The following is a 144179-nucleotide window of genomic DNA, read 5'->3' as shown; positions in this document are numbered from 1 at the left end:
AGAAGTTGAACTTAAACATGTAGCGAACAAAAATGACATAAACAACTTAAAATGTAATTTTTCTGACTTAGCTAAAAAAAGTATAAAACTTCAATGCAGACATTGTCAATAGAAACCTAATTAAAAATACAGGTAGGATGCTGTGTAATACACAAGCAAAAAACTTTTCTGATGAAGGTAGCGTGCATCCTGTAGATTTCATGCAGCACTGTAAAGATAACTTTGTGCCGAAAATGACCAATTGCATGGAAATTAAGTTTGTTAGAAAGTTTGTAGAAGGTGAAGCATTGTCAAGGGGAAACCAAAATTTTTGGTACTGGCAAGCCATTTGAAGATTTTGAAAAGAAATTTTTAGAGAAATTTTGATCAGAAACAGCATGAATGTATCAAAAGTGAATTTATGATTGGACCAAGGTACCGGGAGGGGAGAGACAGTATGGAAAAAATTGCAAGAAACAGATAAACAAATTGGCACATGTTAGTAAGCCTTTTGACAAACTCAAAATGATTAATTCTTTAAAATGTAGATTACTAGCTGACGTTCAGTAGGACCTAGCTTATGGATCAGATGATAAACTTGAACAGTTTTCAAAGTATGTTGACAATTTGGATTGCACTTTGGAAAGAATAGGAAAACAAAACCATAGTTACCACAATTTTGCACACAAAAATGGAAATGAAAGTTGGAGAAATAATAATTATCACAAAACAGAACACAAAGACTGTCATCGCCACAACTCATTTCCACTAAAGATTCACAATAGTCATAGTGAAAACAATCAGCATCAGCAGAATGGTTATCACACCACAGATTGGGAAAGAAATGATAAAAATTTCAAACATAGAAACAGACATTGGCAAGATCAGTACAATTCTAGAAGAAATTTAAAAAATAAAATAGAATAATAAAAAACAACCTAAGTAGGGCTTCATTAACTGATTGATCATCAACCAGCCTAAACTGCTAAGGACAAAGACTTTTATACTGTAGGCATAATTTAAGCTGTGATTTTTCGAAATTCCAGCCCTAAGGGTGTGAAATAGGGGAAAAATGTTGTTATTTAGGCAAATTTGAAGATAGACTTACGAAAATTGGTACTTGCTTTCTTGGTCAGAAATAGAGAAATATATGTTTCAGCAGCTTTGGAAATTTAACCCTATGGGAGGTATAAGAGTGGGTAAAAGTCATTTTTGAAAATATATCATTATTAAAGAACTACTACAGTATTTTTAAAGCTGCATCTATGAACACTAGTACCGGTACTTGATTTCTAGGTTACAAATAAAAAATACATGTCGCTGTTTTTGGAAATTCAACCCCTTTGGGGATGAAATGGAAGATGAAAGTTTTATGCAAATATTTCATTGTGCAAGCATTTTAAGCTAAATCTATGAACATTTGTATTTGGCTTCTCTGTTAGAAATAAAACATATGCATGTCATTGTTTTTGGAAATTCAACACCTAAGGAGGTGAAATAGGAGGTGAAACTTTCATGAAGATATTTCGTTGCAAAATAATTTTTGAAGCCACATATTTGGTTCTAGATGAAAAAAAATACGTGTTTCGCTGTGTTTGGACGTTCAACCTCTAAGGGGCTGAAATAGGGTCAGACTGACACAATGATTCATCATTGCCCAGACCAAACTACTAAGAACAGAAACTTGCAATCCTAGGGGATGAAAGGCTTTTTTCAAGTATGTTCCTATTAAGGGAATTTTTGAAGCTAAAACTATGAAAACTGGCATTCGGTTCCTAAGCCAGAAAATAAAAAATATGTCTTTCAGCATTTTTGAAAATTCAACCACTAAGGGGCTAAAATAATGGGTGAAAGTTTCTTTGAAAATAAATATTTACTAAAGTACTACTAAAGGATTTTAAGGCTACATCTATGCAATTTGTATTTGACTACTCAGTTAGAAATAAAAAAGATTACTGGGGATGAAAATTTTTGAGAAAATATTTTGCTACATTAAAAGAATTTTCAGGCTTAATTTATGACAATTGATGTTTCACTTCTTTGTTAGATATAAAGAAATATTTGTTAGTGAATGAAAGTTGTTATGGGCATATCTCCACAAGAACGCAAAAGGCATGATTAACAAAAACTTTGGATTCCAGCTAGCAGAATCACTTTTAGGTCAAAAGTAAATTTGGAAAAAACCGTGCTTATATGGCATCAATCAGCATGAAAGGCTTAGAAGATGTTGCATTTTGTGAAGCTGGTGCAATAGTAAATGGACCAACTAACCTAATTGTCCACAGCAAACAAAGTAATCTGATGTAACGAATAATTATTTTAGGGAAGTGTGTGATCCACTATGCACCATTACAGTAGAGAAGAATGAGTGCCTTTCACCGAAACAAAAAGACACAACTGACAATACTCATGATAACATTGAACATGAAGTGGAAATGAATTTATTATGAATATAATAGAGGGAAATATTCCACGTGGGAAAAATATATCTAAAAAGAAAGATGATGAAACTTACCAAACAAAAGCGCTGGCAGGTCGATAGACACACAAACAAACACAAACATACACACAAAATTCTAGCTTTCGCAACCAATGGTTGCCTCGTCAGGAAAGAGGGAAGGAGAAGGAAAGACAAAAGGATATGGGTTTTAAGGGAGAGGGTAAGGAGTCATTCCAATCCCGGGAGCGGAAAGACTTACCTTAGGGGGAAAAAAGGACAGGTATACACTCGCACACACACACATATCCATCCACACATGCACAGACACAAGCAGACATTTGTAAGGCCTTTACAAATGTCTGCTTGTGTCTGTGCATGTGTGGATGGATATGTGTGTGTGTGCGAGTGTATACCTGTCCTTTTTTCCCCCTAAGGTAAGTCTTTCCGCTCCCGGGATTGGAATGACTCCTTACCCTCTCCCTTAAAACCCATATCCTTTTGTCTTTCCTTCTCCTTCCCTCTTTCCTGACGAGGCAACCATTGGTTGCGAAAGCTAGAATTTTGTGTGTATGTTTGTGTTTGTTTGTGTGTCTATCGACCTGCCAGCGCTTTTGTTTGGTAAGTTTCATCATCTTTCTTTTTAGATATAAATGAATTTATTAGATTTTTATGAAAGGGCAGGAAACAATAATTCATCAAAACAGGTAACTCAAATACATAATGATTTTTGGATCAGTCAATTTATAGAGGAAACACAAGAAATCTTCAAACATTCTCATACAACTTTTTATACACAGGAACAAGAGGAGATTTCCAGAGAAAACATGAAGAAACAGGCAGAGGAATGAAAAATGAGACATGACAATAAATTAAAAGTAACGTAGTTTAAGACTGGGTATTGAATAAATGTGAAATCACATGAAAGATCTAAAATGGCAACAGCAGAACTAAAGAAACTCTTTGACATATAAATTGGTCCATTTGAAATTCTTGAAAATCCACATACCGTACTAATGCAAACCATTTTGATTTATTTGAAATATTGTAGAATATTACCTTATTGAAACTATACCAACAGAAAAAGTAGATTGTAACCCTCAGTACACTTGTTTGTACATCATGTGCTTGGTGAGCACAAGAGCCTTAGCTGTTTGTTGTATTGTTTTCTGTACTACAGCTTCTTCTGCTATCTTTGAACCTATCAATGATTTCTTCTACTGTCAGTGCTATCTTTTCTTTCTGAAAACACCAATCGTGAAGTAACACATATTTACCTGGTAAATGTTTAGATATAAAATGCTGTGTATTGATTTAACACTACATAATTTAGCTACTGCGATACATAGTTCTGATCTATGCTTTAGTTGCAACGTGCACCACATTCATGAATTTTTCTTTTGCCAAATTAAGTGTTGGACATTTCTCTATTAGGGTGAAAAAATATCTCTTCTCAGATTGAAATGCTTAGAGTTCATCTTGAAATTGATGATGATGAAATGAACATGTTAATGATAATCCTTATGAACATATATTTATTTTCACAGTGCAGTATCACCATTAAATGTCTCAGATATTGTTGCATGAGCAATCTTACTGGCTAGTGCCATCAAACAAAAAGTCTCAGAAGTGTTCTCTAAGAAAATTCTCTTTTTCTGTCTTTACAGACTAGTTTTCCTAGTTTGTCGCAAAAGAAACTTTTACAGCCTCAGAATTATCGTCTGAGCAAATATTCTCGTTTATGTAAATACTCTTAAGAAGTCTTGGAACTGAGCTCTGAGCAAGTCTCTTTTATGTGTCTGAACGCAAAATAGGTCACTGTAGACTATACACTGTAAACCATGTACTTCTATATACATTACCCATTTGAAGGGATTTTCATTATTTAGATTACAGTTACTATCGCATTTCTAAAAGCATTTATTTTTAGCTATGTTTATATTTCTTTTCTCATGTGTATTGGCAACTAATGGTGAATGTACATTTTGAACATGTGACAGTCATGTGACTAGATATTAAGTTTGACTTCACTCCTACACTCTTGGCGGTCTATTAATGAAAAGCCATTTCTTTAACATTTATCCTGCTATAGTGTTTTATTATTATGATTGCAGTGATTTATCTTATTAAACTAATGAAAAACCAGTTAGTGTAAAACATGTTCCAACAACACACATTTGCTTTTATTCATAAGTAATGAAAACTACATTATTTGTCTCATTATGCACAACATAACATGCTTTCGCTTTAATAATGTTCAAAATGACACACATTCATTTAATGTAATCAGTAAGATATTTACTTCACTGGAAAACCACAGTAAAAGTCAGATATTGTTGTGTAACAATGAAAACTAGCAATTATTGACAAAATTATTTGATTGGATAGATACTCACCAAGTGGTAGCAGAACACACACAAAAAGATGGTTGCAATTGGTAAGCTTTTAGAGCCAGTGGCTCTTCCTTCAGCCAGAAGGGAAGGAAGAAGGGTGAAGGAAGAGGACTGGAGAGGTCTAGGAAAAGGGGTAGATTTCAGAAAAGTCACTCAGAACTGTGGGTCAGGGGAGACTCACTGTATGGGATGAGAAGGAAAGACATTGTTGAAGACTGCATCGCATGAGATTTGAAAACCTGAGAGCTTAAAGGTGGAAGACAGCGTAATATGCAGACAGAGATTACTGCTTCAACATCATGCATGAGTTAATAAGAATGAAAAGCTAAGTGCATTGCATGTAACAGAGGTGAAGGGGACAGAGAGTGCACTATATTCCCAGACGTTGCTCTGTCTAGGGTATTATAATATTAGCAGATCCTGAACGAAATTTTACTCTGCGTTGGAGTGTGCACTTGTAAACTTCTCAGCAGATTGCTGACAGAGACCCAAACTCAGGACTAAGTTCAGGTCTCAATCTGATACAGTTTTAATCTGCCAGGAAGCTTTGTATTAGCAGTTGTATGTAATAATGTAAATAGAATTTGTAGGATGATTTGAAGACAAACACTGCAGTGCTAAGTTAAATAGGTTACTTGGTCAGCACATAGTAGTATTAAGCCCAAGTCATACAATGGTGATGAGTGACTTCACTATGTTGAGCAAAAAACATAATGAGAAGATTTATTTCTTCAAGTCATTTAATTGCAATACTTAAGAAAAATGAAAGGACCTTTTCTTTAAGATGGTGAATGTTGGCAGAAATATAAAAGAACCATGACATAGATTACTCAGCTAAGTAACATCTCATGATGTGAATGCTTTATTGCAAGATATATTGTATTTAGCAGTTAAGATAGATTAATGATCACTGAAGATGTCATTCAAAACTTCTGGAGTCAGTAAATAAAAGTCTTGGCTCAATGAGAAGATGCTACAGAACCAAACCCTGTATGAAGGAAGTCAAAAAGTAAAGGGAATTTTGAGAAGAGGAATATTTATTCTAATGATAGGAATCTGAAACATTCATGATTTTTGTACCTAACCTCCCTGCACTTCAACAAACTTTGTCCAACATTTCACAAGTTTTTTTGTTTCCGGTGGGAAAAAGTTTTTTAGTTGCACCTGTAACAAATTTTGCACTGCATCAATGACTTCTGCATCAGTTGCCAATCTTCTTCCACTGAGCACTTCCTTCAATGGTCCAAACTTATCGAAATCACTTGGAGCCAGGTCTGGACTGTATGATAGGTGTCCCAGCAACTCAAATCCCAACTCTTTTATTGCTTCAGCCATCCATTGGGCAGAATGTGGTTGAGCATTATCTCACATCAGAATGACAGCTTTTTGCAGTTTTTTGTAACATTTGGATCTGATAGCACAGTTCACAGTTTCTCCTCTTGGGGTGAAATGAATGACTGCCAGACCTTCTATGTCCCAGCATAGTGTTAGCATAATCTTATAAGCTCATAGCTGATGTATAAATTTCTTAATTAGTGGTGATGACTGGTGTTCCCAGACCATGCTTCCAGCCTTACTTTCTAGTTCATGATGATGTACCCAAGTTTTTTCTACAGTAACAATTTGCTGTAAAAAAACATATTCTTCGCAATGATAATGGGCCAGATGTTTATGAGAGATGTCCATCCTTTGCATTGTATGCTGCACTGACAACTCTTTCAGTACCCACCTCACACACACTCCCAAAAATTTAGCCTGTCATGTAAGATGGAATACACTGAACCATGCCTGATCTGTAAAGTACTGGTGATTTTGTTCACTGTGATTTACCTGTTTTCATCACTATACACTCAACTACTTTCAAATTGTCCTCAGTTGTTGACATCAGTGGCCTGTCTGATCTTTCCTCATAACATAGAGAAGTTCTTCCCTGTTTGAGATACGCTATCCATTCTTAGATCTAGCTTCATGATAAGCACTTGCCACCATACTGTGCCTGCATCTGATGAATAATTTCTTCAACTCTAACATACACTCCTGGAAATGGGAAAAAGAACACATTGACACCGGTGTGTCAGACCCACCATACTTGCTCCGGACACTGCGAGAGGGCTGTACAAGCAATGATCACACGCACAGCACAGCGGACACACCAGGAACCGCGGTGTTGGCCGTCGAATGGCGCTAGCTGCGCAGCATTTGTGCACCACCGCCGTCAGTGTCAGCCAGTTTGCCGTGGCATACGGAGCTCCATCGCAGTCTTTAACACTGGTAGCATGCCGCGACAGCGTGGACGTGAACCGTATGTGCAGTTGACGGACATTGAGCGAGGGCGTATAGTGGGCATGCGGGAGGCCGGGTGGACGAACCGCCGAATTGCTCAACACGTGGGGCGTGAGGTCTCCACAGTACATCGATGTTGTCGCCAGTGGTCGGCGGAAGGTGCACGTGCCCGTCTACCTGGGACCGGATCGCAGCGATGCACGGATGCACGCCAAGACCGTAGGATCCTACGCAGTGCCGTAGGGGACCGCACCGCCACTTCCCAGCAAATTAGGGACACTGTTGCTCCTGGGGTATCGGCGAGGACCATTCGCAACCATCTCCATGAAGCTGGGCTACGGTCCCGCACACCGTTAGGCCGTCTTCCGCTCACGCCCCAACATTGTGCAGCCCGCCTCCAGTGGTGTCGCGGCAGGCGTGAATGGAGGGACGAATGGAGACGCGTCGTCTTCAGCGATGAGAGTCGCTTCTGCCTTGGTGCCAATGATGGTCGTATGCGTGTTTGGCGCCGTGCAGGTGAGCGCCACAATCAGGACTGCATACGACCGAGGCACACAGGGCCAACACCCGGCATCATGGTGTGGGGAGCAATCTCCTACACTGGCCGTACACCACTGGTGATCGTCGAGGGGACACTGAATAGTGCACGGTACATCCAAACTGTCATCGAACTCATCGTTCTACCATTCGCAGACCGGCTAGGGAACTTGCTGTTCCAACAGGACAATGCACGTCCGCATGTATCCCGTGCCACCCAACGTGCTCTAGAAGGTGTAGGTCAACTACCCTGGCCAGCAAGATCTCCGGATCTGTCCCCCATTGAGCATGTTTGGGACTGGATGAAGCGTCGTCTCACGCGGTCTGCACGTCCAGCACAAACGCTGGTCCTACTGAGGCGCCAGGTGGAAATGGCATGGCAAGCCGCTCCACAGGACTACATCCAGCATCTCTACGATCGTCTCCATGGGAGAATAGCAGCCTGCATTGCTGCGAAAGGTGGATATACACTGTACTAGTGCCGACATTGTGCATGCTCTGTTGCCTGTGTCTATGTGCCTGTGGTTCTGTCAGTGTGATCATGTGATGTATCTGACCCCAGGAATGTGTCAATAAAGTTTCCCCTTCCTGGGACAATGAATTCACGGCGTTCTTATTTCAATTTCCAGGAGTGTATTTTGCAAACAAAAAGCAAACCACTGCCAACATTCTCCTTTTCTCCTTGGACAGAACTGTCATGTTCCATGGTCAGCTGCAGTACAACAACTAACATGGGAATAAGAGAGACCAATTGTATAGAATTGTTGCAGATGACAATACTTCAGCCCTAAATTTTAGCAGTGTTACCAAGCCCTACAGTGAGAAATTACAAAAGTACCTTTGCTTTTTGGTTTCCCCTCATGTATATTCATTCATTTTATGCTACCAAAAGTAGTTGTGGAAAATGATTTATATATACAGTGCTCTGCAAAGCCATGTAAATATTAGAAAAGCAAGCTAGTGTTGTATGATTACAATTTCCTAGTCTCTCTCTCGATTTTGAACTTTGTCCAGTATTGAGTCTTGATTTTCTTTTATGTTCAGCTATCCTATCCATGTCCCACATAGTAACTTGACCTGACATTTTGTATGTTGGTTAACCTTTCACTCTACAAATGGTCAGAGTTGGTCTAACCTGTCCATAATGTAATAAAGTAAGAATACTAGGTGGTCAGGTCTGAATCATAACTGGTATGAGAACATGATTTTTAACTAAGTCTATTGTAAGTCAATAATCTTTACATCTAAAGCTGGGATAACCATCTTATAAATATGTTAATTAGGAATAATATATTAAAGGCCCTTGGATTCAGCAGAGAAGGAAATGGTATAGACCATAAAATTTTAAATCATTGGACTATGATGATGTAAGCTCAGTTTCTAGGAAACAAGACTATTGTGGCTGTGAATAAGTAACATGACATAGATAGAGATGAACACTACAAAGGTAATGGTGACACAGTCTGAGCTAGTATTATGCTGAAGCATGTTGTTGTGAACTGCAAAACAAACTAAAAAAAACTGCCCATTCATGTTTGCAATGGAGAATGGTATTCACCAGTTAAGTACTCAGCAATAGGTCATCTGTTGCTGGTGTGGTAGAAGCTTTATGACAGTGTTATCTGGTGTAATGTTTGATGTGTATTCTCACGGTATGGAAAACTTACACCAAAGGATGCACTGGTACGATGTGCGGGAGTTGGCAACTTGGAGCATGCCTAACTACTGCTGAGCTTAGGGCCTATCCAGATTGTTGCTATGAACTCTCAGCATGCCAGCATTGTTAAACAGCAATGCATGGTTTGTAAACTAAAAGGACTTGACAACAGACACACCAAAGATGTGAATGTTATTGGCATTAAGTAAAATAATGACTTTACTTCAAGAATTAGTTCGTCACAAACTTTAGTAACTGAATGCTGCATAAACAAAGGTAATATTTCAAAAAAGTGAAACATAAAAGAAATTTTTCCCCCTCCAAATAAAACTAAATGCATTTCATATTATTATTGGGTATAGCATTAGGTCTACAATTTTACTTCCACCATTTTTCTCAAAGTTCTACATTTTATTGTGAAAAACCTACAAAAAAAATTATGATTCAAAGTACTGGCCATCACCAGCCACCGCCTTCTTCCATCTTTTGGGCAGTATATGAGTCACAAAGAGGAAAAATTAGGCATATTTTGAGTATTTTTTTTATTTTTTTGTGGTATTCAAAAAATTTAAAAACCTTTCTCACACCGGCCTGATTTAGCTTCACTGATCAGGATAGTAAAAACATACACATGTTACGGGAATTTTCATTCACAAAGCAGGCTTATCACATTCACACAGTTCAATACTGTTCTATCCTGATTAAATTGAGCTTAGCTTAAATTCCATAAGGCAATGAAGCAATTTTGAAGTCTCGGTGCGACGAAAATTGTCAGTCGATCTCCTGAAAACATCTGTAATAATTATTAACTTTCGGTGATCACATGGGGAAGACCAGAGATCTGCTGGTAAGACCATGTTAGTCTATTTATTTGAAGTAATTGGATGTCTTAAGCACACAAAACGGCATGTTCGTCCAGTGTAAATCAGACGTTCCCCACTGATCCCGTGCAACACAGCGTAGTACTGTCAATAATAATCAGTTAAATAATATGCGAACACACTTACTTTAGTTTAGTTCATGAATTAAATTCCTTCTCATACAGAATCTCATCAAGATGGCAACTAGCTCAACAATACATACATATACATTCTCCTTCTTTCACGGCTAATCGGCAAGCATTGCCTCCTTCTTTTCATAAGAGAAAACAGATAGCAGAGAAGCTATTCCGTGGAGTAAATCAATGCTCCAAGGAATAATAGGGCTTGAAACTACTTTGCATTGATAATCATTGTATATTAAAGTTTAGGAATCGGTAAGATAAGAAGAGATATTTTGAGATATGTACTGAGTTATATAATTTATAAATTTTCTGAAAATATCGTGGAGAGACCGCTGCAAGAGACATTACAAGGAGACTCATGAAAGGTCCATGAAATAATCCAATTTTGCATTTGTTCACATGACCGGAAGTGGTGGTCAGCTAGCCCATGTTCCATTGATCAAAAAAGGTGGTAGTCAGAGGGATCAATGCCTGGAGATTGTAGTGGATGGAGTAGTGCCTACCATTTCAACCTTTCGAGTATTTTTGAGGTGTTTCACAATATGGAGTCCAGCTTTGTCATGCTGCAAAATCACCTTTTCACATCTATATTGTATTGTGGCCATTTGTCTTTCAGTGCTCAGCTCAAAAGTATAAGTTGCTTTCAATAACAATCTCCTGTTCTCCTGTGTTTCCCCCTCCCTTCCCCCCCCCCCCCCCCCCCTCCCCCTCCATCAGTTCCAGTAGCTTCGAAAACCTCTCTTGCATCATTATGCTAGTCTTTAAAGTCAAAATCACCATTCTTCAAGTGCTGGAGCCATTCTTTGCACATTCTTTCGCTAACAGGTGCCTTGCCGTCTTATCTAGTATTTTATGAGCATCAGCAACAGATTTCTCCATGTTAAAGTAGAAAATTAAAACTTCCCACAAATGATGGGAACTGGGCTTTTAAGTTGACATATTCAATCAAAACTAATTTTATGTTGCAAACCCATATTGACTTATATTTTGATGGTATTAGTTTACAAAAGCCTAAACTTATTACATGACATGTACAACATACCACTTGCACTACCACTTGTTGTACTGCCACCTATTGCAAAATGGTGGTAGCAAAGTTGTAGATCTAATATAAATAAAAAACTAACAAACAATGGAAAATCCAGGGTGGAATGTAACAATATTAGAGAAGGAAAGCTGCTACTCACCATATAGCAGAGATTCTGAGTCATGGTAGGCCCAACAAAAAGATTCACACAATTATAACTTTCGGCCATTAAGGCCTTTGTCAGCAATAGACACACATACACACACATGCACACACACAATCACTCAAACGCAACTCACACACACATTTGCAGTCTCACACAACTGAAACCACACAGCGAGCAGCAGCACCAGTGCATGATGGGAGTGGTAACTGGCTGGGGGTAACAGTGAAGTGCTGCAGTTTAGATGGTGAGGAGGTGGGGAGGGAGAGGAGAGAAATAAGGAGAGAAATAAGAAAAAGTTAAGAATGGGTGTGGCAGTGAAATGATGGCTGTGTAGTGCAGGAATGGGAACAGGGAGGGGTCTGGATGGGTGAGGACAGTGACTAATGAAGATTGAGGCCAGGAGGGTTATGGGAATGTAGGATGTATTGAAGGGAAAGTTCCCACCTGCACAATTCAGAAAAGCTGGTGTTGGTGGGAAGGATCCATATGGTACAGGCTGCGATGCAGCCATTGAGATGAGGGATATCATGTGCGGCAGAGTTTTCAGCAGCAGGGTAGTCCACTTGCTTTTGGCCACAGTTTATCGGTGGCCATTCATGTGGACAGACAGCTTGTTGGTTCTCATGCCTACATAGAATGCAGCACAGTGGCTGCAGCTTAGCTTGTAAATCACATGACTGGTTTCACAGGTAGCCCTGCCTTTGATGGGATAGGTGCTGTTAGTGACTGGACTGGAGTAGGTGGTGGTAGGAGAATGTATGGGACAGGTCTTGCACCTACGTCTATTACAGGGGTATGAGCCATGAGGTAAGGGGTTGGGAGCAGGGGTTGTGTAAGGATGGACAAGTATATAGTGTAGGTTCGGTGGACAGCAGAATACCACTGTAGGAGAGGTGGGAAGGATACTGGACAGGACATTTCTCATTTGAGGGCGCAACAAGAGGTAATCTAAACCCTGGCGGAGAATGTAATTCAGTTGCTCCAGTCTTGGATGGAATTGAGTTATGAGGGGAATGCTCCTCTATGGCCAAACTGTGGGACTTTGGGAGGTGGCGGGAGACTGGAAAGATAAGGCATGGGAGATTTGTTTCTGTACAAGGTTGGGAGGATAATTATGGTCAGCGAAGGCTTCAGTGAGACCCTCGGTATATTTTGAGAGGGACTGCTTGTCACTGCAGATGTGATGACTATGAGTGGCTAGGCTGATGGAAGGGACTTCTTGGTATGGACTGGGTGGCAGCTGTCAAAGTGGAGGTACTGCTGGTAGTTAGTAGGTTTGATATGGACAGAGGTACTGATGTAGCCATCTCTGAGGTGGAGGTCAACATCTAGGAAGGCGGCTTGTTGGGTTGAGTAGAACCAGGTGAAGTAAATGGGGGAGAAGTTGTTGAGATTCTGGAGGAATGTTAATATGGTGTCCTCACTCCCAATCCAGATAGCAAAGATGTCACCAGTGAATCTGAACCAGGTGAGGGGCTTAGGATTCTGGGTTTTTAGGAAGGATCCCTCAAGATGGCCCATGAATAGGTTGGCATAGGATGGTGCCATATCGGTGCCCATAACTGTACCCCGGATTTGTTTGTAGGTAATGCCTTCAAAGGAGAAGTAATTGTGGGTGCGGATGTAGTTTGTCATGGCAACTAGGAAGGAGGTTGTTGGTTTAGAATCCATAGGGCATCTGGAAGGGTAGTGTTCAATAGGAGTAAGGCCATGGGCATTAGGAATGTTAGTGTACAGGGAGATGGCATCAATAGTGATGAGCAAGGCACCTTGTGGTAAAGGGACAGTAACTGCGGAGAGTCGGTGGAGGAAATGGTTGGTATATTTTATATAGGAGGATGGGTTCCAGATAATAGGTTGAAGGTGTTGGTCTAAGAGAGCAGAGATTCTCTCAGTGGGGCACAGTAACCGGCCACAATGGGGTGTCCTAGGTGATTGGGTTTATGGACTTTATGAAGCATGTAGAAGGTGGGAGGGGTAGAGGTAAGTAGAGAGATAGACTCTGGGGAGACGTTCCGGGATGGGCCTAAGGATTTGAGTAGTGACTGGAGATCCTGCTGGATTACTGGAATGGTGTCACTGTGGCAAGGTTTGTAGGTGGAACTATTGTAGTGCCTCAAGAATTTTGGAGAAAATTCTAGAGACACTCATATTTTCACCATCTCGAACACATGTTATTTTAGTGATAAAGGTGGTAAAGAAGAGCTATGTCTACTGTCCCACAATTATGTGTGTACAGGATAGACATGTATCGGATGGGCAATCGACACAAGCAGGTAGTCAACGAGCCCACCTGAGAAAATACGTGTACCGTCCATGGAGTAAATGCATTGTACTCTGTGAAATTAAAAAACATTGTTGGTATAAGGATTTGAAAGTTGTTGAAAGTAGAGACTTTAATTCATTCTCTCGTTTACTGCCATAAAGTCAGGACTGTTGTCTTGTTAATCTTGGAGATATTTATAAATTGTATGTACTGAAAGGTGATTGTAATAGAGACTGTCGGTCTGGGAGGTGTCGATCTTACAAGAAATGTTTAGTGTATGAAATCTACTATGTGTTATGAAAATACAGTGTTCAAAGTAATCTCAAGTGTATTCAGTTATTTTAAAGCACAAAAAATTCCTCCAGAGTAGCATCCACTCTTTGGAGAAGAAGCTGAGCAGTATATCGCTGCCTGTTATCCTGAGAGAAGATCGGCGAAGCAGCTCCAAGTAAGTTTAGCAGCCAAAGCAGAAGTGTGAATCTTGCACATTAGTACCACATTGCCACCCTTAATCACCAGAAACTGTCAGAACATGGCGACCATGATAGGACACGAAAAGGAGGAATTTTTTTTAAGATTGAGATAAGAAAAAGTTGAGAGTTGCGATAGCAACCCATAATAACAAAAGAAAGAAATGGTCAGAAGATCCAATCAAGAAGATTTGGGTGTGGGGAGAAAAATCCTCACGCATGCAGTAACCAGCCAAAGCCGATGCAGTAACCAGCCGACGCCATCGTTGCTGGTTGCCACTTGGGTGGCTGACTTCGAGTCAGCTGATGCTGAAGCCGATGCCACAACCAACGTGTGCAGCTGGCGATGCCCATTTAGTTCACCAGTGCCATTCTTACACCTCACTGATGCAGCTTAAAATTTTATACCGGGTGAGCTCAAAATAATAACTATTTGAATGTGAACTAATGTGGTTATTATTTAAAGAGGTGATTTTTTTTTTAATGCTAACAAGAGCTAGGCGCAAGATGAGTAAGAATCGAGAGCAACAATTAGCAGAACCGGTCACAGCTATCAGGGTGACTAGGGAAATGCCAGACTGGTCTGAATTAGTAAATTTTATTAAAGCACAAAATGCTTCTTTGAAAGATGAACTGAGTGCAAATTTAAGCCTTAAGTTAGATTCAGTGAATACCAAATTAAATAGTAAAGTAGATGCTCAGAATGAAAGTTTAAGTCTGCTAAGGACGGAATTTGATATTCTTAATAATAAAGTCGAGAATCTGAATGTAGATTTAAAGAGTGAACTATCGAGTTCTTTAAATACTCATGTTAATCAATTATTTACTGAATTTAACCAAAGACAGGAGGAGCAATTACAGAACTTGACCAAGAAACTAGAATTTGACATTGAAGATAAGTGTTGTAGTGTAGATTCGGAGTTTAATGAAAAATTAGGATCAATTCAAAATGTGTGTAATGTTACATTTGACGCAGTGAAACAAAGGTTACATACTTTAAATGATTCCATTGAAGAACAAGACAAACTGTTCCCTATTGTCCAACCACAAATTGCAGGTGCCAACACTCACGTAGATGCTGTAGGAGAGAGATTTTAAGGTAAAGCTAGCAACCTCAGACACTATAAATATAAACGGTCTGAAGGAACAAGTAGTGGAATTAATCGACCGGAAAGTGGCCGAGAGGGTAAACACAGATAATGTTCCACCATGTTTAGTGTTGGAACTTGGTGATGATAACAAGGTTGTAGATGATTCATGGAAAGAATTCAAACTTGTCCAGAATGGATTAGAACACAAAATAATTTTTCCTAATGTGGTGTTGCATAGTAAAGGGGTGATTGTTTCATTGTGCTCTGAATAACCGGACATCACCCATTGGTATTTTTTGTGATCTCTCAATGGCCTTTGATTGTTTAAATCATGGAATTCTTTTAGATAAGCTAAATCATTATGGATTGAGGGGGGCAGTGCACAAATGGTTTAATTCATACTTAACTGGACGAATGCAGAAAGTTGAAATAAGTGGTTCATGTAATGTTAAAGCAACAGCTGATTCCTCAAACTGGGGGCTAATCAAGTACAGGGTCCCACAGGGTTCGGTCTTAGGTCCTTTACTGATCTTGACATACATTAATGACTTACTATTCCACATTGATGAAGATGCAACGTTAGTTCTTTTTGCTGATGATACAAGTATAGTAATAACATCCAAAAACCAAGAACTAAGTGATGTAATTGTAAATGATGTTTTTCACAAAATTATTAAGTGGTTCTCAGCAAACGGACTCTCTTTAAATTTTGATAAAACACAGTATATACGTTCCGTACAGTAAATGGCACAACTCCAGTAATAAATATAGACTTTGAACAGAAGTCTGTAGCTAAGGTAGAATTTTCAAAATTTTTAGGTGTGTCCATTGATGAGAGGTTAAACTGGAAGCAACACATTGATGGTCTGCTGAAACGTCTGAGTTCAGCTACGTACGCTATTAGGGTTACTGCAAATTTTGGTGATAAGAATCTCAGTAAATTAGCTTACTATGCCTACTTTCATGCACTGCTTTCGTATGGCATCATATTCTGGGGTAATTCATCGTTGAGTAGAAAAGTATTCACTGCTCAAAAACGTGTAATCAGAATAATTGCTTAAGCCCACCCTCAGTCATCCTGCAGACATCTATTTAAGGATCTAGGGATCCTCACAGTAACCTCACAGTATATATATTCACTTATGAAATTTGTTGTTAATAATCCAACCCAGTTCAAAAGTAATAGCAGTGTGCATAGCTATAACACCAGGAGAAAGGATGATCTTCACTATGCAGGGTTAAATCCGACTTTGGCACAGAAAGGGGTAAATTATGCTGCCACAAAAGTCTTTGGTCACCTACCAAACAGCATCAAAAGCCTGACAGATAGTCAACCAACATTTAAAAATAAATTAAAAGAATTTCTAGATGACAGCTCCTTCTACTCATTGGCTGAATTTTTAGTTATAAATTAAGGGAGGGGAAAAAAAACAATGTAAACATTAGTGTCATGCAATATTTTGTGTAATGTAATATCTTGTACAGACATCTTTTATTAACCTGACACGTTCCACATCATTACGAAGTGTCGTATTCATGATCTATGGAACAAGTATTAATCTAATCTAATCTAGACCTTGACATAAAATTTAATGAAAATTACTGGTATGCACTTGCTCAAGTGAGGTTAATATCAGATCCATGGGATCTAGGTGGAGTCACATCTGTTCCCCAGGGACATTAACAATCTGTGTTAATGGGCGGAGTGATGAGCGTCAGATACTGAGTTGGGTTCGGTGATACTTCCTTACTCGTTTTCCCACACTGGATTCTCTTCAAGTCTTATACTATCTTGTATTCTGTTCTCATCCTATTACACTGTCATAGACTTTGGTGCTTATCTTAACAGGGTGAACTATCAAGCATTGCAGCAAATCACTGATATCAAGGTCATACTCCTTCTTGTGGAGGTAGCCGTAAGTGGTCTTGTCATTATACACAGTCTTACTTGATTTACGGGTGATATAATTCCCTGCTGTATATTCACCATGATGAATGGGTTGTTATATCATGTCAAGACTGAGGCATTAGGTAAAGTATTATAATATATGAATTAGCAGCATGTTCCGCTCTCACCGCGATGAACTGGGTTGTTGTATCGAGTCAAGACTGAAGCATTAGGTAATATATATCATAATATATGAATTGGCAGCATGCTCCACTCTAGTCTTGTAAAAGTGATGTGGATGATACGATATGGGGTGTGATGATGTAATACATAATATGATATGATATTTCTATTTATGATGATGACACATAATATGATATATAATATATAATTTCTATTTATAATGATATGACACATAATATGATATAATACATGATTTCTAATTGTGATGATGTGATACATAATATGATATGATATATAATTTCTATTTGTGATGGTATATACATAATATGATATGATGTATGGTTTCTATTGATAATGATATGATACATAATATGATATGATACATATATGATATGATACATAATTCCTATTTACGATGATATAATACATAGTTTTCTACTTATTATGGAATAATTTATACCTTTTGCAAAATGTGAAATGAATGGGGAGAGTTTGTATAGATTTTGAAAGGGGGTGGGTAGTGTAGGTACACCAGGTTAACACTACACACACACACACCAAACCTTTCACACAAGCCTCACAGACAAGTGTGACTGACTCTTCCCCATTTGCCATTCCATAGTAGTTGCTAAGATCTTTCTCAAGGGACTTCAGAGGTGAAGGTGAGAATGTCTGTTTTGCAGGAGATGTTTAACGTCATACCTCCTCCGGCTTCTCACTCGACTACCAGTGAAGTGGGGATCCTGGGGAAGGGAGGTGGGAAGGGTTTCCTGTCTTTGGGACTATCTTCTTTCTCTTCTTTGATCTTAGCAACCATTTCTATTTTTTTCTTTCTTACTTCTCTTTTGAGTACCAGCCTATCTTTCCCTCTGTCCATATGCATACACTTCTATCGCTGAAGTCCTTCTCAATTTCCGTGGTTTTCTATAACGTTTAACCTATTTTATATAAGCTGACCAAAGAATCAGGCTACACAACTGCACATACGCATACTTACAGTGAAATACAAATACGCAAACATGGGAATACAGTTTAAGGTAATGTAAGAACCATCATGTGTTGGAGGCGGAAAATTGTGCACATAGCGACAGGTACGTGCACATGGTCATGTGAGTTGACAGTTCCACATTATATAATGATATGTATGGAGGAGTATTCATGGTCATGTACAGGGATATTGATATAGGTAAGAGCTGAGAGTATTTATCATTATGATGGCAGTATTACATCATGGTAGATGTACATTGGTTACAGAGTATAAGCAGAAACATCTTGTGATTCGTTACACTATAGTGTATACTTAAATGGACGGAAATGGTGTCAGTTTAATGACTATTCTGATGTCCCAAATATGGTGTCTATTGGAAAGTTAGGACTGGGAGAGAAATGGAGGACTCAAAAGGGGTTAAAGGAGGTATTGTGAAGCAAGTGTGATGGATAAAGCAGGATATTAATTTTTCCAGGTAGTTTTGAAACATAGTGTACATAAATTCGGGCAATGGACAAGGAAGCTACTCATGAAGGATAAGGACGGCGCACCCAGAGTTGATTAGATGGATAAGGGCATGTAGGCAGACCCAACGAAGACTGACCTATACTGTACGGGCAGGGGCACCAAGAAATTGATTGACCTGTACCATAGTGTATTAGGAATTTGTTTAAAGGGGCATACTTACCAAAACGGAAGGATGTAGTGCATTAGTAGTGTCCAACATTGGGTAAGGTATAGGTACTGTGCCTAAAGGAAGAGGGCAGTATCATGACAAATGTCACACAATTTTTAGAGATTATTCTGGTAAGTTTGAATTCTTGTTCCCACTCGCAGTGTTATGTTTGTGTGAAGATACCTGTGTTGAGAAGAACACCTTTATTTACCCAGGGTTCCTCCAGACTATAATAAATAGTGAATAAATCCATACTCAGAGAAAGTAGTACGTCAAATAAGAGCAAATAGTAACATACACCTGGGTAATGAACACTCAGAGTTTACGATTGGAAAGGCAACAGAGAGATCCTCGTCCATACATACTGTAAATTAATCCAAAGGTACATGGTGATGATGTATTAAGTAATGAAGTGGTAAAAGGAAAACTGTTATAACCATGAAGTAATGTTATATAAATACGATAATATTGAACATAATGAACACGTATAAAATATTGTGTGTTCAAGCTAAGGAGGGGGATATGTCGTGCCTCGAGAATTTCGGAGAAAATTCTAGAGACACTTGTATTTTCACCGTCTCGAACACACCTTATTTTAGAGATAAGGATGGTAAAGTAGAACTATGTCTACTGTCCCACAATTATGTGTGTACAGGACAGACGTGTATCGGATGGGCGATCGGCGTGAGCAGGTAGTCAACGAGCCCGCCTGAGAAGTTACATGTACTGCCTATGGAGTAAATGCATTGTACTCTGTGAAATAAAACACATATTTGTGTAAACATTTGAAGGTTGATGAAAGAAGAGACTTTTATTCATTCTCTCATTTACTGCTGCAAAGTCGGGACTGTTGTCTTGTTAAGCTTGGAGAGATTTATAAATTGTATGTATTGAAAGATGATTGTAATAGAGTTTGTCGATCTGGAAGGTGTCGATCTTATGAGAAATGTTTATTGTATGAAAATTGCTACATGTTATGAAAATAAAGTGTTCAAAGTAATCTCAAGTGTACCAAGTTATTTTAAAGTATAGAAAATTCCTCCAGAGTAGCGTCTATTCGTCAGAGAAGAAGCTCAGCAGAATATCGCCGCCTGTTATCCTGAGAGAAGATTGGCAAAGCAGCTCCAAGTAAGTTTGACAGCTAAAGGGGGAGTGTGAGTCTTGCACATTAGTGCCACACTTCCACCCTTAATCACCAGAAACCACCAGAATACCTGACAGCTGACGGAGTCCTTCTGCTAGGTAATCCTTGCAGTTCAAAACAATCGTGGTGGAGCCTATGTCTGCAGGTAGGATTGTAAGGTCAGGATCAGTTTTTAGCTGGTGAACTGCGGTTCTTTCTGCAGATGTAAAGTTAGTTGGCATGTTAAGGGATTTGGGGAATGATGGTGAGGCAAGATTCAAGGTTAATGAATTCTGGAAAGTTAACAGAGGGTGGTTTGGAGGCAGTCCGGGTGGATTACAGTTGGATAGAGGAGTGAACTGAGTTAGGCAAGGTTCATTATTGGTCTTTGGTTGAGTCTGATTGGTCAGATTGGAGGCAAAAAAGTGTTTCCACTGTAGGGACCAGGAGAAGGAGAGAAGGTCTGTAACTAGTCCTGCATGATTGAATTTCAGAGTAGGGTAAAAAAAGAGGTTTTGGAAAGGACTGGTATTTCTGTGGGACTAAGGCTTCTGGAGGAAGGACAAATAAGAGTGGGATATATAGCAGGATGTGGGATGTTATGATGTATGTTTGTCTGTCCCAGATCTCCTCCAAAACACCCCTGGATCAATTTCAGTCGAAGTTCATGAGTATCAGCTTTGTGGGAGTCAGAACCTCCTATCTCCCCCCCCCCCCCCCCCCCCCCACACAGAAGTGAAGATATGTCCAAAATCCGGTTTTTCAGCTCCTACCATATAGGCTGCCACACATGACAGGCAAGTTGTATTGGAGTAGTATTGGCCTGCTTTATTGACCTGCTTTCCTGGGCTACATGTGTGAACGGTCACAGTTCAGGGAAGGATGAGATTGACAGGGGAGGGTACAAGGAGAAAGATGGTGGATGAGGAGATGGAGATGGAGAGAGAGAGAGGGAGGGGGGTTGATGGACAGAGTGACTGTGAAGGACGAGATGGACAGGAAAATGGGGTGGAGGAAATGGCCAAAGAAACGACTGACATGGGGACGAATAGAGGGAAGGGGGAAGGGAAGTACAGAGAGATATGGATAGAGAGAGGGGGTGGAGGACATGGACCAAGAGAAGGAGGAGGAGGAGATGGGTAGATAGAGGTGGAAGCAAAGGGAAAGGAGAAGATGTGTGCAGCATGTCACGAGCAAGAGTTAGTTTGGTTTGGTTTGTTTTGGGGAAGGAGACCAGACAGCGAGGTCATCAGTCTCATCAGATTAGGGAAGAACGGGGAAGGAAGTCGGCCGTGCCCTTCGAAAGGAACCATCCCAGCGTTTGCCTGGAGCGATTTAGGGAAATCACGGAAAACCTAAATCAGGATGGCCGGACGCGGGATTGAACCATCGTCCTCCCGAATGCGAGTCCAGTGTTTAACCACTGCGCCACCTCGCTCGGTCCAAGAGTTAGTTTTCCAGCCCCTAACGTGTAGGCTGCCCTGCACAAGATGTGTGTTGTGGGAGTAGTATCAGCCCACTTTATCAACCTGTTTTGCTGGGGCTACATGTGCATTAGCACAGCTGGGGGAAGGTTGTGATGGATAGGGGCAGGGATGGACAAAGAGAGGGGGCAGGCATGGGTGGTTAGGGAGAGAGGGGGAGGATGATGTGGACAGGGAGAGGAGAGAGGAGGAGATGGACAGTGAGAGGGGAAGGATAAGATAGACAGAGAGAGAGGGAAGGAGACGGACAGAGAGCTGGGGAGGAGACTTACATAGAGAAAATAGGGATAATAAATGGACAGAGAGGGGAGGAGAAGGCAGAGAGAAGGGGGGGGGGGAGGACATGAGCATGGAGGGGGGAGGAGCGCAGGGACAGAGAGGGAGGAAGAGGATTAGATGCAAGAGGCAGGTGGAAAGTGTAGAGTGGTAGTGAGGTGCTGGAAAAGGAAGAGAGGGAGGAGATGATGAGCAGAGAGAGGGGGAGGAAGATGTGGGCAGAGGGAGGGAGAAGAAGATGTGGTTGGCAGTGGAGGTGGGTAAGGAGATGGACAGAGAGGGGAAGGAGGAGAAGATGAAGGGACAGAGGTTGTGGGGAGAAGGAGATGTACAGATACAAGTGGGAGGTGTGGTGGACAGAGAAACAGGTAAAGAAGTGGCCACAGAGATTGAGGAGGAGGAAATATGTGCTTCATGTATTTACTGAACATGTATGCAGCAAAGCTAAAAGAATAGATTAGTGTATTACTGTTTTATTCTAATAAATTAACAAAGTTATTTTACAAAAATTCCTCGTATATAAAGCACAACATGAATGGTCACAGGTTTGTTTGAGTCATGCGAGAGCTTTAGTGAGATGCTTAAGAACCTGACCTAGAAGGTGCTTGAAGATAAACATCAAATATCCAAGAAAAGCAAACTTGTAAAGATTTATAAACCAGTTTTAAGTGACAAGTCAAGGAATATATTACAACCTCCTACTTACTGTTTTGGAAGGGACCACTAGGACAAGACTGCAGTAGTTATAGCATCCACAGAGGCATTTAAGCACTCATTCTTTCCACACACAAATGGAATAGAAAGAAGCCCTAGTAAGTGGGAAGTGTCCTCTGCCTGGCATTTCATAGTTGTTTGCAGAGTACATATGCAGATGCAGTGTAGATGAAGACAGACATAGCTACATTTTTTCATTATTACTATTATTATTTCATCTCCCCCACCTAAGATGGGTTGTCAGCAGATACGGTCTGCTACTCTTCAACTACATGAGAATGGAAATTTTAAAAACATAATATAAAAGCTCAGCATGGTGGGTAACAAAAATAAATACTTTGTACACTAAAAATAAATATCATCAGTTGCATAAGTTAAAATATAAAAGGTTGATTTGGTAATTAATTAAAATATAGACGCAGATAAAAGGACATGAATATATAAAAACAGGTACACAGTTGCATAAGGTACAATGGAAATGCTGATGTGTAGAGTGATTAAAATAGATACACAAATGAGTAAAGAGGTGAGTGGATGCAGACTGCCAGGAATAAGGATATCATGGGAATGTAACATTTAAAGGCAGTGCTTAGGGGGGGTTAGTGTGGGTGGATGTTTGGAGGAGGGACTGGGAAAGAGTGGAGAGGGATGTGGTTCCGAACCAAGACTTAGGAAATGGTTGGAGAGGATTGGAGGGGAAGGGAGGCCCAACAAGAGGTGAATGGTTGGGAGCTCCTAGATCTGGTAGGATGAGCATATATCAGGGAAGATTTCATCACTGGGTAAGGGAAGGTGATTAAAGTTTCGCTGTGAGAGGGTGTGAAGGTGTAATTCTGGGGGAATGTGGTGGTAGATGTGTGGCAGACTAGCAGGGTCAGTGATAAGGCACAAAATTAGGGAGTGGATAATGTCATGGAAGAGTAGGCTGAGGACTTTTATAAGTTGGCAGAGGATGCAAGTGGAGGAGGGTAAATGAATCCAAAAGGCTAAGTGGAGAGCATGGCATTCAAGGATCTGTAGGACTTGATAGAAGGAAATAGGAGCAGAAGTCCATGCCATTCTTGCATAGCAGAGGATGGGTCAGATTAAGAATTTATAGGTGAGGAGGATTGTGGCAGGTAGCAGTCCCAATGCTTGGCTAGTTAGTAGTTTTAGTAATTTTAGAGTCAAAGACTTCTGGCATAAGAAGTACCCCTCATTCGGCCAATGGCATTGTCAAAGAGGGCAGAGGAGGCAACAGAGATTCAGGGCCCTCTCTTCCCCTTGGGATGGGAAACTGTCCCTAAAGGCAGAAGAATCAGTAACGCTCAACAGCATGAAGATGCAGAAGATAATGGAAATGACCACACTGAAAACACAGATTGCGTATCAACAGTACAAGTGGCCTGTAACTGAAAAAAGTGTCATGATGATATCTCCATTGACAACAGATTCCAGTCTAGTTCCCCTTTCAGATCTCCGGAAGGGGACTGCCAATGGGGAGGTGACCATGACAAAAACATTGAGTAATCAGCAGAAGGATAGCATCCTACAAGTCGGGGTGTGGAATGGCAGAGGTTTGAACATGGTAGGGAAGCTACAAAATCTGAAAAAGGAAATGCTAAGGCTAAATTTAGGTATATTGGGTGTCAACGAGGTGAAATAGAAAGAAGACAAGAATTTCTGGTCTGATGCCTATAGGGTAGTATCAACAGCAGCAGAAAATGGTATAATGGGAGTAGGATCCATTATGAAGGTAAGCCAGAAAGTGTGATACTGTGCACAGTTCAGTCACAGGGTTGTTCTCATTAGAATCAACAGCAAACCAGTACTGACAACAATTGTTCAGGTATACATGCAGCCATTGCAAGCTGAAGATGAAGAGATAGAGAAAGTAGACGAGGATATTGAATGGATAATTCAGTATGTAAATGGAGATGAAAATCTAATAGTCATGGGTGATTGGAATCTGGTTGTAGTGGAAGAAGTAGAAGGAAGGATTGTGAAAGAATATGGGCTTGGCACTAGGAATGAGATAAAAGAAAGACTAATTAAGTTCTGCAATAAACTTCAGCTAGTAATAGTGAATATTCCGTTCAAGAATCACAAGAGGTATGCCTGGAAAAGGCTGGGAGATATGTGAACATTTCAGTTAGATTCTGCCACGAAGTTTCAGATTACATCATGATCAGGCAGAGATTCCAAAAGTAGATATTGGATTGTAAGGCATACCCACGAACAGTTATAGACTCAGATCACAATTTAGTAGTGATGAAGAGTAGGTTGAAGTTTAAGAGACAAATCAGGAAAAATCAACACACAATGAAGTGGGATACAGAGGTACTAAGGGATGAAGAAATACATTTGAAGTTCTCTGAGGCTATAGATAATGTGATAAAAAATAGCTCAGTGGCCAGTTCAGTTGAAGAGGAATGGGCATCTCTAAAAAGTGCAATCACAGAAGTTGGAAAGAGAAACATAGGCACAAAGAAGGTAATAGCAAAGAAACCCTGGGTAACAAAAGAAATAGTTCAGGTGATGAGAATGAAATACAAAAATGTTCAGGGAAATTCAGGAATACAGAAACAGAAGTCACTTAGGAATGAAGTAAATAGGAAGAGCAGCGAAGCTAAGGTGAAATGGCTGCATGAAAAATGTGAAGAAATCAAAAATGAAATGGTTGTCGAAAAGACTGATTCAGCATATGGAAAAGTCAAAATAACCTTCAGTGAAATTAAAAGCAAGGGATGTAACATTAAGAGTGGAATGTAATTCCATTGTTAAATGTGGAAGACAGCAAATAGGTGGAAAGAGTCTACTGAAGGCCTCTATGAGGGCAAAACTTGTCAGATCACATGATAGAAGAAGAAACAGGAGTCAATATAGAAGAGATAGGGGATCTGGTATCAGAATCAGAATTTAAAAGAGCTTTGAAAGACTTCAGACCAAATAAGGCAGAAAGGATGGATAACATTCTGTCAGAATTTCTAAAATCATTGGGGGAAGTCGCAACAAAATGACTATTCACATTGGTGTATAGAATGTGTAAGTCTGGTGATATACTGTCTGACTTTCAGACAACCATCATCCACAAAATTCCAAACATTGCAAGAGTTGACAAGTCTGAGAAATATCATACAATTAGCTTAACAACTCAAAATATCCACGGGTGTACTGCTGGTCTCCAGTGTCCAATGGGCACAATATTTCGGCGATCATACATGTCGCCATCATCAGGTGAACTGACGGACTGAGCTCCCGTGAACGTGTCGGCGCGGAGATCCGTACGCTATGGCTGCTCAGAGGGAACTGGGTTCGGTCGCTGCTGCTCTCATCTATTACTTTCCCCTCTTTGGGGAAGTGTGAGGGGGAGTTTGTAGCCTTTCGGCTTTTACTCCCCTGTGTACTTGTGTGTGTGATTATTTCTGTACTTTTTGGTGTCCGTGAAATGTGATGATTGTTCTGTGTGAGTCTGGTACTTGCCTGAGGTTTGGCAAGATAATTGTAGTAGTTTTGGGTAGGAGCAGGATTTGGGAATGGATATTGGGATTTTTCTCTTCGACTTAGTCGTCGAAGATCGTCATGGGGCAATTGTGTTTATCGCAGGACATGTCATACCGACCTAGGGAGTGGATGAGGGCGTTTCCCGACCTGAAAGTACCTTCATAGAAGGTCCTTGCCAGGTCTTGAAAACGCTCTCTCAGGAGTGGGATTTCAGCAGTGGCATGCAAATCGTCAATCGGGAATCCAAGAGGTAAACGCAGTGGCCTCCTGAGGGCGCGGTTCTGCAGCCTCTGGAGTTTGTCCAGGTGCTGCTTCGCCGCGTATCCTCAGACAGGACATGCGTATTCCATGACTGGCCGGATCAGGGCCTAGTATACGTTCACTCCTACTGAGCAGGAAAGGGAGCTGGATGAGTTGAGGATTGGGTACAGGATGGACATTCTGGCGCAGACCTTCCTATGGACCTCGTCTATGTGGGGTTTCCACGTAAGGCGACAGTCCAAGGTTACGCCAAGATACTTGGTGGTTCTGCGCCAGGGGAGTTGAGTTCCATTTAGGTGAAGGTGGAGGGGGGGGCGTTGAGGAGGTTCGCGCCTTCCGAGCCTACGGGTAATCAGCATAGCCTGCGTCTTTTCGGAATTGATGGTGATTCGCCAGCGACGGGCCCAAGTTTCTATGTCATCTAAAACCCTTTGTAGCCTATGGATGACCAGGTCCTTGCTCGCGTTTCTTGTGTAGAAGGCTGTATCGTCAGCGTACTGAGCGGTGTGCACCAGGGGGGCCGTTGGTGTGTCCGCAGTGTACAGACTGTACAAAATGGGGCCCAGGACCGATCCCTGTGGCACCCCAGCACAAATACGCCTCTTGGTGGAGGTGGCTGTTTCTACTTTGACAGAGAAAGTTCTGTTCGAGAGATAGCTTTTGATCTGATTAACTATGCTCCCGGGGAACCCTTGTGTGTACAACTTGTAGAGTAGCCCTCTATGCCATACTGAGTCAAAGGCTTTGGCTATGTCTAGTAGCACTGTCCCACAGTAGCCTCTGTGGTTGAAGCCCTCTGTGGCTGCTTCAACCACTCTCATGATCTGTTGTGGGGCAGAGTGGTTCTGCCGGAATCCGAATTGGAAACCCAGCAGAATTTGCTCTCTGGTAATATGTTCTTGTATGGGTCTTAGCAGGAGGCACTCATAGATCTTGCTGAGAGTTGGCAAGAGGCTAATCAGCCTGTAGTGCTGCAGGAATAGAGGGTCTTTCCCTGGTTTGTGTATTGCGACCACTTCCGCGTGTTTCCAGCAAGCTGGGAACTCACGGGTACGAGTAATCTCGTTGAAGACGTTCGCAAGGTGTTCGATCGCCGTGGGTGGAAGGTTTTTGACCAACTGGTTGGTGACACTGTCATGTCCTGGCACCTTTTTGGAGGGGAGGCACCTAATTACTTTTGCCACGTCTTCAGGGGCCAAAACTGTGGGTTCGTCTTCTGGGTCCTCCTCAGCATTGAAGAAGACAGCCGGTTGACGATGGACCACGCTTTCATGCTCATCATCCTGGGGTTCAGCCGCTTGGAACTGCTTCTCGAAAGTGTCGGCGAGGGCGTTGGCCTTTTCAGCATGGCTGTAGGCCAGACCCCGCTCGCCGTGCAGTGGCGGCATCCTAGCACGTCTTTTTGTGAATTGTCTGCGACCGAACGCAGTTCCCTCTGAGCAGCCATAGCGTACGGATCTCCCGGCCAACACGTTCACGGGAGCTCAGTGCGTCAGTTCACCTGATGATGGCGACATGTATGATCGCCGAAATATTGTGCCCATTGGACACTGTAGACTGGCGGTACACCCGTGGATATTTTGATTATCAAATACGCTGGGAGAAACTAAAGAATCAAATCATACACCTTTATGGGGAGGAGATGTACCGCAGCATGAAGAAATTTGAAAAGTTGCGCCACCGTATATGTCGTTTGCTAAGCACTCTTGCCTTTCTAAAGAGATGTCGTTCCGAGAATGTTGTTCCAAATTTTGCTAAGGTTATGCATCACATCTATTCTGCAGCAGCTAAGAGAATCAAGAAATGAGCCAGCCTCTCATTGGTACGTGAGAGACTGCAATTCACCAGCCGGAGCCTTGAGTTTATCTCACAAGAATTACTCAAACTACATTCGCAACTGGCTAGTAATTTTACTTCTTTTTCCTGGGATTGGATTGATGGTGTCACCTGGGTTGCAGCTGATTCTGCCCATAAGAAGGCAATGGGATGTCAAACAGCTAAGTTCTCACGTCTCCTTGACAAACCATCTCTGCAGGTTCCGTGCAAGACTGTCATCAATTTGAGTGGCATGGTGTTGAGTGATGATGCGGTCTCGGTTTTGCAGAAAGGTCTCAACTTTGCTCCCACCCCCAAGTTCACTCCAGTCGCAGAAATTGTTAGTGCTGTTGAACAGGTTGCAGCTCGACATCCGCCTGAATCAGCTGAGGAAATACGTCGTGAAACTTGTCGTACATTGACGAAATCAAAGCCGATGAAGTCAAATATCACCAGTAAAGAGAGGGCGGCCATTCGTGATCTGAGGGAGCGCTCTGAAATTGTTGTCTTACTAGCTGACAAAGGCAATGCTACAGTTGTTGTCTCCCATAAGGACTACACTGATAAGATGCAGAGCCTGCTAAATGACAATTCCTACCGGAAGATCAGCGTTGACCCTTCAAAGAATAAGACGAGGTCACTTCGCAAGGACGCAGATTTACCGGAGGGTGATGCTAAGAAATTGTTACCCCAAGGTCCAGTACCGCCTAGACTATATGGACTCCCGAAGGTTCACAAAGAGGGGGTACCATTACGCCCCATTGTCAGCAACATCAGGGCACCTACATATTTGTTGGCCAAATACCTGATGGGAATATTAAGTCCTTATGTGGGTAAATGCCCTCATCACATCCATAATTCTGTGGACTTTGTTGAACGCCTTGATAGCTTCAGGTTGGATGAGTCAGATATCATGGTGAGTTTTGACGTCGTTTCCTTGTTTACGAGGATACCCCTGCGAGAGTCACTAGAAATGACTAGTCAGAAGTTTGACGAGAAGACCAGTGAACTTTTTAGGCATATCTTGACTTCCACGTATTTTCTTTTTAATGGAGAATACTGTGAACAAACGGAGGGAGTCGCCATGGGTAGCCCACTCTCATCGGTGGTAGCGAATTTGTACATGGAGAACTTCAAGGAGGAAGCACTGTCGTCATCCGAATGGAAACCTACTTGCTTTTTCTGTTACGTGGATGACACATTCGTCATCTGGCCACATGGTATGGATAAACTCCTTGACTTCCTTATACATCTAAACTCCATAAACCCCAACATCAAATTCACTATGGAGACTGAAACGGAGGGTAAATTACCTTTCCTTGACGTCTTGGTCAAGAAAAGGGCTGACGGCACCCTAGGTCATGGGGTGTATCGGAAGACAACGCACACTGATCTGTATTTGCACGCAGACAGCTGCCACCACCCTTCACAGAGGAATGGGGTACTTAAAACTCTTGTACATAGGGCGCGCACTATCTCTGCCGCAGAGAGTCTACCCCAGTAATTGGAACATCTGAGAATTGTATTTCGAAAGAATGGGTACTCAGAGTGGCAGATTCAACGTGCTCTCCGCCCAACCACTACAGCACAACCTGTGGAGATGGATGAAATCACGAGGGAGGAGGTAGGCACTGCATTTATTCCATATACAGGTGCACTCTCGGGGAAAATCGCCCACATTTTGAAGAAACACCGGGTCGGAACTGTGTTTTGTCCTCCGAATAAAACTCGTGCACTGGTGGGGAGCATCAAAGATGACCTCGGTTTGAGGAAGGCCAGCGTGTACCAGATTCCGTGTCAATGTGGCAAGTCGTATATTGGTCAGACGATGCGTACCGTCGAGGATTGATGCCGTGAACACCAGAGGCACATTCGACTGATGTATTCGAGCAAGTCGGTGGTGCGGACAGTGGAGGGAGTGCGCCGTGGGCGGAGGGTATTTAAATCGGCCGCCGCCGCGACCGAATCCAGTTCCCTCTGAGCAGCCATAGCGTACGGACCTTTGCGCCGACACGTTCACGGGAGCTCAGTCTGTCAGTTCACCTGATGTTGGCGACATGTATGATCGCTGAAATATTGTGCCCGTTGGACACTGTAGACCGGCAGTACACTCATGGATATTTTGATTATCAAATACGCCGGGAGAAACTCAAGAATCACAGCTTAACAACTCTTGCATCCAAGTTGCTGACAAGAATAATATACTGAAGAATGGAAAATAAAACTGAAGGCATGTTACATGACCATCATGACTTCATGAAAAATAAAGGTACTAGAGAGACAATTCTGACATTGCAGCTGATAATGGAAGCCAGACTAAAGAAAAATGGAGATATGTTAATAGGATTTGTCAACTTGGAAAAAGTGTTCGGCAATGCTGAACGGGGCAAGCTGTTAAAAATTCTCAGAAAAATAGAAAACTATATGGAAAGACAGGTAATATACAATATGTACCAGAGCCAAGAGGCATTAATAAGAATGGAAGACCAAGAATGATGTGCTTTGATTAAAAAGGGTGTAAGACAGGGATGTAGTTTTTCATCCCTACTGTTTGGTCTATACATCAAAGAAGCAACATTGGAAACAAAAGAAAGGTTCAGGATTGGAATCAAAATTCAAAGTGAAAGGATATCAATGATAATATTCATTAATGACACTGCTGTCTTCAGTGAAAATGAAGAAGTATCTGCTGAATGGAATGAACAGTCTAATGAGTACAGAATATGGACTGAGAGTATTTATTTTATTTATTTATTTATTATTTGGAATGTGTATTCCATGGATCCAGACATGCAAGTGATTCGCATGGATGTGGAATGTGTCAATACAGTTGTACAAATACAATTAATGCTACAGAATAGTAATATAATACAACGATATAGATATTAATAAGTAACACCTGTTCTCATTTACAAGCTGTCATTTAACTTGTATAGCAATTCACATTATAACATTATAACTATAACATTAACACTACAACATTAACATAATATTGTATCATCCATCTAATATCCAAAGTAAACTGATTTTTAAAATGTTGATGTCCTCAAAACGAGTAATGATTCTTAAAGCAAACATTGCTGGTGAAAGCATTTTTAGAGTAAGGGACACATGCTGTTCCCAGTTGAGCCTACTGTCAAAGTGAACCCCTAGGAATTTAGTGGAGTGCACCTGTTCTAGTTCCTGGTTGTCATGAGAAATTACTATATTTTCTGGAGTTTTATTTTTTGCGTGGAACTGTATAAAATTATATTTAAAAACAAAGATGATGTGACTTACCATACGAAAGCGCTGGCAGGTTGATAGAAACACAAACAGACGCATACATACACACAAAATTCAAGCTTTCGCGACAAACTGTTGCCTCATCAGGAAAGAGGGAAGGAGAGGGAAAGACGAAAGGAAGTGGGTTTTAAGGGAGAGGGTAAGGAGTCATTCCAATCCCGGGAGCGGGAAGACTTACCTTAGGGAGAAAAACGGACGGGTATACACTCACACACACATATATGTCTGCTTGTGTCTGTATATGTGTGGATGGATATGTGTGTGTGTGTGTGTGTGTGCGAGTGTATACCCGTCCTTTTTTCCCCCTAAGGTAAGTCTTTCCGCTCCCGGGATTGGAATGACTCCTTACCCTCTCCCTTAAAACCCACTTCCTTTCATCTTTCCCTCTCCTTCCCTCTTTCCTGATGAGGCAACAGTTTGTTGTGAAAGCTTGAATTTTGTGTGTATGTATGCGTCTGTTTGTGTTTCTATCGACCTGCCAGCGCTTTCGTATGGTAAGTCACATCATCTTTGTTTTTAAATATATTTTTCCCATGTGGAATGTTTCCCTCTATTATACTGTATAAAATTAGTTTTTTTTAATATTAACTGAAAGAGAATTAATTGAAAACCAAGCTGTAACTTCTCTGAGTATATCATTAACTTCAGTCTCCATATCAACAGTTGACTTATCATGTGCTACAATGCTTGTATCATCAGCAAACATTGTGAATTCACAATTTTTACTAATGGACCAGGGTAAATCAAGGAAAGATCACAGAAGACACTAACTGGTGACTTCTTACTATCAATAGAATCCAAGATATCATGTGTGAGTGAGTATATGGCACGCTCTGTGGAAACCCCTTTTTGAAAACCAAACTGTCTATGGTTAATAATATTAAGTTTATCAAGATGTGCCACAATCGTGTTATACACTGCCTTTTCAAGAACCTTTGAAAATGTTGTTAGGAGAGAGACAGGACAATAATTTTTGCCAGCTGTAGCATCGCCAGACTTGAAAAGAGGTCTCACAATGGCCTATTTCATTCTCTCTGGAACAACTCCCTCATAAAGAGAGGTGTTATTGAAGTAAGGGGGAAGTAATGAGAACAGCAAGAAACTTAACATCAGGATTGATGATCATGAAGTAGATAAAGTTAAGAAATTCTGCTACCTAGGCAGCAAAATAATCCATGACGGATGGAGCAAGTAGGACACAAAAAGAGACTAGCACAGGCAAAAAGGGCATTTTTGGTCAAGAAAGTCTACTAGTATCAAACACAGGCCTTAATTTGAGGAAGAAATTTCTGAGAATGTACATCTGGAGCACGGCATTGATTGACTGATGGATTTTATTTCGTATTCCGTAGGTCCAACTGTGTTGGGTTCACGAGGATGTGTAATGAGTCAATTTTTTTTACAAGTACAATGTGTTAATCTTATAGCATATACAGACATTTGAGTACATAATTATATAAAAATGTATACAGTAAATTCTTTGAGCAGCAGTACAGAAAAAAGATGATACATATTTTGTTAGAATCATTAAAGCACTGCGGAAAAAAAAGATACAAAGCACACACAGATACAGAGCCCAAGTTAAATAACATTTTTAGTGGCGTTTTGTCAACTTGTATTATATAATATTAAAATTTTACAATTTATTTATTTAAAAATTCATGTATACTGTAAAAAGCTTTTTCTAGCAGAAATATTTTAGTGCTTTCTTAAACTTACTCTTGTTATCAATCTCTGTCTTTATTTCAGTAGGAAGAGCATTGAAGAGTTTTCTTCCAGTGTAGTGAACTCCCTTTTGTGCCAAGCTCAAATTTCTATGCTTGCTGTGTATGTTATTCTTCCTCCTTGTGTTATGCTCATGCTAATTATTGTTTGGTTGAAATATCTCTGTATTTTTACAGACAAAACAAATGAGAGAAAAAATATATTGGCATGTAGTTGTGTCTATTTTAAGTTTCCAAAAGCTATTTCTACATGGGTCTCTTGGGCGCAATCTGCATATAACTCTTAAAGCTCGCCTCTGAGTAATGAACACTTTCCTTGCTAATGGTTGGTTGCTCCAAAAAATAATGCCATATTCAACAAGTGAGTGAAAATAGCCGTAGTATCCCACTTTTGAAGTGTTAGGTTCAACACATGTAGTGACAGCCGATAAAGCATACATAGCAGAGCTAAGCCTCTTACAGAGATCCATAATATGTGAAGACCAGTTCATTTACTTGTCAATGTGCACTCCAAGAATTTTTTTTGTTTCCATTCTTTCTACTGGATGAGTACTGCATGTCACACTTATCTCTCTCTCTCTCTCTCTCTTCTTGTTTTTTTACATAACTGAATAAAGCTGGTCTCACTGGAAGTTAATGAGAGACCATTCACCTTGAACCAAATAACCACATCTGAGAGTATGTGATTAATGGATTCCTCAAGATTACTATCTGCTCTACTGCTCATAAAAATTGCAGTATCATCAGCAAATAATGTAAATTTACACGGCAGGCTTGTACATGATGGTAGATCATTTATATAAATCAGGAATAATAGTGGCCCAAGAATTGAGCCCTGAGGCACTCCACATGTAATGGAACTCCAGTCAGAATGTGAGTAAACATCATATACTCCATCTGAGCTATTCGAGACAACTTTTTCTGTCTTGGAGATATGACTGAAGCCAATTACCTGGAACACCACTTATTCCTACTAATTTTGCTTTTTGCAAGAGAATCTGGTGATCAACACAATCAAGCGCTTTAGACAAATCACAGAAGACACCAAGTGCTGGCAAATTTTCATTAAGGATTTCTAGGACTTCATTTGAAAGTGCATAGATTGTGTCTTCTGTTGAATGGCCCTTTTGAAAGCCAAATTGGCTCTTCCTGAGAACTCCATTCTTCATAAGATGATCAGTAAATCTTACATGTACTAGCTTTTCTAGAATTTTAGAGAAAGCTGTCAGCAAAGAGATAGATCAATAGTTAGTTGGTTCAGTGGTTTTATCACACTTTTTGTACAGGGGCTTCACAATGGCATACTTAAGTCTACTGGGAACAACACCTTTCTGAAAGGAAGCATTGAAAATATGACAGAGAATGTCCCTTATCCACACACAAGAATATTTCAATAAATTAATAGAAATATTATCAACCCCTGCAGAGTTCTTACTTTTTAGAGATATGATGATTTTTTTTAATTTCATCTACAGTGGCAGGATTAAGGTACACTTCTGAATTTGTGTTTGAATATACAGCCTGACAAAGAGTTACAGCTTCATCAACACTGGGCTTGAAACCAATCTGTTGAGTTACTGACAGGAAGTGTTTATTGAAAACCTCAGCCACAGTTTGGGGTTATCTATTAGGGTACATCCATATCTGATTTTATTTACATCTTCTTTGCTTGTTGTATCTCTTCCTGTTTCTTTTTTTACAATGCTATAAATTGCTTTTATTTTATTATTAGAGTTATCTATTTTCTTCTCATAATAAAGGGCTTTTGGTTTCTATATTAGTTTCTTTAAAATTTTACAGTATAATCTATAGTGTTCCCATTTTTCTACATCTTTATATAATCTTATTGCAGCATAAGTTTCCCTTTTGGTTTTACATGACTGTTTTATACCTTTAGTAATCCAAGGCTTACTTACAGAATTGGAAGCACTGTTTCTGACCCATTTCTTCGGAAATATTTCTTCAAAAGGAGCACAGAATTCAGTAAAACAGTTAAATTGAGTATCAACATTATCAAGGCTACATACTAAAGACCAATCGACAAGCAGTGAGACACAGACTGTGTGAAATCTGGAACAGAAGAGAATAGAAGCATTTGAGATGTGGCACTACAGAAGAATATTGAAAATTAGGTGGATTGATAAAGTAAGGAATGAGAAGATTCTCTGTAGAATTGTTGAGGAAAGGAATCTATGGAAAACACTGATAAGAAGAAGGGACAAGATGGTAGAACATTTGTTAAGACATCACAGGATAACTTCCGTGGTACTAGAGGGAGCTTAGAGGATAAAAATTGTAGAGGAAAGCAGAGACTGCAATACATTCAGCAAATAGTCAAGGACGTAAGTTTCAAGAGCTACTCTGAGATGAAAATGTTGGCACAGGAGAGGAATTCACGGCAGGCCACATGAAACCAGTCAGAAGACTGATGACTGAAAAAAAGTCTACTTTGGGCTTTCTTTTGAATGGTTGGTAGATGGGACTTCCTTGTTAGTTGGCAATCAAGTGTATGAGGTATTTTAGTGTGTTAGTGAACTGGATAGGATGATTGTAAACAGTAAGGTAAAAATTGTGGGGGTGGAAGCTGCAGGTGGTTTGGCCTATAATTATTGCCTCGGTTTTGTAAGTGTTGATTTTGCCGCTGGTGGCACTAGGAGGTGAACTGATTGAGATGGAGCTGGAGGCATTGTTGGTATTTCTGGAGGTTAGGGTAGAGGGCAAGGAAGGCAGTGTAATCAGCATACCAGAGGAGATGAATGGAAGGAGGGGGCTTTGGTACATCAGCAATGTAGAGGACATACAGTGAAGTGAGAGAACATAACCTTGGGGAACACCTGTGGTGGGATGGAAGGTACGGAAGTTGGTGTTGCTGATGTTGCCATAAGGGTGGTGATTAGAGAGAAAGGATGTGATGAGGTGCACATAATTTATGGTAAGTGCATAGGTCTGGAGCTTAAAGAGGAACATGGAATGCCATACATAGTCATAAGCTGTCTCAAGATCTAGGGAGAAATAATGGTGGATTTGCACTGTTGATTTGGTGAGATGAGTAAGGTACAGGAGTTGGTAATTGAAGGAGAACTTGGGATGGAAGCCACATTGATGGACAGAAATGGGTAGGCATTGTTGTAGGTGTTTATGGATACGTCAGGATAAGGTGAATGCCAAAACCTTGCTAAACATTGGGGTGAGGTTGATAGGATGGTAGCAGGAGCTGTCAGTGGCAGGTTTATTATGTTTGAGGAAGAGGAGGATTCAAGAGCTTTTCCACAGATCAGGATACAAACCCTTGTGTAGGATTATATCGTAAAGGATAACTAGGATTTCCAGAAAGGAGAGGGGGCATTCTTTCAGATATCTGTGGGTTACGTAGTCATGACTGGGAGCTGTGTTGTGTTTGTGATGGAGTTTCTGTATAATGTTTCATGTTGTTATTGGAGTATTGAGTTCTGCCTGTGGGATGTTGTAAGGTATGGGAAACTAGGAGTGAGGGGAGGGGAGTGGGGGGAGGGCAGGTATTTTTATATTTGTAGACTGCCAAAAATAAGGAGTAATCAAAGTTGAGGGGCATCTGGAATGGTGAAGGTGTCAGAGAAGTAGGATGCAAAATGGTTGGCTTTGCTTAGGTTGTCAGGGAGAGGGTGATTATCATGTAGGAGGTAGCAGGAGGGAGCAGGGTTGTTGCCAGTAAAACAGTGGAATCCCTTCCAGTATTGTGAATTGTGAATTGTGTGAATTGTGTTTTATTCATCTCATGATGTAGATTTGCAATCCATTTGGTTTGCATACTGGAGACATGTCAAAAATTAATAGTACAGTCACAATGATTTTTATATTAATAAATAATTGCACTACAACAAATAATAACACTATAAGGATATTTCTTGGAATATGTAACACATTGTATCCAACTCAAATTCAGTTTGTCCTGCATGAATTCATCCACTGAGTAATAACACTTCTGTGTCAGTATCTCACATAGCTCTCTTTTACATTAACCTAAATTCATCTGCATCAACTTGTTCCCTTTTAATTTATTACAAATTTTCATTCCCATGTATTGAGGTTCCTGGGCATACAGTCTGAGGCAGTGGGTGGGGAGCATAAAATTTTCTTTGTTTCTAGTACCATGTGATTGGACAAAATGGTTTCCCTCAGATAATTCATGTCTGGTGTACAAAAATATAATAATCTCATATATGTATAAGGATTGCAGAACTATATTTTAAGTTTTCTGAATAATGGTCCACATGGTTCTCTGTGATTTGCAGTGCACATATTTCGAATAATTTTTTTCTGTATTTTTAGTATCTGCACTATGTTTGTCAAGTGGAATGTGGTGTGTTATGGCATTTGACAAGGTTTGATGCCAAAAGGTGACATCGTGGTGAATATCATTGAAGTGTTGGAAGGACACAGGATGGCTTCTGAGTTGGGTAGCAATTAATTCCCTGTAGGCATCCAGTTTGGTATGGGAGTAGTCCCAGATGTGTTTGGGAGAAGCAGGAGGAGTGGGTGCACAGGTAGGGCATGTGCTGAGGGGGGTGGTGAATAGGACAGTGAGATGATCACTTCCAATGGGGGTTCGGAATTGCTGTAGTAATGTGCTCAAGGAGGTTAGGAGAGGTAAGGTTAACATCAGCAGTGGAACTGCTTTTAAGGTGAGTATGCAGTGGTAGAAGAACTATATCACCATGGAGGGATTCAGTAAACTGATGTCACTGCTGGAGTTCAGCGTGGAACCAGCTATGTATGTTAAAGTCAGGGGCAATAATAAAGGTTGAGAAGGCAATGTCTATGTGGGTGAGGAAGTCATATGGAATAGGATAATGTGGACAGATAAAAATAGCGGCACAGTTAACAGTTATGGTTTTGAACAACAGAAACTTCAGCTTGGAATATCAACAATGTAAGGAAAAGATAAATTGCTACTTACCATAAAGATGACACGTTTAGTTGCAGACAGGCAGAACTAAATGACACTTACACATTAGCTTTTCACCACAGCCTTCATCAGAAAAAGAAAGAGAAACACACACCATTTATTCACACAAGCAAGCTCACCTAATGCCCACATGACCACCAACTCTTTCAGTTCAGAAGCTCAGATTCGTCTCCCTTTTTCTGATGAAGGCTGTGGCCAAAAGCTAATGTGTAAGTGTATTTTAATTGTGCCTGTCTGCAACTTAATATATCATCTTAATGGTAAGTAGCAATCTATCTTTTTCTTATGTTGCTAGATTGTTAGTTACAGTTTTGAGGAAGAGAATGAGAATAAGGTGTTTGGTAGGATTGTTGTAGAGGGATTGTGGCTGAACAGGGATGTTTTTGTGGTGACCAACAGCAGCTCCTTCTCAGGTCATGGGGAGTGGGTTATCTGTTCACAGGAGGATATATGGCAAAGTGTGGGTAGTATGATGAAATTGGAGGAAGGTTTCATTCAGGATGAAAGCATCAATGTGGTGTTGGGAGAAGCTGTGCATGAAGAGATGTTTGTTCTCTGAAAAGGAGTCGATTTTGTGGAAGAGGATATTATACCACTGTAGCACCATGGTTTAGGGAGGGAAGGGGTGGTGGGAATGGGTGGCTAGGGTGGGTTTAAAGTAGGATGTCCAGGTAGGTGAAAAGAAAGTGGACCTGGTTGCAGGAATGGAGATGGCTTGTGTGTTGAGGTGAAAGACAGAGTGGGCAGCAAGGGAGATTTGGTGAAGAGTGTGTGGTCTCTGCAAAGGGTTGGTGTTTTGAAGAACTGTGGTCATAAAATGATTAATGTCTTCAGCTGTGGTAGGTGGGCAGAGGGAGTTGTTGGGGTGGAGGGGGTTGTCAATACGGTTGATAGGAACTGTCAGCTCAGGTTCTGAGGGTGGAGGTTGAGTCTTGCACCTGGAAGAATAGGTTGGATGGGTTAGGATTCAGGTTTTACATGAGGGTGGGGAAGTGATCTTAGGACATTGCTTGAAGGAATGGTGGGATTTACAATGGGTGCATATGGGAGGGTTTTTGCAGTCAATAGTTCAGTGTTCATTTATCATTAGGCATCTTTTGCAGCAGTAGACATGAGAATGGGATTTGGATGGTTCAATGGTGAGTTGCTATTTGTAGATCGAGGCCCCAAGGTGGAGAAGGTGGTCAGTTGTGGATGGGGACTCAGTGAAGATGTGGTCTTTGAAGGTTGGCCCAGAATCATCAAAGATACAGAGTGCTTTCAGAACATAGGCACAATATTGTGGTTAGTAATGCAATGATACCAATGTATTATCAGATTGAGAAAAACCAATATAAGGTTAACATTTGTACAAGACATCTGCTAGAGCAGCGATTTTCAAACTGTGTGTTGGAGCTCCCAGGCATGTCACAGTTTTATAGTAGAGGCATTGTGATGGTTTCTTGAAAATAATAATTGGTATTTTCTTTATATGTGAAAAAAGATTGTGTGTGCTATTAGTAATATCTAATGAACTGCCAATTAAGTGTTGTTACTATGGCAAAGTGACATATGATGGTATGTGACATATTTGTTTTCATTCAGTAACAGTCACTCTGAATGTCACTTTTGTTGAGTGCAGACTATTTTTGACTAATGTTTGTCTTCTGTGACGTCATTTGCTAGCATATACATGAATGTAAGTACAACATGTGAAATTTCAAATGTATCATGCAGTTCTAAAAACATGAACAGATGAAAAGGCAGGAAGTATGAACCAGTTACTTAAATTTTGTTTTTCATGTACTATTATTGGAAATTAATGACCAGAGTGTGACATTTGTTTCAGGATGCTAGTTACTGAAAGCATGCTTCCTATTAAAATGAAACAACATTTGAAGTAAAAACACAGAATTTTGGTAAACAAATAACGAGAATATTTTTCCCACACATTAAAAGAAATGACAGAGCAAGAAGAACTTTCACTAAACAAGCTACAATTCCTATAATGGATCTTCTTTCATCTGACAAAAAATTATCTACCTTGTAGCAAAGAGCAAGAAACCTTATTACTTATGCCATAGGGCAGGGCTAGGTGCATGAGATGCCCATGGACACTGCGGGTACGTGTGTCGCCATGCGAGCACGATGCGTGTGCAGCTCACATTCTCTTACTCCCAAACATGACTGAAGATAATGACAGCTGGAGTTCAAGTTTGTAGCCACATTAGTATCATTTGCATTGTTGTAATTATTATAGTATGACAGTGCCATAAATACTTATGACACAGTGTATAATGTGCATAGTTTTTCTCTGCGTAAGCAGTTTGTACTTCATGTTCCACTTCCTTCTGAGTGCAAATGTATTGTTCCAGCTTTGTTCAGAAAACTGAAGGCAGATACACATGTTGAGATGACACCAGCAGGTGACAGAAAATTGATTGACCCTCTGCAGTTCAATAGAGGTACAACACAATGACAAAGAAAGAAATAAGGAATAACCATTTACCTGCATAATGCTGTAATGAGTACTGCAATGCTGCAATGTAATACAACACGTAATATGACAGCAATTGCAAGCCGTATGAGATGTATCAAATTTTGTGGTTCAGTTCAGCAGAAAACTGTGAAGGTGGCAGGGTAATGGGGGAGGACAGTAAATGGCTCACAAAAAAAGAATGAAATGTGGTACCATTCCAATCCATTTACTTTCCTGCTCACAGGTACAGCACAAACATAAATTAATAAGCAAAGAACAGTGTTTCTTTTTATTAAATAGCTGTTAACTTAATAAATGTTAGCTTATTGAGAAGTGTGATGTTCGGATATGGCCTGCCACATATGAAAAAGAAAGAAACTTTCTTTTCATCACTCTACTATTGTCTTTAAATGTTTTTTGCTAGCACCTCGATGTTTGGAGTGAGGATACTGGTCATCTGTTCAGAAGAGCCTCAGCAAGGCTGCTCCTAAGATTCAATTTTGTTAATTTCACGGTTGAAACAACACTTTCACACAGGTATTTGGTCCTGAGCATACTACATACTTGAGCAGCTAATAACAAGTGTGGAAACTATGCTTGGGGGAAGTTCTTGTAAAACATTTCAACATTTTTTGCAGTGTGACACCTTTACATGAGGACATGACTGCACTGAAAGTCAATGAGCTCCATCTGAATTTCAGGAGGTACACTTTCAGTATCGATAGCAAAAGGAATTGCAAAAATTCTAAAATCAAGTTCAAATTGATGTAATCATTAAATCTACTATCAAATGTTTGTAATTAAACCTGTAGCACCATAACAAATTCATCGAAGTGTCAATTCAGCGTCTCCTTTTCAAGATTTATTTCATTTATAATTCATGCAAAACAGACACTGAGAGTCAGCTGGTGTTTCAATAAAAAAGTAATCTTCTTCTCACTGTGAGTTAAAGCCTAGGAATATGAACAAGTTTCATTCTGAGACTCCTCCTTAGCCATTTCCCTCTCACTATTTTTTTAAATTATTGGCTTTTGGTTCATGTCCTTGCAGTTGTCTCAACAGTGGAAAGACAATACATCAGTGTGTTTGAGCTGACTTTTGTGTCACTAATGATGATACAAATTTAAAGACAACAGAACACCCAGCCCCAGAGCAGAGGAATCTCCAACCCAGTCGGCAATTGAACCCGGGTCCCTTAGGTTAGGAATCTGATGCACTGGCCCTGCAGCTACCAGGGTAGACCTCTCACTAATTTTGTCCTAGCATGAATGCCAAGGAGACTCTAACACCAAAAAACTAATGGTACAAAGTAAACAGGTCCACTTTGCACGCATCGGCAATAAATGGGCGATATTAGCAGACAAGTGGAGGGGGAGCTGCTATCTAACAGCACCCACAGGCAAGCAGTGTGGACACTCAGGGGTGCCTGCAATAGTACTTTTGCCAACCCCGGCCATAGAGGAAGCCATTTTACCTTCTGCTGTGGACATGGTATCAGTATGACAGGTGAGTCAAGTGCCAAGTATGCCTTTGTCAGACAACCCAATTAGTTGTTGAATACTTGTTATGGATGATGACATTAATAGTTAGTTGGTTGAAAACACTCAATTTTAATGGTGATTTCACTATTCTGTTGCATGAAACTACAGACAACCACAATGATGGTAATCTGATTTGTTATGTGTAGTTCACACATCATAACAAATTTCATGAAAATATTCTTTTCTGCGGGTAAATAACTCCTGGAACAAAGGCAACAGACAACTTTGAAACTCTACACTCTTTTATGGAAGGAAACAATATTAATTGGGAAAATTTTCTCGGCTTGTGTATAGATGGAGGTCAGATATGGCTGGATATTAAGCCGGATAGCAAGCTCTGATCCTTACAAAGTCTCATTATGCTATTTGGATACACTGTTCTATTCACTGAGAAGCACTGACATTAAAAAGCATGAGCCCTGTCCTTCAGTTAGTGATCGGAGTGGTAAACTTCATTAAAAATTGGCTACTGAAGTCAAGATGTTTTCAAAAAAACTGCATTAATATGGGAAATAAGCATAGGTACATAATATATTATGCTAACACTCACTGGCTCATGAGTGGGAATGTTTTGAAATGGGTGTATTAGCTCAGAAATGAACTTTACTCTTATCATGTTCTAGAGAAACCTTTGAGTTATGAAAAGTTCATAGACAGTGACTTTGTTTTGAAGATGGTGTATCTTAGTGTCACCTTTGAAAAACTCAGTTCACTGGCTGCACCTCTTCAAAGTTATAAGACCAATGTTCTGCAACCATCAGACAAAATTTCAGCCTTTAGAAAGAAACTACAATTGTGTGGAAAAAGTTGGATGATAAAGCTATACATTACATATTCCCTGCCCTTCACACAGTTCTAGAGGATAAAGACTTTCAGCTGAGTAAAGAACTGAAATCTGTGTTTGTGAATTTAACTGAACTCAGTGATTATTTTCTGAAGTACTTTCTAGAAGAAGTTGATCAACACAACTGAATCAAAGATTGTTTCTGTACAGAACTTCCATCACCATTTACCACTGAAGAACAAAAGCACTTTATTGATTCTTTTTCAGACTCCACACTGAAACAGAAGTTCATTCCTAATCACTGCTTGATTTTTGGAGTTTGGTTAAGCAGGTAAAAAGCTCCTACAATTTTTGGTACTTTTTGCAACATTCTACTTATGTGAGGTAGGTTTTTCAGCATTGTCAGTAAACACAAAAGATAGATCTTGAATGAATGTGCAGAGAGACAGAGATGTGAGTTGCAACTTCCAGTCTTGTCCCAAGATTTGTAGACTGATGATGAAGATGCAAGCTCATACTACTCACTGATTTCATTGTAAGAACAAGACATAACACAACTAAAAATTGATTAAAATGTGTTATGTTGGCAGTTAACAGAGAAATAACTTCTCTTACTCAGCTTTTCTTTCTTCTTTCTTTTTATATAAACAAACTGTTGCAACTTAATGTGGATTTGAATATCTGCCCCTGTATACAGAAAACGTACAGACTGACTATTCAACTAGGGTGACGACCAACAAAAGTTTCCCTCTTACAGGTTGTACTATGTGTGTACAGTGTGTCATGGGAGGAATGGCCAGTATTCAGGGGTATGATATGAAAAGTCTGTCTTCCCCATGAATCAAGCCAAAGTTATCCAAATGGCTGGCATTTTAGCTATTAACCACAAATGGAATTTGCATTTGAAGAAATTATGCTGTAATGATTGATACATTAATGCAATTACTATAGGGAAAATGATTATTTTTTAATAATTCTGCATATACTATTCAATGATATTCTGTACGGTGAAACTGAAAAAAAAAAAAAAAAGAAAAATATACCTGGATTGGATTTAGACCTGTATCATCAGCATGACAGCTGAGAACCTTAGCTGCTGTGTTATGCTCCCTTGGTCAAAACATGACTGACGTTACAGGTCTAGGGGTAAACATAAAATTTCAGCACAGATTTTTTTGGGAACTAGGGGCTTTTGCATGAAAATCTGAAAGCCAGATGTTCAGGACAGGTTCCTCTACAACATCTGAGACTCATCAAAATGCCTGATAAACACAAGTGATGGTTCTCTTAAAATGAGGCTGGAAAGTATCCAACAAACGATCACAAAAATGTGATGTAAATTCTGGTTGGAAATAGAGAGGTTGGCACAGGAAAAGGAGTTGTAGTGCCTCGAGTGCATTTCTACATTGTTAGTATCCCCAGGAGGCACGATCTGATGGAAAACTCGTGCGTAAACATCAAGATTGTTACAGCAAACAGGCTATTTGAGAAAATATGGAGAGGTTTCCAGAATACGACTTTCGTAAAGATAAACAGTGTTCAAAGAGAGCACTTCACAAGACATGGTCTCCACATGAACGTAAAAGGGAAAAAGATTATTAGTGCCGAAATACTTAAATTTATTAATGAGTCATCTGTAATGGAAGTGTCTCCAATCCCAATTCCGCCAAAACAAGAGTTGTCTGTAACAGTGGAACCATCATTATCTGCAGTAGAGCTACAACAAACACCAGTAGCAGCAGCAAAGGCTCAGATATTCTCACCAGCAGTGTCAGATAAACCAATAGCAGCAGAATCACCACAATCATCAGCGGAGCTGTCGTCATCAGCAACAGCATCCAGAACAGCAGACCCCATAATACTACCTCAAGGCAATGAAAATGCATGTGAGGAAAACATACAAAGGTCATTAGCCGCAGCAGCTAACAAAGAAGGGCAGTCACCAAGTCGGGGAGCACAGGAGCCACCAGCAACAGCAACCACACAGAAGAGGTGCCTGAGGCCTGGGAGATCAACAGCAGAAGCAGCTTCCAATCAAGACAGATGCCTGAGAACTAGGAGACCTGCTACACTAAGTGAGGATTTTTTATGGTACCGAGTAAGCAGAAAGAGAACATGGAAAAAGATGTAAGTAAAACTGTCCATCTTAAATACCAGTGTGACAATAGTGAGAGGAATATAAACACTGGACAAATATACGATCCAGGTTTAATGACACAAACTGAAAAAAATCACTGCATAGTACCAGAAGCAAAGGGAGCAAGTGAAGTGCTTAGTATATTACAGGAAGGGGAACTATTACATTTAAAGCCAAGTGTTAGAATACTTCACCAAAATGTTCAATACATAAACAATAAAACAGAGGAACTAGAGGTAATATTACAGGAGTATAGGCCAAACATTCTAGTTGTTACAGAACATGGGCTAAAAGAAAATCACATAGGAATTTACAACTTGAAGAATTATGTGAAAGTAGCCAGTTTTTGCAGAACTTCCTATAAAGGTGGTGGGGTTGCCATTTTTTCTAACTATAAATCAACTAAAGCCATAAATATAACAAAATATGCTATAGAATTGAGCTTTGAAGCTACAGCACTGGAAACTAAAATTGCTGGGAATTTATGTTGTGTATTAGGTTTGTATCGATCACCAAATGGTATAATTAAAACCTTCTTTGAACAGCTGGAAGATATAATCCAACACCTCTCAAAAACATATGCTTATTTGATCATTATAGGAGATCTGAACATAGACACGAGTAAAAATACAGACAATACTAAGACCCTACTGGACTTATTGTGTATATACAATCTAAAAATAAAAATAGATAAACCAACCAGAGTAACAAAGCATAGTGAAACTATTATTGATCATGTAATAACAAATATTCCAACATGCTATTGTGACACACAGGTAATAAACTCCACATTAGCAGACCATTTTGCAATCATGATAGACATAAATATAAAGACTAGTGATTCAGTGCAGAAGATATGGGAGATGAGAAGACAGAACTACCCACATAACATAAATCTGCTAAAAAAGATGTTAGAGGCAGAAAACTGGGAAACAATATATGCAGCTAAAGATGCAAACACCAAATGGAACCAGTTTTATTCTTTATTCAATTATTATTATGATGTTACATGTCCTGTTAGTAAAAGGCTTGTCAAGCAGCAACAAAAAAAGAAAAGCTGGGTGACTGGAGAAGTAATCCATGCCAGAAATAATCTGAGAGTGTATTATGACCTCTCCAAACAAAAAAATAATGAGGCCTACAACACACTGTATAAAATAAAAAAGAAAGAGTACTGTAGTTTTATCAGAGAAACTAAAGCATCATTCATCAGGATGTCTATAGATAAGGGAAAGAACTACTCGAAAGGTTTATGGTCGTTCATTAATGGAGAGAGAGGAAAAGTAACAAATCGGGCAGAGGACATCTGCCCACTGATGAGTGGGAAAAGCAACGCAAACCCTCTAGAAGTAGCCGATACTTTTAACAGATATTATATTACTGTAGCAGACAAATTAATAAGTCAAAATAAAACAAATGCAGTAAGTAAATTGTTAAACCCCCCACATACAAATCATACTATGGTTTTCATACCTACAACAGATGCAGAAGTGTCAAACCTAATAAAACAACTTAAAATTAAACACTCTTCTGGCTTGGATGGTGTTACATCACATCTCATAAAGGAATGCAGAGAATGTATATTAAAACCATTGACACACATGCTGAATGCTGCGATAGAAGAAGGTATATTTCCAGATTAACTGAAAGTAAGTAAAGTGAAGCCAATATTTAAAAAAGGGAACAGGGATGAATTAGGAAATTACAGGCCAATATCATTGATCTCAACATTTGCTAAAATCTATGAAATGATAATAAAGAATAGAATTGTAAGTTTTATAACAAAGTACAGTATACTGCATTCATCACAACATGGTTTCAGAGAAGGGAAGTCAACAAAAGCAGCATCAACAGATATAATTGAGCACATTCTTAATTTACTTGACAGGCAGCAAAAGACTTGTGGGATTTTTATGGACCTATCTAAGGCATTTGATTGTGTGAACCACTCAAAATTAATGATGAAATTATATCAGTATGGAATTAGAGGAAAATGCTATGACATACTTAAATCATACATTACAAATAGGAAACAATGCACAGAAATCAGACATACTAGTGGGGGAAATATAACAAACTACATATCAGAATTACAAACAGTTAAACACGGTGTGCCGCAAGGATCTGTGCTTGGGCCAATACTATTTATACTCTACGTAAATTACTTCCCTAGCTATATAAATCAGAAACTTATAATGTATGCTGATGACACAACAATCATTTGCACAGCTGACACAAAGGAGGAGCTTGAGAAGGAAGCACTCCTGTCTATTGAAAATGCAAATAAATATTTAACACAAAACAACCTGTTTATGAATCAGTCTAAAACAATGAATGTAGTATTTCAGACCAAGCATAGTGAAAATTATAATATAAATGTTAGTATAAATGGAAAGACTATTAAAGAAGTAACCAGCACATATTTTCTAGGAACTATAATAGACAAACATTTGGCATGGGGGGGAGCACATAGATGCACTGTGTAAAAAGATAAACAAACAGATCTTCATCATGCATAAAACAGCTAAGACTGTGGATGATAAAGTCCTCAGATCAATGTATTATGGACTTGTCTTCCCACATTTGTCTTATTCAGTTCATATATGGGGAAAAGCACAAGCTGGCTACCTAAAAAGAATATTCACAATTCACAGAAAAGGGCAGTGAGATGCATTGCAAAAATACCACCAAGACAGACCTGTAGGCAAGCTTTTGTACACTATAATATTATGACAGTATATTCACTGTATATATACCAAAGCATAATGGTGGTAAGGTCAAGTGATAAACACCTCCTAAATAAAGATGTACACAAACACGGTACAAGAGGAAATGAAAATTACTACATGATAAACAGAAATCTAAAACTGTCTATGACTGCCCCAGAAGAAGCAGGCAAAAGGTTTTTTAATAAACTCCCCAAAATCATTAAAAAAGAAACAGATCTAAAATGTTTTAAAAATCATTTGAAACTATATCTCACAGAGAAATGTATATACAGTTTGAGTGAATACTAAGATGGTGTTTAAATATATCATTACTGAAATGTACCTGTAAAAATTATCATTTCTGTATGTTTTTTTGATTTGTGTGTACGTATAATGTGAAACATGTAAAAACCTTTGTATGATTATGGACTATTTCTGTTTAATCATTTGTTTCATTTATATATATATTGAAGTCAAGTTTGATGTTAATAGGCTATTGTATGACACACCCAATACTCTCAGCTGGATTTTCAGCTGGAGTCCATGGGCAAAGAATAAATAAATAAATAAAAGAATAAATAAATAAAACTATCTCAAACCAGTCAGAAGAGTTTCCAAGGAAAATTTTTTCTGCTTCTATTATTTTTTCCATATTGTATATTCATCTGGATTTTTTATTTTTATTAAATCAGATTGTATGGTTTTTCAATAATGTGCATTACAGTGTTTAATTTTATTGCATAGAACTATCCCATTAACTTTTATTGTTCTGTATAATCTTTATTGTTTGAAACTGTATGTTCATTTGATGGCAGATACACAACATTGCATTGTAACTAGATGAATAAATGAAATAAAATTTCCCAGCAGATGGATAACTCATAGTGGGCCATGTAAAACTACATAAATTTTTTATTTTAACTAATAGACAGAAATGGCAGTGGAATAGTAATGTGGAGGAGCAGTAGCATTTTTCAGGATAGCTTTTTCCCTACTATAAGTATATACAGTACTCTACAAGTAATTCCCATGATTATCACTATGAGTAGCTCAACACTAGCCATAATTTGTTGTAGTTTACATAACAACAATGGTTTTTTCTGCTTGTTAATGAATAACTCGATTCTCCCGTATCCCTGAAGGGTCCTCCATGATGGGATTTACAGAACATGATATGTGACTGAATGAAGTCTCACCATGCTCTCCAGGTCTAACATGCTAGTGTATGATTGATAGGGTTGTCAGAGATCCCAAAAATGGGTAAAAATTTTGTCACACAGTGAGGAGTAAACCCACAGAATGAAACACATTCACTCAAACAATGGAAACTCCAGGTAGGAATATCGACAATGTAGGAAAAGATAAATTGCTACTTATTGTAAAGAAGACACATTAAGCTGCAGAAAGGTGCAATTAAAAGATGCTCACACAAAGCTTTCGGCAACAGCCTTCATCAGCAAAAGAGAAACACACACTATTCATACCCACAAGCAAGCTCACTTCATGCACACGTGACTGCCAACTCTGACAGCACAGGCCAGAATACAACTGGCATGAGGGATGGAAGGAGCAGTCTGGAGGGGGCAGGGAAGGGCAGGTGATAGTAATGTATGAACATAGGGGACAGTGGATCACTGCCTGGCAGAGTGCACAGGGACTAGAATGCCAACAGATGCAGTGTCAGGGGGTTGTGGGGCAAGGAGGTGGGGAACATAGGAGTGAAACAGGAGAGGAACAGGAAAAGATTGGCAGATGCATTGGCAGAGGGCAGCAAACAAAGAGGATGGGAGACGAGACTGGGGAGAAGATGAAAGGACAGAGATGATGGAAACTGTTGGGTGGAAGGATTGGGGACAGTATGTTAGCATAGGTTGACACTGGGATAACAAATGGGGTGGAAAATGTGTTGTAAGGATGACTACCACAGCAGAGTTCAGAAATGTTGGAGGTGGAGGGGAGGCTCCAGATGGCTGTTCCACAGGGTCTACTTTGCTCTTGGCAATACTTTGGTGGTGGCTGTTCATCCTGGTTGGTATCATACAAATATAAAAAAACTGTGCAATGGTTGGAGCAGAGGTGGTAAATGGCATGGCTGTTTTCACAGTTGGCCTGGCCATTAATGGTGTAAGATAAACCTGTGATGGGACCTGGAATGTGAAGTGCTGGCTGGGTGGATTGGGTATGTCTTCCACCTGAGTCTTCCACAGGGATATGATCCTTGTGGCAAATGGTTTGGGACTGGGAGTGGCATAACAATGGACTAGGATGTTCTGGAAGTTGGGTGGGCAATAGAACTGTTGCTCTTTGCATTCATTAAGACTCAATTTAACTCAGTTTATTTTATTTTATTATTGCACAAAACAAAAAACTTGCATTTCAATCACCATGGAATAACAAACTTCATTTTTTGTTTTGTTCCAAAAACAATGCCAGCATTATCATGACAAACACTTTTCAAACACATTAAAAATATAAATAGCAATTTGTCATGTTCCCCTTTCTTAGTAATATAGTCAGTTTAGGACTTCAACTAATCTTGCTGGAAATCGAATTCCAAGACCAGATCTTGTGTTTTATGTACTGTAGAGTCTGATTGTTGGTCCTGTGCTGACCATTCAACTAGAGTGTCTTCAGGGTGTTTATTATTCCCATTCATCAGGTAAGTTGGTTTTAATTGATCAATGGAAATATTCCTTATCTGGTCTTTCACTTTAAGTCCAAAAAATGTTGGGTCCCTTTCAGTCGCTTCATAAGGAGCTTCATATGGAGGCTCTGATGCCTTCTTCACTCAGTCAACCCTTACAAACACATATATTGAGTTGCTGAGGTCCTTGTGTAGGAATGGTGTTTCTTTTGCTTTGTGGGGATATTGTTCAGGTTTCAAGCAATTCATATACTGCTTCAGTTGTGACACCGACTGGTGTAAATCTGAATCCCTTTTTGTGCCATACTCTTGAAAAACATCACTTGGTATCCTGATGAGTGAGCCATAAACCATTTCCACAATTGAAGCATTAGTGTTTTCCCCAATTGAGCATCAAAGACCAAGAAGGATCACAGTTATTACTTGAATCCATTTAGCAGTTGGATGGGCATGCATGGGTGCTTTAGGTGTCTGATGAAACCTTTCAATATTTCCATTTGATTGAGGATGGTATGCTGTAGTTTGATTTTGATTACAACCACATATTTTTGATTGTGCATGGAATAGCTCTGAGTTAAACTGTCTTCCAGCATACCAAATTTAGTGATCCATCAACTGAAAAATGCTCATGCTACTGCTTCTGCTTGTATGTCTCGGAGAGGTACTACTTCTGTAACTCTGTCGATGCATTTTAAACAATAAGTATATTCATCTGAAGGAGGCATTGGTCCTATCACATCAAGGTGAATTATTTTCAAGCATTCATCATTACAGGGAAATTGTCCTAATGGCACTTGAACGTGTTTTGATACTTTATTTTTCTGACAAGTAGAACATGTTTTAGCCCAATTTTGGAGATCCTTTTTTAAACTGGTTTTGTTAGTTCAGAAAATTTCTCTAAAAGCTTAGAAAACTAGCATGTTGCATAGAGTGAGCTTACTGAGTCTGTAGCATTCACACTGGCTACTGCTGCTGAAATTTTTAATTTGGTGATGTTGTCTACCAACTTTTTATTTTTGAGATCAGCAGTTAAATCACAATGATGAAGAAATCAGGTCCCAACACAAATTTTGATACATCTGCTACAATGAATGGCCAATCAAAATTGCATTGAAGCACTAAATCAATGGTTAACAGCTTGGAACTGTAAGTTTTTATCTCTGAACCATTTGCAGCATAAAGATTGCAGTCAGAAGGTTGAACTTTCTTGCCTTTTGAGACTGGTATAACAGACAAATCTGCACCATTATATAGCAGGAAATATCTTCCACTATTCCAATCATTAACAAACAGACAATATTGGTGGCTCAGTTGCAGTACTGGAGTAGGACACTTAAGTGCTGTTGTGTCTACCATTCCTAGTTTTCCTTGTTTGCCACTGAAAAGCCTGAACATATCTTTCAGGCTTACAGTGTATGCCAAATATAAAATGGTAATAGCAGTATTTTCTGTTTGTACTGGATTTTTCTCTGCTTCTACTTCTACTGTGTGATCTTTGCCTACTTGGTTTTCACAGCATTTTATCTCATTTTCAAATTCTTCAATTCTGAAGAGGAGAGTTTGGACTGACATGGACAGCAATGTTAATGGGATGGACTGAACTGATGCAATTTGAACCTCCTCAACAGAGTTCATTTCGATCATATGATCTGCCATTTGAGCAATCTTATCACTGTTTTGTCAGATGTAGCTAAAATACTTCAAATGGTATTAGGAAGCATGTAAGGCCAAAGTGTTTTCAAGATCTTGCCTGACAATTAGTACCAGCATAGCCCCACATTTTTCCTAATAATTGGCTAGGCTTCATATCACCCAGTTCGAAAGAACTCAAGAGTTTTTTAATTAGATGCTCTTCACTTTCTTTAAACATGGTCAAAAGTGATTCTTTTGCAAGAGAATATTTATTGTTCTCATCACTTGCAATTAGATCCCAGACATTTTCAACAAATTATGGCTCCAGCTGAGTGAGCAAATAGTTACATTTAGCCACCTCAGTAGCTATACCAGAAGGTTGACCTCCTCCTCTCTGATGGCTCCATCCACACTTCTGTCCACATTAAACCTACCAACCATGAACAGGACTTGCATTTCAACAGCTGTCATCCCTTTCACACCAAGAAATCCCTCCCATACAGCCTGGCCACGTGGGGATGGCATATCTGCAGTGACAAGAACTCCCTTGCTCAGTATGCTGAGAGTCTCATAGAGGCATTCACAGACAGGTGCTCTCCCCCAGAACCAGTCCACAAACAGATCTCCCATGCCATTTCCCCTCACACCACCAATCCTCCCACCAACCCAAGAACCAGCTGCAAAGGAGTGCCCCCTTTGTCACCCAGTACCACTGGCGACTGGAACAACTGAACCACATCTTTCACCAGAGCTTTGATTACCTATCATCATGCCCTGAAAAGAGGAACATCCTATCCAAGATCCTTCCCACCTCTGTGGAACACCTAGGTGGTATATGTGTCCAAGCCACCAACCACCCAGCACTTCCTATTCTAGTCCTGTCACAGGATTATCCTGCCCCATCAGGGGCCTGGCCACCCGTGAAAGCAGTCATGTCATTTACCAGCTCTGCTGCAACCATTGCACAGCTTTTTAGATTGCTATCACTACCAACCAGCTGTGTACGTAGATGAATGGCCATTACCAAACTGGGGCCAAGAGAAAGTAGATCATCCTGAGGCACAATATGCAACTAAACATAACATGCTTCATTTCAATGACTGCTGCACTACCTGAGCCACTTGAATCCTCCCCTCTAACACCAACTTTTCTCAACTGCACAGATGGGTGTTATCCTTACACCACCTTCTCTGCTCCTGTAATCAACCAAGCCTCAATCTATGGTAACATGTTGTCCCCACAATCTCCACCCAACAGTTCCCATCTCCTCTGTCCTATCATCTCCTCCCATTCTCATCTTCCACCCTCTTTGTATGCTGCCTTCTGACAATGCATCCGCCCATCTTTCCCTTCTCCTCTCCTTCTTTCCCCATCTCTCCACCTCACAACCTCCTGAAGCTGTGCCTGTTAGCATTTTGGTCCTTTCAAACTCCACCAGACAGTGTTCCTCTCCCTCCCGCCCCCCTCCCACCTATACATTACTATCCCATCCCCTTCCCCACCCACTCCAGCTTGCTGCTTCCATCCCACGCGATAGTGACAAGTTGCCAAAGTTGGCAGTTGTGTGTGCTTGAAGTGTGTGTATGAATGGAGTATGTTTCCCTTTTGCTGATGAAGGCTGCGGCTGAAAGCTTTGTATAAGTGTCTTTTAATTGTGCTTGTCTGCAACTTAATGGGCCTTTTGTACATACTCACTCACTTGCTCCCATCTCACTCATGTTGACCCACACAATCACTCTATCTCATGTGCCATAAGTCAACAGAGAAAGGACTAAAACATAAATAAAACAACAGAGGAGTTAAAATAACAGCACAAGAGATGTGACTGGCTGATCACTTACAAAAAAAATAATGGTTAGCCAGTCCATAAATTGCCTTGAAGGTGATAAAATTGAAAGTAAAACAAGAAATATGAGAGAAGAGCTAAAATAGCAGCATAGGGAAATGTGACTGGCTGCCACTTACGAAAAAATGTGGGTGAGCCAGTCACCTTGGTAACACATTAAGAACATCTCCATAAAATCTTAGGAAATGAATTTGACATATGATAGTAATCTTAAAACTCTAATCACATTCCTTTGAATGTCACTTAAAATAGGGGGCAAATCTCTTGGAAAACTGATTGCTGCCCTCTGGTCTTAAAACAAAACACAGGCAAGTAAGATGTGGCCCATAGTAATCTGTATGTTACAAGCACCATAAATCAAAGGGCCCTCTCACCAGAGCAAGAAGTCATGTATCAAAGAGCTGTGCCCTATACATAGATGAGTGAGAAGAACTTCATCTTGCTTGCGTGACTGGAAGGAGGTATGTTGTAGACACATTGTGGTTTTTACCATACATAGCTTATTTTCCGTCACTTCCAGCTACTCTTCTTCAAACCTATGCATGACTCTGTCCCTCATCAGCAAAGTGCTAGCATGCACTTGGGACACCACATTGGAATAACTGAGGACCTCGATACATCTCCCAAAGTGCTAGCATGCACTTGGGACAGCACAATGGAATAACTGAGGACCTCGATACATCTCCCTGGCTGCTACATGCCAGGGATGCCTGGTGCCCAGCAGGAAGACACCTCCTTCCCCAGCCTTTGTAGATGGAGGAGGACATCCTGGATACTCTGGACTACTTTATCCACTGAGTACAAGCATTGCAGAAAGTGGAGAACATTGTAGAAAGTGGTACCTACTGGGAAACATTCAGTCATTTTCTAGTTTGAGGAGAGGTATCAAAATTGCCTCTTGCTAAGAGTCAGGAAATTGGTCTGTCAGCCATATCAAATTAAAACATTGGAAGAGGATTTCCTTTGACTCCATTTGTGAGGGTCACAGCATGCTGAAACTGGATTTGGACATGACCAGGAGCCTTATCCTGAGCATCAGACAGTGCAAATCCAGCTCCCTCATGGAGAATGGGCAGTTGTAGGACTCCTTATTGATGGATCAGAAGTCCAACTCGATCAGCTCTATGGTGGCATGATAACAACAGAAAACTTGATTCTGGTTGGCAGTGCCAGCAGTAAGTGCAAAATGTTCTGCCACTGTCTGTAAGATTTCTCCAGGTGCTGTTTGGAGACATCCCTGTTTCAACAATGCAGATAGAGACCTTTACCAGAAATCCTCCTGATGGCTTCCTATAATTGTGTAGAATAAATAGAGCAGTTTACAGCGCTCATAAATGCTTACCATGATCTTTTCTTGCTCTCCTTGACGATGCATCAAGCCTTGGCCCTCACTAATCAAAAGTCTGTGAGGTTTTATGCCATTGAGTGGCACTTACAGGGCATCAGATACTTTAAATTTTGTTACCTTCAAACACAAGCACAGGGGGCATTTCTTTCCTAGGAGTTTAAGTTTCTCCATGTGTCCTGAACCCATAAATGTGACACTGTAATATTGGAGCCATAGGGTTTGCACTTTCACCCAGTTTTTCTGCCATAGAGGAGAGTCTGCAGTGGGTGGAAGCTAAGTATGAATGAAATGAATCCCCCTGGGTGACATCTTGAAAGTTGAACTGCGAGAGGTGTAAGATAAAAGGACATCAACATTGTTGGACTGTTTACTTACTCTTTTTGTCAGCAGATGACACTTTGTCTTTGATTTTTTGAGTTGGGGGGGAGGGTCTTTGGAGCTTTCAACCAAAGCTTCTGGGGAGGGGGGGGGGGGGGGGGGGGGCGGGGTGGAGGTAAGAGCTTTGAATAACAGAAATGTATTGACAAAGATGGGTACTAGGGCTGACACTTGTAGCCTCCATTTGTGTGGCAGCATTGGTTTTCTGAACAGACTTTTTAAGAGCTAAAACAAAGGAGGTAGGGAACATTGGTGCAGTGCGGCCTTATACATCTTTTTGCCTCAGGATGTTCTTCATAATTTTACGCTCTTGTATCTTCCATTCTTCAAGTTATATGCTGCAGTCCCTGTGCCAGACAGGGTGATCCCCAGAGCAATTCGCACAGTTCAAAGGAGGTGAAATAATGATTCCTTTGTGGTCAGCCTTACCATATTTGCCACAAGTGACTTCTGCTCACATCCAAGAGTAATTGTGCCCAAATCACTGGAATTTTACAAAGTGCACTGGTTGAGGATGTAAGGCTACAAATTTAAATGAAGCAAACCTGCCTTGACACACTCTGGTAGCTTCATGCTATCGAAAGTAAGGACGAGCAAGTGGGATTTGACCAGACTGCTGTCCACCATTTTCATGATATTCTGCATGTAAACAATACCTTTTTGGGCACACTCAGTATACAGTTCTTCTTTGGGAATGTCCACTAGATCCCTGCAAGACACAATACCTTTCCCCTAGTTCAAGGTGGTGTGTAGTGCACTTTCAGTGGAATACTTCCCAAGGGTTCCTGCTTCCTGCAGGTTCATGTCACTTGTTGGGAGCTAGAGGTTTGGATCAACAGTGTCCTACTGTGCAACTGCGTGACAGATTTTTACATACCTGTCGTGTCCTGTAATCCCTTTTGAATGTAGAGGGGGGGAAACTTCCTCAAAAATTCTCTCCCTTCATTTAACCATGAAAAACACATTGTGACCTACAGCATTCATTCCATTACTAAAGACTGAACTAGCCTGAATAAATTTAGAATTTGGAGAACTTCTCACATCAGGCCTCTTGAGTGACTGGGTGTTGATACCCACCAGCAGGCCACCCGTTCCGCTAAGAGATGGAGAAGAAAATTTTGAGGGTTTCACCTCTGTCCCATAAGCAGCTAGGGAAATAAAGGCACACACAGACAGAGCCCCACTTGCCTTAGTAAGCCTTATATTACTGAGATGTGGCAGTTACCCAGAGGTTGCCTGCTATTGACTGTTTCACCTCAACAGCCATGCTTCTTATCAGTGGCACTACACATTGAGATTGAGAGGTTTTTTCCATGATTACAATCTGAGCAGTCAAGCCAAGTTTCCCATTCCCTGGGGCACACAATGTTCCACCACTACATCATACAGTGGTCATTGAAGTGTGCACAGAGCTTACAATGATGGGACTGGCAGTGTTTACCAGTTCCCAGCTCAGGAACCCCGGGTCATCAAGCGTGTATCTGGCAAACAAATTCTGAACCTGTGAGTGCTAGGGTCATCAGAGGACCCATTGATAGTGTTGTCAAAGGCCCTGTTGCTACATCCAAGTTCCTGAGATGGTGGTATCTCAGCCTGGATTAATGCATATTATAAGTATGAGGCTGAGGAAAGTCAGGTAGTGTATTTGTAAAATGACACACACCCAGCTACTGCTGTACCCACACTTTGATAATGAAAGTTTGATAAAAAATATTATGACTCATGAAGATGTCACAACTCTACCATGCTCCATATATGAACCATAATCCACAGGACACTTAGCACTCAAGATAGGTTATTGGAACTGACAGTGGAGATAAATATCAGAGGTATGAAGAAAGGAAGACACTCGGGCAGAGAGCTAAAGCCGGAGCATTCTTAGCTGCAACAGGCAAAAGGTGTGCTTTTTGGTGCTGCACATTTTAACGATTTCGACTTTGATAAATGCATGCTGCAGTGTTCTTCTACAGCACACCAGTGTAGAAGTTGGCACAGAAACAGCAAAGTGAAAAATCTGTGCATTTTGCACATTTATTTATTTATACAAGCCAACTTCAGGATTTTCCTTTGTGTGAGACTGTGCATACAAGATTCATGGGCTGATATGTAATTCGAGATTTGCAATATTGTACTGTTCATGTCACTGCATAATCCTTCTTGAGTGCGTGTTTGTATTGTGATGTACTGTAAAATTTTGAACATTCATGAGTGCCTTTATAAACTGGTTCTGTTACTGTCAACCGTGGGCTTAAAAGTTGGTGCTGTTTTAAAATTTTTGAGAATAGTAGGTCTATACTCATTCGTAACAATCATTCTCTAATTTCATTTCATAATTTAGTGAGATACAGATTATTTTTGAGAATTTTTGGACACCTGCAAAACTATTATTTTTGTGAGTTACCGGTACGAGTGTTTCAGATATGTAACTCATTTCATAGCAAATCAGTTTTCGTGGTTCACAGTTACTGACAAAGAATAGATCACCCCTGAATTTCGTTGTATAGCAACACAAATCAACATGCATTTTTGAGAATTTTCGGGACCTACCACTGTCCTGTGCATTATCTAATTTGTAGTGAATTGATGTTTGTGATTTAGTTAGTGTAGCGGATTTTCTAACATATTGAGTTACATCTAGTTTTCCCTGAAAGAGAAGTAGCCACATATATTATCAACATTTATCATAAATTAACTCTGCTTTCAAGTTTGCTAACAACTATAATTAACCTAAAAAAAGTTTTAGGAAACTAGTAATTTTTACCACATATTTTTGTGTTGCCTTAAGAGAAATCTTGTTTTGTGTATTTGCTTCAATTCTTACAGGGCATTAGCAACTTTTTAGCTCAACAGATTAAAAGCTAACCAGTGGGATTAATTTAAAGTTATTTGTTCACAGCCCTGTAATACATCACAACAGCTAAAATGCAGGTCCACTGTGAATGCTGCTCTTGAATATGGAATGAGTTTGTTGACATCATAAACAGCTGGAAATCACGCAGACTATTGTCAACTGATTGGCAGCTGCTGCTAGTAGTTGTGTTGGAAGAATTCGCGAGAGTCATGCGCCTATGGCACTAGTACCACAGGTAACTCAAGTACTGTCTACTGTTGTGGATCATGTACCTTCTACTGAAAATACAGGATCTATCATTATGCATCCACTTGACTGCAAGTGGTGTTTCAGTGGCAGAGCTTGGCATCCTGTACAGTGTAGACAGGACCAGAGAGGACTCAGGATGTTGTACCAGTCCCCCTAACCAACAAGTTTGAGCTCCTTTCTTTCACTGAAACTGAAACTCAACCAGTGGGACTCAGTACAGCTGTTCAGGGAAAAGCTGTTTTGTCCAATGTCAAGAGGAGGCAAATGCAGAAGGGTAGGTGTCTACCAATTGCCAGTAGTTCAAATGTATGGCGAACTATGGTACCCCTCAGGGAAATGGCAGCAAGGGGCAGGAAAGGACAGCAGGCGTACTCAGTGTATAGCCTCGATCTAATAGCAACAAGTATACATGACCTCTTTGAAAATGTCCATATCGAAACCAGTACCAGTGACAATGATGCAGTTGTAGATCCAATTATTACGAAAATACGAAGGACAACTGAAACAAGCAGAAAGATACATGTCTTCAGCAAATAAAATAAAAAAATTAATAGTATCTCAATGAGAAGCCTGAAACGTTCAGCATAGGGCAGGAGTATGTAGAGGAACTATGGCTCAAGTTTAAAAGAATAATTGACCAAGCGCTGGATAGATGTATGCCCAGTAGAATAGTTTATAATGAGAGGGACTTCCATAGTATACAGTCACTGCAAAGAAACTTCTAAAGAAACAGACATTACTGTATAACACGTGTAAAACAAAGCATAGGGATTACTGCATAATACGTGTCAAACAAAGCATAGGGCTATAGATGGAGAGATGCTGAATGGAATGCATCTGGCTGCCAAGAGAGCAATGCATGAAACCTGCAATGACTCCTATAGCAGAATATTGTCAAATGATCTTTCACGAAACCCAAAGAAATTCTGGTCATATGTACAGGCCATTAGTGGCCCCCAATTTTATGTCCAGTCCATAGAGAATGAGACAGGAACTGAAACTGAGGGTAGCAAAGCAAAAGCTGAAATGCTTAACTCTGTTTTTAAATGTTCCTCTAGAAATGGAAACCCAGGATAATTGCCCCAATTTAATTCTTGCACCAATGAAAAGATGAATGAAACAAGTATTAGTGTCAAAGGTGTTCAGAAACAGCTAAAATCGTTAAAATTGAACAAAGCTCCAGGGCACCAGAGAAGCCAAACCAAATTCTAAACAGAATTTGCAGCCGAGTTAGCCCCTCTTCTCATTATAATCTATCATAGATCCCTCTACCAAAAAACAATCCCAGTTCTTGAAATAAAGCACGTGTCACACCCATCTATGAGAAGGGTAGTAGAAGTGATTCACAAACCTACCATCCAGTATCCCTGACATTGATTTGTTGTAGAATCTCGTAACATATTTTGAGCTCAAACATAATGAGGTTATCCAAAACAGAATGACCCTCTCATTGCCAACCAGCATGGCTTCCGAAAACATTGATAATCTGGAACCCAACTCGCACTTCTCTCATATGACTTACTGAAACCTTTGGATCAAGGCAAGTGGATAGATACAGTATTTCTTGATTTCCAAAAAGCATTTGACTCAATACCACACTGATGCTTATTGTCAAAATATGATCATATGGGGCATCAAGTGAAATTTGTGACTGGACTGAGGAATTTTTGGTAGGGAGGACACAGCATGTTATCTTGGGGAGAGAGTCATTGTCAGATGTAGAAATAACTTTGGGTGTGCCCCAGGGAAGTGTCTTGGGACTGTTGCTGTTGATGTAGTATATTAATGACCTTTCAGGTAATATTGATAGTAACCTCAGACTTTTGCAGATGATGCAGTTATCTATAATGAAATACTACCTGAAAGAAGCTGTAGAGGTATTCAGACGGATCTTAAGATTTCGAAGTGGTGCAAAGTATGGCAACATGTTTTAAGTATTCATAAATGTAAAATTGTCCACTTCACTAAATACAAAAGCATTGTCTCCTATGACTATGAGATCAAAAAGTCACTGTTGGAATTGGCCAATTCATACAAATACCTGGTGCAACTCTTTGTTCGGATATGAAATTGAATGATCACATAGGCTCAGTTGTGGGTAAAGCAGGTGATAGACTTTGTATTATTGGTAGAATACCTGGTGTGTGCGATCAGTCTACAAAGGAGAATCCTTACAAATCACTCACGCAACCAGTTCTAGAATATTGCTTAAATGTGTGAAAACCCAAACCAAACAAGACTAACAGGGGATATTGAACATATAAAGGAAAGGGCAACACGAATGGTCACAGGTTAGTGTTATCCATGGGAGAGTGTCACTGAGATAATAATGAAACTTAACTGGCAGACTCTTGAAGAGAGACATAAACTATCCCAAGAAAGTCTACTAACAAATTTTCAGCTTTAAATGACAACTCTAGGAATCTACTACAACCCCACATGTACTGCTCACATAGGGATTGTGAGGATAAGATTAGAATAAGTACAGGACACACAGAGGCATCCAGAGAATCATTCTTCCCATGCTCCATTTGTGTATGGAATGGGAGGAAACCATAACAGTGGTTTGCAGAGTATAGATGTAGATATGTCTTTTGCTACAGAGACACAGACAAAAGCTGGTACTCAGAAGGAGGTCTCATCATCGACAAGAAAATTAATTATTGAATTGTTAATACTGAAGTAATCTCAGAGGGATTGGCAAGATTAGTATTAAAAATAAATAAATGATACTCACTGGAAGTAGTATAAGTTTATGCCCCACTAACCTCACAAATCCCCAAGAGAAACCACATGTACTGGTTAAAATATCTCTCTCTCTCTCTCTCTCTCTCTCTCTCTCTCTCTCACACACACACACACACACACACACACACACACACACACACACACACACACACACACACAAAACTCCATATGTGCAGCTTCCACCATGAACACATCACATCTCCTCCTCCTCCTCTGTCAATTTGCTCCTTCTGCCTCTCTTTGTAAGTCTCCTTCTCTCCTCTGTCTGCCCATCTCTACTTCCCCCATCAGTCTGTCAGTCTCCACTTCCTCCACCTGTCTCTCCATCTTATCTCTCTATCAACCTTCTCCTCCTCACCTCCCTATGTCCATTCTCCCCCTCTATCTGCCCATCACCTCCTCCCCCTTTTTCTGCCCATCTGCTCTTCCTCTGTCTCTGATCAAGTCATACCCATCTACTTGTGTAGTAGCTACTGGAACAAATTCCAATACTGCATGCACAACATGGCTGTTGTGCAGTGTAGCCTAGGTGTCAGTGGTTACCAACCCTTGATTTCCTCAACCACACCTCTATGGAAGCTAGGTGATTCTTATCCCAACAATACTCACTCCTAGACAGTACATAGCATATGTCTCATATTTGGTGAAATTGGATCCAGTGGTTTAGACATAAAATGTGGAAAATCCATACATAAATTTTATGTATGTATAAGATAGGTTAGCAGTTGCATATTTACTAGAATACTACATTTGTAACACCTGTTTACGATACCCAACTACTTGTTAAATAATGCTCTTACTTGTCATGCTGCTAACAGGTATTTTCGGTCCTTAACTCTACATAGTTTGTATAATGCTAATGAAGTATATCTTATTTTTCCTTTGAATTGGCAGGCAATCCCAGTTTCTTGCTTTCACTTAAATTCAAAGTGGCAGGAAATTGACAAGTTCATTACCCAGGATACCAATGTAGATGGGAGCCCAAAGGAAATCAATTGAATAAGCAGCACAGGCAAGACTGGCAAGAAGCTCATGGATGGCACAGACCAAGGGTTGGCAGGAAAAACAGTAGGGAATAGCCTGAAAACCACTCACTGAGTCTGTACATAATAAAATTCAGGTGAGAGGGAATAATTTAATAAAGCAGAGGGCCTGACACATGGGCACCAGTTCTGTGGTAAACATTCTGCACATGACAGATAAGAGATGGTGCTCCACACCAGCAGAAGACATGAAGGCATATCCCACGTGACTGACAGGTTTAGAGCCATCGGTATAAAAAAATAATACCATCCTGAAATACCTGTAAGAGCACACAGAACAAACAATGGAACACTACTGGAGCAATGGAGAGCTCCGGATGATGGAAGAGGTAAGGAACTAACCAAAGAGGGGAGGAGGAGTGCTTGTGTGGGAACATTGAGAATAGGACAAAGAGGGAAGATGGAAATCAAGGCAGAGCCCAACCAGTAAACCTAAACAGACAGGAACCAGGCAGGTGACAAAGCCACAAAAAAACTAGAACAAGAAGAGGGTGGGAGGGGGCAGAGGGATGAGTAAGGATAAGGCGGATAGCGATGGCATGAGAAACCAGGAGCTGGGACCACTGAACCAAAAGATGCAGGGGGAGGGGGAGGAGGGTTCCCAATGTCAGCCAGAATGCTATCGACATGGCTAGTGTCAAAGGCATACCATGATGGTGGACAAGATCCAAGAGGAGCAGTGTGTAAGGGGCAGCTTAGCCATAAACTTGACAACCCTAGTCCAGACAGGACAGAACTATGATCCAATAAAGGCAGAGAAGAGTCAAACACTCCTGCACCTCAAAAGATGTGGGCAAGGAGGCGAAAGACAATGAGCTTACTGAAACAGCCAATCTTCAGAAGGCAGATATGGGGCAATCAAGCAGGCTTGTTGTCAAAAAGAAGACAGACAAAATGGAAGTGAGTGACCAGTTGTGGAGCGTTAAGGTAGACCTCCAGATCAAGATGAAATGCAGTACAGTGACAGAAATGCATCACCAATGATTTAAGGAGGGGAGAACTGAAAACTGTGGAACTAGCCCCGATACAGAGATCATCCACAAACAAAGTGGCGGTGACTAATGGTCCAACGGAGGCCATGAGTTCTTTAATAGTGATCAGAAAAAGGACACTTTATACGGGACCCTGTGGAGGACCATTTTCTTGGGTCTGCAGAGAGCTGACAAGTTACCAACCTGAACTTCGAACGACTGGTGGGACAGAAACTGTCAAACAACCAGAGGGGTGCCCTGGAGACGTCACTCATGGAGTATAAGAAAGATGTAATGGCACTAAATCACATTGCAAGCCTTACAGCATTCAAACAAAACTGTCACAAGATGGTGGCACTGAGAATAGGCCTGCCAAACTGCGATTTCCACTCAAAGTAGATGATCAATTGGAGACCGTCCATCCTGAAAGCCACACTGGTAAGGGGATTCTAAAACTCAACTGAGCTGACGAACAACCATATGTTCAAAGAACTCGCAGGGGATGTTGGTCAGACTGATCAGCTGTTAACTATCGAGGGATGACAGATCGTAATGGGCTCAAGGACAGGAGAAAAAATGGGCCCCAACAGCTCGGAGCCTCATGTGTACCATGCACTAACTTACAAAAGACCGGTGAGCCCCCTGGGGGAAGTTTTTCTTTTTGTCTTCATTAATTTTAAATTCACAGGGTCAGATCTACTTTTTAAATTGTTATTCTGAACAGTAAATATAATTCAGTTCAGATTTTGTTTTAAGGTTCCAAACAATTTCTCAAATATTATTACATTTCAAATGAGGAAATGACAAATATAACACACCAGAAATTAATAATTTATATTTCCTACTATTTGTAAGATACATATGTGATCACTAAAAAGAACTGAAAAGTGCAAAAGCCCATCGTGTTCATATGATCTGTTTGTTTATTGGGACACAATAAAAATGTGAACTTGTAATCTGAGATTAGACTTAGAATATTAGCTGGTCCTACAGCAAATTATTGTGTCATGTAACAGATAGCTTACAGCAGTTCACACTGCTAAAGACGTATAAAAATAATATTAGGGACATCCAGTAAAAAGTTTCCTTAGAACCATGAACAGAAAGAAAATCAACTAGCCAGGAACCCTTTCTAAAAGATACACCTACTACAGAACATATTAATCACCAGACTTGGGTCTTTTTTTTTAAACTGTCAGATCAATTTCTGCATTATTTAGTTATAAATGTGCACTGATTCCAATCACAGGTGGCACACAACAGCCCACTGTGAATGACTTTCTTCACTTACTGAAAGAAAACTGGAAGATATTCAGTAGCATATTGTGGATAGCCAAACTCTTCCAAACATGACACTTGTTAAAAATGATTGTGCACGCAGGTGTCGGCTCAGTGTGGTGAATCAGCACCACAATGAGAAACTTGTCTTTTAATGGTCCATTACAGTTTCTATTACTGTAACATCTGAATTTGGTAATTATAAGGTATTGGTTTTGGATTCTACAATACTGTACCTCATGGTAATTAGTGGCTACCCACCACACCTACAGCGATACTACAAGTGATTCTTTTCTGTTACTGCTGATGATAATACCTACTTTCTCAGGAGTACATGGCTTTCACATCTTTGATATGCTATCTTTATATAGTGTTAGGAACTTACTTTCTGGATAACTCAAGTAATAATAACTGTTTTTTTGTTTCCTCAGAGTCAAAAAGCACTCCAAATAAAAGTGCATCTAAAACCATCACAAATTACCAATATAAATGCATGTCCTACACTAAATTTCAGCTTTTAGCTTCCACAGTCAAATTTAATGTTTTTGACTGCTAAAAAATTTCCAGCTGTGGATATTTTGCATTGCTGTGAACAAACAGTAAATGTTACAGTATCACTCACTTATCACCATAAAAAGTTTAGACCATGATTATTAAAAAAACTTGATTTCAGGATAAGTACAAGGCACCAACAGAACCCAAATGAGTGTGTGTTTCATTTTCCTGGTACCAGTTTAAACTTGGTAATTTCTTGGTATTTTAATTTCTCTCTCTTATCACCACTGGATCCAAAACTGGAAATCACTTGCATTTGATTGATCAAAGAGCAATGCAAATCAGTGTGAATTTTGCAATAAGTTTTGGTGTCCCCAGTTTTCGGTTACAACCAACACTACTTCATTAGAGAAAAGGGGGGGTTAAATGAAAATTACGTTTTCCAAAAAAGAACAAAGAATTAAGAGTGTACTATTACTTCAAAGCATCAAGACTTTAACGAATATCTTATGTCTCTTAACTGAGTCATCTCAGGATGGTTCAGAAAGTAAGATTACAAGTCCTATGTAAGAGAAAGTTTATTCTTGAAAGCAAGAGATGCAATAAGTTACAAGAGCACTAGTACTTATTACTTTTCCGGTCACCACAATTGTTTAACATTTGTTCCATTGTTAAATTAATCTGTGAAAATGGGCATAAAAGACATCGCGTTCCACGTTTAGGAGACACTTAAATTAACTTTGTGACTGACAGTTGAGTGGTAGAAGCTGGGCATCAACCAACCTTAACAGTTTCTCAAACCCTATGTGCTCACCATGTTGCCTGTTCTGCTGGAATGAAAGTTTGGTTCTAGCTGCCAGAGATGGTGGTCATGCATGAGTGAGGTGTGCTTGCTTGTGTGAATGAATGTGCGATTGAATCTTCCTTTCTGATGTGGGCTCTGATCAAAAGCTAATGTATAAATGTCATTTCATTGTGCCCGTCTGCAAATCAACCTGTCTACTTTACGGTGAATAGCAATCTATCTTTTCCTTACATTGTTAATAATACCATTTAATCACCAGAATATGGAAGTACGTTATATGAATGCTCGAATTTTCATGTGCGTAATAATTAGAAACAGTTAGGTATTTTTAATAAAAAAAATTGATTCAATATTTGTTATTCAACATTTCCATTTGTTAATTTATTTGGAATTTAAAGTAAAGTAGAAAACTGCTATTACTGAGATTCAAACCAATAACTTTACCATTACCAGACGCACACACTACATACTCACTATCAGCAATTACTGTGAGTGAATAGCTTTAGTTTTTTAAGATCCCACTGAGAGAGTTACCATGGTACCCAGTGAGAGCATGCCTTCCATTAGCCCATTATGTTGCTGGTATCAACTAAACTCTATGGACATTGATTCATATGTAACCTTACTTAAGTGAATGTCATGATTGCCTTGAATGAACCATCTGATATAGCACACATTGTCATATTAAGGAGTACATATTTTCATGGCCTGACCTTTCCTTGCCACATAGATATGTTATGCTTTATCATATTCCAGGCACCGATACCACATCTGTGTTCGTGACATTACACTCTCACTCTGTAAATCACTCTCACTATGTAAACTTCGAGTACTTGGCAATAAATTGCAGTTGGGACATTTCCTTTAAACCAAAGAACCTTAATACACATCACATTACAATAACCTACTATGTATCCACCTATCAACACCAGTGACAATATTTTGAATGTTATCTTTCTTATTGAACCCCTTTCATAATAAAAGCTTACTCATTCTTCCTAGTCGTCAAAAATGAAGAATATAATGTATCTGTTACTTGTTCATTCCCTAAATCAACAATTATACCAAAATAATTTTTAAGCTCATTCTGGTCCATGCAATTTGCTACAATATTTTTATTACTGATATGACAGTATGAGAGTTACATGAGATTATGTTTGTACAAATGTTTGGGGGAGGGAAAGAAAAGAAAAAAAATTTGAAGATCAAAAATATTGGGAATTAATTCAAAGACAACAATCTGTCTCATAAAGCATACTGGAATAACTCCGCACAACTGCATGTGTGAACACAAAGAATGTTCATATCTGCTAGGAAAATAACAACTTTTTTACATAAATGCACATAAAGCAAATGTCAACGAACAGAAATAAAACTCTCATATACATGCATATGCAATAATGTACTGTTAATATAAATTTTTTAGCTGCCAGAGATTAACAGCAAATAATCTGTACATCTGATACAGCCCTATGGTTTTCTCTTTATAACATGCATTAAAACACACATCTCCACATATCCATCAATTGAAAAAAAATCTGGTACTTCAATACAAATGATGAATGACATTCATTTAACACATCCTCCCTGGGATTCATCAATATTACAACATAAAATTTGTATTTTACTTTAAGATTTTAAAGTAAATATTAGTTTCTATACAATACACAAATTGTAATTACGATTTTCAAAACACAAATTGTATAAAACTATAATTTTGAAGTCAGCTGGAGAAGCAAGAAAGATAAGAATATGGTACAAATAAATAAGTCACCATGTAGTTACCACAAGAACCTGCTTGCAAATTACACAGCTTTTCAAATTCCTTGCCAGTACACTGAAGTGCTTGATCTGCAAATCATAACATGGCACACAACTTTAATGGTAGTCAATATACACCTTTCCATTCCTTTCCCTGTACTTAAACATGTTACTCATATTACACTTAAAGAGATTAAAGCAACATACTGTAAATCACTTTGGTAGGAACTTTTCCTTGCATCCCTTTTCTCCCAGAAGCACCAGATGTATCAGATTTTGGCCTTTCACTGTCCATTTCAGTATAAGACAAATTGGAACACACAGGATGTTTACACAGATGACTCAATGGAAAGAAAATATTTACAAAAAACAAATCTGAGTAACTAAGAGTGCAAATTACAACAAGTTTGATACACAGAAAAATGTTGTAATGAATACATGCAACCTTCAGTACTTTCTCCTCTCAAAAATTACACTGAACAATCAAACATTATCACAGTTTTGATGAACTCTTTCCTCAAAGGATCTCATCAATTAATTGCAAGAAAGGAAAGTTATTTTTGAAATAAAACTGTGTAATTCAGTTTCTATAAAATTAGCATAAGTGATTGCCCATTCTCACTTTGATGGCAAACTCAGAATTAAAGACTGACTTGTCCTCACCATCTGATTTTACAACTACCTTTATGATTAATCACTTAACAACTATTCATTTGATATATGGACTATTAACATTGTAGGTAGCTTCTGTATTTTTTAAGGGGATGAATATAATGAACTTGTTATTCATAACTGAAGGCTGCACATTTTAATTTTCAGGCTAACAAGAAAAATCTTGATTTTTCCTAAAAGCTGTTCTTGAATTTTTGATCACTGAAGAACACAACACACACTGACCAGTCTATAAAGATAATCTTTCCATCAAGTGTCAGTGTAACTACGCTCTCCACACAAAGTTCTACAACAGAATGTGTGTTGTCCAGAACACTGTTCATGAAACAAAATGATGGTGTTTCCGCATTTAAGCTGACATCCATCCATTCTATAAAACACACACTGCTGTAACCAGAAAGTATTGTGAGATCCTATTTTCCTAACTGTTGGAAATCTGTGTTTTGGAAACTTGCACTTCAATGAAGCTTTATTCACCTTTGAGAATAATTATACATGAGAACACTTCTTAATGAAAATAATACATTAAGGAATCAGTTTTTATGATTAACAAATTAGCAGCATCAATAAAGGCACAATAAGGCACCATGTGAAGAAATTTTATCTTCATTGAGTACACTTTCTGTACATGACAAGAGGTGTTATCTTTTCCAACTATCCATCAAATACCACTCTTCACTTAGCACATGTTAATACAGTGCAGTTATCACATTCCAAAACAGATTTACATTTTTCACACTAAGAAATGCATGGCAATCTATAAATACAAAAATGACTCCAGTAAAAGACAGAAACACAAGTAGTTCACATGGAAATATATCTACTGAAAACATGTTACCTACCGAACGGCATTGTCATTTATAACTGTTCACATCACAGTTCATCCATTCAGACAAGAATTTACAAAATGCATTGCACACACACCTAGATTAATAATACTTTATATTCTGTTCTCTAATGGTTTACTTGTGGCTCACATGCAGTTCTAAAAATACTTGTGCAGCAGAGATACATTTTATATAATTATTATGCAATAATAATTCAGATCTACACACTTATACATTTTTCAGTATTATAACAAACATACAATTTGTACAAAATTGGATCAGTCTCTTTCTTGTGAAATACACTGTAAAATACTTAAAAACAAAATAACTATAAAAACTACAAACAATAAAAAAATCAACGATTTTTTGTACAGTCTCCGTAATGTGCCATCATTTGCAGGTAAATAAAAAAATACCTTGATAGCAAAAAGCAGAAGTGGAATAATATCACAAAAGTCATGTACACAAAGACACATTTTCAGTCCTTCAGAACAAAAAAGGAACTACCGTGGTAGCTGCCTCAATGGACCAAGGTTGAACACAGTACCAGTGCTAAGACCCGTCATGCCTGGCACAGAACCAAGAACACGCCCACTGGCATCTACGGACATTAAAGGAAGTCCAAAATAGCCACCTTGTGGGCTATTTAGCTGGCTCAAGGGAACATAATGGTGCACCCCAAGATTTGCAAGTCTTGAAAGTGCACCGGCTTGCTTCAAGTCAACAACTGGTATGACCAGTTCTGTATTGCCTAATGATTCCTTATGGAAAGTCTGTCGATGCTGTGTTAGGCCTTGTTGCGTAGGATATTGTGCAGAACACAGATTACACCTAAAAAAGAAAAAAAAAATGAAAAGAATGAAATTCAAATTTAGTTAAAAAATAACACTACATGAAAGTTATAGAATGCGACATAAGCAAAAATGATGTTGGATGTCAAACTTCCACGTTTATACTACAAACTTCACCCAAGTTTCCTAAGCTTATATCCAGTTATGAGAATATTCACAACATTACACTTGTTTGCACTAAAAGGAATAAAATCACACATATTACAAAATATGTTAAGGCATCTATCCTGCTGCAATCCATCACCTGATACCTTTTGTCAAGTGAAGACTGAACCAATAAACAAGTTTTCCCAATGACTTGTGGCAGGATTTTGTGTACATTTGTCATCAATCTTATGACTAGTTTGATGCTGGTACCTACAACTCTCTCTCTCTTGTGCTAGTCTTTTCATTCCACAGAGGCATTTATACTCAACATTCACAATATTTGTTGGATACAGATTCCAATCCTTGTCCTTCCCACGAGTTTTTGCCTTCTAAGGTTCTCCTAGCAGGAGAACAATGGAAATTATTATTTTATGTCGTAACACTTGTCCTACCATCCTGCACCTTCTTAAAATTGATGTTTTCCTCTTTAGAGGACTGCACAGATACGAAAAATGTTTTCCGCATCCACAAGTTCCATTTACACATCCACAGATAGTTGACAGACATGACACACACACAAAGAACCTCAACCATCTTGTCAACCCGGTCATTTTACCTTTGATAGTTCTACATCTACATCTACATTTATACTCCGCAAGCCACCCAACGGTGTGTGGCAGAGGGCACTTTACGTGCCACTGTCATTACCTCCCTTTTCTGTTCCAGTTGCGTATGGTTCGCGGGGAGAACGACTGCCGGAAAGCCTCCGCGCGCGCTCGAATCTCTCTAATTTTACATTCGTGATCTCCTCGGGAGGTATAAGTAGGAGGAAGCAATATATTCGATACCTCATCCAGAAACGCACCCTCTCGAAACCTGGACAGCAAACTACACCGCGATGCAGAGTGCCTCTCTTGCAGAGTCTGCCACTTGAGTTTGCTGAACATCTCCGTAACGCTATCACGCTAACCCTGTGACTAAACACGCCGTTCTTCTTTGGATCTTCTCTATCTCCTCCGTCAACCCAATCTGGTAAGGATCCCACACTAAAGAGCAATACTCAAGTATAGGTCGAACGAGTGTTTTGTAAGCCACCTCCTTTGTTGATGGACTACATTTTCTAAGGACTCTCCCAATGAATCTCAACCTGGTACCCGCCTTACCAACAATTAATTTTATATGATCATTCCACTTCAAATCGTTCCGCACGCATACTCCCAGATATTTTACAGAAGCAACTACTACCAGTGTTTGTTCCGCTATCATATAATCATACAATAAAGGATCCTCCTTTCTATGTATTTGCAATACATTACATTTGTCTACGTTAAGGGTCAGTTGCCACTCCATGCAGCAAGTGCCTATCCGCTGCAGATCTTCCTGAATTTCGCTACAATTTTCTAATGCTGCAACTTCTCTGTATACTACAGCATCATCTGCGAAAAGCCGCATGGAACTTCAGACACTATCTACTAGGTCATTTATATGTATTGTGAAAAGCAATGGTCCCATGACACTCCCCTGTGGCACGACAGAGGTTACTTTAACATCTGTAGACGTCTCTCCATTGAAAACAACAAGCTGTGTTCTGTTTGCTAAAAACTCTTCAATCCAGCCACACAGCTGGTCTGATATTCCGTAGGCTCTTACTTTGTTTATCAGGCGACAGTGCAGAACTGTATCGAACGCCTTCCGGAAATCAAGGAAAATAGCATCTACCTGGGAGCCTGTATCTAATATTTTCTGGGCCTCATGAACAAATAAAGCGAGTTGGGTCTCACACGATCGCTGTTTCCCAAATCCATGTTGATTCCTACAGAGTAGATTCTGGGTTTCCAGAAACGACATGATACTCGAGCAAAAAACATGTTCTAAAATTCAACAACAGATTGACGTCAGAGATATAGGTCTATAGTTTTGCGCATCTGCTCGACGACCCTTCTTGAAGACTGGGACTACCTGTGCTCTTTTCCAATCATTTGGAACCTTCCGTTCCTCTAGAGACATGCGGTACACTGCTTTTAGAAGGGGGCAAGTTCTTTTGTATATTGTGTGTAGAATCGAATTGGTATCCCATCAGGTCCAGTGGACTTTCCCCTGTTGAGTGATTCCAGTTGCTTTTCTATTCCCTGGACACTTATTTCGATGTCAGCTTGTGGAAACAATTTCTCGATATGGCGCAGTTCCTTATTGACGTGGTGAAAGTAAGGTGCAGTGAATGTCAGAGCAGGGGCTCTCCGGAGTGCTCATTGCAATGGCTCCTCCAAGTTTGAGATCAGTGATCACGTAAGGCATCTCTGATAGTGCACAAAGTTCGCTGTGGCAGCCCATTTTATTGTTTGCAGCATGCAACAATGCTCCCACTTTTGATTGTTCATAGAGTGTACGATGCTCCACAAGCTGGAACAGCTTTTTCCAGAATATTATTACTGTCATGCATGTAAAAAGTTTAGATAGGCACTTAATGGATCATCATTATTTAGTGTCCTAGTATTTCATGAATCTGATTTCGTAGTTAAATGTCTTGGTCAGGAATAGCAAAGACGCTAAAAATATCTCAAAGGAGGCATTTTTAAATGGTGTCAGAAAGCTTACTACATCTTTCAAAATTTTTTATCCACAGGGTCAATTAAATTGTCTTGATTCAACTCTAGTTGCTATATATTGATTGATTCAAATTGGTCTTATTTGCTGCCTCACTGTGTGTCTGTATCTCCACATCTCCTTTCTGTGACTTCTGCTGGTGCGTCTGAAAGCCAGCTCTTTTAAAAAAAGTTGTGACAGCCCAACAAGAGTTTATTAACTGCTGGGTGTCACTCGCATCACTGCTGACGTTTTGCTGAGTCGTGTGTTCTAGCACAGTACTGAGGATGTGTGCTGAACAGTAGTCACTTACATTGACAAAATGCTACTACAATGTTTGGACCTCTGTTGGCAACAAACAAGATGTTCTGCATAGTGATGAATAAACAGAACGAAGTGATATCTTTTCCAGTTCATGTTTAATATTTTCTTCACTTTTTTAATCTCACTCTTAAAATCTCTGGTGCTCAAGTTTTCCTTCTTCAATGTTAATGTGACGTACTTTCAATCCCATGTAGTTTTTTTTTTATGATATGACTTTAGTTCCCCTTCTAGATAACTGAAAGCATTCATTATCTCTCTAGAAACACGCAGACAATCAGCAGTTTCCTTTCACTTTCTTGAAATGGTAGTTGGATGAGGCAGCAATACCTTGGCACTCACTGCTGCGAACTTGGGAACTGCATTAATAAGGGACTGTGCTGTTTTGAAAAATCCATTTCCATGTCTTTACTGCCAAGATGGATGAGCTTTTTGTCGCAGCTGCATTTAAATATTGTGGGATTTCCAGAACCTCTACGTCTCTCTTCACATTCATTTCATGGTTATTCTATTACTAGAAGGTGTTAACTGAAGGCAGCAGAAATTTGGCAACTCTTACTTCTCTGGTAGCTAGTGGCTTGGGCTGTCGTCCAGAACAAGCTTTACGGACAGCACAATAGATCGTGGCAGTACATACATAGTAACTAGGTACTGCTCTCTTGGATGTAGCTCAAACGCTCTTTGCCAGAAGGTAAGGACGGAAACAGCCATTCTTGTTTAACCTGGGCCCACACACTTCCAAGTTTTCAGGTAAAAATACAACAGTGCAACCGCATTCACTACTTGCAGGTAACATAATTTTATGAAAAGCATTGATATTGTTCTTTAATTTTTAATTACATGGGGTGATTAAAAAGTTTGTTTGAGTGCACAGCTGCAGCGTATATGCAACATAGCACGACTCCAATGTGGGTATATAAGCACCAACAAGTAGGTAAGGGATTAGTGTGGCATTTGTATCCTTCCCAAGGTGCGAGGTAAATTCAGAAACATGAACTATGGCAACGTTATTACCAAATGCATCCAAACAGGACCAACGTGCTGTTATTCTTTTCGTGGCTGTCAAATGCATAAATGAACACTGATAGACAGCCATCAGAGAAAGAAGAATGTACATAGGGTAGCATGTCTGTTCACTGTGCAAAAACTGTGACAAGGGGCTGACACTTCATGATACCGCACATCGCCACATTGCAAATGTTGTAATGCAGAAGTTACACAAACTAAAGTGGGAGACACGAACACTCACACGTAAGTTCTGATCTCTTCCCAAGCAATTATCATGCATTCGAGCCCTTAAAAAGGGCCTTCAATGGTCAACGATTCCCATCAGGTGAGGGCAAGCAGTAGGCAGTTACAGACTACTTCATGCAGCAGGACACAGTTTCTTATTAAATGGCTAACTAACTTGGTGCATCAGTAGGATGATTATCAGAATGCTCACAGCAATTTTGCCTGATTGGCATACTTGAAACAGAAATTTCTTTGATTGCCCATTATGCAAAGCAATTATTATTGCAGGTCTCTGCAGACAGGCAGTGGATATCTGTAACAGCACATGCTTGTGTCTACAAGGTAACAATTACTGTCTATTTCCACAGACCTCTACCTATACCCCTTACCCCACCAATTCTGTGGAGGATTACCTTATTTCTTTTATCTTGTCAGTTCACTTGATTTTCTGCATCCTTCTGTAACATCACAACTCAAACACTCCAATTGTCTTATTTTTCTGTTGTTCCCACAACTCACGATTCACTTCCACACATGCTATCCCTATACTCAGTCCAAAATTACATTAGCAATTACAGCTATGATGCGAGTAGTGGGGTGAGGCTCACAGGGGAGGCACAACATACTCTCAGCAAATCTTACAATAGCTGCAGTCACTGCAACCACTTGCTGTTGTTAAATCTCCACCCCACCACTACGGCACACCAAACTTTAACTACAATTCAGTTTCAGACTGTAGTGTAATGGTCTGTGACATTGCTCATTTTCATTTCTTACATCTGTGGGAGTTAGTATTTTATATGTTGTTACATTCATTTGGTGATACTGAACTTAGAAGCAAGTTCCTCAAATGCTACGAGTGGAAAACTTGAAGCCGTTCGCTTGGCCAAGGAAGTGTCATATGAGGTAAATAGAGGAAATTGTTTATGCATTATGTGTCAACTCCGAGGAAAACAAAAAAAAACTTGATGGAGAAATATTTGTATTGGTAATAAGTAGTCAGTTAAAACTGGTGTAATGGTTACTGATTAAGCAATTTATGCAAGTATTGACTGAAATCAACTTGGTCAGTTGCCATCTCCACATAGAATATTGTATACCGCAATACAGATGGTATACAGTGTTGGGCTAGAGGTATACACAACCAAATCCTTATAACAAAAGAATTCAACATTTTATGTTTTTGGGTAAATACGCAGTTGATAAGAGGTCCATTCTCCAAGATGTGGTCCTCATGAACAGCACTGAGCCACACAGCGCATGTACGTCACTGACAGGGCACACCCACTCGACATGTTGGCCAACTATGTAGTTCCACAGATGACTCCCAACTCATTTTTGAGTAAGATGGTGCCACACCTCACCATCATGGAGATGCTACCACATTTTTCCACAAGACATTTCCTAAGTGTTGGATCGGAAGAAGGGGGGGGGGGGGGTCGGGGTCCCATTGCCTATCCCCTTTGGTCTCCCAATCCGAGCCTACTGGACTTCGGTGAGTGTTCATCAAGGACATTGCTTACAGAACAGGAGCGCAAGATGTGGTAGATCTGAGACAATAGCTCTACGCGACAGTTGAGGCCGCAGCACTATCATGCTTATGAACATATGGCAAGACGTAGAGTACCATTTCGATATTTGCCTAGCTATAAATAGTGCCCAAGCTGAACTGCATGAACAGGAATAAAAATGTTTGGGCTCCTGTGTACAATGTTGGATGAATAAAGTTATAAACCTTAGTAGGTACTGAAATATAATGAAATGCTTTTGTATACCTCTAGCCTGGACACCCTCTGTGATCTCCTTGCTTTCTCACATGCTACTACTTTAATGCAATAGGAAATACAGAAAGCATACTCTATAACCTATTTCCTGCACTTTTACCACTCTGCCGGCCGGAGTGGCCGAGCGGTTCTAAGCGCTACAGTCTGGAACCGCGCGACCACTACGATCGCAGGTTCGAATCCTGCCTCGGGCATGGATGTGTGTGATGTCCTTAGGTTAGTGAGGTTTAAGTAGTTCTAAGTTCTAGGGGACTGATGACCTCAGAAGTTAAGTCCCATAGTGCTCAGAGCCTTATGAACCATATTTTACCACTCTCTTTGGATACAAAGCTTTCTCTTCAATGTTTCTTACAACACTCATCTTGACTGTGCTTTCTGGTCCATAACCATCCTTTCGCCTGATTTTTCTTGTTTTTCAGTTTCTTTTGTAGTTCACTGTTGGTTGCTTTTAAGCATTTCCTTCCATATGATGTCATTTTAATCCATTCTACAAGCAATTTTGTAGTAAAACAATGTTTCTAATAACTGATTTAAGGACACCATTTTCATGAATTAACTTTTATAATTTTCACGCTAAATGACAACTACTGTAGAATTACCTGTAGTTTTGATTTAATATAAAAGCTTGTTCTTTCCTACTTTATTTTACAAACTATAACATGCACTTGAAATCAATATAAAAATGTGCAGTGTTTGATTTAAAATTCCCACCGCTCTTAAAAATTGCTATATATTAAATGCCACGGGAAACCTCTCTCTATCTGGTAACATTGGATTCAACTGGCAGCAGCAGTGTATTGATTTGCCGAACATGAGATGCAAGGATTCACAAGCTTGCTAACACTGTCTCTTTCCCTCCCCACCATCACAAATCCAGAATACTGTCTTGCCTATGATGCACCATTGCATTGTACAGTGCCAATGAACTTGAACTGTAAGTAGTTTGTGTTATTGGTATAGTACAATATTTCATAATGGAAAAAAAATAAAAGGTATTTGTGTGATGTGGGCTATAAGTTGAAAGTAATAGCATATGCAGAAGAACATGGAAACAGAGCAGCTGAGCAGTATTTCGGCCCTCCATCAACAGAAAAAAACGTTCGCGATTGGCAGGCTAGTAAAGAAGAACTGAGAAAAATAAGTAAGACTAAATGTGCAAAATGAGGACTGAATGCAAAATGGCCAAAACTAGAATGGATTCAAGGACACCATCAAAATGGCACTGGCATTAATACAAAAATAATTCAAATGCATGCTCATAAGCTACTGCTACAGTGAAACTTAACAGATGTTACGAGTGGAGTTGGTTAGTGCTACACGTTTATCAAGTGTCATTTATTAGCAAGTCCACAAACACCAAAGTATCTTAAAATGTCACAAGAGTATGAAGAGAAATCATCATCTCTCCATTGTTTTATTATTCAACATGGAAAGAAAAACAGTGGAACTAAGCAAAATAGCAAATATGGACGAAACTCCACAGACAATTGATGTGCCGAGTAACAGAGCTATTGCCGTGAAAGGTGCTAAAACTGTAAATAAAAAAACAAGTGGACATGAAAAATGCTCTACACTGTTGTCCTTTCCGGTTATGCTGATGGTACTAAACCCAATGATCCTTTTCAAGTGCAAAACAATGCCAAAACCTGAAATACCAGCAAGTGCTGGTGTTCACATACAGGAAAAGAGTTGGATGGACGTGGCTGGTATGAAAATATGGCTTAAAAGTGTGGGAGAGAAGGAACAGTGCTTTATTGAAGAAGAGTTCTCTTCTTGTGCTAGATCGGTTTAGTAGTCAATTTGAAAAATTATGTGAAAGAGAAACTGAGACAGGGAAATACGGAGCTTGATGTTATTACGGGAGGACTTACTTCACAATTGCAACATATTGATAAATAAACCATTCAAAGTGTATATTAGAGAATGGAACAAACAGATGATTGATGAAACCAACATGAATTCACACTGAAGGGAGTTTTAAAATGACCTACAACCAAACAAGTGTGTCAGAAAGATCAGATGACAATTTTTCATGAGTTAAAGGTCAGTTTCGTTTTATAAACTAGATTCTTTTTTAGTCTGACTCCGCAATCTAATAATCAGAACGGTAAAAATGTCAGTAAAATATGGTACTTGGCATAAGACTGCATTGGGCAGAATGTCCCTAAAAACATCCTTGAAAGATCTAAATTGTATTTATTTCCACTGGTGCTGCTTCCTTTTCAGAACTGCCCACTTTGCAAACTATTTGGGGACTCTAAGTGGTATGTCACTGAAGAACTCACACCCCATTAAAAAGATACTCAAGGAAAGGGACCAATGACCAGTTTGCAGTTTATCAGATAATGCCATAAATAAAAAAAATCCAGAAAAGGAAGGTAATTCCTACTAGATATCTCTTTCATAATGTTGTCCAAAGAGACACAGTCAACAACTTGGAAACTGTGGGCTATAAAAGAGCAAATAATTCTTGTTGTCAGAGCTCCCTGGCAACATTCAGTGAAAGTTGACATAATCTGTCTTGGAGATGCTGTTTTACTGTATTTACCAAAGTAAAAGATGACCCTGAATATAAGACGATAACCTTTTTTTTAAGAAGCTTCTTGGGTAAATCTTATTTTTAACATTATATGTGTAATCAAAATTACAAACTGTTTTAATGATATAAAGTATCTGCTTAAAAAGGTTAACATTATACGTACTCTAAACATGCCACTTATTGTTTCTCAACATTTTAACAATAAAATAAGAAATAATATAAACAAAAAGAAATTGTGTTCCGTAATTTTTATTTTCACTTCCTTTTCTTGGCTTAGTACTTTTGTGGTACTAACAAGGAATGCTTACCATCGCAGCCCCCCTCAGATTTAGTGGTAAGAGGGCCCAGTGGACAGCCTGTCAAAAACTAAACACAGATCAAGCATGAAGACAGGAAGGTGTACTGGACCATGAAAAAAAAAAAAAAAAAAAAAAAAAAAAGCAAAATAAGAACAGTGTATGGTCCAAGAACAAGAAGTGCAATACAGAGCAGCCAGAAAGGTAAATGGTAGTGGTTAAGTGGTTATGGTGTTGAACTGCCGTATTCAAACCTCCCTCGTGCCAAATTTTTCTTCTTCTTCGCTGTTTGCTTTATTCAAATTTGTGTGTGTGTGTCGTGGTGTAATGTCCCTTTGCAACAGCAATTTGTAAGGTTGGGACCTATAATGACAGTTGATTCTGCACAACTACTCTCAAAAGAAAGTGACTTTTGAAATGGAACTGCAAACATTTGATGACAAAGCAATAAGTCAACCGAATCCTCCACTGGAAAACACATCTGGTGTGTCATACAAGGCATTAGTAGCTGTACGTGTGTTTTATGATAGGAATCTCTTATCAACGCACCTAATTTCTGTGACTTGTGAGTGAGTAGTGAGATATGCCTCCTTGCCCGAGATAGGTGTTCATATGAATGTGAATATGATCACTCCCAAGGAAATGATGAAAACACAGTAATTGGTCACATAAGCTGCAACAAATGAGCACAACAGTTTCACAATCAAACAGTTTCTCTGTGCTCTGTCAAAACAAATGTTTTTAGTGTTTTTGAAGTTGCATTTTGTTCTGGAAGTCTTGACTCTTTAATTCCTTTTTTGTACCATGGTTCACTCCTGCTTATTTGTTGCTTTCATTTCTATGAGACATCTATGTGGTATTTAGCCTGCTCTCACTATTCATCACATTTATTTGCGATTATAGCCTATTCTTACCACATGACTCGTTTTCTAATAACCAACTTATAATATTATAACTAACAAGACTGCAAAAAGAGAACAAACATTTCAGTAACCAGATGGTTAGTTCATAATACTGTGAGGGGTGGGGGTAGGGTGGGTTTGGCACGAGGGATTTTTTTAACACGTCTCACCCGCTTGTCAGTCCAATATCACGACAACTTACCCACGACGCCGTTGCTGTTTCAGGCTGCTCTTTATCGCACTTCTTGTTCTTGGACTGCTCACTGATTCTATTTTTGCTTTTTTTTTCACAGTTCAGTACAACTTCTTCCTGTTTTCATGGTTGAACTGTGTTCAGTTTTTAACAGGCTACCCACTGGGCCATTGACCACTAAACCTGAGGGAGGTATGATAGGGAGTTTCCCTTGTAAGGAACAGGACTTCTGCTCAGGTGAATACTGGGTTATAAATACAAAAGCAAACAGGAGTAACGCAGGAGTAGGTTCAATCAATAAGAAAATAAGAATTCAGGTAAGCTGTTGTGAAAAGTATAGTGAATACATTATTGTATCCAAGACAGATACGGAGCCCACACCCACCACAGTAGTACAAATTTATATGCCAACTAGCTGCCTAACCAAAAGTTTTGAAGGCAATGCTGTGCTATACTGTTTATAAATTAGTTTGAGAAATTAACTTCATTTGTGTGGCCACACTATCCATAGTTGCTTTATATACACTGATTGTATTTCAAATCTGTCTTTGCAAATACAGTCTGTTATGAAAGATATTTACAATTTGGCTTGCTTTCTGGATCGAAAAACAGTTAGTCACAAAATATGTTGGTTTTACTTATGGTATTTCATGTCTGTGTTTCACACACATCGGAACATCATCTGCATGCACATTTTTTTGGATATACCTTTGTTTGGCACTGTTGATTGCAGCTTACTTCCGAACTGCTTTGTGATGCTGCATTTTTTATTCCCCCCCCCCCCCCCCCCCCCACACACACACACATCAAAAAATGCACAGTTGAAACTAACAACAATGCAGTCATTTTGAAAATATAATTTTATATTTATTAGAGGATAGGCTGCATGTTGCCTTTCATGCATATATTTTTGAATTTCTTTCTGAATTTATCTGATAATTTTTTCGAGGCTTTCGTTCTGTGTCAAAGATATGTTTTAATTGATACCAGAGGTAACAAATCAGAGGAGTTATCAAAATGGTTTGAAATAATGCTTCTGATTATTATGTAAATACAGATGATGAACTATAAGATTTTGTACAAATATGAATATTTCAACTCGTGGCTCATGCCAGCTTACAAGCACCCACCTTGTGTCTTGATGGCCATGCGAATTCTCCCAGCAGACATGTTAACTTTCAAATCATTATAACATTATTTTCAAAAAACAAAGATGATATGACTTACCAAACAAAAGCGCTGGCATGTTGATAGACACACAAACAAACACAAACATACACACAAAATTCAAGGTTTTTTTCACAACCAACGGTTGCTTCTTCAGGAAAGAGGGAAGGAGAGGGAAAGACGAAAGGATGTGGGTTTTAAGGGAGAGGGTAAGGACTCATTCCAATCCCGGGAGCGGAAAGACTTGCCTTAGGGGGAAAAAAACTTGGAATGAGTCCTTACCCTCTCCCTTAAAACCCACATCCTTTCATCTTTCCCTCTCCTTCCCTCTTTCCTGAAGAAGCAACCGTTGGTTGCGAAAGCTTGAATTTTGTGTGTATGTTTGTGTTTGTGTGTCTATCAACATGCCAGCGCTTTCATTTGGGAAGTCACATCATCTTTGTTTTTAGATATATTTTTCCCACATGGAATGTTTCCCTCTATTATATTCATAACATTATTTTCATAGGCATAACAGACCCAAAGGAAAGTTTGTAAGCAACATCTGCATTTGAAATTCTACTTAATAGAAACTAACTGCTCATTTGAGAGATTTATATTACTCCTCCTAATTCACTGCTATTATCTAGAGAGAGAGAGAGAGAGAGAGAGAGCATGACACAGCTGCAATGTGTGCTTTATGTCCTTTTCATCGCCAAATACGCATCATACTCATTGAGTATACACTATTAATGCAGGATAATGAGAAATATCATTAACATCAAACATTTGTACTGCGTGTGGGATTGGCAATGGGGTCATTTTCAAAGACACTGTTAAAATTTAACAAATACTGACAGAATTTACTAACATTCACACTTAATTTTGTGTAATGTCATCAGTGAACACAAGTTTAATGAAAACTACATTTCCTGACAAAAAGAGTGAAATACCCAGAAGGGAAGGAGGAAGCAATACTAAACTTCTCCAGATGAGAAAGTATGTGACATTATTTCACTGATTACAAAATCAAGTCAAAATTAGAAAGAACTTTGAAGTTTGAGCCTAGATGGATGCCCTGACTTGTTTGGAAAGGGTGTCATAAATATACAGGGTGATTCAAAAAGAATACCACAACTTTAAAAATGTGTATTTAATGAAAGAAACATAATATAACCTTCTGTTATACATCATTACAAAGAGTATTTAAAAAGGTTTTTTTTTTTCACTCAAAAACAAGTTCAGAGATGTTCAATATGGCCCCCTCCAGACACACGAGCAATATCAACCCGATACTCCAACTCGTTCCACACTCTCTGTAGCGTATGAGGCGTAACAGTTTGGATAGCTGCTGTTATTTCTCGTTTCAAATCATCAATGGTGGCTGGGAGAGGTGGCCGAAACACCATATCCTTAACATACCCCCATAAGAAAAAATCGCAGGGGGTAAGATCAGGGCTTCTTGGAGGCCAGTGATGAAGTGCTCTGTCACGGGCTGCCTCAGGTAGTTTGGTTTTCAGCCTAGTCAACAGCGCCTCAAGCGAACAAATGTACAACTAAATGAAACTTTATAGCTCCCTTAATTCGCCGACAGAGAGTGCTTAGCTCTGCCTTTTGTCGTTGCAGAGTTTTAAATTCCTAAAGTTGTGGTATTCTTTTTGAATCACCCTGTATTGTATTCTCTCCAGTAGCAAGCTGGAGGCAATCATTGTAACTGGTTCCTTATCTTCTGGAAACTGGCACTGGGCAGAGTTGGTGTGTCTGAACTAGTCTCACACATACTTTATTGAAGAGAGATCTGGGGATGCTGCTATCCATGCACGTATGTCAACATTACGCAGGCACCTCACACACACATGTTGTGTAGATGAGCACCGTCCTTTTGAAAAATGGCATCATAATACCAGTGCATGAGAGATAACATATGAGATGCAGTGCACGAGAGATAACATATGAGATGAATGATGTCCAAGATGTACTGTTGTGCTGTCAGAGTTCCCTCAATAACTACCAGCCAGAATATTAATCTTTGTATGGCACATGTGAGTTTTGCACTTAGAAACTGCTGTATGGGAATGAGAAAAACATACATAGTTTGTTTTAAAGTGAAAAATCAATGTTAATAACAAGAAGAACTACAAAAAAATATAAACGAGACTGAACGGAAATCTATAGAAGTTGAAATAGGACTCCAAAGGGAAGCGAAAAACTGAATTTAAAAAAATGCTATTACGCAAAGAAAGAAATACATACAAAATATATAAATTACATGAATAACTAAATATTACACAGTCAATGTACAATGTAGCAACTGAAATGCAGTGATATTTAAATGGTACTGTCATGATTCTTTTAGTGAAATTGTATTTAGAACTCACCTGTAAGGCAATTTGTTAGGCGGACTGCGATGTGTGATGTTCATATGCTGGTTTAACGTTTCCTGAGAAGCAAACTGTTTATCACATATTTGACATGTAAAACGTCCACCAATATTGGCACCCCGTCCACGACCTCTTCTCATTGGGAGATGGTGGAGAGCGGAAGGTGGATTGTCACCAGTCAGATCAACAGTGGGAGGTCTCGGTGGTCGTTCCACCTGTGATATTTGCTGCGGGCGTCCAGGGCTTCGACCTTGAGGAACAGCGAAAGATGCTGTTCCTGCTGGCTGTGCAGGCCTTTGTCGTTGCCGAACAGGAGAGCCCCCTCCATTATCTGTACGAATGATTGAGATGGCTGCATTGAGATTGAGGGTAGGAACTTGCTGTTGTACAGTCTGTGCAACCGATCCGCGATTGCCACGCAATGGACTCGTCTGTGCCTGAACGTTTGCACCTCTAGATGTGTCAGCTGCTGGTGTCACTGTAATTCCTCTTGATGCCAGCACGTTCGCCACTTCATTTGCTTTGTTTCTTCCGCGTCCCCCAACAACTTGTCCTCCATTAACACCACCCACTTGTTTCTGTTGTCTAACTGACAATGTAATTGAATCAGTTAACTGGATCATTTCAGATCGATTTGTGTTATTCAGACTCCCCTGTAACATGAAAATTGATATTACACTGCAAGCAAAATTACTGTTTTGACAGACATTATTACAATGTTATCGTTTCTTATTTCAGATAATGTAATAAACATATTTGTAACAATAAACTAAAATACAGTACGGTCAACAAAAAGGTTTGTGTATGTGAACAACTGGAGAATACTGCCCTCTTCCCAATTGGTACTTGGCTGTACAATAGCAACTCTAGGTTGTTTTTATGTTGGAAAAAAGTGCCAATAGATTATATGTAACTTAGTAGTAGACCACTAGTGCCATAATAGCTCTTCTTTAGACACAGTCAAGAGGTCACCAACCAAAGATAAAAGAAAAGAGGATTGCTAAATAGGAAAAAAACTATCAATACATACAGATAAGGATCACTTAACATGAAAAAAGGGTCCTGACCACAAGAGAAAGATTACAGAGAATGTAAAATGACCACAAAATGATGAAAAACATGACAGGCAAGCACAGAGCTACCACTTACATAACAGAATCTTACCAAAAGGGGAATTAATTTTATCAAAAGAAAAATTCACCCAAGCAAACTACACTATTATTAAGCTGAATTACAGACCAGTATGCACATCCATACTCCAGACGGTTAAATAGTAGTACTGGCGACAGGCTCATACAAAAACACAACACTAAACTAGTAGTTCCTTACTCACAGAGGTTAGAACAGATTGAGGAATGTTAAAAAGGACGGGCATGTCAATCAGAGGAAGAAAAGGATCCTGTTGCGCCTCCTCTCATCCTCACAATAGACAAATGCTTTATTTATTTAGCTTATGGTATTTCACGCAATAGGAGTACAGACATAATAGACAGGAAATACACAAAACTGAAAAGAATTGGCAATTTTCAAACGAAATACAAACATAAAAGAAATTTTATGTCAAAGTCTAGATATTCATTCCATTCTAGCACCAATGTAGAAAGAGCATTCACTATGAAGAAGTTTCACGGACTGTCTCTATGCACCACAGTCAAAGTCTGAATATATCAGTTTTCCTCAGTAATGTATCGATTCTGTGCACTTGCCATGCCAACAGCACATCCCATTTAATGCCATCTACTGTCTTTGGTTTCATTCAGTTACTGATATGCTTAGGTTCTAGTTCTGGAATCATTATTGTAGCAGTTCATTTGTTTTTCCATTCCACTCATGCACCCAATGATCTTCTGGTCTATAACCATCTCTTTGAAGTTGTTTTACCCACAAATAGCAACATTGTAGGCACTTTAAGATGTTGGTAGTTTAGTTGTGGGAGACCTTCATGGGCTGGTAGACCTTTATTTCCAACGATTTTTCTAAATTTGCATGTGATTGCTACTTTTCTATGCACCTCTGGAAGTACCAAGTTACACAATACCTGAAGCCAAAATGAAGATGTGGATCCGATGGCCCCACAGATCAAACTCACGGTGGTGCTCAACTGGTCTATCAACAAGTGTGGAACAACAACTACTCAACTATGCCAGCAGTTGCTTCCCTAGTAGTTCCACAGAGTTTCTGAATTATGTTATTTTGAGTTGTTATTTTTGCTGTGGTATTCTCAAGGTGTTTTCTGTAGCTGATAATGCAGTTGTATGTCAAAGTTGGATACTTGGAATGTTTGTTATGATTCAGGGTATCACTTCCAAGCTTTCTACTTGTGCTTACATTTGCCTGTTTATTAATGCAATGTTATATCAAGGCCTGTAAGTCATGAAGTACAGTAGAGCTTCAATTATCTGGATGGCTTTGAGGAAAACGAAATTTGTTCCATACGACAAACTGTTGGTTCTGTTACAACAGTATACCATACAATGTGCATTTCTTTATTGCTTTAAAGCCTATCCACAGTGAAAGCGATAAAAGACAAAATCTTCCACCGAACAACAAATACAGTATGCCTACTATTTATGTACAATGCACAAATTGCAGTGTTTGTGGTGCCTTGCATCAGTTTGTATCAGGACCTTAAGATATACACTGATTTGTCATTTTGTTCTGTCTACCATGTCTTTTCCTTTGTGTGTGTGTGTGTGTGTGTGTGTGTGTGTGTGTGTGTGTGTGTGTGAGTGAACATCACCAATTTCAGACATAAAAAAGGCCACAAATTTAAAATCTGTCTCTGTTCTTGAAAATTAAGATGGGAGTTTGTCGAAAAAAAGTTATGAAAACAGTAGAAAACAAAGAGCTTGAAGAGGCCTTATTCAAGTGGTTTTTTGCAGCAATGGGCATTAGGAAACCTCCTTTCTGGGTCAATTGTTTGTAAAATCTTTTAGCTGAAAAAAATCAAAAGTGTATCTTCATTTGAAGGGAGCAATGGCTGGCTATGTTGTATTTACGTGCTGAAAAACTAACAGACCCAAAAGCAGCAGAAAACTTTATTGAAAACTTTAAAATTAAAGCAGAATCTTATCATCTTGAACTTTTATACGATTCGGATGAGACAGGTCTTATTTGGAAGGCTTTGCCTGAAACAACTTTAGATTCTAAAAGGGAAACTAGTGCTCCTGGCCGTATGGTTAGTAAAGACCATGTTACTGTGCTAAACGTTGCTAAGTCTATGGGAAACCACGATACCCTTTTGCTGATAGGAAAATCAGACTTTCAAAAATGTTTAAAAAAAGTCCCATATTTTACAAGAATCAACCAAAGGCCTGGTTGGCAGCTGCTTTATTTTGTTAAGGGTACAATTCAATTTTCATACTTAAAAGTAAAAAATGGCAAAACGCCATGGTATTTGTGAGTCCACACACAAACAGTGTTTTAGAACACTGATCTGTAGTGACTTATGTTAAGGATGTTAACATTGGTAATAGTTCACATACTTTACATCATTTCAACATGTGCGGAGCTTTGCACCTGTTTGATGTTATTGTATTTCTACTGTGAAAAAGCTTAATTTTGAGGATGACTACTAAACATGTCATAGGATTTTAAAGTCTGACATGCGCTGAACTAAAATCTTTTGCAGTATCATTTGAAAATGGCGCAAAGGCTGAAATTGCAACTGCGAAATAAATGATTTCTACAGTCAACGTCAAATATGCCTTTTAAAAAATTCTACACAATTGTGAGCCCAGACCATAAGACGTTAATCGCTTATTACTTCCGTGAGACATTTCTACTATAGCAGATCATCAATACAAATCATATGGTATCCATGCTGCAAGCAAGTGGCGAATCTTTACCGTTGCACCGAGCGCCCCCTCCCCCATTCCCTAACTTTGTTTTTCTTCCACTGACACTCTAGGACAATGAGAGCAGAGCTCGCTACGTTTGCAGGTGATACATTTGGATTTCACCTTTTGTTTCAGTCTACTGTAGCACTTTCGTGAAGTTTCATGTTTTAGTCTATTACAATGAAGCATGTTCACTACTGCAAAGTTGAAAAGAAAAGTGATTTCTCTCGGCGAGAAAATATCAAATTGTGCTGCTCATCTTTGATACGGGATCAACAAGTGCATGCCCGTTCACTAATCTTTTCATGCAAGCTGGCTTCCACTCATGCCTCAGCAGTGAGCAAAAGGTCAGCTCACAGCAAGTAATGCAAGAGCAGGGGATGGGAGGAGGAATCACAACATGGCAACCCAGCAAGAGAAACTGCTGTCAAAGAGTCTATTCTACGACTGCTAATAGTTCTGCAGAGATGTATTTTTCACAGCATCTAATAAACGCTTTTTGAGGCGAATTTGTTTCCTAAAACTATTGCACTGATGAGAAATGGCAATGAAATGTCAATTACTTGCCTTTTAATTGATGAGGCAAAGAACACTGTGCAGCTACGTCATCATCATCATCATCATCATTTAAGACTGATTATGCCTTTCAGCGTTCAGTCTGGAGCATAGCCCCCCCTTATAAAATTCCTCCATGATCCCCTATTCAGTGCTAACATTGGTGCCTCTTCTGATGTTAAACCTATTACTTCAAAATCATTCTTAACCGAATCCAGGTACCTTCTCCTTGGTCTGCCCCGACTCCTCCTACCCTCTACTGCTGAACCCATGAGTCTCTTGGGTAACCTTGCTTCTCCTATGCGTGTAACATGACCCCACCATCTAAGCCTGTTCGCCCTGACTTCTACATCTATAGAGTTCATTCCAAGTTTTTCTTTGATTTCCTCATTGTGGACACCCTCTTGCCATTGTTCCCATCTACTAGTACCTGCAATCATCCTAGCTACTTTCATATCCGTAACCTCAACCTTGTTGATAAGGTAACCTGAATCCACCCAGCTTTCACTCCCATACAACAAAGTTGGTCGAAAGATTGAACGGTGCACAGATAACTTAGTCTTGGTACTGACTTCCTTCTTGTAGAAGCGAGTAGATCGTAGCTGAGCACTCACTGCATTAGCTTTGCTACACCTGGCTTCCAGTTCTTTCACTATGTTGCCATCCTGTGAGAATATGCATCCTAAGTACTTGAAACCGTCCACCTGTTCTAACTTTGTTCCTCCTATTTGGCACTCAATCCGTTTATATTTCTTTCCCACTGACATTACTTTTGTTTTGGAGATACTAATCTTCATACCATAATCCTTACGTTTCTGATCTAGCTCTGAAATATTACTTTGCAAACTTTCAATCGAATCTGCCATCACAACTAAGTCATCCGCATATGCAAGACTGCTTATTTTGTGTTCACATATCTTAATCTCACCCAGCCAGTCTACTGTTTTCAACATATGATCCATAAATAATATGAACAACAGTGGAGACAGGTTGCAGCCTTGTCTTACCCCTGAAACTACTCTGAACCATGAACTCAATTTACCGTCAATTCTAACTGCTGCCTGACTATCCATGTAAGGAACCTTTAATTGCTTGCAAAAGTTTTCCTCCTATTCCATAATCTCGTAGAACAGACAATAACTTCCTCCTAGGAACCCGGTCATATGCCTTTTCTAGATCTATAAAGCATAGATACAATTCCCTGTTCCACTCATAACACTTCTCCATTATTTGCCGTAAGCTAAAGATCTGGTCCTGACAACCTCTAAGAGGCCTAAACCCACACTGATTTTCTTCCAGTTGGTCCTCAACTAATACTCGCACTTTCCTTTCAACAATACCTGAGAAGATTTTACCCATAACGCTGATTAAAGAGATACCTCTGTAGTTGTTACAATCTTTTCTGTTTCCATGTTTAAAGATTGGTGTGATTACTGCTTTTGTCCAGTCTGATGGAACCTGTCCCGACTCCCAGGCCATTTCAATTATCCTGTGTAGCCATTTAAGACCTGACATTCCACTGTATTTGATGAGTTCCGATTTAATTTCATCCACCCCAGCTGCTTTATTGCACTGCAAGCTATTGACCATTTTCTCAACTTCCTCAAATGTGATCCTATTTCCATCATCATTCCTATCCCATTCTACCTCGAAATCTGAAACATTACTGATCGCATTTTCACCTACATTGAGCAACTCTTCAAAATATTCCCTCCATCTGCCCAAGGCATCCACAGGATTCACCAGCAGTTTTCCTGACCTGTCCAAAATACTTGTCATTTCCTTCTTACCTCCCTTTCGAAGACTGCTAATTACACTCCAGAATGGTTTTCCAGCAGCTTGACCCATAGTCTCCAACCTGTTTCCAAAGTCTTCCCAAGATTTCTTCTTGGATGCTGCAATTATCTGTTTGGCTTTGTTTCTTTCTTCAATGTAACTTTCTCTGTCTACCTGAGTTCTAGTATGTAGCCATTTTTGATATGCCTTCTTTTTCCTTTTACAGGCTGCCTTGACTGTATCATTCCAACAAGCTGTTTTCTTCATCCTACACTAGTACCTTGTCCATTCCTTTTCCAATGACTGTAATTGACTACATTCAACTAACTGGTATCTTTCCGAGATCGCTGTTATGTACTTGTGCCTGATTTCCTTATCCTGAAGTTTCTACGCTCTTATCCTCCTACATATGGACCTGACCTCCTGCACTTTCGGCCTCACAATCCCAATTTCACTGTAGATTAAATAATGATCAGTGTCATCAAAGAATCCCCTGAATACACGTGTGTCCCTCACAGCCTTCCTGAATTCCTGATCTGTTATTATGTAGTCAATGACAGATCTGGTTCCCCTGCCTTCCCAAGTATACCGGTGAATGTTCTTATGTTTAAAAAAGGAGTTTGCGATTACTAAGCCCATACTGGCACAGAAATCGAAGAGTTGTTTCCCATTCCTGTTGGCCTCCATATCCTCTCCAAATTTACCCATAAACTTTTCATACCCTTCTGTTCGATTTCCAATCCTGGCGTTAAAATCACCCATGAGCAGAACACTGTCCTTGTCCTTTACTCTAACAACTACTTCACTGAGTGCCTCATAAAAACTATCCATCTTATCTTGATCTGTCCCTTCACAATGCGAATATACTGACACTATCCTAATTTTCTTGCTAGACACTGTCAGATCTATCCACATCAGTCGTTCCTTTACATACCTTATTGCAACTACGCTGGGTTCCATTTCTTTCCTGATGTAAAGCCCTACACCCCATTGTGCTATTCCTGCTTTGACTCCTGACAGGTAGACCTTGTATTCTCCCACTTCCTCTTCTTTCTCACCCCTTACCCGAATGTCACTAACAGCTAAAACGTCCAGCCCCATCTTACTTGCAGCTACATATGAAACATATTTCTTTACTGATGCAGCCTTACAATGAATGTAATTTTCGGACAAAGTTTAAATTGACATCAACATAATCTCAGAACTATTTTATTCAGACATTAAACATAGAAACATTCTATCTCACTGGATACTACCTAATTTGCTCTTCACTAAAGCATCTATGTCTGGTATCACCTTCTAAACATCGCTAATTCTAAGATAAGCTTTTAAACTGAAGCCTGTCAGTAAACTTCTGTAGGGAGATTTCGTTCTGCTCAATGTGACAAGAAGTTGCTCACACAAAAATTTAGGTCCAAACATTTACACAATTGTAGCTGTAAACTTTTAAAGTTGTGGAAACTTACCTTGAACAAAATTTTTATGCGTGTCTACAAGATGTATTTTTATAAGAAACTTATCATTGGACTAGCTGTCACACTGCAGATCTTTAAATTCTAACTATAGTTAGGTACCCTGCACTGATGTGTTATAAATTGATGCCGATTTGTGTGATCGCTCTTAAGCTTCTAACCCAGCCATAATTCTACTGTCATTAATTTTAAAAGAGCTTCTCTCCACTTTAAGAAGTACTGCACCGTTAAGTACATACACTTGCATTTAAAATTACAGCGAACTTAATGTATTGTTCTTTCTCTGAAGACAGCACATGGTTTGCACTTTCTCTCACTACTCAGGTGGTAAGTGAACGCGAGTGCTTGTGCTCGCCTAGCTACATCCTGGACTGAGACCGAAACAGGAATAACTTTTAGCTTGTTCCAGCAATAGAAAAACATTTTCTGGGCCATTTCATGGCCACTGTTATATTGCTGAAAGCTGTGCTGAATGATTTTGTGCATCTACCAGTAAGTGCATAAATTATCCAAGTTCAACCACACGAAGCTGCTGCTAAAAAAATAAAAAAAAAATAAAAATTTCAAAAGAAGTTGCAACTGTATTGCCCATTTCATGAGACACTGGGGATTTTTTCTTCATATCCACACTATAATTGCATGGAAGCTTCCACAAAACTATGAGGAAAACTTATCAAAACTTCAGCACTTCAAAGTCAAATGGCGCACTGAAAATAATTACCTTCTTGATCGGATAAGTAATGTGGACCAAACTCTGGTGTATCTCAATATGCCAACAAATTATACAGCAGAAGCAAATGGGAGCAAAGATGTCAAGACACTGTCCACAAATGGTTGAAAGCAGTGCATGTCTGTCATGTTTGCTTGTTCAAACACAAGACGTTACCTAACCTCATGTACTCCCAAGAAGAGTTATTGTACTTGCTAACGAAAATGGTTGGTTCATAGAGGACAGGGTAACACAATGGATTTAACTCATATAGCAATGTTGTCCTGGTGCCTCCCTAGGTTTGCAAGTGTGCTTGTACTAGATTCATACGCACATCATACTACTCTGCCCATAAAGAGAAAATTAGTAGAGGTAGAATGGACCTGGCTTTAATTCCAGGAGGGATGATGTCAATTCTACAGGCATTAAATATTTGTCTAAACAAACCATTTAAGGACACATTTAAGAATACGCACACGCAACAGCTACTAAAAGAAGCTAAGCAATAAACGCCTACCGAAGGTGTTACAAGTGCTAACTTGTCTTAATTTTGCAGGTGATCACTCTTGGAATTGTCTCCGAATAAAACTGTCCATCATGCTTTTAAAAGAAAACTGTTCTTCTAATGTGCTTGATGGGACAGAGGACGATGCTCTCTATAAAGAGAGTAGAGGCAAGGATTCGAGTGACGTGACTCGGAATCATCTGAGTAATAAATAAACACAGTACGTATCTGTTTATGGCAGTTCAATAAAATTTATGTTTTGTACTTCCGTTTTTCATTTCTAAGCAATTTTATTTGTAGATATGCAGCTGTATACCAAGATGACCAGACAGAACAGAACATTACCTGTACACTGGTGATGAGAGGTCCTGTTTCTGTGGGTTTTTGAATGGCAATCACATGACAGTCAGGGTCTTCATGCCTGTCTGGCAGCAACACATCTAATCTGCGCTGCTTGTTGGGTGAGGTACCTTGTCCACCTCCAGGTACTTGTCCAACTGTTCGTTTTTGGGCCATTGTCATTTGTGCTCCACCACGAACAACAGTTGTTGCTGCCATGCGACTTCCAGCCTGTTGTACACGATGCGGCGACTGTTGCTGTTGCTGTAAGATTTTGTCACATTATAGGTAATTTTATACAATAAAACTTATTTGACATGGAAAAGGTGTTTCACGATCATCAATCATATTAATTTAAAGTTCACTTTTTCAGGAGACTAAGGCATTGAGATTATGTATTTAAAAAATGTTTGCTTGTTCTTCTAACTCAAGTAGCAGCAATAGCTATACATAATCTTGCAATTTTAGATTACAGGCGCACTGCAGGAAGGGAGGTGTGCACATACCAGCTGTTCTGCAGGCAGTCTTTGACAAAAGATTTTAATGGAACTATTCGTTAGAAAATACGGATTCTCTCACATCTCATAGCTTCACTTGTCAGATCCTTGGTGCACTATGGAGGGGAGAAATGAAGCTATGAGAGAATCAATTCCTGGCTTCTAACAAAAGCCACTCCTCTCAAGATTGTTGGCAGCTGAATATGCCACATCTGTGTGGAACAATTCGGCCCACGTGAAACACACTGATGTGGCCATAAATGAGGCATCCTGCATCATATCACAATGTTTGAGCCCCCACACTGAAAGGGACATCTATGCTCTCATAGTGAGTTTTACGTAATCTAATGAGAGAGAGAGAGAGAGAGAGAGGAGAGAGAGAGAGAGAGAGAGAGAGAGAGAATTAAAAACCACTGTTCTCTACTTCGCAGGCTCTCTCATTAGATTTAGAGAAAACTATTTGGCAAAAAGAAAAATACAAATAAACAAACAATTGTTTTTCTTCTTCTTATGGTCTGACATCATAGCCTGAAAATGAACTGGTTTTCTTTTCATTGTTGCCCTTAGTTACTGTGGTACTTCGCAAATAAGTAAACCATCAGAAATATTTTGGCAAGTAATTGATGGCCAGTTTACGTTTTGTGGGTTTTAGGTTAGATTGCTGCATACGAAATATAGCTCATATATACAAATAGTTCTTTTACAGTGGAAGGAGCATGATACTTCTGTCCTCTCTCAAGGAAGTACTTGAAATAATTAAGGTTGTCCGCAACGAGGATGGCAGCTATTCGCCACTATATTGCTCCCTGCTTTGCGGGTTGGACATGTGCCTCGCGTTTTCTCTTTTTTGTATGCTGCTTATACAAGCTTGAAATTAAAAAAAACTTACTGAAATGAAAAGACACCAGGAGTCATAGCTGAGATGCCACTGATGAGGAATACGATGACAAACTTCACAAGTAGCAAAATGCCAATCTCCTTGCAATGCTGCTCACAGTACAGCAGGGATCTTTACAATGACTAGGCAACAAAATGACTACCAGAGCACCCTCAACATAATTAATGCCAGGAGATGGAGCTAAGTCACTCTATTCATCGAATTTTTGACTGCTGAAAGATCTCTGTTCACTAGACTCCCCACTGTGCCAAGCAATGATAAGATGGCAAGATAAGTAATAACACCATCTTCACTACAGATTCTTTGCAAAGTACTCAACTACATGAACGGATGAAGTTAGTTATTTCTATTACCTTCTCTCACAGCAATGACTCCCACTGTACAGTCCATGAATTTGGTGGCTAAACGCATGTGTGTAAGGATAATGTAGGGCCTTTATTTTAAAGGACGAGTGTTATTTAGGTACGCATGGTATTCCAAGTAACAGCTCTTATGATTTTTTCATCATTTATTGAGCCCAATGTATGTTTACAGAAATCTCTGAATGCATAAAGACACTGGGTGCTGTTTATTAACATCTTACACATTATTCTTTGTTAGCATCTGCAAGCTAATTCCCTTGGGACAAACAGGGAGAAACGACCACAAAAATAAAAAAGGTGGAGGGTGTTGCACCAAGAGCAAAGAAGGAAAGAATGTTCAAGGGAATAGAATCATAGAACATACCATCACACTATAACCTCGAGTTTGTGGTTGCTGTTGCGGCTGCTGCTGCTGTTGTGGTTGCTGTTGCAGCTGCTGGGTTGGGATGGGTTGAAACTGTGGTTGCGGGTGGTACTGCTGCTGCGGTGCTGGCTGTGGCTGCTGCTGTTGCTGCTGCTGCGGCTGTTGTCCATATACCATTTGCTGGCCATACGGTGGTGGCGGCGGCTGTGGAGACAGCTGGTTGGGTGAATGTCCCCTATACAATTGGGGAGGTGTAGGACGACGAACGGCCTCAGGTGAACCTTGTGGTACATACTGTGTGTGGAAGATAAACTTTAAAATTGTAAAGACACAAATACACAACAAATGAAAAGTCTTGTATGAGTCTTACCTCTAATCAATGACCATGGGCATCTGACATATTTGTGGGCATATTATCAGACTCAGCTGCAGATTTTAGCGACCTCTTACCAATACTTCTAAAACTAACTACGAGTGTGCTTCATGCAAATGGACAGCACGCTATCATACAAGTCTTAATTTTAGAAAAAATTTCACAAACACAAACGTGTCAAATGTTAGTGTGGGCTTACGAAGAGTCTGCTCCTTAATCTGAATAGTTACACAATGGACAGCTTAATTAAAACTTGATTGAAGCTGTTTCACATCTAGAGCAGCCCGCTATTCGCACCGTCAAGACAGTGCACAACACTGTATTGGATGATCAGCAGTTAAAAGTACATGAAAAAACTGACTATATGCATATCAGAAGAAAAGAGTATTGTTTTGACCATTTAAAAAAGAATCAAGGTAATTTTGTGTAGCAACTGGTTATTGTAGAAGGGGGTGCAGGTCCACCAGTTTGTGACAGGAACAAAACAGTAATAGATACAGTGGGTGCAGTAAGCTGGTGACCCTGCACCAATAATGGCAAAACTGTTTTCTTCTGCTGGAAAGCTTAAGGTCAACATTTTCTGCGTGATCAAGCAGTGCAAGCAGAGATGAGGTTATGGCTCTGTCACAAAGTCAAACATTCTACAGTGATAGTCTCAATGAACTGGTCTCTTGAAATGTGTTTGTCCCCAAAGGGGACATGTTGAGAAACAGATATGAATAATAAGGATGTAGACTGAATAAAATTTATTTTATTTTTAAAAAAAACTTTCACGAGTTTTCACATAAAACATTTGGAGACATTATTTTTCAACATATCCTTGTATGTACAATCCTCAGTTTTTTGTATTTCTGGGCTCCTACCCTTTCGGACGAAGGAGGATGAATTTGTTGAGCAAATCTTTTCAACATTTGCCTGAACCAATTTATCAGAAGAATCTCAATCAGCTTGGCCTCTTGCAGATTTGAATCCAAATCGGCATCAATAAGGGTAAATATGAGACCTATTCCGTACATCAAACGGGTAAATTCCAATGTGCAACAATCAGTTGGATGAAATAAATTTACAAATTACTGTACTTTTATAAAAATATATTAAAATGATAGCGTACCAAATGCTAACAAAAATTAAACAGTGAGGCAGCTAAACTGACTAGTCTACTAATTTGCCCACAAAATACACATTTTTGATTAGAAAAGAAACAGAAAACTATTGCCTGATAAGAAAGACACTAAATCAAGACACTAAATTGCCTTTTTAAAAGTGCACTAGTAAGGTACCTAGGATGCAACATGCAAATTTATCAGACGACTCTACATGTCTAATGTTTACAATTTTATTCATACAACTAAATTAATTATCACTGTATTAATTATTCTGACAACATGCAAGAACCTATCTACAAATAACCAACAATACTGAGAGTCTTATTTCTTTGCTTTTCATCAAATAAAATAGTTATATCTCCATTATGTGACAGTATGCAACACACATACAGGGTGTTTCAAAAAGGACTTAACAACTTTGAAAATTCACATAAATTAATTCATAGTACCTAAAGAGATTATTGTAGTGTCAATTTGTAGGGAAATACATCAAGTTTTGTCTCGCATGGCTCGCTAGTGCCAAATCACACCATAAGGAGTGCTAGCGGCAGTTGCGTTGAAGATTGCTTCCTCCACTGGACCCGAGCTTGTTAGCTGTGTGTTTTGGTTTGATGAATCAAAGTCAGCGAAACAGTTCAGTGTAACATTGCAACATGTTCATGATAGCCCTATAGCCCTAAACTGAAAGTCTTTTGTGCACTGAGCAAGAACAAAGTGTATGGCCCCTTTTTTCCCCATCAGAGAACTATCAATGGGGTAGTGTACCTGGATACGTTACAATTTTTGACACCAAAGATCGATGAGGATAACCAAGAACAAAATGATTGCTTCATGCAAGATGGAGCACCACCTAAGTACCTGTCTGACATCCAGGATTTTCTCAGCGACTGCTTTCCAGGTCAATGGATTGGCCGTGATGCGCCAATCGCATGGGCCCCATGTTCCCCAGTCCCGACACCACTCACTTTTCTTATGGGGATTCATCACGGACATTGTGTTTGTACCTCCTATGCCGGCTTCTCTACCTGAACTTAAAGCAAGAATTTACACCGCCACTGCAATGCTACAGAGTTTGGGAAGTAATTCACTTCCGATTGGATGTGTGCAGGATAACCAACAGAAGCCTTGTACAACATCTTTAGTGCAAGATAAAAAAAAAAAAAAAAAAAAAAAAAAAGGAAACAACTTGCTGCGTTTCCCTACAAAATATCACAAAAGCCAGCTCTCTAACTTGTATCAATAAATTTATGTGCATTTTTAAAACTGTAAAGTCCATTTTGAAATTTATCTGACAATGGAATACTCAGGATGTAATAATGGAAAGGACAGATTGCTGCTCACCATACAGAGGAGATGCTGAGTTGCAGATAGGCACAACAAAAAGACTGCTAAAAATGTGATCTTTCAGCCTCAAGGCTTTCTTTCATACACACACACACACACACACACACACACACACACACACACACACAACAAAATGTAAAAAGTATTGTGTGAACTTCACCTCTCTGCATCAAATTTTCATTCTCTGAAGAACAAACAAAACGGGCAAAAGGGAAGTTTTCACATCTCTATCATATGCTGTATTATTTTCATTGGTGACAGAATGTCATTAATTTTAGTCCACTTTTAACACTCATTTTTGTACTACTTTTGAGGCAGTGTAGTGAAACTTTATCGCTTTTAGTGATCCGCAAGAGAGTCTACACGCACAATCTGGGTGCACAGCTGTACAGTGCGCTACAGAAGTCGCAGGATGCCAGCACCAGCAGAGGCTCACACACTCAGGTGTGCATGCTGCCTCTCCATACTGCACTCTACTGCCCAGCCAACGGCTTATGGAGTCAGACTCGGCCAGCCTCACCCTCAGTCTGAAATCTACTTTTCAGCCAATGTGACTAGGACTAGTTGGGCAGCCACTCCGCGGCAAGTGTTTCTTCTGTACCAATTTACTTTAAGTAATAAAGCGGTGTGTTCATTACTATCTCTGTGTTCTTATAATTATTACATTACCACATTGGTTTTGGCTACAGATGCCTCACAGTACACCTTTGTGGCTGTCCTCGCCAATCTGAATACAAAATGGTTCAAATGGCTCTAAGCACTACAGGACTTAACATCTGAGGTCATCAGTCCCCTAGACTTAGAACTACTTAAACCTAATTAACCTAAGGACATCACACACATCCATGCCTGAGGCAGGATTCAAACCTGTGACCGTAGCAGCCACTGAAGTGCCTAGAACCGCTCGACCACAGCAGCCAGCTAATCTGAATACAGATGGCTCGGACCAGCCACTGGCATTCCCACCCAAAACTCTCAGTCCAACACAGGTCCATTACTCTCATGTTGAGAGGGGAGCTTTGGCCATTGCGTATGTAGTCACCAAAGTCCACATATTCTTGAATGGTACAAATTTCCAACTCATTACAGATTACAAATCGTTAGTTTTGTTATTCAGTCTGTCCATCTGGGTCCCTGATAAGGTGGCCTACAGGTTGCACTGGTGGGCATTGTTTCTCTCCAAATACCACAATGACATCCATTTTCACCCCACTGTGCACCATGGCTACGCCGACGCCTTATACAAAAACTCCTTCAGACCAGAATCCCAAGTTTGATGGACAGGGGCTCATGTATATACAGTAGAGGGCTTTCCGATAACTAGTACATGGGTCACCAGGGACACAGGGTCTCACCTTGTCCTCAAGCTGGTCATCCACCTCGTATAGCAGGGTTGGTCATTTATTCCTCCAGGCACTTCCAATCTGCTTTGTAACTATTTTGTCTTGGGTCATCGTCTCTCGGTCTTAAATGGGGTCATCCTCGTTTTCCTCCTCTCCATGGAAAACGCAGGGTGGTCATAGCCAAGACTTTGTGGTGGGAGGTCTTACAGCTATTCCATGGGGGTCACTGGGGATTTTCCACAACAACGCCTTTGCTTGCAGACGTGTCTACCGGCCTGGCATTGACCGAGACTGGAGCATTTGGTGGCTGTAAGTCCCCAGGATGCTAGTCAACATGTGGCTCTGAGGCTTGAGGTTTGTCCCATGGTCTCCAACAATCTAGCCCTAGGAATGCATCCATATGGATTTTGTGGGCCCATTTCTGAATGTGTTTTATCTGACTGTCAATGATGTGTTTTCCATGTGTTGTACAGTGCTCCTCGGCCACTACTGAGGTTACGATTCAGGATCTTTTAAAAATCTGTGGAAGATCTCCCAGTTACTCATTTCTGACAACAGACCTCAGTTCCTGTCCTGGACATTTTGGGATTTCTGTGTGCGGACAGGCATTTGCCATGTTCGTTTCAATTCTTTCCCCCCCTAATCTAACGGGGAGGCCAAACATATGGTTCAGACCTATAAGACCCAGATGAAAAGGTATCTGCAAGACTTTCCCCAAGAGGAGGCGTTACTATTTTTTCTGACAGCAAACCAGATGGCTCCTATTCATCCCTGTAACCATGCCAAGTTGCTCCACAGGCACCAGTCGCTGACACTGCTCCACCACCTCCATCAGGTTCTTGCCCACCATCAAGTTCTATTATACAGCACTTTCTGCAGGTACGGCAGTCTGGGCGCATGCTGGTTATCAGCAACCATCATGCATCAGAATGGCTACTGTGTATATACTCTTTGGATGGGAGACCTAGAGGTCCAGCACCATCAAAAAAATCGGCTCAGAGTCTACAAACGCACCCATTCACACACACCCTCCTCCTCCTCCTCCCCCTCAGCTGCACGCTGCCTTCGCTGGTGCCCCAATAATAGGTGACTCCTATATGACAGAATCCCAGCCTCAATTTCTACCTGTGTCAGCACTCCCCGATGAGTCTTTGACATCGTGGCATCTGGCAACTGTTCCACTGCCCCTCTAGCTGGAGGACACACCTCTTGCTGGTTCACCTCCACCTTCCCCACAGCCACCAGACGTCACCACAGATTCCAGCTCTGATTGCCCATTTCCTGTTCTGTCGCCTCATGCTTCCACAGTTGGGGTGGTCTTTCCAATGGCCATTTCGCCCATATTCCAAAGTCTCCGCTAACTGGAAGTTGCTCTCCCCTATCACCTTTGAGGCCTCCATTAACAGGGCCTCCCCCCCCCCTCCCCCTCCACATTGCGGCCGTGCACTTCTGGCCTCAGGAATCACAGGTGCTTGAGCCCCACAGAGGGAAGGATGTAGTCACCCACATTAAGATTCTACACCCAAAATCTGGGTGCGTAGCGGTACGGCATGCCACAGAGGTCGCAAGATGTCAGCATTGGCAGAGGCCGCCGCTCTTGGATTTGCATGCAGCCTCTCTGCATCGTCCGGTTGACAGCTTACAGAGTCGGGTCCCACCAGCTTCGCTCTCAGTCTGTTGTTTACTTCAGGCAATGTGATTATGACTAGCTGGGCTGCCACTACGGGACAAGTGTTTTCTGCACCAAAATACCAGAAGTAATAAAGTTAAATATTTATCAAGTTAGTTGTTTGATTTTGTTAGCTTGCATAACACTTGAGTCTTCATAAGTGTGCGTATGGATCTCCTTGTTCAATCAGTTGTAAGTCAGGTTACTACTAAGAAAATCAATTAGCACCACAAATGGGAGTGTGGAGGGCAGGACACCGACAATCAGTGGGCATTTTGATATCTGCAGGTGAGGTTAATAAAACAATTGCAATATACCTATGGTGTACAACAAAAACTGTCAGTTAGGCTCACTTGTACTGGAGCAGTACAAAATACTTCAAAACTGGTGTGTGTTGAGAACAAAATTTTATACGCTGCGATAGCAAATATGACTGCGAATTTCACAAAGAATGTTAAGAAAGGAGCGGAAAATATTTTTGCTTAATAAGAGTGACAGGATACAAATTACAGAGAATCTGAATACTCAGCATAAAATATTCAGTGCTGAGGATGAAGATGTGGAGCACAAACGGGAAAAATTCAGAAACATTATTCAATATGCCTCTGACAAGTATGTCACCACGGTTTAATAGCCATGTTTAGAGAACTGCTACACAGACAAAGAGACTCAGAGACTCAACAGAGGTCAAAACCTAGCTGAAAACGAAAGCTGAATGAAGCAAATATGAGCATAAGGAGAGCAGTGGCAGAAATGGTCAATGACTTTGAAGTAAAATTTTGTCAACCGATTTGAGTGAAATCTAAGAGATTTCAGTCTTAAAATCAGTAACAGTTCAAAATCCTCTTTTCATCCACTAAGTGACCGTACTGGCACCATAATGGAAGGTACCAGAGAGAAGGCTGAAATACCGAATTCAGGTTTCCGAAATTATTTCACTGAAGAAGACTGCAAGGTTGTCCGTGTTTCAATATTCTACAAGGATTATTCAACAGAACTTGCTCCCCTTCAAGCAGGAGTTTATCACAGATTATTGGAGAAATGAAGGATATCTAGCAACTGAAAAGAAGTGCAGGTCATTCCCATTTTTAGCAAGAGTCGTAGGGCAGATGCATATAATTACAGGCCTACATCACTGATGCCAATTTGTTGTTGAATTATTGAACATGTTTTGTGCTCACATATTATTACGTTTTTGAAGAACAAATACCTTCTCCATAAAAATCAACGTGGATTGTGAAACACAGCTCACTCTGTTTCTTCCCGAGATCTGTAGCACCGTAGACAACAGTGCTCAGGTTGAAGCCACGTTCACTGACTTCAGGAAGGCATTTGACACTGTCCCTCACTGCCATTTAGTGAAAAAAATACAAGCTTAATAAATATCGGATCAGATTTGCAACTGGATTGAAGACTTCCTTGCAAACAAAATTCAACTTGTCGCTCTTAGAGGAACAAAATCAACACATTTAAACGTAATTTCCAGGGTATCCCAAGGAAGTGTGATAGGGCCATTACTGTTTACAATGAATATAAATGATCTAGTAGAAAGTGTCGGAAGCTCTTTCATCAGGCTATTCGCAGATGATATGGTTGTCTGTAAGAAAGTAGCAGTGCCAAGAGGACGATTTGCAGAGTTACCTGTAGAGGGTTGATGATTGATGCAGGCTCTGGCAGCTGACCCTGAACATAAATAAATGTAACATACTGTGCATATATAGAAAAGAAATCCATCGTGGGTACATATGAAAAGAAACCCACTACTGTACAACCACATTATTGATGACAAATTGCTGGAAACACCATCTATTGTAAAATATCTAGGAGTAACTATACTGAGCAACCTTAAACAGAATAACCGTATAAAACAAATAGTAGGAAAAGTAGATGTCAAATAGATTCAAAGGAAAAAGGAAATTTAACTCATCCATGAAGGAAGTGGCTTACAAGGCACTTTTTCAACTGATTCTCAAGTACTGTTCATCAATTTGGGATCATTACTATAATTCAATTCTTTTATCTTGGCGGCTCGCGCATGCCCCCCCAGACGCGGGAGATTGCTGCGCTGCCAGTTGCACACGACGCACGCGCCATAGTATGGCATAGTTCGCAAGCTTACGTTTAGGGGGGAGCGCGCATTTCATGAAGTAAAGCCACCACGGCCGCATTAACCCTTTCGCTGCTACAAAGACGTGCTCCCTCCATTCCACACTGTGCACGATTTTGTCACTCTACAGCTCGCCTGTGCAGACACATAGTATTCCGACTGCTTTGACACTCTTTATCATTCGATTCCACAAAAACTATTTGGCCCAAAAATTAGATTTTTACACATCTTCTTGACTGATACCTTCCCCCATAAATGAGTTAATTTTGTTTCGATGTTCAACGCAGTTATTATGCAGCATTAAATATAGTAAACCATTGCACGAAATTTTGAAGAGTTTGCAGAGGTGAAAGTCCATAGAGTATACTTTCCGTATGGTCGATTTTAGTTGCCACAATGTTGAGAATGAAATGTGCGCAAGATACCTAAATTTCACACAAAATTTACTGTGTAACAATATCTCATTTAAGTACCACATAGGTGTCTTATGTAATATTGAGAAATATTCCGTCTTTCGCGACTGTAACAAAAGTTTTATTTACACTGAGCACATTTGGCTTTATTTTAAAGCACTTCAATCAATCAAAAGGAAGTAGACAAAATACATTAAACAAAACTGTGGACTTACAAAAACATTAGGACTTGGAATATACCGTCTATCAGTGAAGTGCTCTGAGCTATGTCAAATATAATTCTTGTGTGTGGCACACACAAACATCATTTATTTGCTAAAACACTGATCAGCCAACACAAACGTTGAATATTGTGTTACCGCAGCACAAAACTACGAAAGGTGGCTTGGCAATGGAGGAGACAAAATACTGTCCGCTGAAGATGCTTCAAAAGAGAGAAACGCGTCTGGTCTAAATAAGTCGCTTATTACAGTTGCAGAAGAGGAATATATTTCAGTACCATTGGTAAAACTGCGACTGTGGAACAAAAACAAGAAAGAGAACATGAGTACCATTGTGTATGTGCCATACCTTTCATTGATTGATGTGCTTTAAAATAAAGGCAAACGCGTCTGGTGTAAATAAAACTTTTATTACTGTCGCGAAAGACGGAATATTTCTCAATATTGCATACGACACCTTTGTGGTACTTAAATTTAATGAGATATTGTTATACAGTAAATTTTATATGAAATTTAGGTATCTTGTCCACATTTCATTCTCAACATTGTGGCAACTAAAATCGACCATACGGAAAGTATACGCTATGGACTTCTACCTCTGCAAGCTCTTCAAAGTTTCGTGCAATGGTTTACTACATTTAATACTGCATAATAACTGCGTTGAACATCGAAACAAAATTAAGTCATTTATGGGGGGAAGGTATCAGTCAAGAAGACGTGTAAAAATCAAATTTTTGGGCCAAATAGTTTTTGTGAAATCGAATGATAAGTGTGTCAAAGCAGTGGGAACACCACGTGTCTGCACAGGCGAGCAGTGCAGTGATGACAAAATCGTGGAATGCGGGGAGCACGTGTCTGCAGCAGCGAAAGGGTTAATGAAGAGACAAAGCACTAGAAATTTCAAAAAATTGCATTCAAACGAATATAATTCGTGAAGTAAGGCACTTCGATATTGTTTTTAAATAATGAAAATATTAAGCAGTGCACAAGATTTGAACTCATAACCTTTCGCGTAGAAGCCCAACACCTTAACCGATACGCTAGCGCAGCTCGTCTTACTACAGAGCGCCATTAGTCACGCAAAATATTGACAAACGCTGTTTTTATGACTATGAATTACTCACGTTTCGTCAAAGTACAATAGGAAATAAACAATTACCGCTGTTCTTTATTGCGAAAAAGCGGTTCGTGAGATTGATACAAACACCTTTCCTTGCTATCGCCTGAATTAGGAGTCTTATTGCTTGTTTGGTTTAATTAATTAATAGAATATGAAGCAACTGGTATAAAGAATGCTTTTTCCAAACTTTCTATAAAAGAAAGTCTGCTATCAAGACATTGCTTTTGTTCTATTACTTTATTTATGACTGAACATTTGTAAAACTCAAGACACTCGTCCATGCTCAGCATTGCAGTCAAGATCTGGCAACGTCGTTCTCTGTTCATTGGCTGACTGTTTTGTGACGTCAGATGCGCAGAACGAACCTAAACTCGGCCGCCAACATAAATGACGCACACTTTAGTTAGCCCTGACAGATAGAAGAAAGACAGAAGACCCAACGAAGAATGACATGTTTCTTCACAAGATCTTTTAGACCACACGAGAGTGTTTCAGAGATGCTCAATAAATTCCAGTGGAAATGCTACAAGAGAGGTAATGTACATCACGAGGGATTTGCTATCGACATTCTGAGATAGCTCTTTCCCAGAAGAGTTGGACAAGTTATACTTCCTCCCTTGTGCATCTCGCAAAATGACGAGAGAAATTAAAGTTAATACATAACCTTACTGACAATCATTCTTCCCATCCGCCATTCACCAGTGGAAAAGGGAATGGAGAATCAGTACACCAGAAGCACCCTACACCAATAGATGTCTTGTGAAGTATGATGCAGATGTAGTTTGGGTGCTTTCTACTCACATGGAATTATTTAAGAGACTACCTGTCCACCAAGAGATGTTCTTCATGTACCTCACAAGATAAAGTTTAAGAATTGTCACTGGGTGCCCAAAAGTGAACTGCAGAGAGTATGGTTTTCAGTTTGCAATGTCTTTTGAAGCAATCCTGCTGCCATTATTTTGTGCTTAGAAGCAAGCATTATAAACAACGGGATTTCAACATATTAATCAAAATACAATTGAATGCAGCAAAGTAACACAATCCTCATGCTTCTCGAAGAATTCCGCAAAGACTGTACACTTTACACACGATTGGGTACTGTAATATTTACACTTTCACCCAAATCGTTGTAGATGTCACACTTTCACTCTTGGAGATGTGAATACACTTTCAAGATTGTCATTTTGCAACAAATCATAAATGTGTGTAGCTGTAGGTCTACAATATCTAAATAATTCTATACGAAAGCAAATAACCATGGCATCTTTCAGCGAAATAAAATCCGTAATTGTTATGAAAGCAGATGTAATTTAAGGAAAGGAAAGGATTACCTGTTTACTAATCACTAGACAGGGATGATCAAAAAAATTATTTTCGAAATAACTCTCAAATACCCATTTTAATTTCATTCTCTCTTACACACAAGACTTTCAGTTTATGTAAATGAAGCAAAAGGTAATTGCATCTTGATGACAGCACTTTAATTGTTGTTTGTAATCTCAAGAGGGGCTTCCCTGGGCACAGATTCAGGTATGACAGACAGTATACTCATTGTAGATGTAAATCTCTTACTTGAGACAGCCAAGTCTTGAAGGTGCTGTGTTACTATGACCAAGTTAATTCCTTCTTGTCTTTGATTTTTTTAGTGAAACCTAATGTAACCAAAAGAGTGACGTAATATACGTTGTCCCAAGGTTATGTGAGCAACAAAGTGAACACAGGTGTTATATTCCCTTAAGGTGGAAATTTTCTGGACATTTACAAGGGTTTAAAATTAATTTCTGCACAGAAACTTCTTTTAACTATGCACTTCCAATTACTACAGTACTCAAAATGAAACGTAATAGCTTACTTTCAATGCATTAGCAGCATGGATGTAGTTTTAGATTTTGTATTTACCCATATTTTTCAATAATTTAGCTTCAAAATATTGTACATAGCATCTACGAAGTCATTTTCCATGTGTTCTAGCAGTTAAGTAGGTGCAATATGCACAATTTTTAGCATTTTTCGAAAACTTCAGCACCTCAGCTAGATTTCAGACACATGCTTATTTTTAAGCTTGTGCACACATTAACTTTTCATTTCAAATGATAACTGGAAAACTTCCAGAACTGCACAATCAGAAATATATTCCTACAAACGTAAACTTCCAGAATATGTTCACTCAGAGATAGATACATGTAATGTCAAAACTACTCACTGCAGGAAACTAGTGCCTCCTAGTTGTTTTATTGTGAAATGAATTCACCTATACCCACAAGCTTTTAAACATCTATGCCAGAAATGGACAATGAAGTGAAACTGACAAACATGAAACTGCGGGCGGAAAATCCCTAAACAAAAGGGGGGGGGGGGGAGTACACAGTATGGTGGGAGGACATAATGTACAATAACAGCTGACAAAAATTGTTAATTATTATGTTTATTATGCCATGTAATAATTGCTGAAACTTTCTCATTATGAAACATATGATTAAGTGTGTAGGAACCCCAAGGAAAATTGTATACTCCATATTCTCAAGTTTTTAACACAGTAAGAATACTTCAAAAAGAAAACTGATATATGTCTGTCTAATACGATCATGACAAGCAGTTAAAAATACTGTACACATTTTTTCAAATGTTTATTTTTCTTTATCATAATAAGCATTTATTAACAGTTATTACTAGCTACCTTAAACTGCACAATTTGAGTAAATACAGGATGCAACAAGATGTATTCCATAACAAACATGATTATTATTAAGCTAATGAGCTGCATGAGGGAATGGCAAGTGTGTCAACACAAGAATCAATACCGATTTACTATTCACACAATGGGAATTCATTTCTATAAGCATTCTAGGAATGATATACCAAGGATAAACAAGAACGGTGGAGGAAGCAAATATGAGAAAGAAACACAAATTGAAACAAAAATGGTTCAAATGGCTCTAAGCACTATGGGACTTAACCAAACTGAAACCTAATGACAATGTCACTCCTCACACTGACATGATATGCACATTACAATTACACTACCAAAAGCTCCAAATAAAATGTGACAATGTTATGAACTTCACAGCAGAGAAATGTGCTACTACTTACAGGAAGCTGCAAACGAAAATGACTCTTTGATGTTTTTACTTAGAACACTGTTGAATGATTTGTCTACACACAATAGTATAACAAATGGACACAAAATTATGACCATACTGAAAAGTACTTGGAAGAACTGAAGAAAGAAAAATGACTAAGTAAATGACAGCCACGCATGCATATCTGAATTATAAGAGACAATAAACAAGACAAATACGTCATTGTCATGCTATGGTGTTAATAATGAAAAATCCACAAACTTTCTAAAATCCAATACTTCTAAAACTAATTAAAGCCAATAAATGATCTGTCAGTTCAGCTATTATTGTACGATCTACTTGCTGTTTTCAGAACTGAGCAGCACTGTCTGTCATACCTTTTCTGAAAGTATCTTGCCAAAGTGAAGTGCGAAGATACAAAGCACTTAGTCATCAAGTGAAAAATCTTCAATGTGCTGTAATAAAGTAGTTTGATCAGGTATGGAAACAAGTGATAGTACTGAGAAAGTCAGTAACAATGCTGATACGTATTTGTCGGCTCTCTGAAATGAGGGTTGTGGCCAAAAAAATGAGAAAAGTGTTTAATAATCTAGTACACAATCCAATGAGACAGCACAAAACATTTGCAGGCAAACATTATACCACAAAATGCTTCGAACTAAGTAGATACACAATGATGGACCAATTAATAACACTCAGCAATTGATTCCAATAATGGTACTGTTTCTGCCACACTGAAATTAACTGTCATACATTTTGAGTCCATGACAAACATGACACTTGTTTTATTAAGTATATCTGTTACTGCTAAATAACACTGGAGTGTGTGTTACCTGTCAAGAAGTTTTTGAGTTCAAGAGGACAAGTCATAGGAAAGTATTTGGCACGTACGTGAGAGATTGTACAGACTGTAACAGTTTCTACAGGCAATGGAAATACTCTGAAGATGGCTGCAACGATCATGATAATTTTTCACGTTCTGAATGGGCAGGCAGTTCTGATGACCAACAATTCCATCTCTGAGCTATGGTAGAGTACTCAAGCATACTGTATGATACACAAACTTTGTGGAAAAGTGTGAGCTTTCTGAGCCAGTGGTTCCACCCTCTGGCAGAAGGTTCAAATGGAGAGGAAGAAGGATGAAGGTGAAGAGTTCACGAACTTTACAAAATGGGAAGAGATATGGGAAAGTCCCATAGAATCCTGGGAGTCGGGGAGACTTACTGGACAATATAAGATGGAAAGACTTGCTATTGGTACCAATACCACACGAAATTTGAAAACTTAAGAACTGAAAGGTGGAAGGTAGCATAATATGCAAGACGGAAATTACGGAAAAAACATTGTGAACAGTCAATAACAGCACAAAGCAAAGTGCAATTTTTTTTTATATATATATATATATATATATATATATATATATATATATATATATATATGGCCTTTACAAATGTCTGCTTGTGTCTGTGTATGTGTGGATGGATATGTGTGTGTGTGCGAGTGTATACCTGTCCTTTTTTCCCCCTAAGGTAAGTCTTTCCGCTCCCGGGATTGGAATGACTCCTTACCCTCTCCCTTAAAACCCATATCCTTTTGTCTTTCCATCTCCTTCCCTCTTTCCTGACGAGGCAACCATTGGTTGCGAAAGCTAGAATTTTGTGTGTATGTTTGTGTTTGTTTGTGTGTCTATCGACCTGCCAGCGCTTTTGTTTGGTAAGTTTCATCATCTTTCTTTTTAGATATATTTTTCCCACGTGGAATGTTTCCCTCTATTATATTTATATATATATATATATATATATATATATACACACACAACAAGGGGGTGGGCGAGGGGGACATAGTTCAGATAATAAACACTAAAAACATCAATAAATATATAAAGGAGGTAGAAAAAGGAATAATTGTGAAAAGGAATGCTGAGACGAGAGAAATTAATGCAAGTTCAGGACAGGAATGTGGTGGGAACCGAGTACATATTGCAAAACCAGTTCCCACCAGTTACGACGGTAGCAGTACAGAGAATGCAGATGGGATGTGTGGTGAAACAGGAACAGAGTTCATGACTGTCATATTGTAGAGTGTGCCCTGCAACAGGATACTCTGTGTCTGCACCCATTCATTCTTACTGGTTGTATACAGTAACAAGGGAGGGGGAATCCAGACTTTTCCCACCTATCCTGGTTATAAACACACTTTTTCTCGAGTGGAGGTACACTATAACCCTGGTGAAACTACTTTATGCCAAGTTAACGGACAACACAGTTTCCATCGGAGCTGTAAAACTTCTCAATCCTTTGAATGGTGAAGGTTTTATACACAGGCATACAACTTCCTGCACTTTAAGACATGAAATGCAGCGAAAGAGAAATCGAGTTTGCGGGGCAACACTTAATTTTTTGTTATTCCTAATCTCATAACCCCCCCCCCCCCCCCCATGAACCATGGACTTTGCCGTTAGGCGGGAGGCTTGCATGCGTCAGCAATACAGATAGCCGTACAATAGGTGCAACCACAATGGTGGGGTATCTGTTGAGAGGCCAGACAAATGAGTGGTTCCTGAAGAGGGGCAGCAGCCTTTTCAGCAGCTGCAGGGGCTGATCTGGCCCTGCTGTGATTATACTGTGAACAGCTGAAAGCAAGGGGAAACTACAGCCTGTGGGCAGGTAGCTTTACTGTATGGATAAATCATGATGGCGTCCTCTTGGGTAAAATATTCCGGAAGTAAAGTAGTCCCCCATTCGGATCTTCAGGCAGGGACTACTCAGGAGGATGTTATCAGGAGAAACCGAACTGGCGTTCTAAGGATTGGAGTGTGGAATGTCAGATCCCTTAATTGGGCAGGCAGGTTAGAAAATTTAAAAATGGAAATGGATGTGTTAAAGTTAAATATAGTGGGAATTCGTGAAGTTCGGTGGCAGAAGAAACAAGGTCAGGTGCATACAGGATTATAAAAACAAAATCAAATAGGGGTAATGCAGGAGTAGGTTTAATAATGAATTTTAAAAAAATTAGGAGAGCGGGTCAGCTACCATGAACAGCATAGTCAACGCATTATTGTTGGCAAGATAGACACGACGCCCACGTCTACCACATTAGTACAAGGTTTATATGCCAAATAGCTCCGCAGATGAAGAAGAGATTGAAGAAATAAATGATGAGATAAAAGAAATTATTAGTTCTAAGTTTCATTTTTCTCATAATTTATTTCCTTTAAGTATACTTTCTTTTGTTAGATTACAAATAGTGAAGGGAGATGAAAATTTAATAGTCATGGGGGACTGGAATTCGACAGTAGGAAAAGGAGAAAGAAAAGTAGTAGGTGAATATGGAATGCGCATAAAGAATGAAAGAGGAAGCCGCCTGTTAGAATTTTGCACATAGAATAACTTAATCATAGTTAACACTTGGTTTAAGAATCATGAAAGAAGGCTGTATACATGGAAGAGGGCTGGGGACACTGGAAGGTTCCAGATACATTATATAGTGGTAAGACAGAAATTTAGTTATCAGGTTTTCAATTGTAAGACATTTCCAGGGGCAGATGTGGACTCTGACCACAATTTATTGGTTATGAACTGTAGACTAAGACTGAAGAAACTGCAAAAAAGTGGGAATTTAAGGAGATGGGACCTGGATAAACTGAAACAATCAGAGGCTGTACAAGGTTTCAGGGAGAGCATTATGGAACGATTGACAAGAACAGGGGAAAGAAATACAGTAGAAGAAGAATGTGTAGCTTTGAGAGATGAAATAGCGAAGGCAGCAGAGGACCAAGTAGGTAAAAAGACGAGGACTAGTAAAAATCTTTGGGTAACAGAAGAGATATTGACTTTAATTGATGAAAGGAGAAAATATAAAAATGCAGTCAATGAAGCAAGCAAGAAGGAATACAAGCGTCTCAAAAATGAGATCAACAGGAAGTGCAAAATGGCTAAGCAGGGATGGCTAGAGGACAAATGTAAGGATGTAGAGGCATATATCACTAGGGGTAAGATAGATACTGCCTACAGGAAAATTAAGGAGACCTTAGGAGAAAAGAGAACCATCTGTATGAATATGAAGAGCTCAGATGGAAACCCAGTTCTAAGCAAAGAAGCGAAAGCAGAGAGGTGGAAGGAGTATTTACAGGGTCTATACAAGGGTGACGTACTTGAGGGCAATATTATGGAAATGCGAGAGGATGTAGCTGAAGACGAAACAGGAGATATGATACTGCACGTAGAATTTGACAGAGCATTGAAAGTAGGAAACAAGGCCCCAGGAGTAGACAACATTCCATTAGAACTATTGATAGCCTTGGGAGAGTCAGCAATGACAAAACTCTGCCATCTGGTGAGCAAGATGTATGAGACAGATTTCAAGAAGAATATAATTCCAATCCCAAAGAAAGAAGGTGTTGACAGGGGTGAAAATTACCAAATTATCAGTTAAATAAGTCACAGTTGCAAAATACTAACTGACGAATGGAAAAACATGTCTAAGGCAACCTTGGGGAAGATCAGTTTGGATTATGTAAAAATGTTGGAACATGTGAGCCAATACTGACCCAACAAATAAATTATCTCAGAAGATAAATTAAAGAAAGACAAAAAGTAGTTTATGAAGAGGCAAACTTACGTTTTTAGCATTTGCAGACTTACAGAAAGCTTTTGACAATGTTGAATGGAATATTCTCCTTCAAATTCTGAAGTTGGCAGGGGTAGAATACAGTGAGTAAAAGGCTATTTACAATTTGTACGGAAACCAGAGGGCAGTTAAAAGAGTTGAGGGGCATGAAAGGGAAGCAGTGGTTGGGAAGGGAATGTGACAGGGTTGAAGTCTATCTGCAATGTTATTCAATTTGTATATTGAGCAAGCAGTAAAGGAAACAAAAGGAAAATCTGGTGTAGGAATTAAAATCTATGGAGAAGAAATAAAAATTTTGAGGTGTTCTGATGACATTGTAATTCTGTCGGAGGCAGAAAAGGACCTGGAAGAGGATTTGAACGGAATGGACAGTGTCTTGAAAGGAGGATATGGGATGAACATCAACAAAAGCAAACCGAGGATCGTGGAATGAAGTGAAATTAAATCAGGTGATGCTGAGGGAATTAGATTAGGAAATGAGACACTGAAAGTAGTAAATGAGTTTATGAGTTTTGCTGTTAGGGGAGCAAAATAACTGATGATGGTTGAAGTAGAGGATATAAAATGTAAACTGACAATGGCAAGGAAAGCGTTTCTGAAGAAGACAATTTGTTAACACCGAGTATAGATTTAAGTGTCAGGTAGTGTTTTGTAATAGTACGAGGTCTCCTATTTTTCTGTAAGTCCAAAACTCTGTGTGGCATTTGGTCACACTGTTATGAAAAGTGCTTCACGTGCTGTGTGACACGTTGTCTTGGCTTGGTAGCTTGAACGCAAAGGGCACTGCGCCGACTGAAATCCATCGCCAATTGACGGAAATGTATGGTGATTCATGCATGGATGTCAAAAATGTTCCTAGGTGGTGTAGAGAGTTTGCAGCTGGTTGGACCAAAAATCACAGCGAACAAAGGAGCGGAAGAATGTCAATTTCTAGGAGACAGTGTTGAAGGCTGAGCAAAGCATGCGTGAAGATCGGCGGATCACCCTGGATGATCTCTGCACATTGGTTCCTGAGGTTTCCCGAAGCACCACTCTCAGAATTTTAACGGAAACATTGAACTACCAGAAGGTGTGCGCAAGATGGGTGCCACGGATGCTGAATGAAGACCACAAGCGGCAACGAGATGATGTTTCCCGTGCATTTCTTCAATGCCTTGCAGCAGAACAGGACAACTTTCTGGACTCAATTGTCACGGATGACGAAACCTGGGCATACTACTTTACATCTGAAACCAAGCAACAATCACACCAGTGGCGGCATCCTTCTTCACCAAAGCTGCGGAAAATCAAACAAACACAGTCCGTCGGTAAAGTCATGACAACCGCTTTTTGGGATTGGAAAGGGGTATTGTTGGTCAACTTTATGCCCACTGGAACCACAATTAATGCTGACAGGTACTGTGAGACTCTGAAAAAACTCAAACGGGCAATTCAGAACGGGAGAAGAGGAACGTTGAGCAAGGGCGTACACATTCTTCATGACAACGCTTGCCCACACATCACTTGGCAAACTGCTGCTCTTCTGCAACAGTTTCAGTGGAACATAATCACCCACCCACCCACCCACCCTATAGTCCTGACTTGGCGCCCAGTGACTATCACCTGTTCCCTAAGTTAAAAGAAAGCAATTCAGCTCCGATGACGAGGTGAAAGAACGAAGAGGTTCATAACTTTCTGAATAGCGTGGTGGCGAGCTGGTATGACATGTGCATACAAAAACTACCACAGCGTCTACAAAAATGCAACGACAGAAATTGTGACTATGTTGCAAAATAGCTAAATGTTCAAGCTGTAAACTGATGTAAACCATTGTAGAAAAAAACAGGTCTATGTACTTATAAAAAAAATAGGAGACCTTACTTTTGGGATTACCCTCGTATTTTTATGGAGTGTAGCCATGTATGGAAGTGAAACATGGATGATAAATAAATAAGACGAGAATAGAAGCTTTCAAAATGTGGTGGTACAGAAGAATGCTGAAGATTAGATAGGATAAAGTAGCATAGATAGCTGCATCAAACCAGTCTCTGGACTGATAGCAACAACGACAACAACAATAATCTCTGGCAATGCTGAGATAAGCGCCACATTGGGCCATTGATTCTGCTACTGACTTTCCCGAGAACAATATATACGTTTGGAAAACTACTGTTGCCACTAATATTTCTTGTGTTTGTTTTATGCCACCCAAAGTGAACACTACTGTGAATAATTACCTTCACCATACACCATGAATCACATGCTTCAAAATTATGCTACTGGCTGGAGGGTTATCTGGTACACTCCCCCCTACCACTGCACACCATCCCATCTCCCACATTCTTATGTGCACACCACTATTGTGCTGGTGTGGCAGAAGAACATAATGCATGAAGTCTGGAAGCAGCCTACATCCAGCAATGGCTGTCAAAAGTAAATTATGATGATTACAGTTTTTAATCTTCATCATTCATTCATTCAAGACCCATTATTATGGGACATTCATCTGTTTGCTCAAATTGACCAATTCTGAATGATCAATATTTCAGTTCTGATGTTCACTCTGAACTGAAACATTGTCTTTGAACAAGTTATATGAAAGCTGCAGCATTATGGGAAAGATGTGCTACTTTACTCTAAGGGACAGATGCATTACTTTGTTCTAAGGGAAAGATGCATTACTTTGCTCACCTGTTGAATAATCTCAAAAAGATTTGTATAACTTACTTTGACAAAACTAGTAAAATTTTTTGCTGTGTGTTACTGGTCGCATATTTATACTTCATCTGTTGAGCGAAACCTAAGACTACAATGCGCTACTCTACAGACACTGTAAGCAGACGATTCTTCCAACACGGAACTGGCGAGATCTTGTCAGGACAATCAGTACTATAAATTCCACAAGTCTTTTCAAACTTTGCAGGTTCTTCCCACTAATTAAATGAAGATAATAATTTCTTGAAATTCTTTAACATTGCAACGCATTTCTGCTGATTTGCAATTTGAGAGGACGTAACTGATGAACAGTTATCATTAACATCAGAATAAAGTTATCACAGCCCATAATGTTGTTACACATATACCATTGTATCATAAATGTACAGAGCCTGATACCTGTTGTTGTGAAGCAGGCAGAAGCTGTGGTGGCTGAGACATGGAGACTGGTGCAGGAAGACGCTGAACTGGCTGGGAGAGCTGCTCCACCGGCACAGCGTGAATGTACTGTGGTGGCGGAGGTGGAGGCGGAGGACCCCCGTGGCAAGCATTCTGATGCGCCAGGAGTTCATCTGCCGTTGCTAGCACCATACCCCCACAATCAGAGTGCGTGCACTTGTAGTGACATGCTCGGGTTCGGTGATCTTCCAAGGCAGAGTGATCGGGTGCACGCTCTCCACAGACATCACAGTAAAATGAGCCAGAAGACACCTGACTACTTCCGTCCCCAAGGCGTTCCAGTGAGATGTATTCTGACCCCAGACCGAGACTTTCCATACTCCCTGCTTCCGAAACAGCCACGGGAACTGCAGTTTTTTCTGCCGGTGGCTGCTCACACAAGAAGCCTCGCAGCAAGGGATCGGAGCTGTCACCTCCAGGTGGGACTCCCACCGCATCGGGAGGGGGACCACCCAGGCCCAGGATGGATCCAGCATTCTCGTCACCCTGCAGGTATGGTTGCAGCTGTGAAACGTTTTGTGCAGGTGCTATTAGTAAAATAATAAAGTAAACTGAATTGAAATAGGCATAACCACAGTCACGTATGTCACTGAGTGCCATGCACAAGAAAATGATGAAGCAAATTGCAAAGTAAAGTTGTAACCATAAACATAAAACTAGCAAAATCTCAGTACTGATTAAAAAAATTGAATCTGGTGTTGCAATGAAGCTAATAAATGTCAAACACAAAACAAATAAACAAAAATACACAAGAGTGATATGATCACAAAACATCACTATGTGTTTTCAAAAACAGAACATAATTAAAAGTACAGTATAACCCCAGTTTCATAACATTAACACTTTTCAATTTCCCATAACACAGCTACTGATTTAAGGTGAGCTCATTTTCATATAAATTTAATGAGGTCACATCCCAAAGAAAATCCGAGTCCATGGCATGTTATTTGCATGACACAACAAGTATACGGATCGGTGGTACGGAAAGGACCAAGGATCTAAAAGCATTAAGTTCAATTTCAGTCGGTCCTATGATTTGTACATCTTTTTTAATGCCTTTCACCCCTGAAAATGTTAATTAACTTGAAAAATTGTATGATGTGTCGTGGTTTGGAACCTACATTTAACTGTAAGTTCTCCTACTGGCTACTTAAGTTAGGTCAAAGGTTGGAGTAAGGTAATGGCACACCACCTCCAAAAGGACTATGCCTAACAAAGCAGTGTGGTGCTCAAGCCAACCTTCAGGTTAATGACAGCTTTAGTTATGACAATATCCTGTTGAATAGCTACCAGTAAATCTAATCATCCAAATGACACAATTACAACTGCAAGCAAAAGACAAGACTGGCATAAACACAACTGGTAAACAATCAGGACTGCAGCCTGAAGCTTCACACACTACTAAAATCAAGAAGGTTTGGTGAAAACTAGTTTCAGAACATCTGAACCGCCACAAATTCAAACAAGCTGGGACTAATCCTGGATTCTGTATAGATAGTCATTTAGCTTTAACCATCCACAGAAAACTTTGATATTAATGTATAGTGTCCAAACATTTGGAACACTGCTTGCCCAATCAATACTTGCTGCACCCCTGACTATAGCAATGAAGTCAAAAACCAGATCAAATACTTGTGTTTGCTGGGAGTGTGCCAAAGGGGAAGTGTGTCAAAATGAAACTGACTACAGGTATCCTGGTTGTGACAACTTTCTTTTACAGCTGGATATCATACTGTAGAAAGTTATAATGTGTGTCACTAGCCCATTGCACATAAGTTTTCCATAATGCTCTGTTTAATTTCAGAAGTGATAAAAAAAAGATTAAAATCACAGTACAAACAGGTCTGGTGTATAAGGATGGCGGTCGAGTGGAGTCGAACCCATTTAACATAAAATTTTCCAGATGCAGATCAGCATCACATGCTAAAATAACTGTCACTACATACACTGCATATTGTATGTACCGGCAGTCCATCGATAGGGTTGCATTTGTTTCTTTAGCGGCAAGCAGTCACAGTTGCCTCAAAAAGGCAGTGCGTATAGAATGTTGGAAGCAGGACTGCTCATTGGAGTATGGAGTGTAACATGAAGCTAGAAAACAATTTGGGGATTCATGCATGTGTGTGCTGGGCTATAGTACAGATGACAATTTAGTGCACAAATTAAGCCAAACTGTATGTGCTATAAACTTATATTCATACACATTTGCTGAACAATGTTGACCAAACCAAAAAAGCTGTAATTATGCTTACAGACTGCCAGTCAATTGAAGTGAAAGTAACACCAATTTATGTACGAAAATAATCTGTGCAGCCCTGAGAAAGAACTGTTTTTGAATAGATCTGAATTTTTCCAAAATTTTGTTGTCTTTATAGGTATGGCAACAATTTATTCCGTCTGTGTCTAACTACACTCTGTGTTGAAACATTTCCATGTATCTACAACAGTGTCATGGAAGATGCGAGAGACTGTGCTGGAGCTTCTGGTGACAGCACAGTCCATTGTCTTAAAGCATAAACTTGCAACCAACAACCATTATTCCAGATAGGCCATGTACAACTGTATGAATAAAACTGGATGTTTTGGAAAATGTAACTGTGGCTGTAAAGCCAGTTTTATTCATCCAGTGACAGTGATTTGTAAGACACTGGTCTACAGGCAAAAAATTTTATGTTAACTGACAGACATACATGATAACAGGTGGTGGTATGATTCAAGGAATTTTCCCCTTCACTGGTTAACATTGCTGAGTGCAGTTCCTTTAATTGAAGGCCTTCATTCCGGTTCTTCAGTGAATAATGAAATGGACACAGTGCCCATAACTTATTCTAGCAAAACAAACAAATTTTACAAAAAGTTTAAAATTGTCTGCCTTCACTGAGACTGAATGGAGTTAATGTGCTTATCAGCAATGCTTGTCCACAGGCAGTGGATTTTCAATGTTTTCAGGCTTTCAAGAACTCGTTATGCTAGGCAAACACACAATGCCATGGATTTAAATATTCAGTCTCCTCAAATTTTCAGCAACTTCATGTTTACACAAATGAGAAATTTGATAGTGAGTTATGCAAACATTTGAATCAAAAAGTTCCCAGCAATTTCAACAAACTTAGGCTTTGTTTGCCTCCATGTATGCAGCATAATAACCTGTTAAATGTATGTGTGAGTGAGCAATATGAGTGTTTTGATCCACAAAGACAAACTACCCACTATTCTCACTACTGACATCCTCACTCATGGGGACCAGAAAATGTAGCATCTATTTTTGGCAAAATTCACTTTTCTTTTGCTAATTTCACACCTATTATTTAATTCACATTTTTTGTCTGTAAATGATTAGACACGTACATTTAACAGGTTATTATGCTGCATACATGGAGCAAACAAAGCCTAAGTTTGTTGAAATTGCTGGGAACTTTTTGATTCAAATGTTTGCTTTTGAAAAAAACACCTTTTCTTCTCCGAAACGGCCTTAGGTTTCTTCAACTGGTTGTTCTGAAGCTTTCAAAAATGACTGTTCTGTTGAAAAGCAACATTTTCCCACCAGTTAGCTGAATGCGTCTCCGATTTAGGGTGTTTCTGGACATTATTTGTCTTTTCTTGCCCAATTTGATGATTTCAAAATCTGCAGACTATTAATTTCAACCTTTCACGGTCATTCGGCGTAGAAGCAGAACTGAACATACAGTAACTCTATAATAACGGTAGGGGAAGAATTTCAGCGTAGTCAAAAATGTTACAGATTTTGCTTTCCAATCGCTATAGCAGCAGGTGGCCCTGAGTGTGAACAAAGTAGAATTCTGACCGCCAGATGTGAGAGGAGTGGTGAGTGGAAACAAGCGCTGTCTCAGGGGACGGCAGCCTACAGCAGAACTGAGATGATGTTACACTGATCACCAACCTCTTACGGTGTTGTAAGGGTCATAATCTAAATCCGTGATGGACCAGGATTAGTAGCTTCACGTATTTCAAAATAAGAAAGGAGAACAATGAGCAATGCACGACACTAAGCAACTGGGAACAGGTACAGGCCAGACCTCTAGCAGTATTTGACAAAACCACAGTTAAAAACCTCAGTCACCCAATCTTCCATGTTAAAAGTGTCCAATTATACCAGCTTTTGAGCTTTATTTAACAAACGTACACGTTTCTTTGTTATAAAATTCTACATCCCACACCTGATTATTATGTACTATGCGGCATCTTAAATAGACCATTCAAGCACTCACAAGTGGCATGGCATCAGATCATTGAGCGTATTTGTATATCGCCGCATTCATATACTTTTTATTTTGCACAGAGGTTTTTATGCACATTACTTTTTCAAACTGGGCTTTGCCAGATGGTTTACAACACCAGTAACAGATAATTGTTCACATTTTCCATATTTATATGCAGAAAATAAGACTATTTCAAACTATCTATAATAAAATAGTTCATCTAGATACAATGAAGTAGTGTTTATTAAGTAATTTCATGTTTTCGTATTTTGAGGCAGAATTCACATCTATTTCGGATTTACCACAAAATGCAAATTTTTCCAGTCCCTACTAATCTGTGCCCCATAGAAGTCACCACCCATTCTCTTCAATGTATTCAAATGCACTTTCATTTTTATTTGATAAACGCTCCTGGTGTGCATTAACAATAACTTGCACAAATATACAGTCCACAAAAATGCTGCACAAATTTTGATACAAACATATAGTAGACTAGGAGCAGCAGCTGCACACACTGAAAACGTGACTGAGTTAAGAGAGAGAGTCAACAGCCCGAAGACGGGTTTGAAGACCACAACGGTTTACTATGTAAATTTTGTCACAAAATGAAGACTATAACAAAATCAAGACAATTTTTGAACTCTGAGCAAAAGCCCAGTGACATATCATGTTGATGATCTTGAAAGAGACCTCAAACATGCTTTGAAGACAAATAAACATCATAATCATGAAAATCTTACTGCAAGTTAACAGAGTACTTTATGACCCTCTCCTATCATTAACTCATGCCTGGCTATCGATATATATACTTATGAAAACTGGACCTACCTCAAAGAGACACACAACGTTAAATGAAAAATACAGAGTCCCTCATTCCTAGTTACAAAGACAGTGGCAGTATTGTCAATATTTGTTTACAGATTGTAAAAACCAATCTCTCCTACGTTACATAAAGAAAATCGAATGGACTCACAGTTAACAATTGTCAAATGCCTGTGGTTTAACTGCAATTAAGATGAACTTTTTTACATCCCCAAAGTTAAGTAGTATGTTTATTGTCATTAGAAAGTGACTATTTCAGTTCTGTGACACAACTCGCGCCTACTCTGTGTTTCACAAAATTAGTAATGTATAATGGAGAGTAATCTACTTCATAATCTTTTATAAAAGGGTTCAGCTACAAATTTGTCCCAGAATGTTTTAAAACAAATAAACAAAAAGCATTGTCAATAACGTAAATGCATTGACAGGATGCGTACACAGACAAGGAAAACAAATTTACGAATAAAAAAACATTTTTCCCACATGAAAATACGATTTTGCACATTATGTAAAAATATACTTTCCCCTAGATCTATAAAACTTATGAATCTTTTAATTGGTAATAGTTTTCTACACCGGTGTAGAGCTTCCTGACACTTTAGGAACAAAAGCCAGCAAATAAAACAACACATTTTGGGAAGATCTTTGATGCGCAGCAACATGTACACTGAATATTTTCATATTACAAAAGTACAAATACAAGTTCCACCAAACACAGCTTGTCAGTTTTCGAAGCACTGAAACTGAGATAGCCATGCGCTTTTGTCAGCCAATCATAGCTCACGTCACATGATCTCACCAGCCAACAGCTGGTATTCACAGCATAAGACATGTGATGTCAGACACAGCAACATCATTGTGTTAAGTAGTGCAATCACACAACAGGGAAAGTTAATGGTTTAAATTAATTTATGTACAGTATAGCTACAAGAGAAACTAAGTTTTCACATACAGTATCGGTCTTTCTTGCATGTGTTAGCCTTTAAGATAAATCAAGCACAAATATGCCAGTAGAATTATAAATAATGACATAAATGTATGGTCTTCTGGCCCTGAAATTTTTCTATGTGGCTGGTCCTCAGAGTGCCAAATTTTGCACGAGGGTCAAACACACTGTCATTTAAGAAATTCATCGCATGTTCCTACACGTAACATAATTATTCTACATGGGTGGTCCTCAAAGGCTTAAATTTTGCATGATAGTCAAATACACTGTGATTCACGAAATTCATCGCACATTCCTACACATAACATAATTAATCTTGTGCAAAAGGAAATTTACTTAGGAAGTAATGCTTCTCACACCACCATTCGCAGTATTTTCCCCACAACCAATTTACATAGTTGTAATGTCACGCTCACTGAAAGCAGTTCCTTTTATGAAGTATTGCACAGTCTTCGTCCTAAAGCCTTTGACATAGTTGCTGTCAGCAGACGCTGGTGTGCACACAGTGTTTTGTTGTTGTAAATGGTGCATTTTCTTTGCACTTTAAATTTTATTTGCTGTAGTATTATCCTGCAGTAAGTGCCTAAAGTAAAATTCTTGTATGAGTGTCAGCTCTTATCAGTTGAAATTACAATTCAAAGAACTCCTCAGGAGCTTCCCACATTTGCCGGCTGCCCCAGGCATGTACACCCTCTTTGATATTCTGTTCATTCATTCATTGAATTTTCATCTAGAAGACCAGTGATGAGTATTTGCCGCGACAAAGTATGACACTCTTACAAAACAAAAACCACCATGACAGGTGTAAGAGTACTGTCTCAATGTTCAAAAAACATGATAAAACTCAGGTGACGGAGGGGGGAGGGGAGGATAAAAGATGGGAAGAGTGAGGGGTTGACAAAATGGATGAACATCCAATAAAAGAAAAAGACCAGTATATCTTTCAACAGCTAGGTTCATTCTTTTGGGTAAGATGGAGACACGGTATTAAAAATGGGAAAAGGAGCAGAATGCTCATAGCCCAAGTTAAGGGAAACCACTCCAGCTAGGGGGAAAAATTAAGGACATAAGTGCCTGTGGGATGTTCCAGTAAGAGGACACAGTTCTAGAAATAGATGATAGAGAATCAGTGGCTGTAGAAATATTGCCACTTCTCGACCATATTGTAACTGACCTGCCTGCTTGCTACTTTTCTTGAACTTCTTTTCTTTCCTCAGGAGAATTAAATTTAGATCTGGAACAATGTAATATTCAAAAATTTGAAAGCTTCCTACATTTGATGAATACATCAACTTATTCCTTCCCTTTAGTGTTGTACATAATCTTATTTCCGGAGGTAATGGCTCGATCACCACATCTCTTTATACTACATGTTTAAATTGGAGGCAATAATTCCTCTGGCCTGCTAACTAATTTGTTCGCCAGTTTAAAGGGATAAACAGCTCTGCATGCAAACCAAACTACGGTCACAAAACCTGTGTTTTACTGCAGCATGATAAACCTCATAAAAAAAAGAAAAAATGAAACCAATAGCATCCAATTAGAAGATCAGAGTAAGTTTTTGGAGCTAGTTATTTCACCTCAATATCTTTGAGTAATAACATGAAACCCTATGAAATGGGATCAACACTTTAAATCAACAGTGAGGAAAGACATTCCGATTTGCTAGAAGGGTTCTGGGCTGTCTCATATCTGCAAAAGCCAGATGAAAAGACTAACACAGCTGGTCATAAAGTACAAGTGCACCATTTTGCCTCCTTATCAACTAAGCATGATACAAATACTCACAGAACTTATGAAAATCTTTGGGAGAAAGGTGATAATGTTCTCCGAGAGATCTTTCATGCAGAGAAGAACCAGTATTCAAGGAAAGGAGTGCAGTAATTCTAGTGCTCCAATACCACACCTCACTAAAAGACCAACAACAAATAAGATAACAGGTATTTGTCCTCGTACTGAATTATATACCCATGAAGTACCTCCTGCCATACAATGTACAGTGGTTTGTAGGTATTCGTGTAATATAACATTAACAGTTGAAATGTAATGCATTACAATCATACTTCATAGTCCCAATCAAGCAAGTTTTTGCTAAATTTCTACAAAACAATATGAAATTTTTAGCTTCTGTAAACAAAATCTCTTGCCAACTAAAAGTTTTCAAACCTCCCACATACTGAGATTTCAAGAAATGGAAGTACTGAGTTATTTGCTATTTCCACATATTAAAACAGGCAATCCATTGGTCAAAGGGATGAACTTCAGTAGGATATTGCAGATTACAGTCAACACATTGGGCCACGGTTGAGAATGATGCTCCACTGCACAAGAAGGCGAAGTGGGACAAAACCAAATCCTTACAGGCTAACCCACAGTATATTGTAGTACCAGAAGTGCCAAAATGACAGTAAATTAATTCAGCTAGTTTAAAGATTTCAAGGTTGGCAAGACATAATAAACAACGTAAAGTGAGAAAGAGAGGATTTTTTTCCGACCCACAGCCATGTGGTCACGCATGTATAGGAGTGCAGTTTATCAGCTTTACTTTAGTAAGAAATGGCTCAAAAACTATAACTGTCAGCCAATAAAATTTGTAGAAATAAACTAAAAATCCATATTCAAGCAGAAACAAAAGTTTAAAAAAGAGATTGGAAGAAACTTTTGAATAAAAGTACATGCTGACACACAATAACAAAGAGAAAAACACAACTAAATGTAATATTTCGTAATTTACCTGCATCATTCCCTGCTGGCCTTGCTCCGGAAGCATAAGTGGATCCCTCTCTTCCTGTGGCTGTGAATTAGAAGAGAGGCTTTCCATACCAGTGGAGGATACATCTGCCCAAGAAAAATTAGAATTGGTATGGTGACTGTCTTCATTAACAAGGCTTGGTGGGCCTTCTCTACAGTTCGAATTTTCTTCGGAAACAGTGTCACGATGGCTGTCACCACTATTTGTTGCGTCACCATCACAATGTTGTGAAAGGTGCTGCTCTCCATCAGGTAAGTTTGGTGAGGTACTAGGAAAATCTGGAGAACATGACTGTGTATGGTCAACCAGTGCCCCATTATTTACTTGTACCATATTAGGAGAAAATGATCCTTCTGGTGGTACAAAATCGTCAGTTTCGGCCTCGTTGGACTCTTCGGTAGTGTTCCGTGTGGATGTGTCCTGCGCTGTCCCTCCCTCCTCAGGACTCGCAGTTTCACTGCGAGGCTGTTGTGGTTCTTCTTGTGCCTGTTCAGCTCCTGAGCCTTGCTCAGGAGCAGGCACGTCTTCCCCTGGCCCCTCCACACCTGTGGGTGTTCAAATATTATAAGCTAAATAAAGGAAAATAATATTGTACACGAGCAGTATTCTGTTCATACTACAGCAGTAATAATATAAGCGGTAATTACATTAATAATGATATTCATATGGCAATGTGAGCAGAGGATAAACTTTCAACAATGCATTTGTTGGTAGCAGAAAACAAAATTATTGAACCAGTACACAAAGAATTACACGTACCACTTTTTCATCGTCTCAGAAGAACTTTCAAGAAAGATAATGGCATACATTATCTAAAACCACACTATATTACCGAGCAAGGTGGCACAGTGGTTAGCACACTGGATTCACAATCGGAAGAACAACAGTTCAAACCCACACCCTGCCATCCTGATTTATTTTTCCGTGATCTCCCTGAATTGCTTCAGGCAAATGCCGAGGTGGCTCCTTCGAAAGGGCATGGCCAATTTCCTTCCCTAATCCAACGGGACTGATGACCTCGCTGTTTGCCCCCTCCCCCAATGTAATCATACCATATTTCAAAAAGCTATTTCATCAAATTGCATGAAACTTTCCCAAACCTTAATTCACAATTACGCTCTGAGAATGAACAACAAACAGATTTCACGTTATACCAGTACCAATATTTACCTGACACTGAATGTTTCTCCACTTCCTGGCTTGAAGGCTCCTGCTCCGTCTTTATGCGCTCAAGTGGACCACCGTTTAAAGCAAAGCATTCACCTGGACCTAAGAGAACTGTCCTTGGGGTGACAACTTCAAATGAACGCTCCTTGTTCCCAGATTCAGCAGAAAGCTTTAATGTAAGTTTAAGTGGAGAGTTCTTGCTTTTGATCTTTGGAACAATGTAGGAGCTGACGCTCTTTACAGCAGCTGGTTTACGTGGCGTGGTGACTGCTTTCCTTGAAACACTCCTCCTAAAATCTGAGCGACCCAGACGCTCTACCACTATAGATGGTGTACTGACATGTCTTAAAAGATGCTGCTCAAACTGGTAACGAGACTTGAAGTCCGTATAATTACATGCACGGCAGTAGAAACGACCAACACACTGTTCTTCTGCAGTATCTTCTCCCTCACTTACTCCACTGTCAGTGAACTGGTCTGAAGCAGCAACATCTGCAAAAAATTATTTTGTTGTTGTTAATAATCAATGAAAATGAGATACTGAACATGTGTAATTACAATTAAAATAAATATTACATTTTATATTATTTTAAGTATAAAGAAAAAGTGTGTGTGTGTGTGTGTGTGTGTGTGTGTGTGTGTGTGTGTGTGCGCGCGCGCGCACGCACATAAACAACTTCAGTCACCTGTTTCATAACTTTTTTACAGTTATTTTGGTTTTTTGGGCACACTGATGCACCAACATAAACAGCATGAACTACATAAAGATAAAAAACTATTTACATAAAACCCAGAACAGCATTCTATACAGTTTAACTTCATTGTGCTTGTATATTAACACAGAAATGTTAAGCATACATAACGTTGGAAGTATAATGAAACCACTTTGCATTGTTTGACCATTTCACAGAGCATATATATATATATATATATATATATATATATATATATATATATATATATATATATATATATATATATATATATATATATATATATATATATATATATAGCCTACTCCAATGTTTCAGATTGTCACCTATCTACAGAAGTGGACGTTTTTTTGTTTCAAGAGGTTGTTTTCCCCCGAAGAGTGACTTTCTCAACGTTAACACTGTACATGCCACATACGAAAGTGTTCACTTATCTTCCCAATGAAACTACGCACTGTGTACATGATAATCCCTGAAAAAGCAGCTAAGTATTTATTTTTAAATAATGATTTGAATACAATACCCTTACACATTCTAAACATAAGTGATCAATCCAACAAAGCTACGTTCATGCGAGCCATTGTCAGTCTGCTACGTGAACATTTTTCCTTCTGTTTCACCACAAATTAATTATTGATAATGCCGAGTATCGTACTGCAATCTTCGTGATTTTCACTGAATGTTTGACTCTGTTTATAGCTATAAATGAATCTCCGTTGGACTGTTCGGGACAATTCGAATTAAAAAACAAAACAAGCTTTTAACCAGAAATAAACTACGATGATACCTCGTTAATCACTATTTCACTCGACTTCTACAACGTAAACTACTCACCAGTTTTTGATGCTGCAGGTATGTTCATGGCAAGCCTCCTACAACAGTAAAAAATATATTAGAGAGATGATTGCATACTCACCAACTCGATAAGTATAATAAAGCACAGTAAACATTTCAAAAGAAGGCTAATTAAACAATCACCCGTTGCCATCTTGACTGTATAAACATGATCATTATTCCTAAATCGAAGCACTGCCTACATTTCTCTTGTGCCGGCATTTGAAGCAGCACTGTTACACACGTATACAACTACCACGTTCACTTCGGCACTGCGGCCGTCAACACTCATCTGGATCAGTTACCAATTGTTTACGTCAACAAATTCCTTATACAAGCCCAAACATCGTTCCTCAACTTACGCACGTCAATCATAAAGATGTAACAAACATGGTGGTTACATTCTTCCAATGGCGTTAATCTATGGAATAGCTATCTATTCTTAACATCGGAAGTTGCGAATGGTATATCTTCCGACAGTCGAACAACTTCATGAACAAACTACGAACGCTTTAACATGACAAAAAATAATAAAAAATGCGGGAAATATGAATATATGGAAAACTTACCACGTGACACCAAAACCATTTCCACATCGAAGCGCAAGAAATAAATTTGTAGTAATATGTACTAAAACGTTCACACCGTAGTTAAAGAACTGACAACACTGTAAGTCTTACGTCACCGCTTCAGGATTAGTGTTTGTTAACGAGTGCTTAAGTAAGTACCTTGACTGATGAGTCACCGCCCACTACCACTTTCCACATACACTGAACTTATCCGCTCCTGTTCCTGAGTGTGTACTCCCATGAACCGTGGTGTACTGTGAAATGCGGCTGCAGCATGGGCTGCGGAGAGGGGGAAGTGAAAATGGTCTCTGCCTGTAAGGCCGAGATTGGCGTCACAGGCGCACCAAACACAGCCGTAGGAGCGGTAGCCAGAACCCGACTGAAGCCGAACGCCGCCATGTGCCGAGCGAACCCGAACCAAGCAGGATTTGTTGAAGACTTGGCAACAGCAGCAGCAGAGCGCCAGTTCTCTACTCCCCCCACCAGATGCACTCGTGGGTATACAGACCAAGGGAAACAGCTGTTAGTTAGCCATGAATAATTTCCAGACGACAGAAACGGAAGAGCGTTTACATAACACACATGTTGTTTTTCCTATAAGCTGCAACGAAGAGGACATCGGAAGACAAAAAGTGAGCTGAGGAACGAACTTCGTATCCCATTGCCAAATGGCAAATAATACGGCTGATTAAGCACAGCAGCACACGCGTGTGTTCCATTTACAAGAACGAGTTGGTGTTCTGATTAAGACTTCTATAACGGCAAGGACTGCCCTCAAATTACATTTCAGTCATTCTAATTTAAGTTTTCTATATCTTTTTCTAAATCTGCGCAGTCGAAAGGCAGACTTAACGAGTTGTGTCCGACTTATTCTACCATTCTTGCCTAAGCCGAGTTGGAGTTCCGTATCTAATGATTTCGACAGCGTCGAAAGATTATTCTCCCTGACTCTCTTGATTCGATTACTGTACATGAAACGATTCGAGGTTTTGATTAGGTAACTAAATACTGTGTGCATACTATGACGACTGTTCCTGACCGATATTGTTCTCACGTTTTACGGAAGAAATAAATGACATCAAGATAAATATTCAGAACCAAACTTATCTTTATTTGTGTATTACAAAGTTTACTAGCATCGCAACAAGAGTCACCGAAATGGAACGAAATGTCCTTACGATTTTCCATGAGGTCGTTCCACAGTAGTCACACAAGTCAAAGCCTCCTCTGTTGTTTTCCATGTCCTTTCTGCACATACCATCTCGTTCTCCCGTTTACGCGTAAATATTGACACCTCTGTCTGCGCCACCCTCCCCCCTCGCGCCTGCTCCCACGATAACTACCGTAATTATAAACATCACTTTCAGTTTCTCGTGGACTTGGCAAGTTGCCCGTCCGCTTCCCTCCCCTCCCGCCAGCCTATCAACTACCTCCCCTCGCTCATAATAGAAGGGATACCGGTTGCTAGGCAACCACTAACGAGATTCTACTGCCGCTCAGCGCATAAACGTACCAAGCGCCTCCGCCCAACGTTGCTTCAATGTAGCAGACGCATAAAGATATAATGAAACAGCGCCCAATAAAGAGAGAGCTGTCACTGCACTGGCGCAATAGATATGAGTTTTTGGTCTCGTTGACAGAGGTTCTTTCTTTCATTGGAAAACATTGAGTGGATTAATTAGTCCGATACCGGCAGTGCTTGGTTTTGCACTTGGAGGAACGTGATCGTGATCGGCAGGGTTCAAAGACACCCGTTAAGGGGAACCGGAATCTGGACATGGAGCCGTGCAACATGGCAGGTCTCTTCTTTCTCTTGCCTCCCTAATTTTAGAAACAAGTAATAAATACTAGCGATGAGCAGGAGACACAAGAAGAATGGCGTATTTCGTTCTGTAGATCTATCGACCATCGACGGTGTACATCTAAAGCTATACCAATCGGATCACTGTAAAATATGTGGCGAAATGCACCTTATACCATATAACGTAATAAGATTCTGTTCCATTCCATTGATGGATAGAATTTGGATGAATGCAGGAGCTATATTTCGTGCTTTTTATGCATTTGCCAGTGATGAATGGCATTTGACAGTGTAGGAATTACATTTAGTAACATTATTTTGACTATGCCTGCAGTGGTATAAATGATTTTTTCACGAGATGGCGAGCACCTTTGTTATGCATCTGCGAGTTACTTTTTTAACTGTACATGCAGTGCTATAAAATAATTTTTCGTGACATGGCAGACAACTTTTTTATGCATCTGCAAGTTAATTTTTTTTTCTTCATTCCTTTGACAATCTCCAGAATGTCAAACAAACCTTTGCTGTCCTTTGTTGTGTATGATGTTCTACATGCCCCACTAGTAAAAACTTGGATAGCACTGTACAAAAGTTTACGCAATTTCGTTTGTAAATGAAGAGTAGTTTTATAGTATCGTACCAACGGAAAGTTCATAATTTTTGTGTTTTTCACATTTTCTATGGTTGGCTGGGGCTGGAGGTCAAACTGTAAAATAACTCAGAAAAATCATAGTGATAGAGGAAGAAAAATCTCCTACAAAATAAAAAAATTGGATGCTATGACTGGAGCACCACACACCAAAAACAAGGAAGGTAACACTAACTGATCAATAGAACTGTAGTACTGGTACCATCACATTGCAAATTCATGAACTGAACCATCATATACAACACCATACAAAGAATATGAACTACATTAAAGTAGAAAGATGCAACAATTAGCAACTTCAAAATTTGCACAAATAGAAAAGAAACCAACATAGACTTCACGGAGAGTACAAGCAGCTCCCTATTATTTAGCAAAATATTTTTTATTGTGCAGCCAATGAAAGAGAAGAGGTACAAGATAAAAAATATTGAATACAATGTAATCACACGTTAGTCTACAACTACAGCAGATTTACAACAACTTAGGAGTCATCAAAAAGAAAATAACATTTAAATATTGTACCAAAACATTAAATACATAGCAACAAAAAACTTGAAGAGCTTCTTAGTGAAATACAACCAGATGCATTATGCTTTATAGACTATATGCTAAATGAAGCAGAACTTTGCAATCTAATAATAAGAGACTGTGATCTGACTACTTATTTCTGCTGACTAAAATATAAAGGTACAGATGTTGTGCAAACTAAAATATAAAGGTACAGCTGTTGCTATATACAAGAAGAAGATTGATAGTGTACAGGATACTGAATACTGGAAATATATAAATCTTCCAGCATGCATCAGAAAAGATTCTGAAATTACTGGAATAATGAGTGAAGTACTAACAACTTTCTGATTACACATGTCACCAGGTGGTAACGTAGCAACATTTCTGAAAAAGGTAACGAAATTATTACTGAAGTTTACAACAAAGGATGTAACAAGTGGAGACTACAACACAGATATGGGTAAGGAATCAAAACACAAAAAATAATTAAAAGAAATATTATTACAGTGTAATATAAAAAAATAAGAAATGTACCTGCAAGAATGACTGATTAGAGTCAGACTGTCATTTAACATTATCACTAATACTGAAAATAGTGAATGTGAAGCAAAAGTTCTGTAAGCAGCAATCTCTGACCATCAAGGGTAATGATACATATCTACAAAAACAGAAGCTCAAAAGCAGAAATAAAGCGAGATACGAGAGAAGTCAAGATCGTAAATCTAAAAAACACAAACATTTTAAAAATAACGTTGAGGAAAGAAGATAGGACTGAAACAATGCAAGCACAAAGCATGAATGAGATGTATGATCCCTTTATTAACACACTAATACATCACTTCAATTCAGTCTATCCCAAAATGACCTATCAAATAGAGTAAGGTCTCAACTGGCAATGGATTACCAAATAAATAATTGAACTCAGGATTAGAGTGAAGGAACTCTAACAGGGAACATGGGAGACATATAAACAGTACCAGAAATCAGGCAATCAATAACATAAGCAAAAGTCAGTTCAATAAATGCAGCCATACAAATTCAAACCACAAAAGTGAAACACAATGACACACAATGACACTTGAAGATGTAGCCAAAAGAGTTTATGTACCTGAATTTTATTAAGTGATAACTGAAAACATTACAACTACAGACAGAACAAGCATTTCACCTCACCTGGGCAGCCATCCTACCCAATGCTCTTGGAACCAGTAATAGAACTCAAGAAATAATTCAGAAATTAAAATCCGTGACGTCTGCTGGAGATAATGAAATATGAAATCATCTAATAAAATATGTGAATGAAGAAATAATTGAATCTCTTTTGCATATAGCAGACAGCCCATTCAGGGAAGGAGTATTTTCATAAAAATTAAAAATAAGAAAAGTAGTATCAATAAGAAATGTGACAAAGATAACATGAATAACCACAAACCATTATCTTCAATCTTTGATTTCTCAAAACTACTAGAAATGCTCGTGTATAGTAAGATGGCCACATTTCTCAAGAAAAATAAGATTCTGATTCCAGCAGAACATGGTTTCCAAAAAGGAAACTCTATAGAAGTCACTACCTCAAGTCTAACAGAATCTGTTATAGATGCATTAGACAAAGGAAACTCTGTATCTGCTGTGTTTCCTGATTTGTTTAAAGCTTTGGACACAGTCATCCATACAGCACTAACTGAAAAACTATGGCACATGTAGACTTACTGTGCAATGGATAAAATAATATGTTGGTAACAGAAAGCGATATGTGACAGAATCTGGATGCAGATCTGATATCAGAAATATGAAGTGCAGTGTACTCCAAGAGTCTGTACTTAGCCCACTTCTGTTCAACCTATATATATATTTGTATTATGAAGAAAGGCCATTAGGGCCATTTTGAGCTAAAAACCAGAGTAATGCAGAACTGCCCTCTGTACTCTAAAAATATTGACTTCTCTAGCCATGTACATATATTGAACTATAATTCATTAACCAAAGGCAGTATATTACCAGAAAAATTGCAGTTGCTCATTCATATGACTACAAGAAATAAAGGTCGGTGAGAAGTATACCACATAGACTGCAAACTGCTGAAAAAGGCCCTCGATATTCGGTTGTATGACTGGTAAAGCATCTTTTTAAGAGTCTACAGGATAGTATGAGGGAAAGGACTTTGCAAACCTTATAAAGGATTATATGATGGAAAAAGAATTTTATATTGCAGAAGAATATCTGTATAAGGGATAAGGAAAGCTGTTATTACTTGTAAGAATGTGCTGTGAATCAATTGAAAATATTGTAGTATGATGTGTGTAAACAACTTGTAGTTTGTGGTTTTATATTGTAATAGATAGGCTAAATATTTTAAGATTTTAGGCCAAGTTGACCTCTTATATATTACAAGCACAGATTCTCTACATAATGTAATCAAATGAGGCCAAGTTGACCTCTTATATATTACAAGCACAGATTCTCTACATAATGTAATCAAATGGGACCAAATAAAAATCAATCAATCAGTCCATCAATCAATCAGTCAATCAATCAATTACATTTCATCATAAATTGTATGAACAGAATCATCTGGGCAAAAATTTGGTTCTGCCAGAAACACAAATGGTGATTCTTTCATTTAGGCCTGTATATACACTCCTGGAAATGGAAAAAAGAACACATTGACACCGGTGTGTCAGACCCACCATACCTGCTCCGGACACTGCGAGAGGGCTGTACAAGCAATGATCACACGCACGGCACAGCGGACACACCAGGAACCGCGGTGTTGGCCGTCGAATGGCGCTAGCTGTGCAGCATTTGTGCACCGCCGCCGTCAGTGTCAGCCAGTTTGCCGTGGCATATGGAGCTCCATCGCAGTCTTTAACACTGGTAGCATGCCGCGACAGCGTGGACGTGAACCGTATGTGTAGTTGACGGACTTTGAGCGAGGGCGTATAGTGGGCATGCGGGAGGCCGGGTGGACGTACCGCCGAATTGCTCAACACGTGGGGCGTGAGGTCTCCACAGTACATCGATGTTGTCGCCAGTGGTCGGCGGAAGGTGCACGTGCCCGTCGACCTGGGACAGGACCGCAGCAACGCACGGATGCACGCCAAGACCGTAGGATCCTACGCAGTGCCATAGGGGACCGCACCGCCACTTCCCAGCAAATTAGGGACACTGTTGCTCCTGGGGTATCGGCGAGGACCATTCGCAACCTTCTCCATGAAGCTGGGTTACGGTCCCGCACACCGTTAGGCCGTCTTCCGCTCACGCCCCAACATCGTGCAGCCCGCCTCCAGTGGTGTCGCGACAGGCGTGAATGGAGGGACGAATGGAGACGTGTCGTCTTCAGCGATGAGAGTCGCTTCTGCCTTGGTGCCAATGATGGTCGTATGCGTGTTTGGCGCCGTGCAGGTGAGCGCCACAATCAGGACTGCATACGACCGAGGCACACAGGGCCAACACCCGGCATCATGGTGTGGGGAGCGATCTCCTACACTGGCCGTACACCACTGCTGATCGTCGAGGGGACACTGAATAGTGCACGGTACATCCAAACCGTCATCGAACCCATCGTTCTACCATTCCTAGACCGGCAAGGGAACTTGCTGTTCCAACAGGACAATGCACGTCCGCATGTATCTCGTGCCACCCAACGTGCTCTAGAAGGTGTAAGTCAACTACCCTGGCCAGCAAGATCTCTGAATCTGTCCCCCATTGAGCATGTTTGGGACTGGATGAAGCGTCGTCTCACGCGGTCTGCACGTCCAGCACGAACGCTGGGCCAACTGAGGCGCCAGGTGGAAATGGCATGGCAAGCCGTTCCACAGGACTACATCCAGCATCTCTACGATCGTCTCCATGGGAGAATAGCAGCCTGCATTGCTGCGAAAGGTGGATATACACTGTACTAGTGCCGACATTGTGCATGCTCTGTTGCCTGTGTCTATCTGCCTGTGGTTCTGTCAGTGTGATCATGTGATGTATCTGACCCCAGGAATGTGTCAATAAAGTTTCCCCTTCCTGGGACAATGAATTCACGGTGTTCTTATTTCAGTTTCTAGGAGTGTAGTATCTCCTGCTATTAATAAACCTGTAGTAGATAATTACGCATAAGGAGATGACACCGATGAAGATAGAAACGACGAGCATTTCTGAAGCACCATATTTTTTAGTGATTGACTGTAGATCTGAAGATACTGGAGGTATTTTCCCAGTAGTTGGAGAAAGAAGACCACCAATCTCTCTCCACTATGTCCAGATGGTTCCCAGAAATTCAGATCAGTGACTTCAGCTTTCAGAGAACTTCTTCTTAGGATGTCTTCATGTAAGTTACATTGAAAAGAGTGTGGCTGTAATACATTGTACACTATTGAGGCTATTTCCTTTTGATTTGGTTCAGGTAATTGTGTTTTTTCCTAGGTATATTTCATTACACCTGCACTAATTGGGACAGCTTAAAAACAGCAAGTTGTAATCAGAGTATTTTGTACTACATGCAGATATATTTCTGTGCCACTCAAATTTTAAAATTCCGAAATCACTAAAATTCAAGACTTGCCATCTTAAACAAAGTAATACTGTAAAGGTATTTCTTCTAACTCCAGTAAATGTGATGATTCAAAGAAATCATGGAAATTCTGAAATTTTAATGTTTGTGATAATACCTTTACTATGTAGGCCTCTGTGGATAATGTCCTTAATGAAAGTTATTCACTTGAAGCATGTGGCAGCAAACAGTTTAAATTTCATTCACTAATTTTGCAAAGTATCTTCAGCTATGAATCAAAATCAAACTCTCAATGTATTATCAATGTGTTTGCAATGAGTGTTTCATTCAATATTCACCTTTCATTAAATTGTCAGTAATGAGATGGTTAATAATTTTGCAAATATTAATGTGTCCCACAGAACTGCTAGTAGGAAACATACACTCACATTGGAAATAACAACAACAATGGAATGAACTAATTAATACAACACCAATCATGAAATATAAAACTTAATGTGATTATGAAGCTAAAATCTTGAAAAATTATTTAAAAGGAGAGTGTTAGTGTTCATACCTGTGTTAATAAGGGGAGATTGATGGGCGAAAATACAGGTGGTGAGGCAAACATGGATACATTCTAGTATTTGCTCAAAATATCTTGTCTTCAAGAGCTACACTACTGTTCTAAAGTGCCGCCCACTCTTGATTGCACGATTGCAATGATGTTCTTTTGTCATTTACACATCTTCTATCAGAAATGTACATGTATTTACTTTTTTGGGGGGGTGCCTTGCTACAATGCCTAGCAGGAATGTGATCTCATACTGCCAATTATTGCCTCAGAAGTGTTCTGTGTTAACTGAGGTTTGGCGTTTGGTAACTATGGCCTGCTGAAAGTATTGCAGAATTTTTTAAATTTTCTTCCTACTGTGCATACATGCATTTACTGCCATGGTGAAAACTCATGAATTAACCCCAAGAAAGAAAAATGGCACTGAGGTTCTAAACAAGGAAAGCTTAAACAATACTAAAACTGCAAAGAGATTCAATAGTTTGAGATCAGCTGTTAGTCGAAATCTGCAGAAGCTGATGGCCAAAGGACATATGGAAAATTTACCATGAAGTTTGAACCCACGCATTTCTTTGTCCCGAGAGAACAGAATACTTTGATTAAGCCAGAAAAACAAGACTGCTACTTCAGTTGAACTGGCAAAAGCATGGCAAGAGGCAATGGGAGTTAATTCTAGCTCATCAGTTGTTAGGAAAAGATTCTGTGTAATGGGAATGAAGGCTAGAGTTGGCAAGACAAGCAATTTTTTTTAGTGCTGAAATGAGGAAAAAGGTTCTTGCATGGGCCAGACTGCACTTAAGCTGGACAAAGAGCAGTGGAGAGTTCTGGGATTTTCAGATGGAATCCCATTTTCCATGCAGAGTGAAAGACTACAGCTCATTAGCTGTGAACCCAATAAAAGGACAGACCCTGACAACCTTATGCAAACCATGAAACATGCTCCATCAGTAATGGTGTGGAGAGCAATGATATACCAAGGTGTTGGAAGGTTGTACTTTGTTCAGGGAATAATTAACAGTGATTCGGCACCCAGTGATATGCACTGCGTCTGATGTTGTCCCAAATGTCCAGTGGGTTTTCCAACTGGTTGGTTGGTTGTTTCGGAGATGGAGACCAGACAGCGAGGTCATCGGTCTCATCGGATTAGGGAAGGAACGGGAAGGAAGTCGGCCATGCCCTTTGAAAGGAACCGTCTCGGCATTTGCCTGGAGCGATTGAGGGAAATCACGGAAAACCTAAATCAGGATGGCCGGACGCGGGATTGAACCATCGTCCTCCTGAGTGCGAGTCCAATGTCTAACCACTGCGCCACCTCGCTCGGTTTTCCAACTGGATCTGGCTCCATGTCGCACATGAAAAAGGTGAGTTTTGGTTATTTTATCTTTGTAGTACAATTTCCAGGCTTGCTGCTGTAACATATCAGCCAACTCTATGATTTCGGATTCGTTCTGTCATGAGTAAACTGAGTATCAGAGAACTTCCATGGCCACGAAATTCGCTAGATCTTAATCAAATTGAGAATTTGTGGTAACTGGTTGGGAAAGAGGTTCAGAAGAAGAAGGCTACAACAAAATAGGAGCAGTTGGAGGTGACATGGCATGCCACTGCACAGACATGAACATCCTATTGGTATATTTCCTCGAATTAAAATATTAGAAACAATTTGTCCTTCATCATAATGTTCACTCTCACTTGTAGGCTATCCTTCTTTAATAAATATTTTAAATTTGAAAGACTAATGGGTTTTTTGAAGTCCTGTATCAAAATTCCCAGGGAATTTAGAACAGTAGTGTATATGTATTTGTCAGACACTAAAGGAGTTAAACCAATTTACGAAAAAAACTTGTCTCTGATGTAGACGAGTTGTGGTTAATTTAATATACTATCACAGTCTACTGACTTAGAAGGAAATATGTAATATTTTCTGCATAAATAGACATTAAAAATCCATAGAGCACTTTGGTCTGGAGTTTAGCTACTTTGACTACAAATCCAAACTACTGAGGCGCTGATTCAGTCTCAACCATTACATATTTCTTGAATAATATGTGTCATTGTGTGTGAAAACTTGTGATACAAGGAGTGACCCACATTCTGTCAACAGCCTTGTCAAAAGAATGTGAAGGAGAAAACAGATGATCAGATCAGCTTCTTGCCCTTGGGGCAGAAAACTGTGCCTAAAGCAGGAAGGTGAAACAGATATTTAGAATTCTGCCATAGGTCACAAACACTTTTTCTTCAAGATTACAATACTAAAAGACATATGTGGAATAGGCTGTGATTCACAAAGAGATATCAACTGTACTATATCATGATTCTTAAAACATTTAGGAATAAAATTAGGGCCTGTGAAGTGTACCTCATTCTAGATGCTCAAGCTACAACCCAGTAGTAATGAACAGCAGATTGAAATTCAAGAAGAAAACGAAAAAAATATATATTATATGATGAAATGGAATTCTGAAAATTAATGACAGAATGACAAAAAGATGATATTCTCTGAGGCAATAATGACTGCTCTACATAAAAACTTAGTGATTAATTCAAAAGGAGAGCAGTACAAATTAATAAAGAATAAAAAAATTACAAAAGGACACTACATAAAGGAAGCATTCAAGCTAGTGGGTGGAAGAAGAAAGTGTATGAATCTTAGGAAACAGAGAATACCAGAATTGGTGAGAGAAACATGTAAAGATATCGGAAAAGATAAAATCTAGGATAATTCGACACAACATATAGGAAAATTAAATATAACTTTGGAGAAGTAATATGTCAAGGTCTTACATGACCTGTGAAATTATGATGGAAAACCGCTTTAAATGCAGAAGAAATGGTAGACAGATAACAAGCATACATCAAATTCAATGTTCTGCACAATGAAGTGGAATTGTTCTGAAGTGTGGTGGGAGAGGGAAGTTGATGTGAAAGAAATAGGTGATCCAGTAATATGGTGACGGTTTGACAGAGCACTGAATGATGTGAGGTTAAACAAGTAAGCACCTGTCGATGACATACCTTCAAAGGTAGTGGAAATGCGAGAGCTAGGCTATAGGAGCTGGGATGTAATTTGAGATCTGTGAAACAGATGACAGTGCAAGAGCGCTGGAACAGAATTATCATCACGTTACCAAAGAAGATGCATGATAGAAAAATCTGTAACTATTGGATGATAATTCTGACTAGTAAACATCTGAACTGCTATCAGAATAATATGTATAAAAATAAACTTACCACACAGCTGATATATTAAGTTGCAGAGAGGCACAATTAAAAGACACTTACACATTAACTTTTGGCCACAGCCCTTGTCAGAAAAAGAAAGAGAATCCTACACCATTCATTCACACAAGCAAGTATATCTCACACACACATGACCACCAGCTCTGGCAGCTTGGACCACAATGTCATTAGGCAAGTGTGTTTCTCTTTTTTCTGACACACACTGTGGCCGAAAGCTAATGTGTAAGTGGCATTTAACTGTGTCTGTCTGCAACTTAATGTGTCATCTTTGCAGTAAATACCAATCTATCTTTTCCTTACATTGTTAACATTCGAATCTGGAGTTTCAGCTGTTAGTATTGAAAGCAAAAATGAAGACATAGTAAAGAAAGATCGGTTTGGTTTACGGAGGAAAAGGGTACCACAGAAACAATTTTGATATTGCTCTTAGCAATGGAAGGTAGATTCAAGATATGTATGGAATGCCTTCCTAGTACAAAGTACTTCCACACCTAGGCGAAATCTTTGATAACAGAAGGTGTTATAAGATGTTAAAGTTCATAGAGGATTGGGACTAAACTACAGAGACAGACAAATAATCTAAAACATCTGAAAAACCCAAGTTAGAGTCATAGAAGCGGATAGTCATGAAGTACTCATGTTTAGAAGGCCTTAGGGCAGGGGCTTGGCTTGTTACCACAGCAGTTCAACTTGTATGTTGAATAAGCAATGGAGGAGTTATAACAATAATCCTGCATAGGTCAATGCACTGGTGTAATATTTTCAATTTGATTCCATCTCAGTGAGTCATGTATCCCTAACTAACCTTCTTCAGTAATCCTACCAGAGAAAAGGGACCTACAGTCTGATGTGGAATCCGAGCCACATTTCGTTCCTGGCAATTATTCACATCATTGACATGTGAAACCTAGGTTGAAAGTAGGCTGAAATACTCCACAGTCTGAGCAGCATTCCTTGCCATAACCTTTCAGCACTTCTCAACTAGACCAACAGACTCCAACAATGGAGTAGTTGGAAGCAAATTGTGGAAGACTGCAACAGGGACAGACAGCAATGCTGAAATTTGCAGAGGACATAGTCCTTCTGGAGGGATATACTGAAGAATTAGATCTGTTGAAAGGAGTAGATATCATACTCAGCACAGAATATGAATTAACGACCTACATCTCTGCAAACCACTGAGAAGTGCGTGGTAAAGGGTATGTCCTACTGTAAGAGTTAGCAGAGCTTCTTCCCATTCCATTCACATATGGAGCACAGAAAGAATGATTGCTTAAATGCCTCTATGTGCACTGCAGTTAGCTTAATATAGTTCTCGTGACCTGAGTGGGAGTGATACATAGAGGGTTATAATGTACTGCTAGATTCATCACTTAAAGTTGATTCTAGAAACTTTCAAAGTAGATTTTCTTGAGACAGTTTGCATCTATCTTCATGTGCCTGTTTGTTCACTCTCTCATAGATCAAACAAACCTGGGACCATTCGTGCTGCCTTTTTTTATACCTGTTGAGCATACCTTGTCAGTCCTATTTGGTATTGACCCCACAAACTCCAGCAACATTTCAGAATGGATTGTTTGAGTGTTTTATGTGCATCTTCTATCTAGACTAGTTGAATTTTCCATCTGCCACCTGCTTTACCTATGACTGAGATTATGTACATTTTATACCCCCACAATGTGTTACATCCAGGTGTTCGTATGAACTGACTGATTCTGACTGTGATTCATTGATATTATAGCCATAGTATACTACGTTTCTTCATTTTGTGTAGTGCCCAGTTCGAAATTTCTGAACATTTAAAGCAAGTTGCCATTCTTTGTATCACTTTGAAATGTTACCAACATCTGACAGAATATTTGTGCAGCTTTTTTCAGACGGTACTTCGTTATAGATGACTGCTTCATCTGAAAAAAGTCTGAGGTTAGAGTACATGCAGGAAATGGTGGCCGATGTGCAGTGGCCAGTTTTTGTCCAAAGTGCTGGCCGAGTTCATTCATTTGTTTGGCAAGGGAGGCCGATGTGCTTTTCCCCTTTTCAGCCGGTCAGCGATGAGCTGCATGGATTGAACCGAGGTGCACGCCTTGCAAGCTTTCTCAAACAATAGTATAGAAACTATTTGGTGAAAAAATTCATTCTTGCATTACTCATAGCTTTATGTGTCAGCTTTGTGATAACATGCCTTTCTTTTCTTTTCTTTCTTTTGCTTACGCCACGGTCCCGCAGCGATCACAGGGTCAGCGTGGTTAGAATGGATTTGGCAAAGTTAGTTTTTAGAGGTGGCCCGATGCCCTTCCTGCCGCCACCCTGTAACCCCTGGGACAGAATCAGTGTACCCCAGCTGTCTGCATCTAGTGTAAATCGTGGAATAGTGCAAATGTGTTTCAAATGTCTGCAAGGTGTGTAACTGAGGACCAGCCCCGTATTCACCTAGTGGGATGTGGAAAACCGCCTAGAAACCACGTCCAGGCTGCCCAGCACACTGGCTGTCGTCGTTAATCCACCGGGCGGATTCGACCCAGGGCCGGCGCGCCTACTCGAGTCCAGGAAGCAACGCATTAGCGCTCTCACCTACCCTGGCGGATCCTTTGGGATAACATGCCTAACGTTTCTTTAATGGTCATAGTTATTGTGATATTTCCATTTAAGTAAGACACAGTGCAACATTCTAAAATGTTTACAAGGAAAAATAGGGGTCGCTACAACTTTATATTTTGTGCATATTACATTAATATGTTACTGCACATGAAATTTAGCTAGGATACTGAGTTTTTCACTAGACTTGAGTGGAGGTCTCTATATGTCACAATGCTGAGAAAAATGATCCACATGTCGCACACTCATTCACAATCGCATGTGTCAGTGGTAAAACCAGAATGAAATATCCACAACATTTCTCGCATTTCACAAACAGTTTGAGGTATTGAAATGAGGTTTTGACAAATGATAGCACACAAAGAGGAGAGTATTTTGTCATATGGTTATTATGTAAAACTTCGTTATATACCATGTTAATCCACTAACTACAGACTTTTTCGATGAAAGAATGTAATTTTAAGGGCCATTGGCAGCTGGTGAAATATGAAATGCTGTGGGTTTTGGAACAGCATAAGTGAAGACATTACACATTTATTTTCAATAAGCTGTTGACTTTATTTTTCCTCAGTTCCTTACTTAATAAACTCAATACACCACAGTTTCAGAATAATCCGCAACTGTGTCTGCACACATTGTTAGTGAGGTGACATTGTGTAAATTCCACTGTATTTTGGCAAACGAACCGAATTTTACCACAGCAATAAGAAAAATGTAAGTTTTGTTCAAAATCCGCTACTAACGACACTTCTCTGAAAGTTAAAACCGGTTAAAAAACCAGGAGAAAATAAATAGCTACTTTTGGTGGATTTTCAGTGAGACCAAAGCAGCGGTAACAGTAGACGTTTTTGAATGGTCACCATACAAGTGTGAGCGAACAGGGGCTGCACTCACTATTTACAATAAATGTGAGTGTAGGCTTCAGTTTAGAGCAGCGCTTCCCCGTCCAGCATTTCCCTTACAGCAGCTACTGGCAATCCCCACCATTCCGGCTCTCCCCAGAGGTGCTCTGCCAACTGCGCATCTACTGGCCATGTTATTCTGTGCAGACTCTACTATGAATATTGTCCACTACGTCAGTAATACAGAAGACGATAAGTAAAGGTTCCAACACACTTCCTTGGAACATATCTTATGACGCTCTAACGAAGATAACTTTCTGCATCTCTCTACCAAAAAATTCTCAATGCAGTAAGAAATTTCGCTTGACACTGCCCTCATCCATGGCTTTTGTAGTGTTCGGCCAGGCGCATATTGGGACACAGTCGACGAAGGGCTGGGCAGCAAAAATCGTTCAAATGGCTCTGAGCAGTATGGGACTTAACTTCTGAGGTCATCAGTCCCCTAGAACTTAAAACTAATTAAACTGAACTAACCTAAGGACATCACACACATCAATGGCCAAGGCAGGATTCGAACCTGCGACCATAGCGGTAGCGCGGTTCCAGACTGTAGCGCCTAGAACCGCTCGGCCACCCCAGCCAGCGCTGGGCAGCAAGCAAAAAAATGGTTCAAATGGCTCTGAGCACTATGGGACTTAACTTCTGAGGTCATCAGTCCCCGAGAACTTAGGACTAATTAAAACTAACTAACCTAAGGACACCACACGCATCCATGCCCGAGGCAGGATTCGAACCTGCGACCGTAGCGGTCGCGCGGTTCCAGACTGTAGCGCCTAGAACCGCTCGGCCCCCCTGGCCGGCGCTGGGCAGCAAGCAAAGGAAATGCTTCACGACAATATGTTTACATGCAACATATCTACCGAAGGACGAAAAACGAATTTCGGAAACCGTTTTTTGCTGTGGTGTTTACATATTAAGGTCTCAGGCGGATTTGCTAGCCCTGTTAAATATGGCGCCTGGAAAACAGCTATTATAGTTTATGATTTAGCCAGCCCAATCGCTGTTTCTCATCAGTTAGTTGAAGTGTAAACTGCTTCAGTTTAATATTTTTTAAAAACAAAACGAAACCTGACACCCAAAGCACATTTCCAAACCAGTTGCTTTTACATGGGAGCGAAAGTCGGTTGCTGAATTGGAAAACAGGAAACCAGAAGCGGATTTCCAGAAGCGATTTTTAAGTGTTTACATTACCATCCAGAAGTGGTATTGGGAAATCAGATTACGAAATTTGGTTTTGGGATCCCACGTAAACGGGGTGTGTGTGCGGAAAACTCAAAAATGGTTCAAATGGCTCTGAGCACTATGGGACTTAACTTCTGAGGTCATCATCAGTCCCCTAGAACTTAGAACTACTTAAACCTAACTAACCTAAGGCCATCACAAACATCCATGCCCAAGGCAGGGTTCGAACCTGCGACCGTAGCGATCGCGCGGTTCCAGACTGTAGGGCCTAGAACCATTCGGCCACATGGGCCGGCGCGGAAAACTGGAAGGCAGTTTCCACTATCGTGCTCAGCCCGCCAGACTACTTGTTCTGCATGTCGCTCTGGCAGTATACAGTGTCTAGGCTGAAACAGGCACTGTGCTCTCTTGCTCTGCCCTGCCCTGCGCCCCAGCTTGCGCTGTTCTACACCGATGGAGAAAAAAATCGTAACACCGAAAAAGAGTTGTGTGACATAAACTAAACTGGTAGGCCTGTCTCCACATCTGAAACATGTCTATTCAAATGCTAGAAGCGCCGCTATTTGCTTTAAACACACGCTGTAATGGTCGTGAGCGTCATTTACCTTTTGACGCAGGTGTATATGCGAGTTCATTGTGTCGAGCGAGAGTTCATTGAAGGGGCAGGGTGGAGGTCGGCCGTGTTTGCTGACGAAAGCTACGAGGG

At 39.7% G+C, this 144179-nt stretch overlaps 1 protein-coding gene across 5 annotated transcripts; it reads right to left on the bottom strand.

Moving 5' to 3' along the window:
• Window positions 1-67155: 67155 nt before the first annotated feature.
• On the bottom strand, window positions 67156-127972 carry LOC124802506 (histone acetyltransferase KAT6A-like). 5 transcript variants are annotated; one of them, XM_047263331.1, is made up of 9 exons: window positions 127544-127972; window positions 126975-127012; window positions 125431-125919; window positions 124243-124805; window positions 115461-116024; window positions 94963-95256; window positions 92848-93105; window positions 83644-84299; window positions 67156-70161 (listed from the first exon to the last, which is right to left on the bottom strand). In XM_047263331.1, the coding sequence occupies exons 2-9, from the start codon at window positions 127000-127002 to the stop codon at window positions 69834-69836; spliced, it is 3180 nt and encodes a 1059-aa protein (XP_047119287.1). In that variant the 5' UTR covers window positions 127003-127012; window positions 127544-127972; the 3' UTR covers window positions 67156-69833. The 5 variants fall into 5 exon arrangements, with proteins under 5 accessions (XP_047119287.1, XP_047119291.1, XP_047119290.1 ...); XM_047263335.1 differs by having other exon boundaries at window positions 94963-95166; XM_047263334.1 differs by having other exon boundaries at window positions 115461-116006.
• Window positions 127973-144179: the final 16207 nt, after the last annotated feature.

The sequence above is a fragment of the Schistocerca piceifrons genome, chromosome 6, assembly GCF_021461385.2.
Source record: "Schistocerca piceifrons isolate TAMUIC-IGC-003096 chromosome 6, iqSchPice1.1, whole genome shotgun sequence".
Lineage (NCBI taxonomy): Eukaryota > Metazoa > Arthropoda > Insecta > Orthoptera > Acrididae > Schistocerca > Schistocerca piceifrons.
This window is presented reverse-complemented; position numbering and strand designations above follow the sequence as displayed.

Coding starts and splice junctions, on each gene's coding strand:
- LOC124802506 (XM_047263331.1), bottom strand. CDS start 127,002: ATGAACATACCTGCAGCATCAAAAACTG. Junction 124,806..125,430: donor GGAGAAACATTCAGTGTCAG/GTAAATATTGGT, acceptor GAACACCCACAG/GTGTGGAGGGGCCAGGGGAA. Junction 95,257..115,460: donor TGCCTGCTTCACAACAACAG/GTATCAGGCTCT, acceptor TTCCACACACAG/TATGTACCACAAGGTTCACC.